This window comes from Chelon labrosus (assembly GCF_963514085.1).
Source record: "Chelon labrosus genome assembly, chromosome: 10".
NCBI classification, from domain to species: domain Eukaryota; kingdom Metazoa; phylum Chordata; class Actinopteri; order Mugiliformes; family Mugilidae; genus Chelon; species Chelon labrosus.
This window is the reverse complement of record NC_140360.1, coordinates 29121702-29253882: the sequence shown is the minus strand read 5'-3', so window position 1 is coordinate 29253882 and position 132181 is coordinate 29121702. Positions and strand designations below refer to the sequence as shown.

At 40.3% G+C, this 132181-nt stretch overlaps 5 protein-coding genes across 6 annotated transcripts; 3 read left to right on the top strand and 2 right to left on the bottom strand.

Annotated features, from left to right (window-relative positions):
- Positions 1 to 26229: 26229 nt before the first annotated feature.
- Positions 26230 to 67942, bottom strand: calcrl2 (calcitonin receptor-like 2; the record flags this gene model as incomplete). Its single annotated transcript, XM_084553961.1, has 13 exons — positions 26230 to 30729; positions 32131 to 32172; positions 32519 to 32737; positions 33169 to 33235; positions 33744 to 33804; positions 36405 to 36558; positions 36688 to 36814; positions 37037 to 37128; positions 40702 to 40814; positions 40953 to 41060; positions 45729 to 45903; positions 46119 to 46176; positions 67893 to 67942. 13 exons carry the CDS (start codon positions 67940 to 67942, stop codon positions 30427 to 30429), a joined length of 1569 nt encoding a protein of 522 aa, XP_084410087.1. The 3' UTR covers positions 26230 to 30426.
- Positions 67943 to 68478: 536 nt separating this feature from the next.
- itchb (itchy E3 ubiquitin protein ligase b) lies at positions 68479 to 92075 on the top strand. The gene is made up of 24 exons (XM_084552555.1): positions 68479 to 68961; positions 71973 to 72064; positions 72805 to 72946; positions 74974 to 75098; positions 76519 to 76653; positions 76887 to 76932; positions 77041 to 77219; positions 79839 to 80085; positions 80504 to 80599; positions 81052 to 81226; positions 81560 to 81629; positions 82252 to 82336; positions 82442 to 82570; positions 83844 to 83916; positions 84350 to 84421; positions 85420 to 85508; positions 85687 to 85846; positions 85968 to 86101; positions 86401 to 86541; positions 86697 to 86817; positions 86895 to 86999; positions 88112 to 88208; positions 88487 to 88559; positions 88936 to 92075. The coding sequence occupies exons 2-24, from the start codon at positions 71995 to 71997 to the stop codon at positions 89033 to 89035; spliced, it is 2664 nt and encodes an 887-aa protein (XP_084408681.1). The 5' UTR covers positions 68479 to 68961; positions 71973 to 71994; the 3' UTR covers positions 89036 to 92075.
- Positions 92076 to 92791: 716 nt separating this feature from the next.
- znf341 (zinc finger protein 341) lies at positions 92792 to 102909 on the bottom strand. Of its 2 annotated transcripts, XM_084553407.1 has the most exons (16): positions 102737 to 102909; positions 102092 to 102202; positions 100566 to 100756; positions 100165 to 100314; positions 99693 to 100043; positions 99422 to 99605; positions 98241 to 98334; positions 98075 to 98165; positions 97754 to 97931; positions 96524 to 96774; positions 96176 to 96384; positions 95363 to 95459; positions 95052 to 95184; positions 94388 to 94499; positions 94162 to 94232; positions 92792 to 94016 (listed from the first exon to the last, which is right to left on the bottom strand). In XM_084553407.1, the coding sequence occupies exons 1-16, from the start codon at positions 102765 to 102767 to the stop codon at positions 93439 to 93441; spliced, it is 2832 nt and encodes a 943-aa protein (XP_084409533.1). In that variant the 5' UTR covers positions 102768 to 102909; the 3' UTR covers positions 92792 to 93438. The 2 variants fall into 2 exon arrangements, with proteins under 2 accessions (XP_084409533.1, XP_084409532.1); XM_084553406.1 differs by having other exon boundaries at positions 99422 to 100043.
- A 497-nt stretch (positions 102910 to 103406) lies between these two features.
- Positions 103407 to 113764, top strand: e2f1 (E2F transcription factor 1). The gene is made up of 7 exons (XM_084553071.1): positions 103407 to 104684; positions 104950 to 105049; positions 105946 to 106165; positions 106579 to 106752; positions 107965 to 108079; positions 108179 to 108461; positions 109596 to 113764. Exons 1-7 carry the CDS (start codon positions 104433 to 104435, stop codon positions 109835 to 109837), a joined length of 1386 nt encoding a protein of 461 aa, XP_084409197.1. The 5' UTR covers positions 103407 to 104432; the 3' UTR covers positions 109838 to 113764.
- A 1931-nt stretch (positions 113765 to 115695) lies between these two features.
- LOC311494171 (protein-glutamine gamma-glutamyltransferase 2-like) lies at positions 115696 to 127807 on the top strand (the record flags this gene model as incomplete). The annotated part of the gene is made up of 15 exons (XM_084553081.1): positions 115696 to 115738; positions 116118 to 116390; positions 116989 to 117225; positions 117322 to 117440; positions 117532 to 117660; positions 117806 to 117983; positions 119096 to 119231; positions 119478 to 119581; positions 119858 to 120097; positions 120274 to 120315; positions 120789 to 120845; positions 121295 to 121507; positions 121659 to 121819; positions 123496 to 123635; positions 126451 to 127807. 15 exons carry the CDS (start codon positions 115696 to 115698, stop codon positions 126605 to 126607), a joined length of 2229 nt encoding a protein of 742 aa, XP_084409207.1. The 3' UTR covers positions 126608 to 127807.
- Between the last annotated feature and the right edge of the window lie 4374 nt (positions 127808 to 132181).

Sequence of the window (132181 nt, the reverse complement as noted above, 5' to 3'; positions counted from 1 at the left end):
CGTAAAATCGGTATTTTCTTGTAGTGTTTAGGGCGTTCCCTTGTATGTATGAATGTATGAAAACTGGTAAGATGGCTGTAAATATCACAAAATGTTTAATATTTTTCGATACATGTAAAGGTGAAAGTTATAGCATTGCTGCATTTTTAACTTAAATGTACAGTACTCCACGTTTCTCATGATGAATCTTTTATGATTCACCTATACATAATATATGAACGTTCCAGCATCCTTTTCGCTGTCTCTGATCTGTCTGTCCTGGAAACTGATGGTAACTGATAGTATACACATGCCAAGGGGATAAGAGTCTGGTCAAAACATCTCCACTGACCAACTGGTCTGCTTCCATAGTGTATACACAAGAGCTAATTTGTCTACTTGGTGGAAGAATTTCGAAGGAATGATTGTGCCTTGTGGGGTTATACTGTTTCACCCCTGGGAGTTTTTATTATAGCACGCCTATCACCACATTATCCACTCTGTAATTAGTCGTGATTCCTTATGTCCATCTCTTGTCATTTTGCTGGATCGCCCAGTGTGCAGCTCTAACCTGGAGTTTGTCTATGGTATATTAGACAAGACTAGACTATTCTATACTATACCATATATACTACACTATACACTACTAAATATACTATACTATACTACACTAGACTAAATAGATAGATAGATTGATAGATATATAGATATAACTTCTATAACTTTGTTGCCCTACCAAATGCATAATACAGTAGTTCAAAACCTGCTGTGTTAATGAACATCAGAAATAATAATTTCATAAGCGAGCATATCAGTTTACAAAAAATAACCTGTGTTAGTCCATACACAGTCTTGTGCGTGATATTTTTCCTTGCAGCCTGCCTGTATGTGCATGCGCTGGAATCTAGGCCATCCCTTGTGGCTTTGTGTCTGAGAGGCGGATCAGTCTATACGCGGGGCTGCCAGGCATATGGGCGTGTTTATGTCGAGGACATGCGCACGTGTAACTTCATCTTCCTCTGTGTGTGTGTGTGTGTGTGTGTGTGTGTGTGTGTGTGTGTGCGAGACAGAATGCTTGTTCTGTATGAGGTCTCTGTGTTGCGTAGGGGTGTTTCCACTGTGCAAACACACTACAGTGGACTGGGTACCGGAGAGATTCTGACTTATTTTGTACATATACACACACAGTTTCTCTATAGTACTTACTTCGTCACCATCTTCCTTCCTAGAATTCCGAATCCCTCCATCTCACTTTAGCCCCCACATCTAAACCAACACACACACTCACACCATTTTCTCTCCCACTCACAGGGTGAGTCTAGGAAACAGCTGGAAAAGCAAATAGTCACAGGCAGGCCGAGCCCTGGCCCACTGGCTCTCATACAAGACTGGACCTTTACTTGGATGAATGCAGGCCTCACACTGATTTTTCAGCTGCACTCAAAAAGCACAAGGAGCAGTGCAATTGCACAAATCTAAAGGAATGCTGCAGCACTCTGCAAACAGACTCTTTGATCGACTTCACCATGCATGGCCAGAAGATTGGTTGAAGTGTCACCCGTGTGTGCCACAAATTTCTCAGGGATAATTGAGCAGCTATGACTGCATGCAGGATCACACACCCCGGGGGGGGAGCTGTTTCTGTAACAACCAGGCCTTTCCCTTGTCCCCATTTTAAGTTTTGATTCTCCTCCGCTCTGCCTCATCCTTCAGCTCTTCAACAATTTCATCATCAGCTTCCAACATCAATAAAACTGACTCATATTCACAACAAATCGTCAGCATTCTTTCCGATCAGACATGAGGACATTTGATAGCTGAGCAGAAGTGGAACATGGGGTCAGTAAGTGAGTAAATATTGTTTACTGCACCCACCACAGACCCAGGCTTGTTAATAAAGTCCTCTTTGATTAAAATCCACAAGAACTAATACAGTGACACGAATTATTTGTATTTTTGTAATAAATTACATTCATATGAAGCTGGAGGGATATCTGGTCAAGATAACTGTGTGTGTGCAAGATTTCAGTCCATTCCACTAAAATGTCAAGACATTTTTCACAAAACCATAAATGTCAGTCTTCGGGTGGCACTATCAGACACATCGGGGATAACCAAAGCCAGCAGAATTCACTCATTCAGTCTTTCATTCTGGTAGATAAATATGAGCACTGTACTCATGTAGGAAGACAGAAAACACAAAAAGGCATCTGATATTGCATCCTGGCATGGATCACTGTATTTTAATACATTATAAACTTAAAAGTGTAGCTAATGCACAGCATGCATTACCTGTTCAGCAGCAAACACCCTTTTCCAATCTGTCCACACTCCTTTGAGAGAAAATAATCACATTAAAGAAGTTTGAAATCCTGAGACTAATAGTGCAATAAAAGGAAAAACCTTTGATCACCAAGATCCACTGACTTTGCAGTCGTCTTTATGGAGCATAAACACCAGCATTTTGATCCCCGGAAAAACTTGACCAGTTTATTTGTCTGTGTTTATTCAAGGATTTGTTTTGTGTATATTTCCATTTGAAATATTATTTTTTTGGTTCCAAATTGTTAATGATGAAAAAACGTTTTAAATCAAATATCAAAATAATTGTGGTTGGGTCATTCTTTTGTCTTCCATATTCTGGGAGACATGTTTCCTGAGGAAGTGATGCACTGAAAATATGTTGACAACACATAAAGCACAGATCTCATTCTATTTGTCATCTGTGCAATTAATCATATTTGCTTTTGCATTCATGTTAATTCCTTACAGCCCTAAGTAAACACCGATATTTGTCGTGCTAGATCCATTTGGCTGAGAGAGAAATATATTTGATGGATTTCTTCCACTCATTTCAGCTCCTCAGGAAGCATTTAATGTGAAGTGGCTGGGCTGGAGAGAGGATACACACCCAGCGCAGACACTTTCAGCTAGACAGAATCTGGCCCACTGCTACACAGCTACACACTCATAACTCAGTTCCATCATGACTCGCCACCTGTGTATAGCATGTGTCAGCAACAACAGTGCCCCCACCACTAGAAAGGAGACACAATTTAGTTTTTTAAAAGGCTGTTGATTCAAATAGTTTTTGAAGATGAGTAATGCAGGTAGTATTTATATTAAGTAAAATTAGTAATACAACAGTATAGATATAAAATAAATATTACAAAATTCATTCCAAAACTGGAGCTTTCCAGATTTCTTTTATAAGACTTAGACTGAAACTGATTCTGAAAGTATACCTTGTTGAAATTTTTTTTATCTATGGATAATAATAATAATAATAATAATCATCATCATCATCATCTTCATTTGTTTTATTTCAAATCAACATTACAAAGTGCTTCACAAAACATTAAAAAACAAATGTGCAATTTTAACCAGGTACAAAAAAAAGTTAAAATGAATAAAAACAGAACAGTTAAAAGAATAACTATAAAACACAAGACAATACAGTTCTGAACTTAATTAAATCCACTTAGAACTCAAGTAAAACCAGAAATGGCTCTCCGATAAAAGTATTTTTTAACTAGGGATTTAAAATAGTTCACCAAGTCAGCTGACCTGATTTCCTCAGGCAGATCATTCCACACCCGGGGAACCCTGACAGCGAACCCCCATCATCTTTTGTTTTCAGCCGGGCCCCTGGAACAGACAGAAGACCTCTGCCCAAGGATCTCAAGGTACGTGCTGGCCTGTATGCTGCTAAAAGGTCAGCGATGTAGTACGGGGCACAGCCATGAAGAGCGTTAAAAGTATTCACTAAGACCAAAAAACTGATTCTAAAACATACTGGGAGACAGTAGAGATCTGAGCAAAAAGGCTGTTGCAGTAATCCAGCCGTGATGAAATAAAAGCATGTAAAATAGTTTCTGTGTCTTTAAAAGATAAAATGGGCTGGATCTTTGAAATGTTCCTCAGATGGTAAAAACAAGTTTGAACTGCCTTGGTAATGGGACTCAAAACTTAGGTCAGAATTATTCCAGATACTGAGGTTTTCAACAACAGTGCTGATGATGTTGCAGAGGGAACCAGCCAAGGGTAGAACTTGTTTTGATTTACACTGTTGCATCATTGAATGAGCACTGGAGGTAGCTGGGATATGGGAGAAAAGGTTCTGAAAAACAAATGTTTATTTAAATGATACCATCTGAGGAATTTATTGAGGAAGTTGTTCCTAAATGATGACAACAAATGTGTCTGTGGAATATGGCAAGGAGTCTGTAGCAGACAATACTATATAATAAAGGCTTGAAGAGCTGAAAAGATTGGGAACACCTGGTTGTATACACAAAAACACATTGAAAGGCTGACTATCCTGAATGAAAACTCATTATTTAAAATTACGAAAATATAGAATATATAAATGCCTTAGGGGGCGGCACAGTGGAAAGGTGGTTAGCACTGATGCCTCACAGCGAGAAGGTCCCCGGTTCGAATCCATGTGGAGTTTACATGTTCTCCCTGTGTCTGCGTGGGTTCTCTCTGGGTACTCTGGCTTCCTCCCACCATCCAAAGACATGCTGGTTAGGTTCATTGGTGATTCTAAATTGCCCGTATGTGTGAGTGTGAGTGTGAATGGTTGTCTGTCTCTCTGTGTTAGCCCTGTGATAGACTGGCGACCTGTCCAGGGTGTACCCCCGCCTCTCGCCTGATGACAGCTGGGATAGGCTCCAGCAGACCCCCGCAACCCTTAACAGGAATAAGCGGGTACAGAAGATGAATGAATGAATGAATAAATGCCTTAGATTTAGACCATCATGAGTATCAATAAACATATTTTTTATCAATCAAGTTAAATATCAGGTTTTGTTACTTAAATCTAGAAAAGTGTAAACGTTTGTTATTCACAGTAGTGGACTTGCACAAGTAGACATATACATTTAAATGCACCTATTTGTTGGGTGTGTAAATGCTGTAAGTGTTCTCTCATTAGCGTTTACTATTCTCCAGCAGATTTTCAGAAGTTCACTATGAGCTGGTACACAGTTGTCTGTTCATTTTATGGACAGATTTGTTGTATTTATTTATTTATTTATTTTAATTTTCCTTAAAACCATTAATTTAGATCCTGTGTGTGTGTTTATGTGTTGCGGGGTGGGTGGGTGGGGGGTGGGGTTAAAGAGAAGGAGCAGACAGAAAAGGAAAATGAGGCTGATCACATCGCAGACAGATGAGACAATGGACCGCCGCGTCATCATTCAACAACCCTGATCAATGTCAAGCTGTTGCACAATAACACAGCCCTTCTCTCTTTTGTCTTGCTTGGTTTCTTGCAGCCCCGCAGGCTGTCTGTCTGCCTCGTCTCTGCTCAGTCCACACAGCAGTTATTACAGAAAGCCTTTCTTTTTGAGGCAAAAATAATACATAACAAAAACAATACGTGAAACTGCTACAATGTGAAAAAATTATGAAAAGTCTCTAAATTGATTGATTTTATCCATTTTCAACTACTATGGTATCTACAGAGTGTCTGATCCTGCAACATGATGTTTTACATTTTTTTACCAGTTAGGGTAACGACTTTTAGAAAATGACAATGTAGGATCTTCCTTTATTCTCGACGTGCTGCTTTCATTCCTGCCACCCCTTCTTCCTCTCATCTTTCATGACCTCTGCCCCAGTGGGAAGTGGCGAAGAGGAAACCCAAATCACAGCTTCAAATGTGACCGTCTGTGTTTGAAAACACTGAAGTTCCCCACCCAAGACAGAGTGACAGGAGTTATGTGACTTCTGAAAACGAGTTAAAATTCCAGTCTAATTGGTGGGCTCGTCCGTGCTCAGATGTCTCAGTATTCTTGTTTATTTGGCATGTGTCCTCTGAGAGGGTCCCATCGCTTAGCGCATGTTTCATATAACAGTGTAACGCAATGCTCCTTCGGCACTGCGTCAGAACCTAAAATGGATCATCACATGACAGGACAGGAGTGCCAGTGTTAGCTAGGAGTCCATACACAACACACTTCCTCATGAGGATCCCCAGTCAGAGCAAGCTCTACAACTGCTGCTATAATATAAACTTCATGTATAAAAGATGAGGATTGCCTTTTTATAACTCAGAGTGAGCAGAGCCGCCCAGCAGGGTAAGACATTCTTTTTTCGGCGTGCATTTCTTGCCCTCTGTTGTTGACTTCCTGGTCCCTTTTTGATTCGATTTCAGTGAACTATGAAATCATACACTTTCACTCCGCATACTGGCAATTTCCTGCCACTAAGATTCCTGTTTTAATGTCGTACACCACATGTCCCACACTTGTTCCCCACAGCTGGAAACTGGCAGCAGGTTTCAAATAAGAGGATGGTGCCATTTTTCCCTTCCACCAGTTCATCTCGAAACCAACCATTGGTGGTTGTGTTATTTTATGTTGACTCAGTAGCTTAGGTTGGTTGGCTGTTCCTCCATTGCAGGCCGTGTTGTGTCAACTCCTTGTTTAAACAAGTCTAAACTCTGCTCTTCTGTTTTCTTGAAGTGCTTTGAAAAGTATTTCTTTCACATCCCTCAAAGTTGTCACATTTTTGCTTTCATGCTTAACAATAAATACAGTTTAACGCAGCCATATATGGTGTTTCCCATATAGATATCCATTGAATTATGTAGTATACTTTGTGATATGGCACAAAACATACACTTTTTAGGACAGCTCCCTGTATGCTGCAATGTGTGCACTGAGACAGGCTGGGTGTCTCAGTGCACACATTCCCCCAGGTCATCCCATGCATACCATTTCCGTGCATAATGTTTTCTAACATGAACATTAGGCCATTCATGAGCAGCTCCATGTGACACAGATCACAACATCCTAAAGCACATGCTAAGCTCTCAGGGTTAAAGGGGGCACAGAGCATGGAACATGTGACTGCAGGAACACACATGAAGATAAGAAGGCAAAGGTGACTGCATGGATTGTTATTGAATGTGTATTTTTGACATACCACTGATATCTATTGCCAAATAACATCAGGTAATACTGAGAGTATATATGTATTGAAATGTGAATGTATGTTGCCTACATGAGATGTATTGTGTTAATGAATTAGATTAGAAGAAAAATAGAGAAAAAGAAAAAGGTTTTATTGTGATTGTCCAGTAGAAACAAAAAAATACAGTTTAGCAACTCTCTGGTTCAGCATCAATAAAAACAAAAGCTATGGAAATCAATAGCATATACAAGTAAAAGCAGACAGTAGCGCATACATGAATGTAAATAGTGAATTAAAGTGACATTGATATAGAAGAGTTATGTTATGAGGTATGTAATATCAGCATTGTTAAACAGTAATGTAAAATCAACTGTGTCACAGAACAAAAAAAAAAAAATAAGAATGAACAATGCAAAATTGTACATAATAGAGTAAAATTGTCTAAAAGAGTGAAGGTGGACTAGGGAATAGGTATAGTTGCTATTGTTATTTCTATGGGGGAGAAGGCTGGTGGTGTGAGGGATTTCACAGCTTAAGGGCAGAAGCTGTTTTTCAGTCTCTTGGTTCTGGTTTTGGTATCTCTGTTTCTCTTTCCAGAAGGCAGTAAATGGCTTGTTTTTACATGGCATTTTTCTACCTATTGGTACTCAAACCGGTTTACAGTCACAGTGACATGTACCCATTCGCTCAAACAAGAGCAGACGCACATTCACACACTGTCTTGCTCAAGGACACTTCAGCATATAGCATGTTCCAGGGACCAACCCTCTGATTCATGGGCATCCTGCTTTACCTACTGGACCACAATGAGGTGAACTGTCTATATCCAGGGTAGGTGTGGTCCCTGGAAATGTGACTGGCATTCTTCTAAAGTCAGCCAGTGTAAATGTCTCTGAGGAGGACTACTGGTCTGTCAGTTGTCCGCTCTGCCACCTTCACCAGCTATTGCAGAATACCATAGCTTTCTGAAGAAACACACTCTTTTTTGAGCCTCTCACCTGGTGAGAGATGTGTGCAGTCCAGGTGAGGTCAGCAGAGATGTGAACATCAAGGAACTTGAAGCTATCTACCCTCTGTACCTCCTCTCCCTGTATACAGGCTTAGATTTCCTAAAGTCCAGTATAAGTTCCTTGGTTTTTGAGGTTTAAGTCCAGGTTATTGTCAACACACCACTGCACAAGATGCTGAACCTCTTCTCTGTTGGCTGACCTTTTTAATATCAGTCCTACAACAATGGTGTCGTCAGCAAATTTGACAGTGGTGTTGGTGGAGTGAATGGGGGTACAGTCATGGGTGAATAGTGAGTAGAGAAGAGTGCTGAGGACACAGCCCTGCGGGATACCAGTGTTAAGGATGAGGGTGGATGGTGTGATGTCCACCATTCTGACATTCTGGAGTCTATTGCTCAGGACCGTAGCCTGGTCATTACCATCCTACGTTTCCGCCCGAAATTTGATTTCGGTCTGGCACGGAGTCTGGCTAAATTGCACTTCCACGGTTCGCATGTAACCGCGCGGTCCGCGCCAATCAGCGAACAGTTGAGTGATGACGCGGAACTCGCATGCCGAGTTGCTTGTAGTCCAGCGAAGCTTGTAGTTCAAAAGCATAGCAACAATGGCGACGGAGGAAGAGACGCTAGAAGCCATCCGCGAAGTTGTCTCAACTCTCGAGAGCATCACGGAATTAAAACCAGAACAAGAGGCTTGTCTTGTCAATTTTATAAATGGCAAGGACGTCGTAGCTCTCCTTCCAACTGGCTTTGGGAAAAGTTTGATTTATTTAACTGGAAGCGGAAGTGGTAAGCGTAAGAGCCTGAACTCCGGCGCACAATATACGTCATTACCAAACGTTGCTGATTGGTTAAGGGAACTCCAATGATTTTAAACCTCAAAATAAGCATCCGCCCATTACGGAGACAGATTCCTATTACATTGGGCCAGACTAACGTGCCAGACCGAAATCAAATTTCGGGCGGAAACGTAGGATGGTAACGACCAGGCTACAGGACCGCTCTCTATTTGAAAATAATAAACGTTTCTTTTGGGTTTGCTCCAATCTTGTTGCCTTACACTTGATACTAGTTCATCTTGGTAACCGCACAATTTGCACTAAGTTTTTTTTTTTTTTCCCCCCATCACTACAGCTCTCCTGGAACATTGCATAGTCTCTCATCACCACATTGCTGCTTTATCATCATTCTGTGTGCAAGTGTGATCTGATTTTACGATGCCTGAGCCTAGGAACATCAGAAGTGAAAGCAGTTGGTTACCCCTCACCTGTAGCTCTTCATCTAAGAGCTCAAATTGACTGCTCTTTCTTGTTCCAGTATAATACTCAAATTGCCATCACACATGTGCCAGAACACAATGCATTTGATGACTGCTGTCAGAATGTTCGTTTGGCTTTGGCAGAAATATCTGAACCAAACACCTATCATTTGAATAGAATTCTCCATTCAAATCTGTTTAAAGAGACTGCATTTCCAACATTTTCTTCTGTACAAGTTGTCACTGATATATTGTATTAATGATTGTGACTGTATTAATCAAAACATATACTGTAAACATTGTAGTGTTTTCCTCAGTGGGCTATAGGACCAGTCACCATTTATTTACATAAAATCCTTCAACACTGACACTTTATTGCGACACTATAATTAAAGCTGATGTGCAGGAAAGCTGCTGCCTACTATAAGAGTATGACTACACTTGGATGGTGCATTAGTGCATATGAGTGCATGTCAGTGCACGTGCGTGGAGAAGCACACAAGGACGTCTGCGGTGGTTGGCTGTATCCTAGTAACGTACAGGCTGTCATAGATACTTTATTCTCTTTCCAAGACGACAGGCGCAAATCTGGATAAGCTCAACTGCTTTTTGTATTATCCTTTATAATTTCCCCAGAGGGAAAAAGAGGGAGAGAGGAAGGGTTTGAAGAAGAAGGGAAGTATTTTTATAAGTGCTATTTTTCTATAGCTGTATAGCCAAATGTAAACTGCATGTATGCATTCACATAAATAGCTGCTGGGTTAGTTAGTTGGTATGCATGTGTATACTGTTTGCATGAGTCTTTATGTTTCTGCTTTGAATGTGATGTGTGTTTATCTCATTTCAAAAAGAGAAAAACAGGAGAAAATCATAAACTGGCTACCCTGACCGTAATTCTGAGAGCCAGGGTTATACATAGAAAATTACACACTGGTGCGCCAACGTTGCCTGACTTAAGCCGGCACATGCAAACACAGAAGTGCTCCACACAGATGCACACATTACATAAAATGAAGTCCAAAAAAATGATTGAAAAATATGATATATGCTCACACACACTAAAACATGGCACACATCGAAGCTGCACTTTGCCCTTTACACCCTGGCTTCATATTTATGCCATAAATGAAGTCCAGCTGCTACATAACCACATACCTGTTATGCGATTCAAGTCGACTCAGTTTTAATTTTTTAAACCAAGGCAACCGAGGTAAAGGTAGAAGATGCAAGTATTGTTGGAACTATCCAGGCAAGACAATAAGCTCCCTGACATTCTCAGGTTAAATCTTTCATGTGAAAGGGGGAAAAGGGAGTTGTTTGTGTGTGGGTGGGTGGGTGTGTGCGTGCGTGCGTGCGTGTATTTGAGTGTGTGCTCATGACTGACTGACAGACCAGAATAAAACAAGTCAATCGGTGACTAAATGTCTAAGGCAGACTTTAAATCTTAAAGTCCAGGTAAAAGCTATTTAGAGAAGAGATAAAACCACAGGACCGGCGGAGGTCCCTCAAACAGAGCTGTAAGCTCTCTGGCTTGCCTTGGGTAAATGTTTGACCAAGAGTGTCCCTGTTTGTCATATTTGTCACACACTAGTGTGCAGAGGAGACCTGAGAGAGGGAGGAGCACTATTTTGACCAAAGCTGGAGTAAGCAACAGAAATAACTTAAACTGAACTTGTCAGATGGTTGTATGTAGTGTAATCACTTATGTGTACCCATGTGGTTTCTCTCAGTTTGTGACCCTTATATGCACAATATTTACCCACTTCCTCACTACACACTTGCTCTTTTATGTATTTATTTACTCTTGCACTTAATGTATTACTCACTTACTGTATGTACTTAACCACAGGGACTGTATATTTAAGGTCCATATTCACTTATTTGCATTATGTTCCAACTCAGCATACTCAATTACTATATAAATGATGTGCCTTTGTAGTTTATTGGCAATGCTTTTACTTACTGAAATCATTTATCAATGACTAACATACAATCAAATCATTAGAAGTGATGATTATGACCTAGCTATTCATGGTTTACACAGGCCCACTCACCGTGGAATATAAACTGCTACTGTTATAGACATTGTCTTCTGCCTCAGTACTCTTGTGTATCTTTGTTTGGCTCAGTCCATCTGTTTTACCCACTGGCAGTCTTGCATATGTCCTGCATCACTTATAGATATCATGTCATCGTGTTTATTTCAAGTGTATATGCTGTATTTATACTTTATGCAGATACATGTATGAATTTATCTGCTCTCTTTTAATGCTCCAAGGCACAGCCATTTCATTAAATCAGTATGTCATTGGAAACAAACTAATTGTGCATACTCCAATACGAGTAGTGATAAGTAAAACATATTAAATATATAGAGACTTTTATTTTTGAATTATTTCTTTGTTTCTTTGTTTGTTTTGTTTTGTTACCTGTCCTTGTCAGATACTAGTTACATGTGATGAAATTGCTTTACTTGTGTATGACTTACTGTCTGACAAACTGTTGTAAATCAACTGAAAATAAAGAAAAATGTGATCACAAATAAAAAGAAATATAGACACCATCCAGCATCCCTCTCTCTCGGGTAACGCATTTCAGTTCTTCCTAGGGTATCCCAAGGCATTCCAAGGTCACGTGAGATATAATCCCTTCAGCAAATTCTGGATCTGCAGACTTTCCTCCCAGGTGGCTTACCTTCACAGGGAGACGCGCAGGAAGTATCCTCACCATACGCCTGAACCCACTTAACTGGCCACTTTCAACACGAAGGAGCAGTAGCTCTACTACAAGCTCCCTCAGGATGCCTGAGCTCCTCACCAGCCAACCAACTGGGGACCTTTGTTTTGGCTGTTTGTATGAGAAATACCATTCTTTTTGTCACTACCCAAAATTCGTGATCATAGGTGAGGTTTGGAACATGGGCTGATTGGTAAGAAAGCTTTTCCTTACAGCTCAGCTCCCTCTTCACCACCATACCACCTGTCCATTTCTTGCTCCATTTTACTATCATTTGTGAATGACACCCCGATATACTTACATTTCTTTGCTTGGAGCAGATACTCTTCCCCAACCCGTTGAGAACTATCCGCAAAGCACAATGACCTCAGCCTTGGAGGGGGTGACTCACATTCCAGCTGTAATGAAGGTCACGGTCTAATGAAGCCAACAGAACAAAATCATCTGCAAAAAGCGGCGATTTAATTCAGAGGTTTCCATACCAGATCTTCACCTGCTACACCTTTAGTCCGACCCATGAAGACAATAAATAGAACAGGGGACGAGGGGTAGCCATCCAACACCCACCAGAAAGATGCTTGACTTAGTGTGGAAAATATGTACAGTACTCTCGAACGGATGGCTAGTAGCAGTGATCCCTGTACCCCATTCTCCCGAAGAACCCCCACAGAATGCCCCAGGGAACAAAATCGTAAGCCTCCACAAAGCACACGTAGGCTAGATTGTCAGACTGCCAGGATCCCCTCATCAACTAGTTCTTTCCTTCTGATATTTGCAGGGAATCTCCCACCCTGTCTAAAGAGGCCTCAAAGAAGCCTCATTAGTCTGGGTTCCAGCGGGAAGCTAATGTCTCATAATAGTCTGCATGCAATCCAGAGGTTTTTCCACCTCAGCAGAAAACACTGACTTCTTGTAATTCAGGAGTATAAAAAAAAACAGAGAATCTTTAATCTTGGTAGAAATTCTGACGTTACTTATGGCTTTTAGTCACCACAGACTTACACATGAACCTCTTACAAATCAAGTCCAGTGTGTGGTCACACAAGTCTTTAAAGTTCTAAAACGAGATCAGTAACACTGTTCTCCTCTCAGCAAACCATTTAACCTGTGCTAACCTGGAATGGATTACAGCCCAAGACCGTCTAAGCCAATCAGACAGGAGGAATCCCAGGAGGAACTGTTACGCCATTATTACACCCAGACTACAAGCCTGGTGAAAGGGTTTTGAAATGCCATGACTTAAATTACAACTACTGGCACAAGCCAAACTGAAATCATTTTAATCCATGGGAAAGCGTGTGAGAAAATACTATTTTCTCAAGGCTGAGATTTTAGGCTATTTTACTTTAAAATCTACATTTTCCCATGGTCAGTGAATGTGCTTTGGTAAGGATGTTCCTTTCAGTGATGTAATCCAGTAATTCAAAATAACTGAGTAGGTTATGGAAACAGCATAATTTGCTTTTTTTGTTGGCCAAAAGTAATTATGTACTGGTAAACTCTCAGCAGTCAAGCATAAATAAAATTAAAGACACATAACTGAGTCACAGACTAAAGAAGAATTCGGGGATTTTGGGAAAGGTTTTCTAGATGTGAACATCAATAACACTTTAATGTCTCTGTGCTAAATGTTAAGTTTACAAAAAAGACCTCTAGACTCTGAACCTCCCTACTTACATGTTGTCTGTGTAACAAAAAAATGTGAAACAACTATTTATGGTTGAACAGGAACTTCACTGGCCTCATGCTAAGTTAATATAAATGTCTGCTCGTCCTATATTCAGCACGTAGATAATGAGATTGGTATCCATTTTCATCTAACTTTATGAGAAAGTTATTGAGCATATATCACACAAGACTATTATCTAATGATGATCTTTGTGGCCAAAAGTGTCAGGCTTTAATCACTGAAGTTTCAGAAGCTTTCACAGAAGACATATTAGTAGAAGAAGCATGTGTTAATGCCTTTGTTCAATGGACACCAGTAATCACAATAATAACCCAAAGGACACTACAATTTGGTCTTCCTTAGTTTTTGTTTGAGCTTGGTCTGTTTTGTTATGATGCCATGAGTTTCAGTTTGGGACGTGTATTTAGTTTGGCTTTCCATGTATGTTCTTCCTGTTTTAATCGTTCTTGTGTTTTTCCCACATTTGTATTTGACTGGCTCCTTCCTCATGATCCTCACCTGTGTCTTGTCAACTCTCCTTGCTTGTCTGTCTTCTGCTTGCTCCTCCAAATTGGTTTTACCTGTGCACACTGTGCAGAATCCTTTTGCTCATATCAAAAAAGTTTGGTTTGGTCTGAGAAGAAATATTGTCCATGTAAACATAACAACTTTCACCTGTGTGACATCAGTCAGTTGGACTTTAGCTCTGCCTACTGTTTCAGGCAGAAAGATGGCTTTGGGCATGCATCACTGTGTACAGCTTGAGTATTTTGCGCAGGAATGTCTCCACACTAACCCAGAATATTTCGACAGAAGAAGGACAGGAGTAAGTGATAGTATTAAAGATGACTGCATTCCACTTATGCCTTACATAGTCAAGGCTCCCAGTGTTGTGCATGCTGGCTTACTGGAATCATGGCTAACACTTAATGGAGCTGAGCAACTGTTAATAATCTTAAGTAGCTTTCTTTTCCTGTTATAAGTGAAAACTGACATCACCAAGCCTGCACATAATTTATTTCAAAATAACTTGAAAAATTCTCTCCAGATTCCCCCTATCACGTTGGGTGAGACGTTGCACTCAGTTTCGCAGATAACTCTTTCATCTACATGGTGAATGTTTTGCAAACTCCGCCTCATGCTCTGAAGATGCTTGAGCACTCGTTTTTCAGGGTATAAAGTCAATCTATCGAAGTCGGAGTTGATGCCGATCAATGCAGATCAAAGTAGATTTCTTTACCTCCTCAAATTCATGTCACAGAGGAGGTCCTCTACCCAGTATTAAAATTAGCACTGATATTGGTAGATGGAGACAACTGCCAACATCGGTCCCAGCTCGTATTTTGTTGTTAAAATGAACATCATACCCCATGTAAATTTAATTAGCTCGATGATTGCACTTGCACTTCCTGCAGGATATTTGTCAAAATTAAACTCCTTACTCCACAATGTGTATGGAATGGCAGGAGGCCCACTATAATCTGTTATTCAATCTGATAAAACGGGTGAGGGATTGGTATGTTCAAATCACTGGTTAGAGGATGACAGGGTGTCTTCTTGGAAAAATATAGAACAAGAACCAATAGCACCAGTAAGGCTGAAGGACTTTCTTTTAGTGGGTTTATCTATCAAAAAATTTGATTTATATTATGGTCCAGGTGTTTAGCGGTGGAAAAATTTCTCAAACTTAAACACGTATGGTTCAAAACATCTCCAGTTTGGAAAAACAATAATCTTTTAACAGGAGGGAAATCATTCACTAATAAGAACTGGGAGAGGAATGGTATCAATGCCCTCCAGGACATCAATAGGGAGAATTCTATCCTTGGTTTTCAAGATTTTGTCTCTCGATACGTTGATAAAAATTCTCTCTTTTTTTTTTTTTTACTTCAGATTAAGGTCAGCTTGTAAATGGGGGTCAGATTTGAATGACCATCCCATTTTTGACTGGATATGGATGTCACTTAAACGAATGGTGTCATCTACACCACAGAAATATGTACCCACATCCGGAAGATTTTACTGAATTGGAGCGGGATTTGGACTGGAAAACAATTTGGCATAATGAACCCAAACCATCAATATAAACATCTAAAATTCTGTCATAGAGCATATTTAACAACGAAAAGCTTTCTGGACATTTCGTATTTGGAACTGTCATCAGCAAGAGTAAGCAAAGCAATATCAAAAACAATCCTAATGTGGAAGAATTTGATATCTGATTTAACTGATCTTTTGCAGTGATAAGTGCATCCTTTTTGAATATAGAATACTACTATATTCAACTAGGGGGGTGGGATGGGTGGGGCTGGGTAGGGGGTTCATTTAAAATTGTAATTGGCTAAGTTGTAACTTTTTTGTGTTGATGTTTAATAAAAACTTTACTGTTCCAAATTAAGTCCAGGTGTGGCATCGTCTGTGACCCCTTCACAGCATAAATCACCATTGCACTTATGAACTGTTGGAAATGAAGTTGGGCTGGCTCCACAAAATTGGATTTTGTTCACAGCAGCCAGCAGCTAAGTCCCGTTTATTATTTTCACAGAAAGTCTCAGACCTTTTTCATAGTGTTTTGGCGTTTGGCTTGTCATGGAAGGAAAATCACAAGTACAACTGACAGCATTAAATAGGCTACGACTATTTCACTTGGGTTAACTAATCCCAAGATCCTGGCACGGTACATGTGGCTTACTGAGATACCAGTTGGAATATGAGCCATAGTTAACGGTTTCTCTGGGACTTTGCTGTCAAATTAAAATGTCTGCTACCACAACCTTCACAGCAGGTGTCATGCTGCTTTCAATTTACCTCCAAAATTTGGTAATGATGTCTCATCAGCCTTCTCCAGAACATCCCAAAGATTCTCAATGGGGTTAAGGTCTGGACTCTGTGGTGGCCAATCCATGTGTGAAAATGATGTCTCATGCTCCCTGAACCACTCTTTCACAGGGAAGAAAAAGTCCATTGATGGAATAGGTCATTCAGTATATTCAGGTAGTCAGCTGACCTCATTCTTTGGGTACATAATGTTGCTGAACCTAGACCTGACCAACTGCAGCAACCCCAGATCATAGCACTGCCCCCACAGGCTTGTACAGTAGCCACTAGGCATGATGGGTGCATCACTTCATCTGCCTCTCTTCTTATCCTGATGCCCCCATCACTCTGGAACAGGGTAAATCTGGACTCATCAGACCACATGACCTTCTTCCATTGCTCCAGAGTCCAATCTTTATGCTCCCTAGCAAATTGAAGCCTTTTTTCCAGTTAGCCTCACTGATCAGTGGTTTTCTTAAGGCTACACAGCTGTTCAGTCCCAATCCCTTGAGTTCTCTTCTCATTGTACGTGTGGAAATGCTCTTACTGTCACTATTAAACATAGCCCTGAGTTCTACTGTTGTTTTTCTTTGATATGATTTCACCAAAAATATTTAGGAACAAAATATGATGTACCAGTGGTACTCCGATGTCTTCAAGAACCCAAGCAAGTCCAGTATCTCTCATTTCAGCTTTGGTTTTGGCTATACCATGACTTAGATGACCTTCACAGACAACTTGATTTTTGTTTCATCGTTGAATCATTGGACCTTCAGTTTTACAAGTATTTTCTTGCCTCAGATGCTTTCCTTTATGTCTTAGTTTTATTTGTGTGACGGTCTCTGTACTTGACACACACAGACAGACAGACTGCTTACAGTGTACGCCTGTCTGTGGGAGTTCTCCTTGGTACAGTGTGCAGTCTGTGGGTTTTATCAGAGGCGTCCCACCTGGAGGGAGTCTGGGAGCAAAAACACAGCTTCAGACAGATTTAGAGCTCTTTCTGCTCCACAGGAATGAATGAGCAGTGTTTATGTTGCGTGGTGTTTGACTAGCGCTCTTTTTTTTGGAGTGAGCCTCCCATTGGTAAGTGGCTCATGCCATGTGAGGATGCATAATGATGCTGCTGGATAAAAGCAGAATAAAATAAAGAATATACCTTATTCCATAAACAACAGTGTTTGATGTTCTATGCAGAATACCAACCTTTCATGGAGTGAGGGAAATGACAATTGCACCATTAAAGCATATTTAGAAAAAAAGCATCTTACCCCTGTGGGTCATTACAATTCCCATGAGAACTCTTTTTCTTTTCATAAATTTGTTTCCTGTTTTTTTTTTTTTTTTTTGCGCCTCATTTAACGTGAGAAAATACGCTGCTTAAGAAATGATGGGCACATAAACGTGCCAGTTTAAGAATCAAAAAGAAAAAAATAAATTGGAGCTCTGGGATAAATACATATTCTCAGAATGGATGAATCAGCCTTGTGTTCACCAGCTGTCTATGCTGAGAACTGTGCCTCTTCTATAGTTATGCACCCGGAATAGGTCACACGTCTGTTTCTGGACCTGGTCTATGATTTATTTTAGCCAGGCTGAATACAATTACATACAATACAAATTCAAACCAGGTATAAGAACATCACCTAAAGGGGGACACTTTTCCTTTTTTTACGTATGTGTTGAATTTAATACATGTTACACAATCATTTGGTTATATTAAATGTGGCTACAATCCATGTAAACTTGATAAAACATGATATATGATTCAGATTGTGTGTTTGCCTAATTACAAGTTGCAAGAGTGTGGCTGGTGTGTGTGTCATCATAGCAAAATACAGTAAAACTGAAGTCCTGTACTTTTACAGTGCAGTACAAGTTTTTTATTATCCTCAACTGCTTATACCCCAAAAAGTATACATAAAAGATATGTTATTTAATGTCTTAGAAAATTATTACAAAATATGTTTGTAGATGCTATAAAATAACCTTGATGAAACTAAATTGATGAATTAATGTATTTCGTCATTACTGTATATACGAACACAGCACTACTGATGAGAGGCATTTCACTCTCACATGCTTTACAGGTAGATATTTATATGTTTCATATTGTGGTACACATTTTATGTCAGAGCTCCACCTTTATGTCAAACATTTGCCTAATAAACAATGTAAAATAGATGCTGTGATAAGAACTGAAATCATACTGTTTTCCTGCTTAACCTTGTAATCAAAGCATTGCAAGGACATTTGTTACATCATGTCCATTCTCTCTACCCCGCTTTCCTTTCTGGTACAATATGTTATAAAAATAAAATGCTTAATATCATCAATTATATTCATAACCCTCACCTTGGTTGCTTGAAACCCTCCAGCATACCGTTCCTATCCATATCCTATGTGATTAATATGCTCAGATCTACTGCTTCTTCACTCATGGTGATTAGTAGTAAAGGATAAATTGAGTGATTTATTGCAGTAAATCAGTAATAATAGCATTTTAAAGGGCTTTACTCAACCATGACTGGGTAGTGGATGTTTGCTAATGTTAGTTGCTGTGTAAATTTCCAGGTGAGTGAGTGTGATATGGCCTGACAATAATCAAAGTAATGGCTGTTACACAAATAAATACATTGAATTTGTGCCATTAGACCAAAAGTGCCAAGGACAAAATGTTCCTACTCATATTATATAAAAACAAATAGGTTAATTTCACTAGGTTTTTTACCTTATGTGCAAGAAAATGCTATAATATGAGGAAATGTTCAACAAATGTATTTCAACATAAATAATCTGAGGTAATACTATTAATAAAGTACTATAAATGTGCTGCTGTACAAAGCCAGATGAAACCCCATGAGCAATATTGTGTTGTTAGGCTGACAATTATAAATTTCAAACAAACAAGTGCCAGAACCTGATATGGCAACAATATTTAGAATTGATAATTGAATAGCTTCTTTTTGCGTTACCATCAAATATGCCCCCCTCAATATTCACTATACTTTCCCAGTTTTATATGAAAATAAGCCAAACCTACGTTTTTTTTTTTAGGCTTTATTTGAGTGTTTGTCAGACAAATAGGACCTTTGAATGCGTTTATTTGGATTTCAGCAAATAGCAGTTGCTGTTTTCTGAGGATTTCTGACATTTTACATACTGACAAAATATATTTAAGAAATGTATTTAACAATATGAATAGTGAAAATAGTGAAAATAAGCGGGGTCTTCTTCTATGATAGATTAATAATTAATACAGCAACCTTTTCATTTGCTGCATTGATTACAGCACACAGACTAAACAGATGAGACAGCTATAACAAAAAAGCAGAGGTCCAAGCATGACAGTAACCAGTCAGGCAGGAAATAAGGACAAATTAAAGACAGCGATGAAAGGACTTTTTATAGGGAAACCTTCTAAAGTGGTATGTTTCCAGTAATGTGTTTTTTTATTGGAATATTGGTCGAGACTTCAATGTGGTCCAATCGGCAGCATGTTGTGAACGGAGGGGAAATGAACAGTAATACAATAACACTCATAACACAGAGCCGAGAGGTAAAAAACAAAAACACACAAAGGTTCATTATGATTGAGGTTGTAACAAATTACAATTTCATGTTGCTTGTCATAGTTTTCTGCTCATTGTCCAGGAATTAAAAAAAAAAAAATCTTATTTTAATAGGGCAATCATTGTTTTCTAATGATTATCAAGATAACAAATGTGTATGATTTTGTCTTTTAGGCCAGAAAAAGTCATCACAAAATTGTTCTACCTTGTGCTAACAGGTCAATTATGGAGTGATCAGTGATGTGTTGTTGTACTGAAATCCAGCACAAGTATGCCACCAGAGCAGAGGACAAGAGCTGACCACATTTGTTTGTGTGTCTGTCTCCTCTGTGGGAGTCGGACAGGGTGACTCTCACAGGGTCCAGGCAGGCGTGAAGCAGGGACACTGAGTGACTAGATCACATGTGACAGAACTGCAGTGAAGGAGCTCTGCATGTCAAACAGTGGGGAGGGTGAGAGGAAGGCAGTGAAGTAAAAGGCCAGTGACAGCTCAGGGGACAATCGTGTGGGTGGGATTTATTCATAAACTGTATGTTAAGACACATAGAGAATTGTGTCACTAAGAAAACAAAATGGAAAACCGACACAAAAACGCTCAGTCTCGTGTCAGCATGAGATCACATCCTGCCCACGGAAACACAGAGAGAAGGAGTCAAAATGTGATCAAGAGAGATTATAAAGTGAAAAGGGGGAAGGGGTCCAAAGGTGCTAATCTGAGGTTGTGCACATTACATAAACTGTGTCCCTGCCTGCCTTGCTGCCAGGTTGCAGGGTCAGGTAAAAGCATGTGAGGCCACAATCACAGCCAGGCCACTGTGTACAGCCAAGACGACACACCAATAACAGGGGCTGTATGGTACACAGAGTGATTTCAACTACGTGGGTTCACCACAAGGCTAGCAAATGTTCTTTGGCTTGTTGCTTCACAGCAAAATGCTGGTGTAGTCTTGGTGTGGTTTCACTACAGTGTGGTCAAAAGTGATTCAGATCAAAAGGATTAGTTAGCCTTTTGAAAAGAAAACCAGATCAGCAGATGTATCTCAAAATAACCTGCCCAGAATTTGGTGATCTCTCTGTTGTAAACAATACAAACAGAGGCTGCTGATGATGGTGAATTGATTTGAGCAAAAATTTTACACAATCTTGTTGTAATATTGCTGACAATAACAAGGAAGAGAAGTGTCAACATCCACATTAGCGCAGTGTGTATGTGGTGCTTTGACCTATATGCAAACTGAGCAATAATGCTAACATTGTGATGTTTAGTATGTTAGCATGCTAACATTTCAAATCACATCAGAAGTATTTGTTCATATGTACACACACATAAGGAATTTGTTCTCTCCAAGTTAGTACACTTGGAGCAGGGGACAGCCATGCAAGGTGCCTGGGCAGCAGTTTGGGGGGGTTTAGGTGTTTGATCAGGGAACCTAAGAGGGGATCAGGCAAGTTATCTCATGGTCCCAGAGCTCCCTCTCTATCCACTAGTACAATGCAAAGATCAAGTAGCTGTTTGGCCCAAACCTGCAACCTTGGCGTTATTAGCACCACATTCTAACCAGCTGAGCTAACACTAACACTAGGACTCGTGAAATCTTTCACCTGATGACAATGCTAAATGTAAGTATAAGGGATTACCAAAGAAAAGAAGAACCCTTTCATACTCAGGAGACTATGCTACTCTGCACAGCGTTTCATGGCAATGTCATACCAGGACGAAAGTCCACATTTAACCAGAGCTCTACTCCTAGCATCCATAAAACCACACAACAAGTTCTACATTATCACTGGTAACAAGAACAACACTTAAGTTCAGGAAGAAGACCACACCCCATGTCATTCTATTTCCCACTTTTACCTGTAAAGATGTCCCCTCCCTCTCTGTTTGTCTCAGTTCTCAGCCACTACCCTCCCATCCCCCTCTTTTCTTCCACTTCCACACTTCCACAATCTTTTATAACAGAAACCAGGAGGAGAAGCTGTCCGAAGCTTCCTGAGACGTGTCCCCACCCTGAGTCTCACTCCCTGGGATCCTCTTCCATCACTCATCTAATCCTACACATTCCGCCCCTCTCATCGCTTCCCTTTGACCCCTCTCATCCCTTTGTCCATTTCCCTTACGCCCCGTCTACCAATAAACTCTGTTGTGTCAATTCAGGGGTGTCTTTGTTAGTGAGACCACAGCTGATTAGCTATCTGAAGTAAACTCTTTATACAGTGATGTTCTTGTATGGCTCATTGGACGCTGCCTGCATTTCCTCTTTCCTGTAGCACCTGTGGTACCAGCACTGCCCAAGCTGTACATTTTCAGAGCCTGGCCAACATGAGGGTGGCAGATTGAGTGTATGATGGTTTGGATGACTGATATTTGGACACACTTCACTTATAATGGGCAAAGAAATAGTTTAGGGTTTAGAAATAGGGTTTATGCCAGGAGATAGTCTGCATGGTTTTATGATAGCTGGATCAAAAAACTCAGTAGACACCATGAGGCACACCTGGGCGCAGGATGTGGGTTATTGGAGGTGCAGGCTATATCAGATCTATGCCCTTGCTTTCACAGATTCAAACTGAAGCAAATATGTAGAAGAGAAATGAATGGAGGTTTTTTTTTTTGTCCAGTTTTATCTCCAAAATAAATATTTCAAGCAATAACAAACGTTCTCACCAGTGAACTTAAAAACTATCTCTTGTAAATCTCTGCACATCACAGCAGGTCACTCTCAATATACTGTATATCTCAAAGTAATGAAAAATAACAGGAAGGTGGTCATTAGGGTCCATCCTATAAAGTCAAACTAAATACAATCCAGAAAAGGCACTGGAGAAGACTAAGGACTGTTACACAAAGCTTTGACATTACATTTAGTTTAACACCAGAATGAATCATCTACAATTTAGACAACTGATGAGCTGAAAAATCACAGAGCTCCTTCCATACAAATAAGAAGAAAATGTCCTGAAATGATTCATCTAATGCATTTACCAAGCCTTCATTTCTTTCTCCACTTCTTCCTTGACTGTGATTGTTGGATGTGACAGTGGTAAGGCTGGAGTCATTAAAAGGATTTAAATAATGACTGATGTGTCTTTTCTAAGTAGTAATTTTTCTCGTCTTTCTTGGCTGAATTTCTAGCTTTGGCTGTCTCTCATTTTCTTGTAATGATAACGCTTCAGGCTCTGGACGCTTGATTAAAAAGTTTAAAAAAACTGAAACTAGGCCAAAGGTAAATCCACTGCCTTCCAATGACCCACTAACCAGTGTTTTGTTAGGACTTCTCCCAGGTCAGGTTCTCTGTAGCGGTGACCCTGCACCAACACAGAAATGCCACCTGATCAACAAAAGATAAGATAAACTTTATTGATCCTGAGCAGGGAGTGTCCCAGCAGTGTTAGTCTGAACACAGTCGCATATTATAGCTTAGATAAATGACTTTAAACCACAGTATGGTTGCATGCCTCCAACAGTGATTTTTTTAAATGTCTGAAAGCAATAATAAACAGTTCATGATATTACATTCAGAAACACAAAAATTTGTCATTTGATAACTTTCTTTTGTGTCCTTGTGTAACATACACCGATCAGGCATAACATTATGACCACCTTCCTAATATAATGTAGATCTCCCTTGTGCCTCCAAAACAGTCGTGATTCATCACTGAGTCACTGCTATGGGGTCGGGGTGCCTGGTCTGGTTTATCTGGGTGCTACATGTCTAAGTAACAGCCACATGAATGCCGGGTCCAAAAGTTTCCCAGCAGAACATTATATTATCACAAGATGGTCAATGTTATTTACTTTATCTGTCAGTGGTTTTAATGTTGTGGCTGATGTGGTAGGTAATGCTACATGCCATACAGGCCATCATATTCTGCCTTGATCTGGCTGCTGGCCAGCTTCAAATAGGCAAGAATTTAGATTATATTTAAAATAGGAGTTAGCTACAATTAGACGGACTGGGATTACAAGGAGAAACAAAACGCACAGGCCCATCTACTACTGTGAGTGTAACCAGTATAATAGGTTTGATGTGTATATAGGGTACTATTTTGTCACTTCAAGTTTTTTCCACTTGGAATCTTAATTTCATTTCTGAACCACTAATCTAAAAATATAAATGATTGAATTGAATTATTTCCTTTTATCACACACTCATAGAGCATTGCTTTTTTTGGCTCTCTGTGTGAAATTATGATTACATAGTTGCTCTCTGGCAGGAAGATTGCAAACAAATAGTCATGCAATATTAATTTGTTCCTGTGTGGTTGACCTACTTTCAGCATATAGGGCTATAGGCTGGAGCAGCAGTGACAACCTAACATTCCACTAGACTGATTCCAATTACATTCCTGCATTCAAAGTCCAGCACATCATTGATTTAACACCAATCCTTCTTAGCTGGTCAAATGTGAGTGTGTCCATGTGTTCAAGCATCCAGTGTGTTTGTGTGTATGCTGGTCTGTAATGGGGCTAAAGGAGTGGCGGGTCATGTGGGAGGGGTCTGCTCACGTGTTAGGGATTGTGATGACAGGGCTGAGTGTGTGTGCATTAAGCAGTTAAAATAGAGTAAGCTTCGGGACATCAGGTTAACGTATCCTCACAGCACCTCTCTGTTAAGCTATGGCTGGATGGAGCTGGATGGGATTGACGAGGAGCTGGTCCACAGCACTCAGTAATTATCTGGCTCTACACGGCCGGGGCAATACCTTGACATAAATAAGAGAATAGCATGCTGGACACGGTGCAAGTAAAAATTGAGAAGAAGATACCTTGCTAATAAGTGAATACCCACAATCCCTTAGTGTACAACACCCCATAAATGGTATGGGTTACTGGTATGGGATCTGTGGGATGATCCACAGAGGCCCCTCCCCTCAACTCATAGGACCCAAAGGCCCCCACTAACAACATTCTGTTGTCAGACACCACAGGTCACCCTCAGAAGGCCCATGTCCATTCTCCGATGAGTCAGAGTTGTTTTGAAGGCACAAGGGAGACCTACACTATACTGGGCAGCCTGGTCGGTGTACACATAAAATAGCACACTTACACAAATGTACTCTGCTGCCCCCACGTGGTAATCTGTGATCATTTACTAATACTCAGCAATTGCCGAACGCCAACAAAACGTTGTAGTCTTCTTAATTTTTTTTTCTTTTATACGTTTAGGTTGTTACCGTTATTTTATATTTAGTGCTTTAAGTTGTTATCTCTCTGGTGGAGGCCTACAGCGTATTATGCCTTACGTTACTGTGAGACCTCTTCTTCCAGCCTCGGCTTTACTGCACATCTAAATGACACGTATTGTATTAAGTATGCTATTCATTTAAAGATCACCTCAAATTGTCAACAATTTGTTAACTTCACAACAATCCTGTCGCTGTAACTTTTCATAAGCCGACGGGCCAAGATGGCGGTACTATCCGGTCCCATGGTGTAATGGTTAGCACTCTGGACTTTGAATCCAGCGATCCGAGTTCAAATCTCGGTGGGACCTCGTCCTTTTCGTTAGCTTTATGATACGTGATAATGTTTTTTCGTTGGCAAAAGTCGTAAAAACAGCGAGCGGTGTGTATAAACCGTTATAATTTGCACTCAATAACCCGTACAGCTGCACTTTATTCCAAAAATTTATGGCAGAGCGCAGAGAAGAATGGCCAGTCTGTTTAACAGGCACACCCGAGTATTGTCCAACCCTTCATAACCACTACGTCACCATCTTCTGATGGCTACTTCCCGCAGCATAACGCTCCATGTCACAGAGCTAAAATCATCAAACTGATGTCTTTAACATTACTATGAATGCACTGTGTTCAGATGGCCTACTCCTTTTGTCTTGAAGACAAACGAAGATCTTATGTTATCTAGCTGAATTTAGACTTGATAAATTTAGTCCCAAAGTAAATCACACCCTCTCTTAAACCATTTACTTACACTATAGAGAACAGTATGGCAAGATAATATCTCTGCAAGTAACACATCATTAGGTAGTTTCAAGGCATCATATTCTTTAAGGTAGTTGGACATATGTTTGAAATGTAATATATGCAATGTAACTATCAGGAAGTAAAAGAATATGTTTAATCTAAAAAGTAGGAAGTGCGGAAGTATGGAAGTGGAATTTGAACTTCCATTTGAATTTAAACCATATATAGTATAGATAAAATGATTTCAAAAATAAGCAGGTACACAGAATTTTATTCAAACTGCTTTATTTCTACGCATAAACAGTAGTGTTTAAAATATAAATATGTGTTACATGCTTGACTTAATTTCTTTTGACTTTTTATTGGAATGTTTCTCAATTTTCTTTACAATTATGTTCACAAAAGCTGTTTCTCTACTGGGTAGCATTGGCCAAAGTGTGTAGGGTGGGATCCCTGGGCAGAATGAAATGAAAAAAACACTGCTTCTTCATGACGCAGTCTCACACTCAGCTGTTTTTATTCCCACAGTGGTGTTTTATTAGCCATGCATCAGTGTACCCCACTATATCCACACTGGAGCATTTGCATTCCAAGTATGCTGTGCGTGGATGCATCCTGGAATAGTATCAAAAAATACAAAAATTGCCACCAGCTCACTTTCAAAAAATAAGACTCGCCCAGTAAGTGGAAACTGAAAAGCTGCTGCTATGGTAGCCTTCCAGAGTACACACAGCACAGTACACGTGCAATGGAAAAAAAACGACTCAATTATATTTTTGTGAAATAGCAGTAAATTATATTTGTGCATTTGGAAAAGAAACATGTAGTTACAGTAATAAAATCCATTAGAAATAATAAAATACCCACAGCCACAATAACACAGAACAATGAAAAGCAATAGGAACACTGAAACAATAAAGACACACCCCCTTTTTTAAACTGCCTCCCTTCCATGGAAACAGAAGGGATCTTAATAAGAGAGTGAATAAAAACAAAAAAATAATTTCTAACAGTTTATACACTATATTGTCTTGGTTTGTCTGAAGATAAAATCTTCTGTTGTATTACAATACAATTAAATAAAAGGCATGAAACAAAATGAAGATGTAATCAGCTGAAGAGCCTAAATATCTGCACAATAAACCTCCTGTGGACGCACTCCTCACATTCACAGTTCCACAGAGTTTTTCTGAATCTGCATGCACGCCCTCAAAATGGACAAAACTCTGCTTCACATGAATGTTTAGCTGTCTGTAGCAAGGATGAGAAATTAGAAAAAAGTCACTGTTACATTTAGACATCTGCTATTTTATCGCCTACTAAACATGATCTGCATATGACATGATAAGCCTCTTATCTGCAGTATATTCACATCAAATGAGATCTGTTCATTTGCTGTAAAACCAATCAGTTTAGTCTTGAAAAAACTTGTATCTGTTCACATTACATTTACCAGTAAAGACATAGTTTCACTACATCAAATAAAAATACATCTTCATTTCAGCACTGGTTCTTTCCAAAGATAAAGAACACGTGTAAAAGCTTAAACTTTTTTTAACACCCAAATCTGATTTACAACCACATTAAACATTACATTTTCAGTTTAATTACTGGACTGCAGCAGGAGCGGCAGTGTCTACGCCCAAAAAGTGTTCCTTATTATATCATTTGTTTCTATTTTGAGTAACTTGTCTAAGAAATAAATAACTGTATTTTCATTATTTGAAGTCCTCATCCACTGTGAAGTCCACTGTGTTTGTTTTTATGGCAAAACTAATTTTTGACTAAGTTATTGCATCCTTTTGCCTACTCCACTTTTGGGGTGCAACTTTTAAAGATTAATGTCACCAATCCTATGTGCACTGATGTACAGACCACCTAAAACCAACAGTAATTTCATCCAAGAGTTTTCTGATCTTCTTTCTTTTATGGCCTGTCATTTTGATAGACTCCAGTCCGATGGTCAATGAATTCTTCTGCCCTGTGGACTCTTTTAATCTTATTCAATCAGTGTCGCGTCCAACACATCAGAAGGGTCACACATCAGATCCGGTGTTATCATCTGATTTCTGACATCTCCAACCTTGAAGTTGTTGATTGTGGTGTCTCTGTCCATTTACTGGTTGTATTTTGAAGACCTCAAATATTAGTCAGCACAATTAATTCAATTATTAATCCTACCACTGTTGTTACTCCCCCCCCCCCCCCCCGTTCCCACTACTGAGACCTGTGAGAAGTTCCGAATTTCTTCACTAACAAAACTGACAGTATTAAATCTAACATCTCACCCCCACATTCATCCTTCAGAGCTGCTTCTTCCAGCTAGCCGCCTCTGGCAGTTTCACCCTGTGTCACCTTCACAGCTGTTTGAGATTGACGCTCACATGAAGCCCATTTATTGTTCCTCAGATATCACCTCACCTCTTCAAGGAGGAGAGGTGGACCCAGCCTAGATCCCAATGACTACAATAACTACAGGCCCATTTCCAAGTTACCATTCAGTTCAAAGATTCTGTAAAAAGTTGTCTTCTCCCAAATCTCCACCTTCAACATTTTTGATACTCTCTAGACGGGAATCCGCTCTGATGAAAGAACACAATGACATCCTCCTATCTGTTGATTCTTGCGTCATTCTAGTACTACTCGACCTCAGTGCAGCCTTTGACACGGTTTACCAGGACATCCTTTTAAAACGCATAGAGGTCGATGTTGGTCTGCATGGATCAGTGCTAAAGTGGTTTACATCCTATCTAAGAGACAGAACCTTGTCTGTAAAAATAGGCAACAGCTCTTCACCTCTGCTCCCATCAAATGTGAGATCCCTCAAGGGTCAATTTTAGGGCCTCTTCTTTTTTCCTTATATATGCTTCCCCTCTATCTTTAACAAATACAACATCCAATTTCACTGCTATGCGGACGACACACAGTTTTAATTACTGTTTACACCCGACTGCACCACCTCACTTCAAAACCTCTTTGATTGTCTTAATGACATCAAATTTTATTTGGCCCTCCCAGCTCTGTCAGTAATTTAAACATCTCATTGGGGCCCCTGTCTGCAAACCTGCACACAGAAGTTAAACATGTTGGTGTTTTCTTGGATTCCTCTCTGAATTTTAGCACACAAGTCAAATTTGTTTTGAAAGCAAGTTGTCTTCAGCTCAGAATCATCACCAAATTAAAGCCGTTTTTATCGCTGAAGAATCTGGAAACAGTTATTCATGCTCTTATAACCTCCCGGCTTGACTACTGCAACTCCTTGTATACAGGACTGACCCATTCCACCCTTTCTCGACTGCAACTAGTGCAAAATGCAGCTGCAAGACTGTTAACAGGCACAAAGAAATATAACCATATCACTCCTGTTCTGGAGTGAATTTTAAAATCCTGCTATTTGTTTTTAAAGCCACTCAAATGGTTTAGCTCCACAATACATCTCCAACATGCTAATTCCATATTCTGCCCCCAGGTCACTAAGGTCATCCTCACAACAACCCTTCTCAGTCCCTAACTCTCATCTTAAACCTAAAAGTGACCAGGCTTTTTCTGGTCTTCCATCCTACATTAAATCCCACTCCACTATTGACTGTTGTAAATCTCATTTAAAGTGTGACCTCAAACTTTATTTTTTCTCTTGCTTTTAGTTTGGTCTGAGGTTTCCCTATGGCTAATTATGTCTGGTCCACTCTAAACTGAGTTTTGTTGTTCTCCTATGCATTTTACCCACTCGCTTATTGTGCTTTTATTTCATTATTTTGGCTTTGGTTTGGTGCTTCATTGTTATTGTATTATACTGTGCATTACTGTTCCTCTGTATTATTGGGCTTTCCTTGTATGGAGGCAGGTGTTTTTATTTGCTTTGACTGGAAAGCACTTTAGGTCAGCTTCTGTTGTTTTTAAATGTGCTATATAAATAAAGTGACTTTGGCCACTGTCTACTCACTCCTAGAGTAAATACATCTTGTTTCTGCAGATCAAGAAATCTCTCTGGGTGTGAATTGTTTTCTGTGAAAAACTTTCGGCTAACATTCCTCATTCACACCACCGATGATAAGCTTTTCTTTTTTAAATATGAGCATGTAAGAGACCCAGTGCAATCACATCAGTGGGCTATGACATTCATTGGTCACAGTGGTGCATGGGTGAAGCATTCAGAGACTCCATTAAGGCAACAGATTACACAAACACACGCTTCTGTATGCATGATATCAAAAAGTCAGGTTTGGGATTTGCACCTGATTTTCAATTTATATATAAAACACACAATATATGAAATACATAAATGGACTTAAATGATGCAACAGAACAGATTATTTCTCATCAGTTCTCCCAAGTACAAAAACTAGACTGTCTTGTCTGTGTATATATGTCTGTGTAAAACATGCTTTACGTGCTCTTCAGGTATTATGTACATAAAGAAAAGCCCAATCAGTTAATCTTTCACTTTTTTTCTCTACATGATTGTGTCTATATGTGTGTGCGCGTGTGTTTGGCAGAACAACCATCACCTCTGAGTGATATATGAGTTGTGCTTTCAGATGTTGGTGGTCTCCAGCATGTTGAGCATGTCCACCTCTCCGTTGGTGCTCACCTTCCTGCTCTTGTCCTGCCCGTTGGCTTTCTGTGGCACCATGGACAAGAAGTGGCTGCTTTCCTTTCGGTGGGAAGGGGGCCCAGATGCCGGGTCATCTAAGCTGATGGTGGCACGGCTGGTTTCGGTGATGGAGGAGTTGGTGTGGTAGTTAAAGTGGTTGTGGGTGCTTGGCGTTTCACCCCAGCCAGTCTTGCCCCAGGCTGACTTCCACTGAGCCCACTTCCTTCGCACTGCAGTTTGGGCCTAAACATCAACAGTAATTATCATTGAGAATTTAAATAGAGTTTTAAATATTTCATATATTTGCAGAATGTATGGAACTCAAATCTTTGTCAGACTTTACATTGAATTTACACCATTCAGGCATAACATTATGACCACCTCCTAATATTGTGTAGGTCTCCCTTGGGCCTCCAAAACAGTTGTGACTCATCAGAGAAAGACATGGGCCTTCTGAGGGTGTCCTGTGGTGTCTGGCAACAGAATGTTGTTAGTGGTTGCCTCTGGGTCATATGGGTTGAGGGGAGGGGCCTCTGTGGATCATCCCACAGATACTTGATCAGTTTGGGAACTAGTGAATTTGGAGGCCAGGTCAACACCTTGTGCTGTTTTCATGTTCTTTTTAGTTGTTCCTAAACCATTTTTTGTGTGTGAACCTCTGTCTGCGGATGGCTTGCCTTTTGCTGGGAAGGGGGCCCAGACACAGGGTTCTCTGAGCTGATGGTGGCACGGCTGCATAACATTAGATTGTAATTTACTTCTCCTGTCACTGGTTTTAATGTTGTGCTGATTGGTGTAAATAGCATTGGTTAGACTTTTGGCATAACCTTTAATCATAGAAATAGCACAGGCGATTGGAAGACACAGTACAAAGTCACCACCATTTTACCAATCTTATTTAAATTACCTCATTAAACTTATTACTCATTAAACTTATGAGGCTTTTGTCTTTTCTGCTGATCATCATTCTGCTGTGTGCTGAGTAGGCGGTCCGTCAGCGTGGCCACAAGTGGCTAAGGCCACCTCTAAACGTGATCAGATGCACCCTCAGTGAGTCTCAGGTGCACTCAGGACATGGGTCAGACCTGGTTAATACCAATTCTATGATTCTTGAGAAAAAATAAAATTAAAATTAAATCTGCTGATGTAGCTCTGTTAAATAATTATAGTTAGAGGTTGATCGGTAACAGTAAAAATGCTGCCTATGACCATAGGAGGGTGAGAGATTAACTGCTTGTGCTCTTAACATAGGCCTCAAAACAGGTCTATAGGTCTATAGGTCTCCACACACATACAGTACATCACATAACATTAAATAAAGCTTAGACTGTACAGTATGTTGAATTTACAACATATAGTAACATAATATCACTTATTTACATATTACAAGACGCTGATTCACTGGGTAACATACTTATAATATGAATGGAAGGTAATTCAAGCTAATTTACATGCCCTGGATCATTTTCCGTGGCTTTCATTCAGTGACCATTCTGAGACCTAGCCCCAAGTAAGATGGTGGTGATATGACAACATAACACAAGAGCATAGTTCCAATCTGGTGTTCCATGTCTATGGCTTATATGCATAATCTTATTATTATTAGCAGCAGTTTATAGTGTCTTCAAAATGTCTTCAACATACCTCAGCATTGCAGAAACAGAAAATTATTGCCACCAAGAGTCCCTGCAAAGTAAAGATCAAATATTAATACAGACACAGATGCCAGTGAGATAATCCTGTAAATAATAAATGTGAATTAATCAATAGAACCGCTCTGTTGTATTTGAAAAACATGGAGGAGATGAAACATGGTTTCTTTTTCTCTAGCTCCACTCTTCTTCTCTAGTGCTTGTTTACTCGGATTCAAGAGCAAAAAGTGTCTCTTTTAGGCTTTCGCAAGTGTTGCTGAATGAGTGTTGCTCTCTAGTTTGATGAAAAAACTGTTTGTTAAAAAACCTCAGTTTGTGTAGGAATTTTAATATATTTATGAATTGTGTAACCCAAACATGGCACCTGCTGTTGACTGTACCTGGAAGTGGGAGAATATGCTTATAAAGAATTCATAGATGGCCCGGCTGATGCGTTCCTCTGGCATATAGGGGAAAAGAACGAACTGGACTCCCAGCAGAGGGATGAGGATGAGGGTGGCTCTGACTGCTTTCATGTAGGCTGTGGACTCAGCGCAGTGTGTCTCCTTCAGCTTGGTGATCAGAACCCGGACGATATTCAGGAGGAAGAAAAAGTTCACCTGATTGGATGAATGGACAAAAAAGAATGGGTGGATAAAATGCAAGTGAAGGAAACATTTTTACAGAGACAGACATTTGAATGCTTGAAGGGAAGGTGCATCTTTGCATACTGTTGAGAGAATTATAATTAATGGCCTGTTGGTGGTACTGTGGCATTACTTTCAAATAAGCAGCTAGAGAAAGTCTTTCTACAATCTCTTTTCCTGTTACTCTGCATGACAATTACATAGAGAAATAGTTTGCACAACCATAACCACTTCAAGTCAAACATTGCATACTGGATTTCAGTGTCATTCAGTAAATGTGTGTCATAGTGCACAGCTGCACAATAAGTTATCACCTAATGTTTAAAAAATCTCGCTGTGAGGATCCGTTTTGATCAAATTTACATCTGATGAGTTTCTAAAACACACTTTTAACAACTACTCACCAGCAGTGCAGCTTGAATGGGACCATGAATGATGTAGAGTAGCTGAGTGTGTGAGCTGATCCAACACCTGAAACAAACAGAAACAGATAATCCTGGCACCATTCCTATGAGCTCTAAGGGGTGCAAAGCACCAAGCCACCGATCAGCTTGATGCCGATGTCAAGTTGTCTTTGAGGCCCGCATGTTGTTGTTAGTCTGATATCTGGCAACTTAAGAACAGAAACTAATGTGAAAGTAAGCAACCCTAGAATGAATAAATTGTAGACCAGCTGATCAGCAAGATTCAGTAGAGGTGGTTTGTAACTCTTCCTAACTACCTGGCTAATCTTAGCTCACGCGTACACTGACACAAAAGCCAAAGGGGTTAAAGAAAACCTGAATCACTCATCTTTAGCTCTACACCCATGAAAGATTTTCTCAACCTGAAGGTGATCCAACAGAGAAGAAAGGGGTCACAGGAAAGCAACCAAGTAAACTGTAGCTTTAAACTGTAAACTGTACTATAGCATTCCTCGTCGTGGTGTGGGCTTTCACACTTGGGAAAACTGAACAACACTACAAACGCGAGGTCTTACTTGTCATTAAAGTAGAGCCTGCGAGCCACAGCGTAAATGATGGCAGGAACAATAGGAAAACCTTTGGACAGAGAGAAAAACAGCATAAGTGTTTTATATAACACACATTAAACACTTAATATTTGAACCTGACTTTAGGTTATTAATCAGAGATTATTATTAATGTTAGCAAGTTGTAAAAAGAGTCAGACAAATGGTACCGTCAAAGCTGGCCGAGGAACACAAATATATCTCGTATAATATATGCATATAATTGTTTTTCCCAAAAGATGCGCAAAACCATCCTTTAGTGGTTTCATGAACTCTAGTGGAAATGGTGGGTATGGAGAGTTAGTTAATATATTGTAATTTATCAATATAATTTTTTTCCATTATGAGAAAACAACTCCCAATGGCTTCAACCTTTCATTATGCCTTTACATTTCCTACATTAAGTTACTCTGTAGTTAGCTTACAAAAGCCTCGGTGGCTTGTAGATGCCAACAGGTGCCTTGCAGCCATGATACTTACAGTTGATGTCAACACTTAGCCTGGATGCCAGACTAATGTCCCTGTCCACAATTTTGTTATTTGTGGGGGGAATGTGGCCTGGAGTTACTCCAATGGGAACTGATTATCCAGCAGATTAGCTGGGTCAATCTAACAGTGAAGTAGTCATACAAGTCAATTGAGCACCACGATAGAATTTGTTTACAACTAAATGGCTCTGAATGGTTATAGGACCATCCAGTGGCATGCAGAGTTTCCCTCTGTAACAGGACTCATAATTACATTTACCACTAGTTACTGCTAGATAGGGTTGCCAACTCCCTGAAAAATAAATAAGGGACACCTCACTGGCGGGGCCGGCCGACTCGATTGCCTTCACCCTTCCTGGCGTGGTGAATTTTTTTTAGTCCTTATTTGTGTGTGTGAAACGATTTTTTTTAACTATTTGACTCAAACCTGAATTGACTTAGATGCATATCTTTGAGCGATATGAACACATGGAAAACAAATTATTATTCAACATTTTTTTTTTTTTTTACAAAATAACAAGATTAACAGTATAAAATAAATATCTATCTTAAATAGATACCTGTCCTGCTTAACTTAAAACTGTATAAATTAATATAAAACAATAGAAAGCAGAAAAATCCTCTTGTAATAGTGCAATAAGGCAACCGACCCATTGCCTCTCCTCTAGTCACCTCCATGGGACTGAACCTACACAACCTGCGGCCTCTTGCTCTGGCTCCACTGACAGCTAATGCCCTGGCTCCAGCTCCTGCCAGGATGGCCCTGGTGAATTCTAGATCACTAGCCAACAAAACAGGATTTCTTCAAGTCTTGCGGGCTGGATTTCGTGTGCATAACAGAAACATGGATGACCATTGGTGAGTCCAGCGCCTTTTGTGAACATTTACCACCTGATTGCACATACTTCAATTCTCAGAGGACGTCGGGTCGCGAAGGAGGTAAAGTGTCGGTTTACAGGAAAAGCTATATCTGTGAACAGGTCACGCCGACAACATCTTATTCCAGTTTGAACGTAATTGAGCTTGGTTCTGACCTCCCGGTATTGTGTGCTGTTAGTATACAGACCACCCAAGAACAACAAAGACTTAATTGGTCTTTGCTGATTTCTTGGCAGGGATAATGCCCAAATAAGATTGGATTTTAATTATTGGGGATTTTAATACCCAACTGTGCTCCTCATGCGAAGCCGTTGGCCAAAGACTTTTTACATCTCATTGACTCTTTTAATCTTGTACAGCTTGTGTCTGGTCCTACACAAGAACGTGGGCATACTCTTGAGCTTGTTTTAACACATAGTTTTACTGTTGCAACACTGCAACTTTTCCCACTGATTATCTTATCTTACCTTTAACTTAGAACTCTATTTTGTTGTTGTTTGTTCATTTAATGGACCCGGTGGACTTTTCAGTCTTTGTGCTAAGCTAACATTTTTACTGGTTGTGGATTAATATTTAATGTGCTGATCTCCTGGAAAGAAATGAAAGAAACAAGTAGATATAATTTTGAGTAGAAAGAAGAAGTAACAGTTTTCAACTACTGCATGGGCACCAACATTAGAAAAGGTGACACATGTTCCATGCGCATTACAGGGAGGCTGCACTGTATAGCTATAAAAAGATGTGAGCCCTAGAGGGACATAGATTAATCCATTACTAATACATAAGAGCTTGTGAATGCAGCACTACAGAAAGCATGAAAAGCCCACTTATCTGAACACAGGTACATCCAGCCACAAAGTCAAAAAATTGTGCTTTGACGCTTTTATCCATCCAGATGTATATGTAAATGAATGCTCTGGCACTGTGGAGGACTTAAGCTTTGAAACCGAGTCTGTTAACTTTTCACGTGGAGCCCTACTTATGAGACAATATAAGACAATGCAGATGTCTTACTAGACTCCGGTGAGCAAATGGCACACATAATCAGAGCATCAATCACAAATTGCAGCTGTAACGCAATTACTTTACATTTGTATGGGGGTTATATTGCTGGAAAAGTTGATTATGGAATGCATTTGTGGCACATCCTCGAACACACAACAAGAGGAAGAATCTGATATGAAGACAGAAGCAGGTTGCGGTGAAACCACAACAAGAAATGAGCTTATAATGGCAATAACATTTTCGGATCCTCCAGACTCACCCCATCCCAGGATGTAGTACCAGAAGAGCTGTTGTTCCCCAACAAAGACGGCCACTATGATCAGAGTGTGGAGGTAGATACCTTCACACAGCATCCAGAAGTAGTTGGATGTGGACGTATACTGATTAAGCACAGCCAGGATTTTACAGCTCATCTGATAAAACAGGAAATCATAGACTTCACTTTTAACAAATAAAATAGAAATAAAAATTAAGTACTTGGACATTTTTCAACACGGACAAAATTAGGCAATATTGAGATGAAGTATAATGCAGTGGCTCACAGAGTTGTTGGCATTTATGGCCTGATTATTGACAGTGAGCGAGAGCCACATTATGGTAACAATGGAGTTCAAGATGAAGGAGAGAAACATGTTCTTGTGGAGAGAAATTCTCTGGCAGCTAAGACTCCTGAAAGATACAGTAAGAGATGGAGAGAACAAAGAAATCGTATCAAGAAATCGTTAAGATTACTTCAGGTCTTGATGGCTAATATTCTGTTATTTAATATTTCATATTTAGTCAGACTGAATATCTACAGGAAACAAACTAAAAAGGAAAGTTTAATTTGTATATAAAGAAAGCAGGAGCTCTAACTTAGCCCAGACAGAAGAAAATTCTCACTTGACTTACTTGAAATAGGAGAAGATGATCAGACAGATGATTAAGGAGACAATGGAGAGACCATGACCCACCATAGCCAAGTAATAGAGACTCATGGCCAACTATAATAAAAAAAAAACCATTTCATTATTATAAATAAGTTAAGGATCATTTTATTTTGAAATCAAGATTTAAACCAGCACAGGAAGACAGAGTCTATAAAGTATATGAAAAGCCTGGTTGGCTTTTTGCAGCACAGAGGAAAGCAAATGAGACTGTAAGGATAATATGCCTTCTCTGGACATGAAGTACTTCCTAAATGGTCATGAATTAGAATACACTCAAGAAAATAATGATTGTTGGCCAAAGGCCGTGGCAAAAAGTTTAGATTCATAAAACAATGTCCAACTGCTCAGTCTTTACAATACAATTTCGCACAGGAATATATATTTTCCAGGTTGAATGTTTTGCCACACACCACCAACAGGGACTATTCTTGAACAAATTGTATCTTTAGGTCAGCATAGAGTGTGCTTGTAGACATCCAGCTGGTTAAAACATTCCGACATCAAAAACTAGAGGTCAATATCAAAAAGGGCACATTCACATTTAAATCGCAGCTTTGCTTCTTAGATGTTGAGTACAAAGGACTTTTCCAGTGACGGCAACAGTTAACTTCAGCTTTTCTAAATAGGATTATCTACAACCCTTTTAGGCAAGAAACAAAAGCCAGATAAACAATTAGCATTGGCGATGTTTTCAGTTTGTTTTCATCAGCCTGCTGAATATGTGCATGGCCTGACAGAATGATTCAGTAGCTAGCTACATTTTCACAGATGATAGTGAGTTACACAACTTGATTTTTACAATGTCTGAAGAGACACTATTACTTTTCAGGCGCTTCATTGGTATAAATCCTGAGCGAGGCACCAAGGCTGGACATGGCAAAGTCTTGTCAAAAAACACTGGCAAAGCCACCAGCAAAAAGAGGACAACAGTCAACCCACATGTATCCACTCTGCTGAGAAGACTCATGGACCTTCAGTGGGACTTCATTTAAAATGGTGAGATTATTCAATCCCATTACACACGCACACAAAGACACCGGCTTGTCTTATTGCTTTAGTTTTTTCTCCCTCTCAATTTCACCCTCCTTTTCTCTCCTCTTTCTTGTATCTGGGAGTGCACATCGACAATAAACTGGACTGGTCAAAGAACACTGAGGCCCTCTACAAGAAGGGCCAGAGTCGACTCTACTTTTTGAGGAGACTGAGGTCCTTCAACATCTGTTGGACAATGTTGAGGATGTTCTATGAGTCTGTGGTGGCCAGTGCGCTCCTGTACGCCGTTGCATGCTGAGGCAGCAGGCTGAGAGTGGCAGACGCTAACAGACTCAACAAACTGATCCGTAAGGCCAGTGATGTTGTAGGGGTGGAGCTGGACTCTTTGAACACAGTGTCTGAGAGGAGGATGCTGGCAAGAGTGGAGACCATGCTGGACAACTCATCTCACCCACTCCACAACACACTGGCCAGTCTAAGCAGTACCTTCAGTAACAGACTCATTCTACCCAAATGCACCACAGAACGTCACAGGAGGTCATTCCTGCCTGTGGCCGTCAAACTTTATAACTCCTCCCACTGAGTGCTGGTCACTCTTAACACTGTCAACACTTCAGACCCTGTTAATTTATTTGCAACCTCTTTACCTCTGTACCTCTGTATATTGTGAATACTTGTGCAATACTGTTTATTTTACTTTAAAATGCATCTTACTTTATTTTTTATATATTTTTGTAATACTTTTATTCTATTGTATTTGCTTTCTCAACTTGCAACTGTCACTTTAGGGGAGCAGCAACAAAACAATTTTCTTGAAGGATTAATAAAGTATTCTGATTCTGATTCTGATTCTTACAGGGTAGAAGGTCTGAATCCCTGTTATTCTCGCCGACTTATTTGTGTCCTGTTTCTGAACATTCTAAATTCATGTTAAAATAAAAGTCAAAGTGCATTAAGAAGCTGTGTTTTATCTTTTTTTCACAGTGCAATTACATGCTGATCTGTTCTTTCACAAAGCACATAGTTTGTAGATTTTGTGAAGACTGATAATGTATTTTTAAACAAACCAGTTGACTGTAAAATATTGTGAAATTAATCTTAACAAACAGTAAATGCTGTGTTTTTCAATAACAGTACAAAACTGTAAATTCTAGTGACAGAGTAAAAATATGTTAATTTTACAGTAACATAATGGCAACACTGCTGCCAGTTCTTTACTGTTTTTACACAAAGTAACAAAAAAAACAGTCCCTTACTGTATTTTTCAATAACAGTACAAAACTGTAAATTTTAGTGACAGTAAAAACATGTTAATTTTACAGCAACATAATGTCAACCCTGCTGCCAGTTCTTTACTGTTATTTTACAGGAAAATACTTAACAGTGTAACATAGTGAGGATAGCATGTATTACACCTCATTCATAGGGATAAACTGAAAGGTGTGTGACTGTAAGCCACATGTTGACCTTTGACCCTACATCCAAAAAATGTTCAAAAAAGGCAAATGGACTTGTAGAGTTCAGTTCAGAAAACTACAAGTCCAATTGCCTTTTTCGAACCTTTTTTGGATATACCATGACCTGGATGACTGAGAACCTTCACAGACTGGCCTGGAACATGTATGTGCCCCATTTTTGGGGAGAATGCAAGACATTTGGCGACTTTTAGGTAAGATAGCAGTAAAAAGAGAGAATTCATTCTGTTGAAATCGGTTTATGAATGACATACAATACGTGCTCTCTGCTTGCCATTGATCCAGCTAGATTCATAGAAAAATCTAAATTTGACCTTTCTCCAGTTATATCTAGTCAGTCCAGAATCAAGCTCCTTTGTAGAGTAAGTTAAGCTTATAGGGTGAAGTAACATTAGTTTTACACATCTGCAAAACCTGAAGCTTGATTTATGTTTCCAGGTTGGATCTGCAACGTAAGTACAGCGCATCCCATGCCATGCCCTACACCACAGTCAAATGCGTACCTCCTCAGAAATTTAACTACATGTCCCAAATTAACTGTGATTGGTCTTGCATGCATTTTCTTCTCCACGTCTCTCAGATAGCAGACAAGGAAAGAAAATGATCTCCTCTTCTGCCACGAGTGTTTTAGCTGCGTTATTACAGAATAATGCAGTCTAACCAGCACTCAAGTATAAATGCTCGCAGCTGTGTAGGTCAATGGTTAATGTCATTAGAATCAGAATCAGAATCAGCTTTAATGGCCAAGTATGTACTCATACAAGGAATTTGACTCCGGCAACTTAGGTTAACTGATGATTCTAAATTGGCCGTAAGTGTGAGTGTGAATGGTTGTCTGTCTCTCTGTGTTAGCCCTGCGATAGACTGGCAACCTGTCCAGGGTGTACCCTGCCTCTCGCCCGATGACAGCTGGGATAGGCTCCAGCCCCCCTGCGACCCTTCAGAGGAACAAGCGGTTATAGAAGATGAATGAATGAATGAACTGTGTAGGCCACTCTTGCAGAACTATAAACCAAGGTTAAGGGGTGATAAGATCTCTCATTGTGCACTCTTGTCTTCCTTTTTAAATAATTCATCCTAACTGCTTCCTAAGAGCATGGTGCTTGTCTTGTCTACAATAAACAGAGTTTCTCTGTGGTTTTGCTGCATGATGTTTTACCTTGAGTTTATTTTGGGTGTGGTGCTGACACTGGGTGTAGTTAGACCAGACTCTGTTGCTCTCTGGGTGGTGGAACCACTGGCCGTCAGGATTACACACTTTGGTAACCTTCTCTGTTGAAGACATTGAACAGCTTATCGGGAATGTTATGAGAAGCATCGTACACATCAATATAAACAAGGGGAAAAATATAAGACACCCAAGATAAAGGCTTGTGTCTATAAATGTGTGTATGTCTATTCAGGCCTTACCAGCAGGGTCGAAGTCATGAAAGTATGCAGGACACATCTGCAGGGCAGTCCCCGGAGCTGCATCGCCCCAGCACATCCAACCATCCCATGTACGGTTACAATAAGCGCCTGCAGAGGGCAGTAGAAACATTAAACTTGCGGATACACCGATCAGGTGTAACATTATGACCACTGACAGGAGAAGTAAATAACATTGACCATCTTGTGACAATTCAATGTTCTGCTGGGAAACCTTTGGACCTGGCATTCGTGTGGATGTTACTTAGACATGTACCACCCATCTAGACCAGACCAGGCACCCCCACCCATAGCAATGACACTCCTTGATGGCAGCGGCCATCCCCAGTAAGATGCAGCCTGACACAGGCACACACACACAAAAACAGTTTAAGAACAACTCAAAAAACATGAAGAACAGCACAAGGTGTTGACCTGGCCTCCAAATTCACTTGATCCCAAACTGATCAAGTATCTGTGAGATGTACTAGAACGGTGATTCCCAATCTGATTACCCCCAGGGGTACGCAAAGTGACGTAGGGGGTACGCAAAAGAGTTGATTCTGAACTCAGCCTGATTACTTTTTGAAACTGAAAAAACGGATAACGGGTTGTTTTCTCATTTTCTGATTCTCCACCTAAATGAAAAATCAAAAGACTGTTTTTCATGTGAGTCAATTATGTTAATAGCTAGATTGTAGGACAACTGGCTTTGAAGCTATGTATCAGTTTGCTGCTAATGTAGCTAGCGCTAGGTCACCTAAATAAGAAAGACGCAGATTCCCTGAAATGTCTGTGACTGATGGGCAGGGGCAAATCTCTTGATGATATAGCTATACTCGCTACAGTTATTTTCCCCCCAGAAACAAGCAAATGTCGTTATTGATTGGGTCTTTAAATTATGTCGTCAACAATTCTGATAACTTTCTGTTATTTGAGCTGTCAAGTCATCAGTCTGAGATAAACTAGGTTGCCCGGCTAACCCCCAGATGTGGCTAACGAAGCTGCTAGCATAGCCACGGACAGCGATGAGGAGTCTGAAGTGCATGAGAGTAGGGGGTACATGGCTGGAGGTCAAATGTCTGAAGGGGTACGGGCTGTGAAAAGTTTGGGAACCACGTGTACTAGAACAAGCCTAATCCACAGAGGCCCCTCCCCTCAACCCATAAAGGCCCCCTCCAACAACATTCTGTTACCAGACATCACAGGACACCCTCAGAAGGCCCATGTCCATTCTCTGATGAGTCACAACTGTTTTGGAGGCACAAGGGAGACATTTGTGCCTGATTGGTGCATTAGACCAGAGACATTACTACAGACAAAAGAGATTTTAAGTATGAGTCCTAATACAAAAACACATACCACTGTATTTTACATGAAATAAAGCCTGCACCACGTTGAGCATTTATATAAATAGCCACCTTCAATTTCACACAGGTGGAGGGCTCCAACACCGTCAACCACTTTATATCTTCTTCTTGACATTTTAAAAAAGGCTCACACAAGATTCTTTGGTAGGATTTTGTAGGCTTTAGTACAATCTTTTTTTATTATTATTGATGCCAAAAGCAGCCCTTGATTTGCTCATGTTGAGAGAGTTTACTATCACCTCATGACACCTCAGTCATTGCTATTACCACACTGCAGAATTGAGTAAACAGTTATATTAATATATTTTATGTATGCATTAATCAGGCAAAGATTTTCAGCAAACAAACTTTACTAAAAGTCTACTCTAAGGTACTATCAGCAGACACATAAAATGATGCATAGTGACTCTGTCTCATGTATATAGAAAACATTTTACATTTTTAATCAACCCTCTGACAGGCCAAAGCATATAAATCATCTGTTCAATATAAACAGTGAGTTAAACTTAAATAAACCATGTGACTAACCACAGCTGGGCCACACAGCGCTTGTCAACAATGGACGGAAACCTGGCAGTACAAGGTTGCACAGTGGCATGTTGGGAAATGAAGCACAAAATAACATTTCAAAGGCAGTAACGTACAAAATAGTAGTAACAGGCGCTGGAAAAGAGACAAAGGGCGAGTTTCCTTTCTTTCAGACTCACTTCCTCTCTCCCCCTCTCTTTCTTTAAGTGTGCACCCACTGGAAACTGTTAATGGGTAGGACAACCAGTAATATGCATTGCTGTATGTTAATTGATTCTATCCACAATTGTATAATTTAATGAGGTGTATGTTATTTTTTCATCAAAAATTTCAGACATTTATGTGCAGTCCTGTACACAACAGAAAAATAGTCTCTTAACCATATTTTAGATCACTGAACAGCAGATGGCTCCTTATTGCCCCCTGAGGCTGAAAGGCACCCACTGGTGGAGAGACGCCAAGATCAAAAAGTGACTTATTGGAAACCGAGACATACTAACGACGTGCTGGGGCACACAGATGATGTGTGGATATATCGCGGCAGGTAATAAGCTATTTTTCAATCTTGGTGCCACTGCACTGGTGAAATTAGCGAGAACTGTGATTGTAGTGGGTATTTTCCCCACAACAGCCACATGGGGCAATAATGACCCCATTCTGCAGTCAAAAAGATCTCAGTGTGTTTTAAAAATGTTAATCTGGTTAACACGCCACAGCTCCATTAGGCAGCCACTTCACTGAGTTTTTTGATGGAATTGCCTGCCAAGAATAATTAGCCAGTGTTTTTAAGCTCCGTACAGTCTTTAATTTATTACTGAACTAAATTGATGCTACCTTCAAATGGAATTTGTGAGGTGGTGGTTACAATGTAATAAGTCATGGACACAAAATGTTATGTTCAAGTGGTGACGTAAGTCTGCTAGGCAACTGTTTAGCGTCTACAAGCCACCGAGGCAACCTAACAGTTTAGCAACCTAATGGCCAGCTAACTTAATGTAAGAAATGCCAAGGCATAATGAGAAGATGAGGGTGTTTGAAATATCAAAATGTTCCTTACATACTGCATATTATAAATAAGACAATTACAATAATATTTTGTGTGTGTCTCCATCCCGGAGCTGTGTGTTTCTGATGTGCGGACCTGCATACTACTCATATGTGGCTATGGCCTCCTCAACCTGTCTGTGTTCATGGTTTATTGTCATACATTACTGCCTGAATGCATAGTTCTCCAGCCTGCTTATGACACCTCTTTCATTTAATCATCATACCAGCTAACTCACCAGTAATAAAACTACTTCTTTCACTGACAGCTTTATTCAAATGTGTTCTTGTTTATCCCTGTAACACAACAGCAGAGGGGTCCCCTCATATGAACAGGGTTCTGCTCAAGGTTTCTTCCTGTTAAAAGTTTTTTTTCTTGCCACTGTTGCCTTTCGTGCTTGGTCTGGGGGTTTCAGGCTCTGGGTTCTGTAAAACGTCTTGAGACAATTTGGATTTCTATTGACGGTGTATAAATAAAATGAAATGAACTGAAGAAAGTTTCAACTAAATTACAATATATTAACTTACCATTCACCACAACCATTTCTGAAAAGCATCAGCAAACGCATCACAACTCGTGACCTCTGACCTTAAAGAAGATTTCCACTAATGAGGTCAAGAATGCCACAAGAGGGCGCCTTTCAAAGTAAATACGACCCCATTTGAAGACTGTATAGTACTGATGACTAAAATAATGATCAAACCAATGACTAGAAATGTTCCTTTTTTCTTTTTTGTTCACACAGTCATTGCCAAGTCCACTGGATTAATATTGAGGTTATCTACAGTAAGTGCAACGAAAATAGAATTTTGGAACTGTGTTTTTTTTTTTTTTTTATAGAGTGAATACATTTGCATAAGAAGTGATTATGCAAATGCAGCAGCTCTTACTCTACCTCTCTTTTTTACGAATTTAATTCACTTTTTGCTTCCCTTTTTGTGGACATTACTTTTGTATATACTTTTTTCAGACAGCATTGCACTTTTTTTAGTTTTGTTTTTTATTGGGAGTCTCGCCATAGCCAAATATTTTTAACAACATCCAGACCGTTACTATGCAGGAAGCCGGCGGCGTGACTATGCGAGAAGCGGCCAGCATGCGCATTGGTTACAGGAGGGAGCGGCTGATCGCCCTGCGTGGCGCTGTGGTTTTCCCTCCGGAGATGCTTCGTGGGACCCGCCGTTAATCCCGAGCAGGAAAACTACATCGAGAAGAGAAGAGACGCTTCACTTTTCAGCGCTGTTTTCTCCGTAACCATGGGCAACAGGGAGATCGCTGCCATATAAAACGTTCGAACTGGCCGCACTCTGCCGGCTCTGTGGTGGCGTCGGCCATCCTGTGTGGAGTGGTCCGGAGCAGTGGCATCACAGAGAGGGAAAGGAAGAAGCTGGATAAGATCATCAGGAAGTCCAGCTCTGTCCTGGGCTGCCCCTTGGACTCGGTGGGGGAGGTGGGTGATGGGGGAGTTCTGGCTGAACTGTCCTCCATGTTGGACGATGAGTCCAGCCCCACATTGTGACCTGATGGGACTGAGGAGTAGCTTCAGTGGCAGACTGCTTCACCCTCGATGTGTGAAAGAAAGATACAGAAGGTCTTTCCTTCCTGCTGCTGTTAGGCTCCATGGCGATCACTCCTAATATGTGCAATATGTCTATTATCTGTTCTATCTCTGTCATTTCTGTGTGCTGTTGCAAACTGCAATTTCCCCATTGTGGGACTATTAAAGGTTGTCTTATTCTTATTCTTATTCTTATTCTAAAACCCCTTCAGACTGTGTTAATACTATTAAGAAGATGTAACTGTGAAAAGAAATAACAATGAGTAGAATCTTATCACCTTCTTCTGCTCGTGGAGGATCATGGATCATCTTGAGATAGCACTCATACTGTGCGGCTAGTATCTGGCTTCTTGCGTCTCCGAGCACCACAGATATTTCACTGAAATTCTCCTGCTGATCCTGCACTGGCTTTTCATCTGCCACCATGGACCCTGCATCCTGAGACTGGGACACCTGCACAATGTAATACAAAAATACAGTATATCATTGACATTATCAAGTGAAAGGTTGGGTCTACGGTGTATTCCCTACATGATAATTTGGAATTACATATAAACCACACACAACATTAGCCACATTTTGCATCCCAAGCTTTAAAAACGGGAAAAGCACAAAATGACTTTGCATGCTACTCCTACGCTTTATGATGCTACTAGACTACTACTCACCTCTGTTCCCAGTGCCAGCGCAACTAGCAGCGAGAGTGTTAGGGTCCTCCACATGTCTCTAAGGGCGAAAGAAGAACGAGGTCAGTGGAATAGTTTTTATGTTAACTGTCTGTAGGGGATCTTGTCATCCCCGCTATCCCCCCCAAAAGTAAATTTAAGAGACTGCCCTGCGGAAGAACCCTTCTAATGGACAAACCTTTACACCTTAGCCATAAAAGTGCCATGTCCAGATGCTGGACAGACCCATGCTAAGGGGCCCTTAAGGGGCCTCTCTGAATGCTGAGGACGTCAACTGAGCCAAAAAGACAGATTTACACTTCTGTGGAATTTCACACTCCTGTTTCCGATCTAATTAGTCCTGAATCGAAAGAACATCAACACAATATCAGGAACTACAAAGAATGAGTTGCCTCTCATACTTCATATGAACAGAATCTAGAAGCCTCAATGTTATATTCATTATGTTAAGTCTGTGATTCATTAATTCTTCCTTTTCAGAGACACACACATGCAATCATGCCAAACACTTTCTTCCTCCCCCTCTCCCAGAGTGACCAGGGGAGTGAAAACAGATAACACGTCGTAAATAACTTTCTTCTCCCAGAGGAAGACTCTGATGTGCATTCCTCTGTAAAAAGAAGCTAAGTTTGATAATATGACTATCGAAATTGTAATAACCTGGTAAGTTATATATTGTTTTTCAGGAGGTGCTAAGGATCACAACGACACGATTTTGATCCTTGTACAATAAACCTAGCCCAAATTCACATAATTGGTCACAGTAAAGATGGATCAACAGTGCCCTCAAGTGGCATTTCTTAAAAACATTTTCTTTCTTTTTAAACCATTGTTAAAATTAAAGTGTGTATATGTTCTTATACAAGTAGTAGCTATAACTGTTGAAATTATTATTTTAGAACCCCCAACCTTTTTTTCATTAGCAAAATATCCTGAAGAACCTGATGTTGTTAATTCACTGATGCTTTTGAGCTATTTTGATTTTGTCATTCAGATACGTCATCTTGTCGTGTTGTAATGTTGAATGTTGCTGCACAGGAAAGAACATCGCTAACGAGTCATGATGAGTGATGGAATGATTAAATTAAGTAATAGAAAGTAGGTTAAGAAGATCAGGCAATAAGATATCTTGAGACAAAGACCTGTAGGCGTTCCCTTCTCTTTCCGCGCAAAGAATTTGGAAACCCGATCCAAAACACGCCCTGAAGAATTAACACGTAAAACCAGAGGGACACGCAATCTTCTCCGCACTTTTTACTTCTAACTTTTCTAGCTACTTTTACTTTTACTCCTCTCTTCTTTCCGTACTCTCTTCTTTCCGTATTAAGTCACATTTATACTAAGTGACTTTGTTTTAAGAACTTGGATATTGTTCCGCAGTAATTTCCAAGCTCTGTTTGTTTCTCGTCAGACCTTTTTCCCGACGTACAATTTTTGTAGTGACTTTTGTAGTGATTTTTCTAGCTTTATTAATTTTTCTACTCTACGAACCGAAGTACTAATTAAGAAAACCAATATCGTTTATAAGTTAGCCAGCGTAGTCAGCTGGGATATCAGAGCAAGATCCAATCTCTTCTACGGATCAAGATACCGAGAGGCTGTCGCCATAGCAACGAGCCGAGACGACGTGACCATCCGGCTTCCTTCTTCGAACAAATACATTGCAAAGTGTCATCTACTGCCTTCAACTGAACACCTACAAAGCTGGGTGTTGGAGTTGCAGACCAAGCAACCTGTCTACCGGTCCAAGAGAGGCCTACATCAGCTGCGCCGTTTCGTTTCCTCACTCCTTCAGATATTGCAATTATTTGAGACTGATAAATTGCCTTAAATCGTGTTCTTCCTACGATAAAAGGAGGTGGTGCCCTAACAAGACATTTAAAAAGTGTAGTAAACGCGACATTGTGTGTGATTACATGTGAAGAAGATGTAATTTGCAATAACAAGGTAACATTCATGTATATTTCACCCAAATTGCTGTTATCTGAACTCAAATGCTCCTGTGTGAATGTATGGTTGAGTAGCACGTTCATGTATGGTTATTTATAGTATGTGTACTTTCTCATCCATCAGAACAGGAAGTTGATGCTTCAGCGGTCATTCCTCTCCACTGTCCACTCAGGGTCAAAGAAACAGATGTGTGTTTATTATTGTTTTTGGGCAAAAGGGCAAGTTCTCTGTAGTGATTTATCGTTATATGAGCAGCCAATGACAAAAAGTAAATACAGGCAATAAAGAAGTGTCCAGTTCGGTGTTTACATGAAGATTTTAACTGCAATTACAATTTCACGCTGCAATTTCAGATGTTAACTTGCTTGATTACGCATAAAGACATGCGTAATGACTCCGTAGTCTGAAGATTTGCTATGGTTTGATATTCTCAAACTGCTGGAAAAAACATTTTATCAAGACAGAGTTACTAGAAAGTCATGTAAATGGAATATTAGAAACATGATAAAAGCAGTTAAACTTCAAGTCCATGCCCAGAAACTCTCCATCCAGGCCAAAGTAATGAAAACATTTTGACAGTTGCGAGTAAGAAATTTAAAGAAATAGAGGAGGAAGACATCTGGGTTGTTTTTGGAACCCATCCTACAGAAACAGAGGATTTTAATAAATTATGTATCAGAGAGCATTTCAAGCTTCATTTAAAGCAAAATGTTCAGTGGTTTTGTGTAGCAGCTTTTCACCAGAGGGAGTGGTGTGCAGAGGTTGCACACAACAAAACACAAAGGTAATTATTAAAACATCTGTGGTAAATGACTTCTGAGTGTTACAGAATTTAAAATGTATGTATAACTTGTAAGGGACTGTCTGCTCTGACTTGTTGTGATGCTGGAGCAGTGCTAGCTGGGGTTAAAGTTTCTAATTATTTTAATGGACTAAGTAAAATGGAAAAAAAACAAAAACAAAACAAAACAACAAAAAAAAAACAACTATCACCACAAATTCATTCAAATGACTTAGACTTTTAGGAAGTTTGCATTTTTTTCTGACAATAGGTTGTAGCTCTTTAGCTTAATATTAGCAAAGCAGCTGGAAGCAGCTATAAGGAAACTGCTAGTTTGGCTATGCCAGTGAAACATTTAACAACTATGGCTTATTTACATGGTGACACTGGATATTTAACTTGCCAGGAAAGCAGTTAGTATAGTAGCCTGCAAGTCAGCCCAAAGTTCCCCCACCCAAAAAGTTTCAGTTCCCCATTTGGAATTCATTTTGCTCATAGACTGTAAACAAAAAGAGCTCCTCAAAAGTGAAGCCAAAGCCTGCTGAGCTGCACCCATGTGTCTGGATGCAGTGTAGGTCATAAGCTCCACCCCTTCGATGTTAGTGGATGGGACTGAAATACACCTCTAATTATTATTATTATTATTTTTTCAAAGATGGTTTCTGTCATTTTAGGTCGGTAATATAAACAAAAACAACAACAACAACAACAAAAAACACGTACACATTGGAGCGTTAAACCACAACGTAATGTAATTTAAATTTGCATTTGCATTAGGAGGAGATGAAAGCAGCACAGAGGGAGGTGAAACGATGCCTGAGGGAACCAAAAGACTGCTACAGGAGGAAAGTGGAGCAGAAGCTGAGGGAGAACAACATGAGGGAAGGTGTCAGAACCGTCACAGGACACGAAGCAAGGACCAGTACAGAGGAGGGAAGTGTAGAGAGAGCCAACGACCTGAACATCCTTTTCAATAGGTTCAGTGAATACACTCCACTCCCCACCGTCACTGCAGCCATCCCCCCACCCCACCCGCCCACTCTCACCTCTCTCTCACAGCATCCCCCCCCACCCGCTTCACAGCTGACCAAGTGAGGGGTAAACTGAGGAAGCTCCGGCCCCGAAAGGCAGCAGGACCCGACATGTGTGGGGAGTGCCCACCCTCTGGAAGACATCATGCATCGTTCCTGTCCCCAAGAAGAACCGTCCCAGCGAGCTGAATGACTTCCAACCGGTGGCACTCACATCACATCTGATGAAGACACTGGAGTGGCTCTTCCTCAAGCTCCTCAGACCTCAGGTGCAGCACGCTGAGGGCCCTCTACAGTTTGCCTACCGGGCAGAGGCTGGTGTAGAGGATGCCATCCTCTACCTCTTGCACAGAGCCCACTCGCATCTGGACAAGGGAAAAGGCACTGTCAGGATTACCCTCCTGGACTTTTCGAGTGCCTTCAACACAATCCAGCCCCTTGTACTCCAGGAAAAACTCTCCAGAATGCGAGTGGACCCCTGCCTGGTTGCTTGGATTTCCAGCTGCCTCACCTCACTGTACTTTCCCCTATCCTCTTCACTCTGTACACCGCGTGTACGACTTCTGCTACAACTCTGAAACGTGTCACATTCAGAAGTTTGCAGATGACACGGCCATCATAGGGTGTATCAGAGACGACAAAGAGGAGGAGTACAGGAGCCTGGTGAGGGATGTTGTTGTCTGGTGCCACACAAACAACCTGCAGCTCAACACCTCAAAGACTAAGGAACTGGTCATTGACTTTGGGAGGGACAGACCCAACCCCAGACCAGTTCTGATAGGAGCGGAGAAGGTGGAGGTCGTGCAGACATATAAATATCTTGGGCTGTGGCTAGACAGCAAGCTGGACTGGACGAGCAACACAGGACAGCTGTACAAGAAGACCCAGCCAGTTTCCTGATTTCCTGATATCCTGATTCTCTGACCCTTCTAACTAATCTGCAATAACATGGGTGCAATAACAATATGCAGCTGGTATTTTTCTTCTTAACCATGTACAGTCACAATATTTATTATTATTATTATTATTATTATTATTATTATTATTCTTTTCTGGGTGTTGGGTATTTGGGGTTTATTCACTGCTTTCTATATAATTCGTGTACATGTATGTCTGACAGTGCTGTATGCGATGGAGATGTCAATTTCCCTGCGGGAACCTCCCAAAGGGATCAATAAAGTTGTCTATCTATCTCTCTATGTATCTATTAAATTTTGAATATTAAGAAAGCTAAAGAATAAGGTGGAAATGTGGAAATGTATTAATTTCACTGGCTTCTGTATGGACTGAATCCATGCATTTATTCAGTGAGCATAACAGATTTAACCATACACTTCTTACTATTACTCTTGTGAATTCACACATGTTAAGGGATGCTTTGTCATTTTGAGAAATATTCAGATTGGCTATCTTTTATAGTGCTGTCATGTTTGACTATTAAACATGAGCCCACAGCCAATTAGTTTTGCTCACCAAAAAGACAGGAAACGGCGCAGAAGCTAGACTGTAGCAACAGCAACATCAATGAGTTAAAAGTAAAGGCTGCTCATTATAGTGAAGCTAAATGGTAGTGTTTCTTTGAAACTTTTGAAACTACTTGCTGCTTCAGTTTCCAGCACAAACCCAGAAGGTTTTTGGCATTGTTGATGCTGCTGAGATCTAATACTCGTGTAAGTTTATCTCCAAACTCAATATAACCATTGAGTGATTTGTTTGGATTGTTTGAAAGCTTCCTTAAACTGCTCATCCTTTTCAACCAAACCTGCACACTAATTATAAATTATATAGATCATAAATTACCACTGTGGAAGGGGAATCTATCTATAAATCAAGAAGCGTCTGTGTGTCTGTCTGTGGCACGCATATCTCGCGAACCGTTGGCCCGATTGATTTGAAACTGGGCAGATGTCTCGCTACGGGCACGAAGATGTGCACTGCTAAGTTTGACGTTGTTTGGATAAGAAATGTAAAATATATCGGTAAAATAGGTTTTCACCGCTCTAATATTTCCACTACTCCGGTTGCCATGGCATCAAAAACAGCCACTTTCAGAAATTCACCAAAAACGGAGAGGAAGAGGCGGAGCATGCGCACAAATCTTGAGCACTGTTTACAAATCGGCTTTAGAAGAAACCAAACTCAAGGAGAAATGATATTTTGCTCTGGTAACCCTAATAGGCTCAATATCTTCTCCGGCAGGAAAACTAGCATGTAGTCCGCCATCTATCTATAAATCAAGAACCGTCTGTGTGTGTGTGTGTGTGTGTGTGTGTCTGTGGCACGCATATCTCGCGAACCGTTGGCCCGATTGATTTGAAACTGGGCAGGTGTCTCGCTACGGGCACGAAGATGTGCACTTCTAAGTTTGACGTTGTTTGGATAAGAAATGTACAATATATCGGTAAAATAGGTTTTCACCGCTCTAATATTTCCACTAATCCTCATACACAGCACCTGTAGGCTCCCACTATAGGAATACATACTTCCGACGGGCACTGCACTAGTTTGTTTAAATAACAGACAGAAATAAAAAAGTGACCCCTGTTGTTACTCTTAGTAGCCCCTGATCAAGCAAATATAATATTTCAAAACCATCAAGAAAAATATAAAAAGTGGACATTATAGAACTTGTCTTTGTATCTCTCCTATTTCACCTGGACTTTATGGAACAAGATGCCACACCACCACATCAACTATTTTCCTTCTCTACTCTGCCTTGTTCAACAAACCCACTAATTTTATCTTTAAATTTCTTCCATTCAACGAATGAGAACACAGCCAAAGGATTTTTTGTTAGTTGTGACATCTTTTCCCATGAACTGCATTTTGGGTTTCTGTCTGTGGCAACTATGGCGTGCACAATGACACCCACAAACATTTTGAAGTACAACTCCATTCATCAAGAACCAAACACCGAATGCCTTTCTATCTGTTATGTACACAGTTGCCTCCAGCGATGTATTGTTCACAATGACGACATTGTAAATTCAAGGAAACACAAGCTCGCATATTATAATGCCTTGGCAGTGCTCGCTGTGTACCATTGTCACCAATAAACACAATGTGCACAATCTATCTGTGAATTGTAGCCAAGAAGCTTGGTTTGGCTTCGTTTTATAGTAACAAACTGTCAGGCTGTTGTATTTGTCACTTCCTCTGCCACCCTTCCCCTTCTTCTTGTCCTTTATCTTCTCCAGGGTCATCACCTCTAATTTTTAATGGAGGTGATCCAGCCCGAAAAAGCTGACTATATTAAGTGAGGAAGATGCAGAAACACTAGTAATAAAAGAAACACAGCTTGTAAATAGTTCAAATGTCCCTAAACAAACATACTTTACACAGGCAACATTTTTTGGGCATATTTGTACATGCTGATATTTGTGTGTATATGAGGACGTGCTCTGTTTAGACAAGGGTCAAACAAAACACATTTAGACACACATATCTACACTACCCCACTTCTTCTTCTTCTTCCTCTCATAGTCACTGTTTGACAGTCTCTTCCTCCTAACTTGCCTCTGACTTCTTTTCCTACACTGTCATGTCAACATTTATCTCAGTCACTCTGTCTCTCATTGAGTCTGTGTGTGACATTGTCTTGTTGAACAACTCAGCTTCGAAAGACTAAAACCACATACATGATTGATTTGATTGATTGATTGATTGAAGCGTTTATTTCGAATATGCAAACCAAAATAAAAAAGGAAAGTAAGGCAAAACATTTAAACATAGAAATACATATTCGAAAAGGAGTGAGAAGACGAATAACTTATAAACTCCCAACCCTTCTCAAGAGGGGATTCAGAGGATAAAACATGGACTAATATAAGAGATGTTTTACAGGTACAGGTACATGTTTGAGAATATTATTTCTGTGTGAACCTTTGAATGCAGACTGTGTCTATTGAAGACTACTTGAACTGCATGAAAAACTCCTGTACAATAATAAATTAGTATCAAGACCAGACAAACGTTACTAATTTAATTAAATAAAGCAATTAGATGCAGCCTCATGCCCAAGGTTTGCTATAAAAACTGTTCCAAAACTGAGTCATTTCACATAGACCTCTTTGTTAAAATATCCAACCGAACAGAAATGTTCTATCTAAAATGTATAATTTACTACCCTCTTGAGTCATTAAGGACAAAAAACAAAAATGTCCACGTCCAAAAAACTATAAAACTTAATTGATTAATATATATTTTTTTGATTTTTTTCTGCCTTTTCTGCATAAATTTGCTTCTGCATATTTGGTGGACTTCTGCATAACTACTTCAGAACTTTACAAAACTACCAAAAAAAGATCAGGAGTGGAATAACAGGACGCAGCACAATATGACCACAAAGCCAATATCAGACTCTCCTTCTGAGGATGTTTCACTTTCCTGCTTCTCTCTGGGAGTTACAGTCCACATGTTTTCATTCTTACGCTCTTCCACTGAGAAGAAGATCTTCATCTTGCCCCTTGGTTGTCAAAGTAATGAAATGATCAGACAGCCAAGCGCCAAACACCAACCATTGTTTTTGTTTTCTTCACAATAAAGTGCAGTAAGAGAAGGGGCCCATGTTTTTATTTTCTTGAAAGAGTGCATATGTTGCTGTGTGTACACACACACAGGCGCACACACACCTTAAAATTCAATTCAATTCAATTTTATTTATATAGCGCCAATAACAATACAAATTGTCTCAAGACACTTTACAAAACCCGGCCTGAAGCCCCCAGAGCAAGCCTGAAGGCGACGGTGGCAAGGAAAAACTCCCTGTAAACAGATAGATAGATAGATAGATAGATAGATAGATAGATAGATAACTTTATTGATCCCTTTGGGAGGTTCCCGCAATTGACAAAAAAAGAAACCTTGAGCAGAACCCAGCTCATATGGAGGGACCTTTCTGTCTAAGGCCAGCCGGGTAGAGACAGATAGTCTGCTAAGCTCAATAACACAAGCACAAAGACTATAGAAATAACAAACATTTTGTCCACTACAGTCACAAGAGAGTAGTAAATTTTACATCTGATGCTACACAAAAACTAATAATGCATTCAAATCAATATTTAAGATATTCTTGTTCATATCCAAGACTGATTTGAAAAAAATAAAATAAATAAAGCCCCAGCCTCCCAACATTAGTGTTATGGAAAATAACTATTTTATTTATTTATTTATTTTTGTAATGCAGAAAAAAGCAGTTTTGGGGGTATTTCAAACTTTGTGTGGAGAGAGACTTTGATACAGAAAATTGTGCCACATGCACTAACACAGCCAAAATGACGGCCAGGTGGAGAGAAAAAATTTGCCCAAATGGATAAAAATGTCCCTAATGATGCATGAGGGTATTTGTACGTCATTAAGGCTGTGGCCGCTTAAACTCTAGGAGTCCCCTGCCAGCCTCAGCTCTTTATATACAATCTTTTAATACATTTTTTAGTCTGTGCTAGCATGGTAATAATAGCATTGGGGATAAAAGTGGTGCATCAATGATACATCTTGCACTGACCAGAACAGAGCTTCAGTATTGTTTGCATTTAATTTTATATCCAAAACAGTCATGTTTATTTAAAAACTGGAAATGTATCATATTTTAACATAGTGTATGCTTATTGCTTTTATAGCAGCAAAGCCAGTGATCTACAAAATAAAACATCTGCAATTATTGGCATCCCCGTTAGTTGATAGTTCTTCCAATAGCTCTGTATTCCTTTAAAGGAGCCCTGATCTCTTTCTCCAGTGTGATGTTTAGAGGGTCTGAGAGCAGTCATTGTCAAACTGGAATGCATGGTTTGTCTGTTGGTTAACAGCTGTAGAAACAATATGGACCCATGAGTGCTCCACATGTAGGAGACTCACAATAACACAACAACAAAAAGTTATCAGCTATTGGAAACTTTACTCATAAAAAATACTATTGAGTGTTAATCATCAGAAACTTATCATCAAAATAGGTAATGGCTGTATCCTGGCAACCGAAGAGCTCAAGGTTTCTGGTGTTTTTATCAAATGGGTCTTTTGTATACAGGAACAACAGACCATGAAACTGCTTCTTGTGAGTGGACTAAACCGGCACTCCACAATATATAAAGTATGTGTAAATAGTGACCAAATTAGTAAGAGTCTAAATTAGTGAATTAGAAATCTCTCTATTTAATGAAAAGTGCACTGGAGATTATTGTTTGCACATACACTTGTACATTGCTGTATTCTGACTGATTTGATTGGCTCAAGAACAAAGACAAAAAAAGAGAGAGTAGAAAGTGCTAGGAAGTGTTCCATCACACATGTCCAAAGCCAAAAATTCATACAGCATGTTATAGTCAGATTATAGGACAACTTATCATCAGCTGCATTTTGTAAGGGCTTAGTCACGCAACTCTTTTCTTCTTTTAAGATTTGCCAATGAGCCACAGGTTCAAAATGAAGAAAAGGTGGCTCTAATAATTGTGCCCTCTCAGTACAGTATGGTCTTGCTGGGAGGTAGAACACACATAAAACTAGCCAGTCCTGGCTAACGGACAACAATGTAGGAGAGAAATAGAGAATTTTGACATACCTTTATTGACTATGAGGTGTCTAGATAGAACAATAACTTTACAATTTTGCTTTGGCTAGAGTTCTGCACTATCATCCCTTTTCAAGAGTTTCAGTATTACTGCTCTGTAATGTTTTAATACTAGCACAGAAGAAGAGCAATGTCAGCAATGTCTGCATTTCTGTAGGAACATAAAGAGCATGGGGACTAGGTGCTGTAAGAAGGTCATTATTCAGATTTAGCAGGTAGTAAAAACACATCAACCAGCTACAGTTTGCTGACAAACTCTAAGCGGTTTTATGATGAGGATGACTTTGCTCTAAGGCAATTGTAGCTACATTTATGCTTCTCCTCTCATCTGATGAGGGAAACTGCTCTGGACTATGGAAATCAAGCGCTCTGAATTCATGACCACAGAGCTCTCCCAGATTAGTTTCCACAGGAGCGCTGCAGGCATCTCTCCCTGAACTTTTGACATTACACGTGGACGACTGCAGAAGCCAGGACCCAGATATCAGAAGCATAAAAATCTTGTCCTCATCCCAGGCTGCACATAGAAGTCTCTAAAACTGAAGATCACTTCAGATAAATAAAATATCTATCTATCTATCTATCTATCTATCTATCTATCTATCTAACCTCCTGAACTAGGTCTAACTGGGTGACCAGACTGTCACACTACCACTGCCACACAAATATTCAAATGTATATTTGCGTTGTTCGGTTGTGTGGATTGTCATGTATTTGAATTTTAATCAAATCATATACTGATGAAAGGACACTTTTCATCTAAATCAATTATGACCTACATTTAATAATAATAATAATAATAATAATAATAATAATAATAATAATACATTTAATTTATAAGCACCTTTCAAGACACACAAGGACACTGTACATAACACAAGGACACAAGACAAGACAGAATAGAAAAAATAAATAAATAAATAAATAAAAAATGGAACAGTGCAATCACAGGGAATAAGCTTTCTGGAACAGATGGGTTTTGAGTCTGGATTTGAAGAGAGGGAAAGAGTCGATGTTTCGGATGTCCGGTGGTAGTGAGTTTCAGAGTTGGGGAGCAGAGCAGCTGAAGGCTCTGCTCCCCATGGTACTGAGGCGGGCCGAGGGCACAGAGAGGTGGATAGAGGAGGAGGATCTGAGGGAGCGGGAGGGGGTGACAATGTGGAGGAGATCCGAGAGATAAGGAGGGGCGAGGTTATGTATGGCCTTGAAGGTGTGGAGAAGAATCTTGAAGTCAGTCCTGAATTTGACTGGGAGCCAGTGGAGATGCTGCAGTACGGGGGTAATGTGGTGAAACGAAGGGGTTTTGGTGATGATGCGAGCAGCTGAATTCTGGACCATTTGAAGCTTATGGAGGGATTTGTGGGGGAGGCCGAAGAGGAGAGAGTTGCAGTAGTCAAGGCGGGAGGTGACAAGGCTGTGAACAAGGATGGAAGTGGTGTGGGGGCAGAGAGAGGGGCGGAGACGATTTATATTGCGTAGGTGGAAGTATGCAGACCGGGTAACGTTATTGATGTGAGACTGAAATGATAGTGAGCTGTCGAGGATGACACCCAGACTCTTAACCTGGGGGGAGGGGGAGACTAAGGAACTGTTGATTGTGAGGGAAAAATTGTCAGCTTTGGAAAGTGTGGATTTGGTGCCCATGAGGAGGAGTTCTGTTTTATCACTGTTTAGTTTTAGGAAGTTTGAGGTAAACCAGGATTTTATTTCAGATAAACAGGTGATAAGGGAGGAGGGAGGGAGGGTGGAAGTTGGTTTGGTGGATAGGTAGAGCTGGGTGTCATCCGCGAAGCAGTGGAAGTGAATATTGAATTTGCAGAAGATATTACCAAGGGGCAGGAAGTAGGTGATGAAGAGGAGGGGCCCCAGGACAGAGCCCTGGGGCACACCTGAAGTAACGGGAGAGGGCTGGGATCTGAAGGACTTGAGTTGGATGAACTGGGTACGGCCTGAGAGATATGAGTGAAACCAGTCTAGGGGGGTGTGAGAGATGACAATGGAGGATAATCTGCTGAGGAGGATAGAGTGAGAGATGGTATCGAAGGCTGCAGTCAGATCAAGGAGGATGAGAATGGTGAGTAAACCGGAATCAGCTGCCATGAGGAGGTCATTTGTGACCTTTAGTAGAGCAGTTTCTGTGCTGTGGCGGGGCGGAAACCAGACTGGAATTGTTCATACAGGTGGTTGTGAGATAGGTGGGAGTGGAGTTGAGTAGCAACAGTTTTTTCAAGGATTTTGGAGATGAAAGGTAGGTTGGAGATGGGGCGGAGGTTATTGTAGTCATTAGGATCTGAACCAGGTTTTTTCAGTATAGGGGTGACAGCAGCAACTTTGAAGAGTGGAGGAACAATTCCAGTGGTAAGTGAGGAGTGGATGATGGCAGTAATGAGGGGGAGCAGAGAGGAGAGGCAGGATTTGACCAGAGTTGTGGGGAGGGGATCTAGTTGACACGTGGATGGCTTGGATTTCTGGATGAGGTCTGTGATTTCTGAAGCGGACGGGAGTTTGAAGCTGGAGAATAGCCGACAATGGGGGAAAAGTTCAGAGGAGGAGAGAAGCGAAGAGTTGGATTTTAAATGACGGTGGATTTTGTGAATTTTCTCGTTGAAAAACAGCAACAGGGAGTTACAGGTATCGGCTGAGTACATGTGGGTGGGAAGAGAGTCTGGGGGTTGGAGAATGGAGCAAGACAGTTGAGAATGTTGTTAAGGCTATTGTTGTAATGAGTAACCAGATCATCAGGGGTGGAGAGACAGACTGGATTTGAGATGTTGTCGATAGATGAGGAGAGGACTTCCACATCGATGTCCTTGATATTTCGAAATGATATGAGGCGTGGTGTCTTGGTGATGGAGAGACAGATTGTAGCACTGAAGGAAATGAGGAAATGATCGGTAATGTGGAGATCATCAGCTGTGCAGTTGCAGGGGGTGAGACCAGAACAGCAGATTAAGTCCAGAGTATGACCTTTGGTATGGGTGGGAAAGTCAGCGAATTGATGAAAACCAAAGCTCTCGAGGCACGAAGAGAAGTCTCCGGTGAGAGGCAGATTACTGTTGTCCATATGTATATTGAAGTCCCCCAACAGTATTACATTAGGAGAGAGAGAAGATAGATGGGTGAGAAGAGCAGCAAAATCATTTAAAAAGTCATTGTGTGGCTTAGGGGGACGGTAGACTGTGACGATGATGGTGGGAGTAGGTCCAGACAGTTTGCACGCTATGCTTTCAAATGAGCTGAAGGCAGGTATAGGCACAGGCTGGACTTTCCACGTCTCGCAGTGAATTATCACGATACCTCCTCCGCGCCCTGAGCCACGGGGTTGACAGATGTAAACAAACCCAGGTGGAGAAGAGTCGTTTAGATGAGAAAAGTCGTTGGGTTGTTGCCAGGTTTCGGTCAAACAGAGAAAGTCTAACTTACGGTCAGTGAGGAGTTCCTGGATAAGATGTCCCTTGCTCGTGAGTGAGTGGATGTTAAGCAGACCGAAGTTGACGGTGGTGTTGTCATGTTTGACGGGAGTGTTAGCCGACCTAGCCAGGCTGGCTAACACAGTGCGATCAACAACCCGGTCGGTGTTTCTCGGAGGGTGACGAGTGGTGGACCAGAAGGATTTTATTCCTTTGGAGTTGTCGAAGTGGAAATTCCGGCGAGACCCCCGATGGATGTATCTCCGGCGAGGCAGGAGAGCGATGTCCGGGTGGAGGTGAAGAGTTGCCGGCGGAGGCTCAAACAGGTGACAGCGGAGGCGAAGAAGCTCAGCGGCAGAGTATTGTAGCAAGCCGGAAACGGGTTGATGGAGAAAGGACAGGAGAGCCCAGGCTAACGCAGACCAGATGTAGCCACATTATGCTCCACAACGGCCAGAAGGAGTCGTGAAGCCGGGTGGTGTGTCGATCAGGTGGTGGTGTGTCAAACAGGTAGCTACAGGCTAATGTTTGCCCACTCACACACAAACACACAGGAGTAACAATCCGATCATAGTTAATCCAAAGGTAGTGGAAAGTTTAGCTTACACTTGAGTGAGATTGCACAGTCCATAGGGCCGTAAGGCCGTAGAAACACTTAAAAGTTACTGGTGAGTAGCGGCAGCAAGACGCGCCAGCGTCCACTCAGACCGGAAGTCATTTCAGATTGCCCAGAATGACCCTTGGACAGCTTCCAAGGAACTGTAATTTCCATTTAGAAGTGAGATGTACGCTACAATATGTGTCAGTAAGAGAAGCAGTGGTGACTTTATCAGCAGAACATTCAACAACACTTTCAAGTAGGGGGAAAAGCAAGAGACACAGCACAGCGTGTCTCGGAACCTCACTGCATTCCGGTCATTTGAGGTAACTGCTGGGGAAAAAAACTCATATCTACTGCAGTGGAACTCTGTTTTAGATCATTGTAGCAACTAAAAATATGCACTTGCACAATATGCACAATTATATTGGCGGACTAGAGCATATTTAGAATGATTTTTCTTTTAACCCTTGTCTTCTTGATCCCAGTTATTTTCGAGAATGGCTCACGCCATACTCTTGAAACTTACCATGAACAACAGCCATGCAAAAGTAAGCACATCCCATAGAAAATGTTGACTATTTCAACAAGCAAACAGATATTTCTGTCTGCAGATCAGAAGGTACCTGTCTTATTTAAACCTCTGACATCTAGGTCTGCTGTTCTGTGTGTGGTGTCACCATGCCAGAAATCTAAAGAGTTTTACAAGTACCTTAGGGGCAAATAAGGTTCTGGATGTCTCTAAATGTGGCACTGATTTAAAACATTCTCCAAATTATTTCAAACTAAATCACTCCACTGTGTGGAAAATCATCTGCAAGTACTCTACTATGTGGAACGGCTGCCAATTTGTACAGGATTGTGTACTTCAGCATTATCAGCACAAGAGTGTCAGAGTCCATGTGTCAGAGAGAGATCATACATATTTGACCTGCTCTGGAGGTGATTCAGGAAAAAGAAGAGAACATTAGAAAAACAAATAGCAGACCTTTTACACCAATCATGCATAATATTATGACCACCCTCCTAATACTATGCAGGTCTCCCTTGCACCTCCAAAGCAGTTGTGACTCATCAGAGAATAGACATGAGGGTGTCCTGTGGTGTCTGGCAACAGACCTTTGGGTCCTATGGGTTGAGGGGAGGGGCCTCTGTGGATCATCCCGCAGATACTTGATCAGTTTGGGATGTAGGGACTTTGGAAGCCAGGTCAACACCTTGTGCTGTTCTTCATGTTTTTTTGAGTTGGTCCTAAACCGTTTCTGTGTGTGTGTCTGTGTCAGGCTGCATCCTGCTGGGGATGGCTGCTGCCATCAAGGAATGTCATTGCTAGGGGGTGGGGTGCCTGGTCTGGTCTAGGTGGGTGGTACATGTCTATGTAAAATCCACACGAATGCCAGGTCCAAAAGTTTCCCAGCAGAACATTGCATTGTCACAAGATGGTCAATTTTATTTACTTCTCCTGTCAGTGGTTTTAATGCTGTGGCTCATCAGTGTATGTGTTGGGTATACTTGTGGAGCAACATTGGTGCTTCAGGGACTGGCCGGCTTGTGGTCATTGATTTAGCTTTGAAATATATCAAGGATTGCTTGACGATAATGTGAAGCAGTCTATTTGAAAGCTAAAGCTGAAACACAAGTGGAAATTTCAGTAGAATGATAATTCTGGGGAAACTAACAAGTCTGGAAGAATGTCTGGAAGAAAATAAAAGTTAGTGTCGGTGGTAGCCTAAAGACTAAAAAAGGTGTTTCTGCCAAGGGGCCATGCTGAAGCAAAGGGTGTCTACTTTTTCCACAGAAAAATGTTACAGCTATGGATAAAAAGCGGATCAGAAAATCTTAATTTTCGTCTGGACAAGAATACCGCCTTTACATGTAGACACTTTATCAAACAAGACCAAATGTTTGCTTGTTAAACTCTAAAAAAGCCAACAGCTTGTATGGAAGATATGTATTTTTGTAGCTACTTCTCTCGGAGGGTCATCAGTTAGAACGATAGGAAATCCAAACATTGTTGTTTTGGTAAACCAGAATTAGCTTTATTAGCCCTCACATCCAGTAAAACGGACTGCAGATGCTGATGTGACGTCAATCAGGGTTTTGCCCTGACCTGGAGGTCATTACTGCTTGAGTTATAAGTAACCAAAAAAGCCTTTACTGTTGCAGTTTAACTGGTATTGCACGTCTCGTCATTTTCAGATTTTCAGGCTTGAGGAAGAACTTTGATATTCGCTACAGGAAAATATATATATTTTGCCTTAATAAATTAAATAACTGGAAACAATTGCTTTGGTGAAGCATTGCACTTAACTTGAGAAGGTCCAGACACACTGATATAACAAAGGGATATAACAGAACATAAGCCAGCGCTAAAAGCCTGAATTTAAAAAACAACAACAACAAAAAAACAACCTTAAAAGCTAGTAGCTGGCTGAATTCTTCTGCAGCTGACGGCAACACAAGTGAAAATTAAATAATCCTTTTTTAAACTAAAACAAATACAACCCAAAGGAACAATTAGGGAATCTTGTGCAGCAGATGGGAGTGTTTGACAGAGATAAGACAATACCAGAAACAGCTGAGAGAACCAGAAGGAGAAAAACTTTCCTTTAAAGATGACCAAAAATGACAAGCCATAACACACACACCACACAATTGTTACCGGTTAATTCTGCTCATCTCTTTAAACTATATAAGAAACACTTGCTTAAATATACCAATACATCAATGCACACATCAAAGTTTTTAACCATCATCTGCAAAATGTAACTGCAAAAGTATCAAAATTATAAGCACTCATTCTACAGAAACAATATAACATATATAATAATTTAGTTTTACTTTCTCCAGTACTGAACAAAAGGTAGTTGAACCCCGTGCATAAAAGTTAGTTCAGTTCATGTCTATGTGACCATGTCAATTTCTGTTACATTTCAACAAGAACTTTTTCTTTTCTGCTCTGTGTGAATTCAACAAACAGCACTGGCACACTATTTTGTATAGCATACTAGTTATTGTTTTCAAATCATGTTATTTATTGGACCCCATGGGCGTATGATTGTGGACATTTGTGACTGTATAAACTCTTTTAACGTTTGTTTTAGATGTGCCATGTAGAATTTCGTTATACTGATGTACAATGACAATAATGCACTCAAATATCTCTCTTTTTTTTTTTTTTTAAGTTCCCTCCAGTAAGCTGATCTAGTTGACTGTCTTATAGGTCAATGTGTCAGAGTTCCAGCCACATGCAGCTCTCTCGAGACTGAAGTGTGTGTATGTGTGTCCCAGTGCATGCCTGCCTGTGTTCATCTGCTCACACATTATTCCTATTTGTATTCCAGCAGGAGGACCGCACAGAAGCAACACATCTGAGGGAAGGCTGAGGAAGGATGAAGGATGAGGAGGACGGCATTATCTAGCACTGTCATCCTGCAACCACTTCCTCCCTCCTCTACCCTCCTCTACCCACTCTACTTCTAAAGAGCCCAGCCGGTTAAAAATAAGCCATTGTTAAATGCACACAAAGGGACATGGAAGGGCCTTTTCATAGTGAAGACAAAGTCAGCAATCCTGTTAACATTTCTGTTGTGTTAAAAATGAGATGTGTGCAACATGTAATCACTAAAGCAGGGTTTTCTACATCTTCTTAGTGCATAATGACCTTAACTTCTTTTCAGCCTCTCTGTCCTCATTAATCAGAGAGGAAGTGGGCAGATGAAATTAAATCAAATCAATCTGAAGAGTTTACAATATAAATAATCAATTGTACAAGTTAAACTGTGACGAGCAGAAACAAGAAGGAAAGAATTTGAGGCATAAAAAAACATGCGATTTGGTGGCATTTGTCTCGTACTTGTACGGTGTGTGCTGTTTGATACATTTGATGGAATAACTGTTTATCTGTTCAATGTGACAAGAAAGTGACAGATGTCATAAAAGCTTCTGAGACACTTTCTGTGTGTATCGGACTTAAAGCTATATTGCTTGCACTTGTGGGTGGTGGGAGGGTGGCCGGACATGGGCCTCATGAGGTAGGGGTGTGAGACGAAGCTACTAAGCATACTATGCTTCCAAGCCACCACCACTACTGTGATCCTCACAAACTCAAGAGAATAAAAACAAACATTTGGGTCTTTAGCTTGCTGAGCTAGTTGATTACTTTGTCTGTATTTTGATGGTGTGCAGCTGCCTGGTCCTGCTGTTACCATAACCTAGAATAATGAAAGCAGGACTCATACGGTAAATATGCTGTAAAGCCAAAACAACGAGATAAGAGAAGCCAAAAGGAGTTTGTTGATAAAGCTCAGTAGGTTTGTTAATATATTTATGACAGGGGTGTCAAACTCATTTTAGTTTGGGGGCCACATACAGCCCAATTTGATGTCAAGTGAGCCGGACCAGTAAGATAATAGCGTAATAACCAATAAGTAACAACAACAGATTTGTTTTAGTGCAAAGAAGAACAAATAAATCAGGAGAATGTTTACATTTAATAAAATATCCTTAAAAAAAATATATAAAAATTTCTTAAGAAAAATAAGTGCAGTTGGGGCACATTGCTGTCTGCTGTTTAGTCCTGGGTCTCAGTGTTGTGTTCTGTCCACTTCTCTTACTAAAACAGTCGACAAAATAGAGATGGTAGTTACTTTCATTTAAAAATCAGTCTTCTGTGCAATTTTCACACTTTACAAATTCATATAATGATAGTTCATAATATCACTTGGGGTGTTGCTCATTGCGAACGATAGCAGGCTACAACTGCGTTGAAATGGGACCAGATTTAATCTGGGCGCTAACAAAGTTTGCTGGAAAGGGAGAACACTACTCAGCACAAAAGATTACATTATGCAGTGACCACAAGGAGGTTCAGTTACAGGTCAAACGGGGTACTTGACCTTACAGACAAAGATTGACTGAGAGGATGCACTGCACTTATACACTTTGCATGCAATGTCCCAGTTTAACTTCAAATACATGTCTGGAATGTGAATTGGTCTAGACAACATGTACTGTTTGTTTAGGATCATTCTGCACGTTGTTTTAAGGCTAGGCTCTGCGTATGTTTTGAACGATCACGGACGCATTGCCTTTCACCAGTATTCAGTGTTTCTGGCCGTACGTTTTGTGGAAAGAGGTCTCCTAACACTGTCTGATCCTGTAAATCACTTATGAGAGCCAGCTACCCTGGGATTTACAGCAACTGAGCTGTCATGTATGACTGATTATGGACTTGGTTATGTTCCCATTGCAGGACCCAAAAATAGCTCCTCCAACTTGGAGCTATGCCACTTGATGCCTTTTTTGTTTCGTATGTCTTCTTTTTTTTTTTTTTTTTTGTCCCAGGGGTTGTAAAATAAGCACGGGTGGTACAGAACACAGACCATCTCATTGCAATTTTTTTTTGTACAGTTGCACGCAAGCTCTCCCACCGAACAGCCAGCTGCCAGTGAACAAGGAAAAGTAACAATGCAGTTTGTCTTAACTATTAGCCAGTGTGGGAGACAGCACACCATCACACAATTCTCAAATGGTCAGTCTGACACCATGTTCACCACCAAAGCTTCCAGTCTTTTTTCATTTTAAATCTCATTCTTCTCCATGGTCCTTCCTTATTTTCCCCCTGAGAATAAACAAACTCTGATCTTCCCCTCTGTATCCCACACATTCAAACTTTTCGCCATTCTTGAAGCAGCTTTGGTTCCCGTAAAAGACTGACAAGTAAGATTTTTATAGCTTTAGAGCAAAAAGGAAATAACTTCCACAATCTCAACTGGAATTAATTAATTATTTGTCCAATTTCCTGTCATATAAGATAATAGCAAATCTTTGCACCTATTATTTACACACAGCCTGCAACCCTACATGTCAGTTATCTGCCACTAAGCCTAAAATAAACAATTTTTTTCATGCACTTGGAGAGAAAAAGGAGGAGGAAGGGGGTGCTTGTTGGCTTGTTTGTGTTATGAAACAAGAAAGCGAGTTGGGGGCTGGGACCAAAGTAGCAGCCAAATGGCCTATTAATATACCAATAGCTGGCCAGCAAGAGTAGGCTGTTCCAGTCACAGACACACTGGGACACTGGTACTGTGGTGTGAAAGTTTCCCACGGGCAGATGCACATTCAGACTCCAGGAAACGTTCTGAGGTATTGAAACGTCAAGCAAGGAGCAAGTCTAAGATTGCTGTCTAGGGTGTAAGGGTTGCAGCTTGGTGCCACTAAGCTGAGAGGGTATTGCAGTATTTGCTGAAGATACTGCTCTCAAATGACAATTAAAGATGGAAACGCACAAAACAGAACAGGATGCAGCCTTTCCTGGCGACATAAAAGCAGATTTGATTAATATCAGTGAGGTGAGTATGTATACAGTGGGGATCAGGCACAGAAGGCAACATGAAATTACTCCTTCAATGAAAGCATGTCCTCCAGTCTTAAGAGGGTTTTCTTATGACTGCTAATGTGCACGTAAAAGTGAATGGAAATCACCCAGGAGAAATGCAAATTCTGAGAGAAAATACTAAACACTTGTCAACGCATCCAGCCTGCTAGGAACATTTTCAAGCAGGCTTGTGTATGTATACCTCTGTTAAAGCAATCTGAAAGTCACTCTCAAGCGCAACCTTCCATTTACAGTTCGGATCTGTTTTTGATTGCTCATACTTTATTATCCCCCTTTAAGCAGACATCCCCTTTAACACCACTCCTTCTTTTACAAGCTGCTGTATCAGAAGATAATGCCAGGAAGCGCCATCAGCTTCCACTAAAGTCACAGCAATATTTTCCGTCTTTACAGTCAAGTGTCATTTACTTCTAACACCATGTTGACTGACTGCAGGTTCCCTGATGTTGACCAAGGACTCATCGGCCATCTGCCATGTTTCACATTAGAGGAGATAATCACAACGACACTATTCCATTCTACTCTGTTCTATTCATATGCTACTTAGAATTGCAACAGTAGAAGCAGGCGACAAGCCAGCGTGGGGTGTGACCTTCCTCCAACCTGCATTAATCCTCAATGATATGTATACAAAACCCCATTTAGAGAGAGACACAGCTTTAAATATCGCTAAAAGATATTTTATTGAGTCTGAGGCCATCAGTAGTTTCTCTACATATCCTTTATTGCTATAGACACTCTTCTATAATGTGTTCTATGGGAACTTACAATGTATTTTGTGATTACCATTAAGTTTATATACATCTTAAAGTTCTATATTCCCATAATCCTAAACTACTTTAACTTTTCTTGTGCATTGCATAGCGTTAGGTTTCTTTTCCCCAAGGGTAAAGCAACATCCTGAGCTGTATGGACAATTATTTACACTCTACTCAAGTAAAGCCTCATAAAACCACTGCAATAATAATTGTGGAAGACATGCCTGGATTGTAAGAGATATCTGGAGCACAGACTTGTAGCTTACCTTTTCTGTGAGTGAGCTGTCAAACTGTCTTTTCCTCCAAATATCCACATGCGTGCACGATCCGAGCAGAGTAGCGTCTCATACTGCCTCTGTCAACACTGACCGCAACTCAGACAGTCAAGCTGGAAAGCACAGCAAATACTCAATTTCCTGCTAGAACTTTCACAGTAAAGGTTTTCGGAACGGAACTGACGTTTTAAGTTATTTAAGTCATTTTTAAGCATTATTTTACGGTTAATTTCGACGACTGAGGTAACTATTTCACCTCGGCTTTTTAAAATTATAGTAGCTTGTAACGCATTGTTAAAAATAAAAAATAAAAATCAGTATATCTGTTACTATATTTATAAATTACAGCACTAAGTTGTATTTTTTATTAATATTGTAGATCATTTAGTAAGGATACGTAACGAATTCCCTATTGGTGATTAATTAAGCCATCAGAGTCTGCACCGGCTATTTGTGAAGTACAATGGTGCCATCTGCTGTTTGTAGTAATATTAAAACAACCGCAAGGATTTAATTTAATCATTTGGGGAGCATTTAAACATTATTGAGGTCGGTCTACATTTACAATAATATGTTAAACATTCCATTAGATACTTTTGTGTTGGTCTAATATGGTAGACTAACACTAACTTGGGTGAGCAAAAATGATTGTGCTGTGAGTATATACAGTCAGTGGCTGTGACATGTTCAACTCTGTGTACTTAAGACCTAGTAACAGTCGATACTGGATCCTGATCGCAGCAGAAATAAATATTGTCACTTAAAGATGATAGATGAGATTAAGATTTGCGACGAATTGTGAGGATCATAAACGCATCGGCGTGTTTACTGAACGTCCATTGGTCCATTTTGCTCCAACTCTGGTCCAATCACAGCGCAGAAAGGGAGTAGCATGTGCCCCACCTTGTTTCGGTCACATGACGCGAGCCTACGAAGATGGTGGAAGTTTCTTCTTCCTTGAAGTGAAACCACGACTGAAACACAAACATCCTGCGGAGTGAGGGCTGGGAGGACACTGTCGCGGACCAGTTTAGCCTTACCTGTTCCTCTTTGAATCCTGGTAAGTGATAGAAGCAGATTTATAGAGTTCCCGTTAGCGATATATTTTTTTCCTCCACCCGTTGGACTTTGGGATTTCCAGCCAGCCATGATGATGACACAAGCTAGCAGGCTAGCTGTTAGCCAGCGCTGGGATGGCAGCAGGCTGTCACACCCGGTGGCCAGCTGACATTCAACACGTACTCGGCAATTCCAGTAACCACCTAGCTGCGCAGTGTTTTAGCCTCATGGCAGTTTGTTAGCTAACCGAGACATTGTGTTCCTCTCTGTGCGGCTAACAGAGTTAGCGTTAGCTTGTTAGCCATACTCTGTTGGATTAAATTATGTAATCTTACCAACGTTTGTTAGTTTAGCATACAAGGGACGGCATGCAGAGGGACATCGAGTTGTTCCCCTTTAGTTACTTGTTGTTATATGGCGAGGAATTTGGTAAAATTACATACGTTGTAGAGCAAAACACACTTTAACCGAGTTTCATTCCTAAATACGTTTAATACAGGAAGCTTCCAAGTACGAATGGCTCGTTTTAAACCATTATTAATGATTATTAGCCTGAGTAAACCTCTTTTGAAGAAATTATTTGCTGATACAAACGCACTGTTTGGATATCCGGCAACCTGACAGCACCTGTCGAACGTCAATAGTGAGAGCATAAGTGCCATTTCCTGCTGTCCAGTGTCCCTTGACAGCTGCTATATGTGTTCCCCCAGATAATTGTAAGGGATTTTTGCTCATATTTGATTGTCATTGATAGCTTTGCAGTGTTTGTGCCCTCATCTGCCACTGCTGCTATCTATAGGCACTAGCAACTGTTCAATCGTGTGGGGACTGAATACTAAGTTTGCCGCGGCTGATTTTCTGTTAAGTCTTCCTAAGTGGCTCTTCTGTTATGTCAAGTATTACCACCATTTATAGACAAAGACTTTATAACCTGTATACATAAAAAAATAAACAAAAAACACAACACAAATTACCTGAATTATTTTACATTTCTCATTGTGGTTTAATGACTCCGTTGTTTGTCTCAGACAGTTTTTCCAGTCTTGTTTCTTTGAAGTATTATAATAGAGGAACCTGTTTGTCCCCGAGTTGGTCATCAGGAAGGTGTGTTTTGGCACAGTGTGGCATTGTTTTGCCCTGTTAGTCATGGTATCTACAGTGTATTCCTATGCTTAAACAAGCCCAAGTTGTTAACAGTCTTGAATATTAGTTCATTCATTCATCCATCCATCTTTTGTAAGCGCTTGACCTGTGAAGGGTCGTGGTGGGGCTGGAGCCTATCCCAGCCATCCTTGAATATACACGTTTAGCATAAAGCTGATGAGAAAATAGTTCTTAGATCTCTAGAAATTCGAGTGATGTCTTTAAAGCATGCGGCTCTATAGGAAGACAAGACGTTGAAGAGATCCAATTTAAGCCACACCAGGTACAGTTCGCCTCATGTTATTCCGCTAGTTTAAAAAGACTCTTCAGTTCAAGACAGTTCAAAGTGGAGTTTAATATTCAGCGAGTACCCTCTTCTACAAAACACAGTCGACCCACCTATGACGCTGCAAAGTCAGCAGTTGCAATGAATTATTGACCAAAGCAGTAGCCAAAGTGAAAGTTTACCCAGGAGCTCCTTGTTTCCTTCTGCTCTGCTGTGTGCAAAGGGGAAGAGATAAAGTGAGGAACGTTCATTATTCATTGACGCATGGAGGTAACAACAAACCAGATTCAAAGAAAGATCCCAGGATCTCATTCCTGTGCCAGGATTTCCCCTCTCCTTTCTCTGACACATTTGTTTGTTGGCAGTGAAGAGGTCATGTCCTTTTGCATACTTTCCGTCATTACATTATATAACTGGCGTTTAAAGGGAACATTATACCTATAACCAGTGCCTTTGAGATTCACATCAGACTTTACTCATATGGCAAATATGCAAGTTCTCCATACATTTTATACTCAGTATAAATTCATAAGTAAATAGAGCAGCCATGATTTTAGGCACACCTCAATATTTACAGAATATTTGGTTACTTTAGGTAGGTTAGGTACATTTTAAGCCTACATTAGGCTTAAAATGTAGGAAATCACCAACTGAATTAGATGAGGTATGTGTATGTAGGTTTCAGCCACCTTGCACATGATGGATAGATGGATGAGTGGTAATCTAAGCTACAATACAAAATAAATGTTTGTTCATCTAGGTGTTACTTTTATGCATTTATCCGTTGACAACTGTGCATACCTTTGTGGCTCTCAGACAGGGGTATTTGATTAGATGCAGAAGTTGTTATTTAGTCTAAAAGTTGAAGATGCTACAGTGACGGTGCAGGGCAGCCTACACAATCAGCATTTCACAGACTGCAGACCTGCCCTTTTATTACTTCCCATAGTAGTGCAACGTCTGCACAACTCGCATGACAACCTGACAGGTGACTCTCGCAGAGTTCAGTTCTAGTTGGACAGTGCTTCTTGTTAAATGTCTGGAATTTAAGACCCTATATCTTTATTGTGTTAAGGACATATTCCAGGAAGGAAAGACAGATTATAAATGTTGACTCTTCTGATGAATTACATTATTTCTTTGCGGATGTCTTTGTGCAAATCGATTTCCAGGAAGTGCATTTAGTCTGCAAAGGAAAAATACTGTCGGTGAACGCTTATATTGGTGATAATATTTCCAGTAACTGAGGTCTACTTGCCGTATTACTTTCTTCTACTGAGAGTATAGCCAGGGACTGCACAAAGACTTTACGGTTCCAGTATTTTAGAATAAATAAAAGTTAACACTTTATTACACTTGTTTGCCTATTTGCTGTCAGCAGTAGCAGGCTTTGGTGGGGTGGCTGGTAAAGCATATGGTCCTTGATTCTTGATGTTGCAATGCATTATGTGGTTTATGACTTGTTAATAGTTAGAACAGTAATTTTGCACTTGGTCTAAATGATCTCATCTCGCTGCTGCAAAATTGCAGCAGAGTGAAAGCCATTTTGTCACCAACTTAATGATGTGTTTTCTGTGCTGCAGGCCTTCATCCCAGCCCTATGTCATGGCCAGTGGAGTCACCAAGTCGGGCACTTCCAATGGTTACCTTATGAAAGCACAGCTGCAAATCACTGGTAAGTCGCCAGTCTTTATCAAAGTGGTTACGTCTAAGGTTAAGGTTTGGATGTGCCAAAAAGCCTTGTCGGCAAAATTTGAAATCTTCCCTGATTGCCCAAAATTTTTTTTTAACTTTACTTATGGTGTTTTTTTTGCCTTTTTTCAAAGAGTCAGTGCCCTTCATGTGAGAAGGAACCACCTTTTCCAAAAAAAGTTTGGATGTTTGTGTTACTTTTTAGGTTTCTTTAAGCTTCTAGTAAAGAAGAAGAGGCTCTCCCATGTGTATGACACCTATTGTTTGGTCATTGCTGCATTTAGAATTATAGTGTTTCTTTGTCTTTCCCTTGGGAAAGAATAAAACATGGCTGCTATTCATTGACAGTCTTGCTATAAAAAATAGAATAATTACAGCTTCACCAATAGAAAACTAAGTCTTGAAACCCTTATTTCTATTTTCTCTTGAAATAGCCATGGTCTCTGGTTTTGTTTCTTTATTTTTTAAGGATTGACTAATTAGACTGTTGTCTAAATGTTGGCCATTAAGGGCAATTCTTGTATCAACCTGTACTGCTTCACTAGCCAGATGACTTCGTTTTAAAATCCTGTTTTCAGTGCTCTCATGATTACTCACTCTTCTTGAGCTTTTCATTTAAAGATGCATGCTTATTCACAGTATTTCCTAGTATTCATAATGAGTGCTTTCATACTGTTTCTCGCTATCTTGATCTCACTATAATATCCCTTCCTCTTGTTTCAGTATTATCAGCAAAACTGAAAGAAAACAAGAAAAACTGGTTCGGCCCCAGTCCTTATGTCGAGGTAACAGTCGATGGCCAGTCCAAGAAAACGGAGAAATGCAACAACACACACAGCCCCAAATGGAAGCAGCCACTCACTGTGTAAGTCAAAGTGTAACAGACTCGTATGATATTTGAATACAGATAATAATCAGAACTTTACTGTTTCTGCTCATGAAAGAGATTTCACTCCAGTGAGACCTGTGTAAAATACTGTTGTATGAGTATTTGGATGACAACATAAAACACAGGACAGTTAATTATAATGTTTGATTGTTCACTGTAGGCATGTAATAGTCAGTTTACTCAGCTTTGATATTTGGCACTACCATAATTATTTCTTACCCTACTGTGTTAAATATAAAACTACTAGCTTGTACAGCTCTGTTACTTATAAGTATAACTCCAGCACTAATTGTATGCATTTACATCTGTGAGTTTCTATAGCATGTTTCTGCTGTGTGTTCGTAGCCTGGAAGCCAGACCAACTGGAGAAGTTGGTCTAGAGTTTTAAAAGACTCATAGTCTGATCAGAATTGAGTCTGACTATGTAGCTAGTGTGTTGGCACTGTTGGACTATTTTATGGCAGCATTCCTGCTGCTTCCTCAACATGTTCAACTTCTCTTTACATTATGAGGAAGTATTTTCAAAATTGCACAGTCATCTGTATTGACAAAATTGTAGACAGGCACTGTGGGATAAATTAAAGGATTGTCTTATTTTATCCCATGACCATGATTCCAGAGATTCCAGCCTGGTTGATGAATACAGACTACTGTCACCTGTTGTTTTGGAGAGTTATGTACTTAGTACTAGTGATTGCTAGCTGTAATCTTTGTGGTGTGTTCATTTGCATCTCATTTGCATCTCATTTGTTGCTTGTTAGACTTTTTAGGGACATCTTAGCCCTATATATAACACTGACTGAATTAAAGACTGTCTAAGCATCTGAAATTTTTGTAATTTTGTCCCAACCACTATTGATGCAACGCATGCTAAAGTTTGTTGAGCATAAGTAGTGACACTTTTGTTCAACGGGAACATGGTTGAACTTCACATTTGTAGCGCGTAAAGAAAGCAGGCAAAAGCCCAGAGTAACCCCTGTGCTGCATATCATGAAAAAGTACTGCTGACTGTGGTGTTTGGCATTGCACATCATAACTTCCATTGAAACACACACATTTCCTTTAAAATAAAAAAAAAAAACATGCTGGTGTAACAAATGATCTTTCTCAACATGTAGCAGCTGTCTTCCTGAATGAGTCACTCGGTCTTTCAAATGGGTGTTCTCTTCTGTGGTGTAGCTCTGAGTTCAGGATAATTGTGCATGCGTGGTGTTTAAAGAAGACAGAAAAATAATGGTGGAGTCCCACACAGTGGTGAGACAGTGTACCCGGTGCATTTACAGGAATCCTGTTGCTAAACATAGACTCTGCATGTAGAGCACTCACAGCACTGAACTTCCAGCAGTCCAACATATTCACACATCAGATATCCTCTTAATTTTAGCCTGTGCAGGATCATCTGCTGGGCACCGTGCCCTTCTTTATATAGAGTTCTCCTACAATTTCTTTTAGACCGATAGGGACAGAGTTGTTATGTAACAAGTGTTTACTATGGGATGTAATCGGACCTGAGCCCGTGCATCCACAGTGTCTTTTCCTGGGGGCACTGATGGTACTAGCTAAACAACTGTCATAGTGATGGTTATAGACACTGGCTGTCCCTGAATAGCTTATGAACTTTATTGTCTGTGGTTTGCTTTCACAGTTGCACAAAGACTTTTGCTGTTCATACACGCAGTTGATTTAACTTCTGTTGCCAGCTTTCAATACACTTGTCGAACAGCTTGTAATGCTGGGAATTAGGCACACTAATTAAATGTGATGGCAGTTTTCCTCAGCATGTCCTATATGGCTAATATAATACTAATTTTCATTAATAGCAATTTTTCATGTACAGCAGGATGGGTTATGGTTAGGAATAAGGAAAAGCACAGAAGAAACAGTGCTCAATACTGTTGAGCTTTATGGCTCATTGTCAGAATGTTGTCTTCATAGTGAGACACCGATAAGCTTTCTGAAAACAAATGCACAGCAGGTATCAGCTGGACTGATTGTTTCAACAGGATCGTGACTCCATTCAGCAAACTGGTGTTTCGCGTGTGGAGCCACCAGACCCTGAAGTCAGATGTGTTGCTCGGTATCACCACGCTGGACGTCAGCGACACGCTCAAGTCAAACGACATGAAAAGTGAGTGTATGAGACACACACGGCTGTTCTGCATGGTCTTTCTCTTCAAGATTACATTCAGTTAAAACCTATATAAATATTTGGTGCAGTAGATTATGTCCTTTGCTTTCCCCTACATACACTAACCAGTTCATTAGGTACTCTAGTGAAAACAAATTCATTCTAATATTACAGTACTGCACTAAATCTTAGCTTCATGAAGGTTATGATATTCAACATTAAGCAGTTACTTAAACTAGAAAAACTTCATTCGTCTACATTCTACCCAAACCAAGGGATTTGTGGAAAAAGGTGTCCAGTGAGACTATATATCAACATCTGTCGAAGCTCAGAGGCCTGTTGTGATTATGCAGACATGCTGATCGATCAGGCGGTAAAGAGCAGAATGGTATCTATGGCTGAGTCTTACACAACTCAAAGGAGGAGTGGTTCCAATCCAAACATCTGTTTCCTCCAATGTATTTGTTTACAATATATGAAGTGATATGTTAAATCTGCTATTGTAGCAACCAGAAATGTAAACTGCCTCACTTCTTGCCCACCAAAGGTTTTGGCAAAGATTTATGTCATATCTTATCTCTGCTCTACGGGTTTTTGTGGCTGTGTTACATCACACAGCACAATTATATTAATTAAACTGATAGAGGTTGTCAAGGCTGCTATAAAAAGCTGGCAACCTTTAAATACATAAAGTTTTTCAAAGCATTTGCAGATGTGCCTCATTGTACTTTTCCTCCACTTGGCATTTCCAGTGGAGGTTGCTGTGTGTGTGTGTTTTTTTCCTTTCACCCAGTTAGATATTTGGGCTGTTTATCTTTGCTTTGTTTCTCATAAAGACTCCATTCAGTCCCCAGTCTGATCATTTTTATGCATGGGCCCTGTCCAGCAGCGCTAATGATGGGGAACTTTGTACACAAATCACATATCCAGAGCTGATTCATGTTCAGGGCAAGAAAACAAACACGTATTTCAATAATTTTGTTATTCAAAAGACTTGTAAATTGGAACGCGTTTTGTATTTGTTATAAATGAGGCCTTGATTATCCCAGCAATAACAACATTCAACAAGAGGAAGATTTCGGCCATCTGTATTATCTTGTTTTTCTTCTTTATTTAAAGCATGTGTAATGTCTCTCTACACTGGCCCAAGTTAAATGCCATTTTATGTATATAAAGGCACTTTATACGTATATACATACTTATACTGTATATGTATATCAGTTGTATCCCCAAATGGCCAGGATGTGATGTTTATTGGCAAAAACTGTAACTACTATTTTTCAATATTAAATTATAATTAAGTTATACTGTTTAGTCTGGGTTGTCTCATGTGACTCAAAATATGCCCACATAATAGATAATAACAAGGAATGTGTTTCACATGCCATTGTCTTACTCTGACCACATTTTGTCTCTGCAGTCTCTGAGGTGGTGCAGACCTTACAACTGTGTGCAGACATAGACGAGTCAGATGTGGTGGGAGACCTTTCTGTCTGCCTCGACGGCATGACCGTTGACCCCGAGATGTTCGCGACGGCCGAAGCCGACCATCACAGTAAGTCACAGATCCACAAGAGTGTTCACATCAAAACAGGTCAATCCCATTTGAATATTGTCACTGTATTTGTCATTTCATTTGTAAATTTGTTAAAACTATGCTGGTGCTAGTTAAAATGGTGCCAAAGAAACTGAAATTTGCCATGTTTTTAGTTCTGTTCAGTGTCATGTCCTAGTTGCTGTTAACAGGCGACTCATATTTCTTACATATGTTGTGTGCTTTTACTTCAGGTACATCAAATGGAGAATCACAACCTAATGGAGACCATGTCAGAAGGTAAAATACCCATTTCAATTTTCATTCAAGTTCCTCATTTTTCTTTTGATTTACTTTTTAAAAATGTTTCCGGCTTTGCTTATCTACGTCCACCCTCTTTCCTCACAGGCGAAGTCGCGACAACTCTCCGGCTGTGGACAGTATAGAGCACAGGTCTCCCAGTGGCCGGAGAGTAGCAAACAGCACAGGGTCCCCCTCAGTGTCATCAGGGAGCACGAGGCCTCTTCGACCACCCAGGCCATCCAGACCTCCTCCCCCAACCCCCCGCAGACCCACCTCTTCACCAGGTGAGACATTTACTGAGGGAAATCTGTTCAGTTCTTTTCCAGATTCAAGTTCCTCTTGTGCCACCTGTCTTTTTACAAGAAAGAAAAACAAGAAGATGAGGGAAACAAAGTTATTTTATTCCTACACTGAATGTGTTCAAGAACATAAATATCAAACATTTGCCCTGAGGATAAAGTGTGGGTTGGGCCAACATCCACCTCATTCTGAATGACACTTTTTGCAAAACCGGTTTACTACAGTATGAGCTATAGATACACAGATCAACACAAAGGAATGCATCAATAGTTTTTTTTTTTATAAGTGAGCTGTTATGTCACTGCCAAATTAAAAAAAACAAAATAAGTCAATCCTTTTTCACACATGAAGAGAATGAAGTGCAATTAGCAACATGGTGAGGGTGCCTTCTGGGTAGAGCGTGTACAAGGAGGACTCATTGTTAATTACTAGGGGTGGGACTTGATTAAAAAAAATGTATCTAATTAATAGGAGGCCTTGTAATTAATTAATCTTGATCAGTGTTGGGCATGTTACTTTTAAAAAGTAATTAATTATAGTTATTAGTTACTTCTCCCAAAAAGTAACTGAGTTAGTAACTGAATTACCCCACTATAAAAGTAACTAGTTACCAGGGAGAGTAACTATTGCGTTACTTTTTAAAAATAAATATATGTTTAAATTAGATTTTTTTCTGAGCTAATGTACACTTCACGTGTACATCCTTGCCTTTTACCTCAATGAGGTTAAAGTAGTGCCTATACTTCCACCTTGAAAACAGCAACTTTACCTCTGAATGCTCCGAACTCCATTGCTGCAGTCTATCTCTGATCGCTTGTGTGATACTGCTATGTGCGCGTTTCTGTGTAAACAACACCTGCCCAACTGAACACTGCCCTGCCGCTGATTGGCTTACCATCTTACCCTACCTTAGCCAATCATCATCACTTATGTGGCTACCGCCCCCACCCCACCCCAACCAGAAGGGGAAAAAAACACCTGTGCAGCACTTGTGGCTGGCTGACCGCGCAAGTAACGCAGCACATTTAACTGTCGGTAACGGTAATGGCGTTGTAACGGAGGAAATAGTAATTAATTAGATTACTCGTTACTGAAAAGAATAACGCTGTTAGTAACGCCATTTATTTTAATGCCGTTATTCCCATCACTGATCTTGATTAATCACATTTTAAGCGCATAACAATATTTGCCCCAAAAAGCAACATTTTTAGTTTAAATGTATTTTAGTGCCATTTTAAGTACTTTTTCAGAACAGTACTGAATGGTTAAAAAAAAAGAAAAGGAAAAAAAATGTTTGGGCTGCCGTCACGTCTTGTCTGTATTGGGCCGGGACTGCTAGCACTAACAGCTCCGATGGTTTCTGTGCTCACTGCAACATGCTTTGCATTTAGATGGCACCGTAGGGTTAAAGTGCTTTGGTGGTATGCAAACTCTTTTTTTTTTTTTTAAATAAAATTTGCCTTCCATCATTCCTAGCAACGTGCTTTCATCCGATTCCTCAATTTTGGTAGCCGTTAGCCGTGCACATCAGTGTAGTTGGTGTACCAGGAAATTGTGCACTGACAAAAGTTCTGCGTTGTTTGGAATGCAAACTGCGATTAAATGCGTTCATTTTTTATAATGAGTAATTTTTTTTTGTGTTTAATGCGTTTAAGTCCCACCTCATTAATTACTTTTTTTGGTATATGTATTTGGATTTATGGGCAGCAAAGAGTGAAAAGCAGACAAGAGTATCTCCTGCATCATCAACATGTGCACTCACTCACTGTAAATTACTGGACTCTTAAAGTTAGGTCCAATTTTTATACACATCTCCTGTTGACAATTGACTCAAAAGCTGTTTCACAGACAGATATAAATTAAGGTCTGGAGTTGTTTCCAAGTATAACAACAGTGTTGTTGTCAACTCATAAAATGTGTTTAAATGGAGCTTTCAATGTAAAAATCAAATCAGAGAGACAGCATGAACATTAAGAGTGAACAAATCAACAGTTACAAGTACAATCTAAGAAAAAAATAACGCACCGGAGAGCTCAGTAACATGAAAAGGCCTGGATGTCCAGTGAAGTTAACAGTAATGCCATGAGCTCAGGACCCTTTTCACGGTAAAGGGAATGCTTTTCACGGTAAAGGGAATGCCTTTCACATCCATCCAGCCGCCTCCTTTGCACTCTACATGAGGTGGGAATATTATTATTGAAGTCTACCACCAAGAGAAGACTCACAAGAGAAAATGCAGAGTTCAGCACGAGTGGAAATGCATTCATAAAACTCAAGAATATAAAGATCGGATCGTGATCTCAAGCATACAGCATCATCCTGGCATAGCTTCAAATGGGTCACCACTGTTTATTGATAATGTGACAGAAGACAAAATTCTAAATTCAGAAGTGTATAGGGATATAGTTTCTGCTCACACACATCTGGTGGTACACTGACTTTGTATGAGGGAGCAGGCAGAGTGAAGTACACTGAATGTCTGGTAAGCTATCGGGAATGTCAGGAAAATGTCAGGGCATCAGTGCTTATGGGGCTTCGATGTTCTTTTTGTGGCTTACCCATGTTTCTTTTTCTGAACCCATGATGTGTGAATCTTTCCACAGCATCTTCCAGCAATGGGTCTGCTCCAGCAGATGGTAGTGACATTCAGTCAGGTTCTGATACACCGGTGCGAACACCAGCCGCAGCACCCCCATCAGCCCCAGACACAAGTCCATCATCAGGTTCAGACAGGAACTCCTCATCAACTTCCAGCTCCGGGGCTGCAGCAACCAGACAGCCAACCAGCAGCACCACTCCTGTTGTTACTCCCAGAGTCCCTGTAGTCAACACTGGACCCCTGCCCCCTGGGTTAGAGCCCATTCTTTAATCTTTCTATAATGATACATGAAAGTGTGTGCATACTCCTAGTACACAGATATAAAAAGACATGTTGTTGAAGTAGAAATCAGCTTGACATGAGTGATAAATGTGAGGGTAGAGAAATGTTTTAAGACATTGAGCACATCATTGTCAGCGATGACATTACTTGTTTATCAAAGGTGTTTGTTTTTGACGTTCTGAACATCAATGTGTTTGTCTTGTTCCCTCTATTTTTGGTTTTATTCAAGCTGTAACTGCTTTTGGCTATTTTAGTGTTGTCACTTTGACAACAACCTTCACTGGGAATTTGCTGCTATTTGTAGTAGGATGACTCATGTTTTAACCTAAATGACTGGAGTCTTGTGCCAGTACCAAATGTCCTAAAGATTCTTGTTGTTTTACCTAGATGGGAGCAACGAGTGGATCCGAACGGCAGAGTGTATTTTGTTGATCATGTGGAGAAGAGAACATCGTGGGAGCGTCCTGAACCTCTGCCCCCTGGGTAAAAAGTCCTTTCTTTGTTCTCTCTTTGATATGGTATTATCATTATACAACTCACGTAGCTATCGAAGTGTGTTGGCTACACCTGCACGTGATCACCATCAGAATGAACAGGTTGAGGCATAGGAGAAAAACAGCATTTGAGGTGTAAATACTCTAAAAATTGACTGCTGATTTATTTTCTTAATTTTCAAACTGTATTGTAATGTGGTCACATGGATTACAATGCTATAATTTGGAATTAAGAATTAAGACCTTTATTTGTCCCGCAATGGGGAAATTGCAGAGCCTCAGCCTTTCTGTTTTACTTTAATGTGAACATTTTTTCCTGCACTTGCTTCTTTATTTCATTCACATGGCGGGCAATTAAATACATAAATAGTTGATGATTTTGAGATGCCTTACTATTGAGCCAGTCTACCAACAATTAATCTTTCTCCTCTGTGTTGTCAGCTGGGAGCGTCGCGTCGACCAGATGGGGCGAGTGTACTTTGTTGATCACATCACACGAACCACCACATGGCAGCGCCCCACCATGGAGACAGTACGGAACTATGAACAATGGCAGCACCAACGCAGCCAACTGCAGGGTGCCATGCAGCAGTTCAACCAGAGGTTCATATTTGGGGTAAGGCTTCTCGTTTATCATGTGATAGCTTGTGGTGATGTGGTGATCGCTAAGCTGGAATATGGTGACTAATACAGGTTTCCTGTTTGTGTTATGCAACAGAAATGTATCAAGGTCCTGAATTTGCACAAGAGTGTCTGTTTTGAAACCAAGTGTTGAGGAGTTTTATTGTAAAGGAAAAACAAGAAACTGATAGAAATACCATTGTTATTTAGGAACACTGTAACCAAGCTATTGTTGATAGCTTTTGTTGATTACTTTTGTTCATTCTGATCTTTGTCCTCAATCTCAATGCTTTTTCATTCATATTAATCATGATTACTTGCTGTTTAGGTGCAAGACCAGGTCTCAGCCACTCAGAATAAGGAATTTGATCCTCTTGGGCCTCTGCCACATGGATGGGGTAAGACGAATGCATGATTTAATGTATTGATTAATTTAAATACACAGCTTTCTGAGACAGAAGTCTGTGAAGGTTCTCAGTCATCCAGGTTTTTTAATATTCTGAGACAGAATAAGTTTGTTGTTGATTAACTTTAAGCAGTCGGTTCCAGCACATCATTTGTAGTGGTAAATCAAAAAGATTAGGTAGCTCTCTTGGCCTTGATGGAAAACAATCAGAACACCAGTTTTGTAATTTATTATCACTGTTACATGATTTTATTATCCTCTTTTGAGACTTACTGGTAGATCCTGGACATCAGTCTACCAGAGTTTCCTTTTTTGAGCAGCAGCTTGATAGCTGCTGAGCTTTTTGCAGTCCTGCTTATATGAAATGGTACATACTGATATCAGCAGTGGGACTCATTTACATTGTTGAATATAATCCTCTTAGACTGAATGTATCAGTGAGTGTTCTTATCTTTGATTCTCGACACAACACATGTATGTACTACTTGAAATTTCTATGAACTACAGCTAAATAGTATACTTTCTCCTAACCTCCAATGTCTCAATAACTATTGAATTTAAGGTCTGAAAATGTGACTAGTGGATAACTGTCAGGCTTTACCTTGTCTTTACAGAGAAGAGAACTGACTCTAATGGCAGAGTTTATTTTGTACATCACCCGACACGGACAACACAGTGGGAGGACCCACGAACACAAGGGTTAGTTTGTTTCCACTGCTATCATTATCTAATGAACATATACACTATATGATAATTTGCTTTATGTTTTTCACTTCTAAATGTTGGTCTTATCTCATTTTTCAGATTGCTCAATGAGAAGCCCCTTCCAGAAGGCTGGGAGATGAGGTTCACTGTAGATGGTATTCCTTACTTTGTGGACCACAACAGGAGAACCACCACTTACATCGACCCTCGCACTGGCAAATCATCACTGTAAGTCTTCCTCCGCATTGTTTTCTACTTCCTCAAGTAGAGTGAGTCACAAAAAACACAAGCTCACCAACTGAAGCAGATGCTTAACAATTGGCAAAATTTTCCTTTTCTAGTTGGACTTAATTAAAAATATTTGTATTTAGAGATGGAACACATTTCACTGCCAGTCTCTCGTTTGTGACTATAAATCTATCATACCATATGGCTTAGATGTTGCCTGGATTCACTGTAAAGCCCCCTCAACATACCAAGTTATTCACTCGTCGCCCATTACTTTGTAGCTTACAACTGGTTGCTAGTGGATGTTCCAGGCTTTAGGTAACCCTCCGGTACATCTCCCACCCCAAATATTTCTGTGCATACAAGCAGAACATCAGAATACCGTTAGTGTATGCAGTCTTCTTGCTGTCACCGCTCTCTGCTAATATGGTCAACTACAATGCCGTTCTATCTTGGTTCATCCAATGCTCCAAGTCCACTATCAGTATTGTGAATTTGATAGTAGGAACCAAAGCTATAGACAGTGTTTTCTTGCAGTAAATGTTTGGGAAGCTCTCCGTTTCTGTCATGTCAATTAACTGTACCAGTTGTTCCCATTCATTTTTCTATTGTCGCCACATCATTGCTAGTCTCTCCTGTGTATATGCCCCTGAACTTTCTGGCTGTACATAGTCTTTTTTTATACCAGAAATGAATGAGAGATGTGTGTTTCCAACCAGAGAATACCATTGTTGCTGTGTGTTTCACGTTGCGAAGAACACATCCAAATGAACTTAGCTTCAGCCAAGACAAATATTTATTTAAAGCTGATGGGTGATTTCTTTTCTTAATTTTGTCATCTTAACGTATGTTTACATTTTGCTTGGATTTGAAAGTATAATACCATTTTGTTTGGATTTGAAAGTATAATACCTCAGCAGGTAGCTTTTACAGTGTAGTTCAACAGGTTTGTTGCCCTATGACTCATTGAATGTAAAACCCTTCTCTATTTTTAGAACTTGCGATGCATTATCCTGATATGACTCATGGGTTTCCCAGTCTTTTATGTTTTCTATTCTGGTTGATGATAGGCACTTTATGCATTACTTGACTTAAGAGTAATAATGTTGGCTTGTTAGCATTGGTGAAAAAACGGTTTGATGAATAGGGATGAGAATGACTGTATGGACTGACAGGGGTGGTAACATGTTACAATGTAACTTGGAAAGACTATTGAAATATTAACCGCTAAAACATCTTAAAGTAACATTTAACTATGCTTTTTTTGTCACAGTGAGAACGGACCCCAAATCACCTATGTCCGAGACTTCAAAGCCAAAGTACAGTACTTCAGATTCTGGTGCCAGGTAAGAGTTGGAACAGGATACAGTTCGATAGGATCAGTATCGGTCAACTGTGCCAGTTCATTCTATATTTAGAAATGGCTATTTGTTATATGTCAGCAGACTAGACCTGTTAATTTTTCAGATTTTCACCCCTTTGACCACAGAACACACTATTCACAGACATCGCACATTTACAGTGGAAATGATTCATAAGAATGACACTTCATCACCATACATGTACTATAGAGGTCATAAAACTTCACATAAGCATATTTACTCCATGTCTTTATACTCTTACAGATAGTGATAATGTCAGTAACATTGTGGTCATTCCTTTGGGGTGTGGCACCTGGGACTTTTCACTGCAGAAATGATCATTATCTGGAAGCTGGTGCCATGTCACAACTGAAAGCACGTTTGGCTGCTAACTACTTATTTATTTCCTTATATCCAGCAACTGTCATTGCCTCAACACATCAAGATCACAGTTTCCAGAAAAACCTTGTTTGAGGACTCCTTCCAACAGGTACAGTGACCCACCCCATCTAAACAGTTATACAATTCACTTAACTCAAGATGTGCTTTTTTCCATACCATTAGGAAATGGTGCTTTACCATTTTTACCTGTTGCCAAAATTGTATGTTCTTGGTAACTGAAAATATTTTCTTTCAGAAGTGACATATAAAATGTCCTTTATACGATAAAATTGTATTACGTCCTGTTGCAAGGATACAAATTTAATTTTACGTGTTTTAACTTCAGAAAGCTCAAGTTAAGATCCATTATTATTTTGTATTACCTTTCTTATTTTAAGGGCTATGGCTTCTTCTTACATTTTTTAATGCACAATGACACAGAAAAAGTACAACTAAGAAATGCACATGGACACCGGCACAAACACTTAAAGGAATCATGGTCAGATTCATGTATTTCTTTTAATGACAGCAGTATAACAACTGAACAGGTATTTGAACTTTTAAAGATGTTTTTCAGGTGGTTGAGGTGACCTATTTTCCATCTCGTGGTTGCGTGCGTGCGTGTGTGTGTACACAAACTGTAAACTCGCAGCCATTTAGTTTGTTTAATAAAAGAACAAGCTATATACCTGTTCTATAATATATATAAGTGTACACTGGTAAGCGGTGAGATTGTCAGTGAGGAAATATTCTCTGCATCTCACTACATGTTACTAGTGTGTGTTGTTCCAATGGGTTGGCACAACTTGCTGGATTTTACTACTTCAGAGTTCCACTAAATCAGACAAAAGACCCTTGTTAATATCCAACTAAATTGCACCTGCTGACACATACATTTTTCTTTGTTTGCTTTTGAGTTTGTTGGCAGTTGGTAAACAAGCTTGGACAGGCTTTTTTTTATGAGCACATTATAAGACCTGTATTAGTATTGGTACACCCTATGTCAATGTTTTGAGAACCGCAACATAACTCAAATTGTTCCCGGTATTCTTTTGTGTAATACAGTGATTTCACCACCAGTCTGTCATTATATTGTCTCTATCTTAGATAATGAGCTTCAATGCTCAAGACCTACGAAGAAGGCTTTGGATCATCTTCCCTGGAGAAGAAGGACTTGACTATGGAGGTGTCGCCCGGTGAGTTTAAAAATATCTAAATATAACAAACAATTAAATCGTTATTGATGCTTATTTCTTTGATCATAAGTCTCTCTTCTGAGGAACTACTTGGATATTTTGCAACTTAAGACATTTAAGACTGTTTTGCAGTGTGTTGCAGTATTTCTCACTCTCCATGTTGTGTCCTTGCTTACAGTGAGTGGTTCTTCCTGTTGTCCCATGAGGTTTTAAACCCAATGTATTGCCTGTTTGAATACGCCGGTAAAGATAACTACTGTCTTCAAATCAACCCTGCTTCCTACATCAATCCCGACCATCTGAAGTATTTCAAGTTCATAGGACGCTTCATTGCTATGGTTAGTCATTCTATCATTAGTTAGTCTTATATTATTAGGAAAGACCACTGATTCATTATGTACAAAGCAACTTGTGCAATAAATGGTGTCAAACAATAAAACGGTGTGTTTTTTCCCTCAGGCTCTTTTCCATGGCAAGTTCATCGACACTGGTTTCTCACTGCCATTTTACAAGCGCATCCTCAATAAGCCACTGGCCCTCAAAGACCTGGAGTCAATCGATCCAGAGTTCTACAACTCCCTCATGTGGATCAAGTGAGTATGCCTGCTTCAGAGGTGTCATTTCTGGTAAAGAAACCTTTTCTAATTGTCATAATCATTCTTAAGTCACTGAGTGGAAGTTGCCCTGACTTCAAATGAGTCCTCACCTTAGCTTCAGTTTTTGAGTACTCACATGTACACAAACCTCGGTATGCCTATGTTAGTCAAAGATACGCTCTACAAGTCTGGGATGTAACATGTAACAAAAGGGTAAAAAGTGAGGCAGATTATAAGTAGACTGACACACTGGCTGTTGTAACATTTTCTCTGTGATGGTCTTTGCTGCTCTCTAGGGATAACGACATTGAGGAGTGCAGTCTGGAGATGTTCTTCTCTGTTGACAAGGAGATCCTGGGTGAAATCACCACCCATGAGCTGAAAGCAGGAGGAGGAGACATCCAAGTCACGGAGGAGAACAAGGAGGAGTACATCAGGTGGGTTTTATGATTTTTCATTACCCTATTTTTAATTCAGTGCATCATAATTCATGTTGTGTATAACAGTTAAGTCACCGTGTTCCAAAGTTAGAATGTACTTTTCATGTCATTTTTTGATGTGGACATGTGTTCGCCTTTGTCTCCGCCGGCAGGCTAGTCGCGGAATGGCGGCTGTCCAGAGGAGTGGAAGAGCAGACACAGGCTTTCTTTGAAGGCTTCAATGAGGTCCTCCCTCAGCAGTACCTGCAGTACTTTGATGCTAAAGAGCTGGAGGTATGCTTGGAAGGGGAAGCTTTTTGTACATGACACATGACATGCTTTAGTCTGAATTTACTTGTGTTCTGGTGCAGGTGATGCTGTGTGGTATGCAGGAGATTGACCTTACAGACTGGCAAAGAAACACCATATACAGACACTATGCACGCAGCAGCAAACAGATCCTCTGGTTCTGGCAGGTCAGTGTGAAGATGCAGCTACCTGTAATGTTTATTAAATATTCTGAATACTCATTTTGTGTATTTCTATAAGATTCTTTCTTTTTTTTTTGAGTGGCATTGTGTTATGATATTTAACTGATAGGACTAAGTTGAGACTTTGTACAAAGATCCAAGAACTGACATAAAATAAGCCAGTGTCAGTCAAAAGTATATGTCTCTCATTCTCATTCAATAATTTTTTTTTTATTTCTTTTATTTTTTTACATTGATTAACGCAGAAGAAATTATTAAAATTATGAAAGAACATTAAGTAGAATAGAATAGAATAGAACCTTATTGTCTACCGGGGTGGAAATTTGTCTTTGGCTCACCAACACAGAAGACAGACAGTACTAAAATACAAAGGTTGACATAAATACAGGCACACAGCATTAGGTAGCCACCCTTTGCTTTAATGACAGCGTTGCACGGATTCTATTATCTGCTTCATGAGATTTCCACCTGAAATGTTTTCCAACAGTCTTGAAGGAGTTCTCAGAAGTGTTGAGCATTTGTTGACTGCTTTGCCTTCACACTGCGGCCCAGCTCATCCCAAACCATCTCAATTGGAGTGTGATGAATCAGTCCATCACTCTTCTTCTTTGTCAAATAGCTTTTACATAGCCCTTGAGATACGTTTGGGATCATCGTCCTGTTGACAATCAGAAGATAAGCCCGCTAAGTACAAAAACAGATGGGACTGTAATCCACTGCAGAATGTAGAAACCATGCACTCACTTTTGCTGCATCTTACAAAGACATGGCATGTGGAGCTAAAAATCTCATTAGACCATTATGCTTTTTATGACTGCACTTAAAGATACATTGAAAGTAACTGAAATTTTCCAGATTAACTGACCTTCAAAGTTGGACTGTCATTCTCGTTACTTCGTTGCATAGTTCTTGCCATAACAAGAACTATGCAACAGAACTAGGACAACTGGCTAAAAGGGCTACTAATTGTGAGAACAGTGTACCCTACCTCTGCACAACACAGCGCCAATGCACAATGTACATATTTTGCCTAATAATAATTTATTTGGGATGCTGTTTATTTTACTCATAATGTTTTTTGCTGCCTTTCCCTGCAGTTCATAAAGGAGATGGACAATGAGAAGAGGATGAGGCTGCTGCAGTTTGTGACTGGCACCTGCCGTTTGCCTGTAGGAGGCTTTGCTGACCTCATGGGTAATAATTACAACAATAACCATACAAGCTAGCATTTAATTCCAAATGCAGGTGATATGTGGCTCTAGACAAGTATCTGGATAATGTTTCAGGACTCTTTCGAAACATAGGGAATAGTTCTGTTTTGATTTAGTGCAAACCTAACCTTCATTTTGTGTTTTTTTAGCACACTTGTTCCTATGTGTTTGACATATGTGTTAATGTCAGTTCATTGTAACTGGTCAGTTCAATAAACCATGTTAACTCTACCTCCTTCTGACTTATGCTTCCCTTTATAGGAAGCAACGGTCCCCAAAAGTTCTGTATTGAGAAGGTGGGAAAAGAAAACTGGCTTCCCAGAAGTCACACATGGTGAGTTCATGTACATGGACACTGGGTAGACTCGGCTTGGACCAAACTTCTGAAGTCATCTGTTTGTAGCAATTTGTAGTGTTTCCTGCTTTAGTTGACTTTACAGCTGCTCTGTGTAGCTGATCAATCCATTGGTTAACTTAACACTCAATAATAACCATAATGTCTACCATTAAACCTTCTCATAATGACATATTGTAACATTAATTTTCATTTTGTAACATCTAAGAAATCATTTCAAACTTTACCCATTGATTCATTCATTCAGGTAACATGAAGGTTTATTCAGTTTAGACCTAATAAAATGGTGAATAAACATGTCACGTAAAGAAGTCCAACATGAAGCTAAAACATGTCTGTAATGTTATTTTCCTAGCTTCAACAGACTGGACTTGCCACCTTACAAGAGCTACGAGCAGCTGAAAGAGAAGCTGATGTTTGCCATTGAGGAAACTGAAGGCTTTGGACAGGAGTGAAACCTGAAACCAGAAATTTTAAATACTGGGTGCACAAGTCTAAAGGAATAAAAAAAGAAAAAAAAAGAAGAAGAAGAAGAAGAAGAAAACACCAGTGTTCAAATCAGGGAGCCTTTTCAGAATAGGCAGGTGTTCTGAGAGTTTGGACCCACACATGCATGCACCTGTGTGGTACTTCTATGGGCGTTTGTGCAAGACTGTTGCCTGCATGTTGTTGGGATTTGGGCATCTGCACCGCACAGGGAGCTCACTGCAGGCCTCTCAACGCCTGAATGATATGAGGAAAATTTAGCATTGTTTTAAACCAAAACGCATAAAGCTGCTCCTGTCTCTCAAAATGTGGGCCAAATTATGCATGGGCTCCTGAACGCTCACCCTCCATGACATCTGTAACTTTTCATACCCACACATGTGATCATGTCATAACAGATAAAAGGGTGGTCTTCAGTTTCAGGTGTTAAATTTTAACACAATATTGAGAGGGTGTGGTTTTTTGTTAATTTTTTCCAAAACAGGGTTAAGTTTCACCAAAAAGCTAATTTTGTTGTTCTAAGATTATTTGTTGCATTAGAATGAGACTCAAACTTTGACTAAAGTGAATCTTTTTTTGTTTTTAAAGAACCTTAACACAACAGTATAAGATAATAGATTTGACTTGGTGAGTGAATTTATAGGAAATAGTGCTTCAAATTAACATTTAAATAACAGACAATCTTGGTGCTTCAAATAGGTTTGGGAGATATGCCCGTTTTTGTTCCTGTTTGAGTAGCATTTGATCTGTGAATCGATTAATGATTGTGAAAAGTGTTACCTCCATTGGTTTTTAGTGGTGGGAGAAATGTGGAGCAGAACTTAAACCGGCCCTAGTTTTATAGGGCCGCAGTTTGCACGCTGTGATGTGGATTGGGATGTCATGGATTAGGGTTTTGTTGCAGAATCTTATTCCTCTTAATATCAGCTTTGAAGACATTATACACCTTCAAACTTTAATTTGTGGCCCGGTCCTGATAAAAACAGGATCCTTTAGGAATAAATGTGAGAATTACAAAACAAGTGGAAAAACACCAAAATCAAGTCTTCACAGAAATTTTGAATGCATACTTGTAAGACTAAAATATGTTTCATATAGCTCTTTACAGACACTCTATATACACCGTCCAAGCATAACATTATGACCACCTGCTAAAATTGTGTAGGTCTACCCTTGTGACTCATCAGAGCATGGACATGGGCCTTCTGAGGGTGTCCTGTGGTGTCTGGTAACAGAATGTTGTTAGTGGGGGCCTTTGGGTCCTATGGGTTGAGGGGAGGGGCCTGTGTGGATCATCCCACAGATACTTGATCAGTTTGGGATCGAGTGAATTTGGAGGCCAGGTCAACACCTTGTGCTGTTCTTCATGTTTTTTAGTTGTTCCTAAAGCGTGAGTGTCATTGCTATGGGGTGGGGGTACCTGTCTAAGTAACATCCACATGAATGCCAGGTCCAGGAGTTTCCCAGCAGAACATTGTACTGTCACAAGATGGTCAATGTTATTTACTTCTCCTGTCAGTGGTCATAATGTTATGCCAGATTGGTGTAAAGTTGAGTGATAGAAATCTTGTTTTATTTTTCATGCATCACTGTAAACCAAAAACTCGTATCATTTTTAACAATTGAACAGTGTTGGTCCAAATGAAAGTGTTTTAAAGCTTTGTCTTCCCTTTTACACTTAAAGTGAACATTTTACCTCTAAATATTTTCACTTTGTGACAGGTCAGAATTCCTTTAATGTCAGATGCAGTTTTATGGACACACTGAAATTTAAATTCTAAGAGATGTGATTATTTTTTAAGCTGTGTTTGAGTTCAGATTCACTCCTTCCTTGTTGACTAGAGGAACCGCTCATTTAGGGAAGATTATTGTGTTGATTGCAGATGTGTGTGTGTTCATATGAAGAAGCCTCCTGATGCCATACTAGTGTGGTATCTGGAAACGGTTTTTAGAACTGCAAATGAAAAACACAGGTAGTGCGGTTTGTCATTTTGCAGTGTCCCTTTTGAGTATTAAATGACACACTAAAGAGATGGATGTGGTTGCAGAGGAACATTGGTTTCAACTGGCGTTAGGTCTGACAAAGCACAGCACTTTCTTTTCTTGCAACATGTGGAGACGGCCAGTCCTGGTTGTTGGTACTTCTGGGCTCTTTGTTTCCACATGTGCCTCAGGCATCAGGTCTTTGAAGCAACTTTAGGCCAGCAGTGTGATAATACCAAAACTCTTTACCCTGCTGCGGAGAATCAACCAGAGCAAGAGGATGCAACTTTTGAAGAAACTGCACCAGCGTGGAAAAGCTGAAGGACGGTGAACACGTGGCCTGAGTCGATGTCTAATTGTAACTTCAGTTGAAATAATAACTACTGAGACTACAATATTAAGAGATGATAATAATGAGATAACGAATGTATCATGATCAAAAGTTGTTTGGTGAAGTTGCCTATCTAGTTTTGCCTCATATTGTTTCTCCCCATTGCAGGATGTTGTTGTAATCTTGTTCTGGGTCATTCACATATTAAGATCCCGGGAACGTAGGAGTTAAGCAAATATGTAAATATCATAATTCATTTTTTTTCTTATTTTACAGATCCCTCCATGTCCAAACTAAACCACTGTCACTTTCCTGTATATGAGAAGAAGTTGTAAATGGTGTCAATAACAAATTTTCTTTTGTAAAAGAAATGTTTTAATAAGAGGTTTATGGTTAACACTCTATTTTCTTTCTCCTGTTCCATTTCTGATGTACATGAGAGAAGTGTAATATAGAATTGTCACCTTAATAAATTAAATCAAAAATGTGTATGTGTTTGTGCCTTGTCTCAAAGAATCAGCATCAAAGACAGCCTCATGCACCAGTCTTGTACAGGTGCACGGATATGATCTTACATTGTTGACATGCATACATACGTATGTGGTGTCCATATAAACCTATTTACTCGTATGCTCCTGGGTAAGATCAAACTATTAAGAGTTCATTCGACCTCATATAAGCAAAATCAGCTAATAGTGCTTTGGAATATTAATAATGGAAAGCAATTTACTTTAAAACACATGAGAAAATGCTCTGCAACCATGTATCCATTTAATAATAAATTGTATTTGTCAGCATTTACATTTTTTTTAAAGATGAGGTAAATCAAGTATCTGTGGGATGATCCACAGAGGCCCCTCCCCTCAACCCATAGGACCCAAAGGCCCCCACTAACAACATTCTGCTGCCTGACACCACAGGACACCCTCAGAAGGACCATGTCCATTCTCTGATGAATCACAATTGTTTTGGAGACCTGTTTTGGAGACCTACACAATATTAGGAAGGTGGTCATAATGTTACGCCTGATCGGTGTACATTGAATATGACAAGTGCAGACTCTCAGCTTTAATCCGAGGGTGTTCACATCCAAAACTGGAGGTAGGGTGTAGGACTTACAGCATGTTTTCCCTTTTTTTTCAAGGGCTCAAAAGTGATTAGACAAATCAGCTTGATCATAAATACTGTATTCATTTTAATATTTTATCCAGAGTGCTTTAAAACCCATGGATATAAATAAAAAAAAAAGGAAAAAGGAAAGTTTCGTCCTTTGTGATTTTTTTTTATTTTTTTTGGCCAGGCAGTCTTTACTGCAGCTGTCCTCATTGTTTCTTCGTGGATCTTTGTCTTTGGTTTTGTCTTCAGCAAGTGAAATCGCTTGACCATGTTTAGATCAGCTGACTGACTCTGTCCCAGCAAAATGTTCTACTTTTTTACTTTAAAAACTTCTGGCTTTTTGGGTCATTCTGGGTTTTTCTTTACAATGAAACGAAAAAGATCCTGAGATCACAGTAGCTGTTTCTCTTTACATTAGTACTTACTATTATTTATGATCTTCGTTGTTCAGATCTGAAACCTCAGACACATATCTGAAATAGGTGTGTGATCAGATACTGTACTTTGTCCTGACAAATTACCATCATGTTTTGGTTGATGTACTGTTGTTACTTCACCACAGCATTTCAAAATTTTGTCTGAAGCAATCACATCGTACTCGGGAGTTACAGAACACTGGAGGGTTTAATGTATGTAAAATGTAAGCACATTAAAATTGACACAAATACGACTAATAAGTTAGTTTTTGCTGAGGTAAAGAAAACGAGTTCCTTTGACATTTTACAAGAACCACCGCAGATGAATTTGTACTCAAGAACATGTCCACTGTTTATCCTGGTGATATACATCGAAAAGTGAACATAGCCCCCAAATCATTTTATTTACAGAAGGAATAATTTAAATAATGTTTTAATTTAAAACAAACGATGTAATCATTTCCCAGACTGATTGTAATTCGTTAATTGGTCCATATCCAGAAAACTATAAAGATAACACTGAAGACTACAAACATGGCTGCTGCAGACAGTTTTGGTCACTGCTCTTAAGATGCTGCAGTGCCTCACCGCCATGATCCTCCTCCTCTTCTGTTTCAGGCTGCCCTTCACTATTGGTGATAGACATTGCAGCCTGACAACCCTCATCAGTTCTTCTCTCCTCTCCCTCCTCGTCCTCCTCCTCGTCCTCGTCCTCCTCGTCCTCGTCCTCCTCATGTGGCTCCACTTGCTGCTGGCTGCCCTTTGAGCAGTCATCCTCCTCTTCATCATCTCCCGCAGTTCGTGACGTTGTTGCTTTTCTCGTGAACCTGCCTCTTCTCCCGCCTTCTTCTCTGTCATTCTCCTCTACCATCGGCACTCCCGCGTCCTCGTCTCCCTCCACCTCTCCTGCCCCTCCTTCATTTCCCGCGCCGTTTCCTGCTGCGGGACATTTGTGTTCTCTGTAATAGCTCTGTCGGGTGAATCCCTTGTTGCAGTTGGAGCATCTGAAGCGGTAGTTATCTGTGTGGGACTGCTGATGCTCCAGCATGTGAGCCCGGCGACTGAAGGCCTTCTGACAAAACAAACACTTGTAGGGTTTGATACCTGGGGAAGAGAGATGATTAAATCGGTTTGTTTTTTAGATAATCTGCTTACTGACTAGGCTCCGTTTCATTAATGCTTATCCCCTGTCAGAACATCAACAAATAGTATTTTGTCATCTTAAAAAATATTCTTGGTGTTCACGCACCAGAATGTGACAGGATGTGGGCCTTGAGTTTGTCTGCCCTGTTGAACTCTTTGGTGCATCCCACATGTGTCCTGATGGAAAACAAAACGAGCCAACTATTTAATACCATAGAAGGAAATAATTAAATAAAAAATTAAGAGCTCAAAAATAAAAGCAGGGGGATAGAATGAATGAAATAAGGAAAACTATTTTAATGACTTCAGCTAATCTCATTGGAGAAGCTCACCTGAAGGGACACTTGTATTTTTTAAAGGGTTCATGAATGAGCATGTGTCGCTTCACTTTGTCCTTCCTGTTGAACGTCGCCTCACAGAGGGAACATTTGTATGGCTTTTCACCTGGAAAACAGAACAGACACTCACACGTTTACTTTCTGCACACACAGTCATCCACTATTCTGGTTCCCAAACCTCCGGGGTGCGCCAAAGTTTTGTCTATTCTGAGACTGTGACACTGTCACAATTGTAATTTGAACATGTTAAATCAAACCATAACAACACATGTACTGACATGGAAGAAATTAAATCCCATTTGCGGTACTGATGTGTACATAACATAGGAATCATAGTAGACAGACACCTATACTTCTAGCCTTGAGGGCATGGAATACCTTGGCTCTAACGGTGAGCTTGCTAATGTTCAAGTCTATTCGGTATTGATAAAATGCTTCCAGGATGCAATTATTAATAGCACATATTTTCTGTGATACAAGTAGGAGGGATCTCCAAGGAAAACAGGTTAGGAAGCACTGATTTATTAGATTACATGATGAACATATTGTGAATATAATCCAAGATTTTGCTCTGTCAGAAGTGTTAATAAGCTACAGGAAGAGCAACGCATCTAACCCTCGCTTAGCTACAGAACTTCCCTGTGAAAGTCTTTCAGACCTGAGTGAATACGTGCGTGCAGTTTGCGGTAGTGCTCTGTCTTGAAGGCCTTCTTGCAGATCTGACACTTAAACCTCCCTCCAACTCCGTGAGTGGGGAGGTGGCGTCTGAAGTATCTTTCACATGGGAACACCTGGCGGCCAGAAAGACAGCACATCAGACAATGCGCTTACAAAAAAACCGAAAGCTCCAAACATCTTGAATATGAGTGGGAAATTCAAGACTATAGTTACTGTAACATACTGACACTTAACATGAGAACACACAGCTTTGTACGTTGCAAAAGGTGTAACATCAGGTGTGTAGTGTACCTTTTGACAGTGTGGGCAGGGGAAGCTGTGCGAGGCAGTCAGTAGATGCTGCTCCAGTGCCTCCTGAGTAGAATATCTGCTTTGACATTTCACACACCTGAAGGGAAACACAAAAAACAAAGCAAAAAAAATTAAAATAATGAATTACCAACCAACTACAGTACCCCGTGCCATCAAACTGTTTAACTACCACTCACTTGGGGGGAGGAGGACAAAAAGGAAAGGGACTGAAAGACACGGGGGGCAGCCAGTTTCCTGATTTCCTGATTCTCTGACTCTCTGACCTTTCTAAATAATCTGCAATAATGGGATGCAATAATAATGTGCAGTTGGGTATTGTTCTCTCTAAGAATGTGCAATAAACAAACCATGTGCAACCACAATATTTATGCAATAACAAACCACGTATGTACAGTCACAATATTTATTATCATTATTTTTTTCTGTGTGTTGGGGTTTATTTGCTGTTTTTATAGCCTAATTTTCATATCTTTTTTTATATTCTTGTATATTATTGCATACATACATATATTTTTGTATATTTTATATATACTATTTATACATTTCTACCTCATTATACTTTTCATGTTAATTTTAACTTTTTATACTTTGTGTTCAAGGTGTGCTGACTTGTGTTAGTGGGACAGAATCAAACCGGAATCACTTGTGTCTAAACAACTCATACTTATGTTACATACGTAACGACAGACTGCCTCCATCCATCCACCCAAACGCCTCGTTTCTATATTATGGTTTAAAAACATTGAGCTTATTTCAGCTGACTTGCTATGAGTGGTGAGTGGTTGAACTGACCTGTAGACGGCGGGTTCCTTGCGTGTGCTCTGCTGTGGGCAGAAGCAGTGGGAGTACTGGTGGACTCCCAGCTCGAACAGCGAGGGGAAGACCTTGCTGCAGAGGTGGCAGCGGTACGTCAGCTGCTCCTGGTGAGTCCGGATGTGTTCCAAAAACTGATCCAACTTCTGGAAGGTCTGGGAGCAGGACTTCAACACACATTTATAAACCTACGGAGAAGCAGATATAAAATCCTGCTGACTGATGTTTTTCACCATTTAAACCACAGTTTGTAATGCATCCCTTTCTGAATTTGCCTCTTATCTTACAAGAAAGGTTACCCTGTCTGCCACCTTATGCTGCACTCACCTGCTCTCCTTTGTGTTGGGTCAGGTGTGACTTGAGCTGGAAGTAGGTCTTGAACTTGCTGGAACAGAACTGGCACTGGTAGGAGCTGTCAATCAGAACGATCTGCTTGGTCTGAGCTTGACACTGTTGGTTCTCATTGGACTGCACCTGCATCTGGACCTGAGAAAGCCCGTTCCGCACATCTTCCCCCCGGGTTCCCTCCGGATCAGCCTGAACCTCAGCCACACTCTCCTCCAGCTCGCCTGGTGCTTCTGTGGTCAAAGCATAGAGTTGCCTGTGAGGAAAGGGGCTGGAGCTCTGATGCTGGATCAGCCGCTCTTACAACTGGGATAAGACTTTCTTTGTGTTGTATTAGCAACAAACTATGACTCTGATAGCAGACTGTTTGACATATGACAGAAAACTATAAGCCACTAATATAATGGCAGATTAATTTGGCAACTACAAAATAAACCTGGACTTTAATCCAAGTTACTGGCTACGTTTACATTTACAATTTTTCTTCAATCTGAATGAAATCCTTCCATCAGAGATTCTGAATTATCTGTTTACGTAAGCAAAATTATCTGATCACAAAATGTATGTTTACATATAATCAATCAGAATATGTTTTTTGACAGAAACAGCTGCGCCACCCACATCAATTCCAGCCTTGTTCATCTTTTTTCCAGCATGTGTTGGAAAAACCCTGCCATGTTTCTGCCCCATCACAAACTCCTTACATGACCCGAGGATACCTCACGTGGGGCAAGTGAGTAAAATTATTTATTTGAGAGACAAAAATGGTCGACTAAAGGCGCTATTATTTTTGTATGGAACAGATTATCAAGAGGTTGACACCAGCTCTCTTAACCCAGTTGGAAACTTCTTTCAGTCGTGCTGGTCTGTTTTGGCTGAGGTAGTTACATGAAGTATTTTTCTTCAGATTAGTAGAGGAATACTTGTGTCCATGCAAATGCAACGGTTTTTCAAGGAAAGGTACGTTTTTCATTACCCAGGACAAAAATTCAGTCCAGAGTTTCAGATCCTGAAACCTTCAGGCCAAGCACTAACCTTTAAATCTGCTCCAAACTGTTAAGTTCAATCAGCTGCCTATAGAGAGGAACTGGCATTATCAGCTCACCTTTATGGTCCTTTTTTTACCATTTCAGCTGACAGCTTTTTTTTACTGATAAAAGGAAAACTGATCATTGATAGCACCTTCATGTTGTATTATTTAACAGACATTACCTGTGTGCGCTGACTCAGCTTCTCTCTGTTGACTGCTCTCCTGCTGGGGACCTTCCTCATCCCCTTCATCTTGCCGCTGCCGCTCCCCGTCCCGTTCTTCTTCGTTACATGACACCGGCACCACCTTCACTGTGATCGGCAGTCTCGACACTGTGCTGGCCACGCTCATAGGCCACACCTTTAAGGTAAAGACAGCTGTTGTTACTGTGTTGTTGACACACTTAAGATGATTAGTTTAGCTGAATAAACTATGCTCAGTTATGAGTTTTGTGATCATTCAGTGGTGTTTGTTAAAAATTATGACCGTAAACTAATCCAAACCTTGTGTGTCTGCATGTGTTTCTTCACATTGGACTTCTGGGCAAAGGCTCGGCCACAGACGATGCACTGGAATGGTTTTTCTCCTGTGTGGCTGCAAGAGGAAACTGGTCGTGAGTAATAAAAAGATTTTAAGTTGGTGCAATCTACATGCAGGGAAGTAACTCACCTTCTGATGTGTTGCTGAAGATCAAAGTTTTTTGAGAAGATTTTGTCACAGAAGCTACACTTTAGCTTCGGACCTTTCCCCTTCAGCTGCTCTACTGCAGAGTGAAATCAGTGAGTTAAAAAAATCCTGTCGCCTACATTATTATTTTTTAATTACTGTAGCCTACAAGTTGTTTGAGTGGATTTAAAGAAGTATGCATGGACACATCCTTATGTTGTTTCAGAGAATGATCTTTTGTTTGGTATGACGCTGGTCAAACATCCACAGGTGATATGTTAAATAAAACAAACATGTGCCATTTAAAAAAATATATATTTTCACTTACTTGGGACAATTTTTAGCACCATATCAAGTCATGTGCTCCTGTAATTTTTACATCAAGCCTCTATTTGATAACTTAACTGGCCATATTTTAATACAAAACCTCATTCTCACCCACTCCTATTTGCACTGCTAAAGTTACTGCATTACAATGTAAGTACAAACTTAATGCTTCCTGTAAGCATTTCAAACTAAAACTTCAGAACAGAACAGAACAGAACAGAAACCTTTCATTTCCTAAGGAGGCTTTTATACAATACAAAAATGCAATGACAGCAGGACAAGGATCAGAGGACAGCAGAGCTAAACGGATCAGAATGAACCAAACGTCACCACTGTGTCTGATTAAAATGAATAAAGCATACTCTGTATATTCATTAGGATTCTTTTAAAACAAACTGCATAAACAGTAGATTACTGTCTGCCTTTATTTGTCTGTGTGTGGAGCAATGAACTTGCCATAATCAGAGACTTTACTTTTAACTGATGGCTAGTTCTTCCAGTGCTCATTTTGTGGCCACCCAGTGCCAGTGTTGGGAGAGGATTAAGACAAATCCCATCTATGACATGCAAACATTGCTTTCAATTATTTTTCATTCTTCTTGTGGGATTTTTTGGCATTTGTAGAATATTACTGGATGCATTCTGAGCTTATCTATTAACTTTTCTTGTGAGCTACGCTGGAAAATAGATCATGATTGAATGAGTGAAACGTAAAGGGCTAAGTAGGAGAGCAGGGAATTTCTGTTCAAAATATTCCCTGTATTGAAAGAAAATCACATGTATGCTAGGGTTATCTTCCATTCTGTTCTCTCTTTCTGGTGACTATATTCATATCTGGAAGTTTTTTTCTCACTTACCTGTGGCTCCATCTGAGCTTTTTTTACTACTCCTTGGTCGTTTGGGGATGATGACCTTTTCAAAGTCACCCAGCTCTGTCATGTTAGTGGTGATGCTGCAGGTCTTTGTTTTGGTGCCTTGCTTCCCGGGGCTATAGACAGGAGGGGTGGTGAATGACTGGCTCTCCACACACTGGCTGGGCACCTGGGGGAAACACACAGAATTTGGAAATAAAGGGTGCAAAACATATATCAATATCAAATTGGAAACGAAACAGAAAGCTTTACTCACTTGCACAGGGTGGAAAGGCTGTAGACCCAGGGTGTGGATCTCGGCACCACCACCCACGGCCATATGGGGCAGCGTGCTGTACACCTGCACCACTGAGTTGCTGAGGCTCGCCGGCACCTGCGAAGAGAGCGGCTGCTGGGCAGGCTGTCCGGCTGGCAGAGGGTGGGCTGGTGCCTGACTGGAGGGCAGGGGGTGTGAGGGCTGCTGTTGCTGTGGTTGCTGCTGTTGCTGCTGCTGCTGCTGCTGCTGCTGGTGCTGCTGATGATGATGGTGGTGGTGGTGGTGGGAGTGGGGGTGGGGGTGATGATGCTGAAGATAGGACACACCAGCTGTGTGCATGCTCAGGTTACTCTACAAAAAAAAAATAAACATATTTCATAATATTGCAGCAACAATGTGGCACTTAAAATGACATACAAATGTACAAGAAACCCAACATGTCTATAATAAACACCCTATGTTGTATTATTACCTGTATAGGTGTCTGCATGGTGGCCATGGGCTGGTCAATGGAGGTGAAGGCTGAGATAGCTGACATGAGAACATCATCACTGACCAGCACGTTGCCTTGGACCAGAGTGTGTGTCAAAGGAGAGGGAGGGACTGTGATGTAGGTGGATACCTGGAGTATAGGGAGTGACCCACATAAAAATGAGCTTCATTTACAAATCTTTCCAAGTCCACAGACACTCATCCATGGAACAGTTTTTTCATCCTCAGTCACGTCTTCTGTCTGCAGGTTTCTTGCTACATTTGTCTCTTACAAGGAGTAACCAGGAGTAACATAATAAGAACCAACCCCTCCAACTGATTCCCATCAAACAATTCATAACTCATCCGCATTTAAAAGAAAAACAAACTTTCGGTCTTCACCTGTCTGTTGGCAGGAGTCTGTGGTACGGAGCTGATTGACGGGACGGGTGTGTAGGCATTGCTGGAGGCCAAGGATACTGTGGACAGAGAGGGGACAGTGGACTGGCACTGCTCTCTCTTGTGTGTCATGAAGGCTGGTAGAGAATTAAACTGTTTCTTACACTTCCCGCACAGGAACACGTCTTCGTCGTCTGCAGGAAGGACACACGTAGAGACTTAAGCAATCACAGCGGGATGCCACTGCTGTCTTGCCTCCAGCCTTTTCAGATAAATGGCACAGTTTGCAATGTACTGCCAGTTAATAAATAATAGTATTTGTTAATCTGTATTCCACTGCTTTTTTTTTTTTTTTTTACTAAACTGAACACACGGTTTCCGTTTTTTTTTTTAGTTTTTTTAAAGAAAAGCATTTTACATTTCCACCCAAAGAGAATAAAGTCAGGCTCCGGAGGACAAGGGTAGGTAGTGCAGAGTTAACTAATTAAGAAAATAGCTTTTAAAGAAATTGGAACAAGTAAAACAGAAATCTGCAAATGCATATATGCAATATCTGTGGCATTTGAATACAAAATAATAACAGTATATGCAGCATATGAGTACTACTGGAACCAAATGGAAGTTATATACAAATGCTATCACCCCAATAAGGTGACAAATAAACCACAGCTGCAGTGCATCAGACGAGAAGTTGGAGCAGACAGCGGTGAGGACAGCAGAGAAAATTATCAGCACCTCACTTCCTCCCAGAATATTTATTACCAAGTACAATATACATCAGTCAGGCATACCATTATGAACCTGCCTAATGCTGTGTCGGTCTTCTTCTTCTTCTTGATCAGTTTGGGATCTAGTGAATTTAGAGGCCAGGTCAACACCTTGTGGTGTCCTTCATGTTTTTTTAGTTGTTCCTAAATCGTTTTTGTGTGTGTGCCTGTGTCAGGCTGCATCCTGCTGGGGATGGCCGCTGTCGTCAAGGAGTGTCATTGCTATGGGGTGGGGGTGTCTGGTCTGGTCTAGGTGGGTGCTACATGTCTAAGTAACATCCACATGAATGCCAGGTCCAAGAGTTTCCCAGCAGAACACTGAATTGTCACAAGATGGTCAATGTTATTTACTTCTCCTGTCAGTGGTCATAATGTTACAGCGGATCGGTGTTCATATTCTTTATAAACATATATCTGTAAACAATTATTAGGTAATTGTTTTGTTACAGATTTTTTTTTTTTCTCTACTGTGTTTTTTGCAATTCTCAATTGGCCGTAGGTGTGCATGTGAGTGTGAATGGTTGTCTGTCTCTCAGTGTTAGCCCTGCGATGGACTGGAGACCTGTCCAGGGTGTACCCCGCCTCTCTCCAATGACAGACTAAATGACATATACTTGAAGTTAACAGTTACTGATTAAATTGATCTTGAGAAGAAATTTGTCAGGATCTATCTGACATACCAGCTTGTTTAAAAAAAAAAAAATGTGATAAAAGGGAATAACAAGAGAAGCAGCTATTAAGTGCTATATGTATATTACATACCCATAGACTGGATAGTGGAAGTTCCAGCAACATTTTGGTTGTTTGGGTCAGGAACTCCCCCTTGACCGTCCAGCAAAGACTGGACTGCCAGCACTGTCTGGTTGTCCATGCCTGAAGAGGGGAAAGAAGAACATGGGTGGAGAAACTGTGTATAAGTATAATGTGAAAGATGCACTTTATTCTCGTTGTATTGCAGAAATATGATATAATCAGTAAAAGACACTTCAAAATAACATATGCAGGGCCTCTGCAGCTCTGCTTCCATAATACTCCCATATTGCATTTTATGGATGTACACAAACCTAGTTATTACAATGACTACCACCTCCATAAATTAAAATACAACATCTACTCACAACAAACACACTGCGTGTCCTTATAGGTACATTACAGCATCATAACAGTGCCTCTAGCAAAACCTAAAATATAATTTAAAGGGTTCTGAACCTTCATCAATCAGTTTGTTTGTTTACATTCATCCACACTCTTCCTTCTACAGGATATTTAACGAAAACAGACACATTTACATGGCTTTGTGGTGGCCATTTCTTCCATATCAGAACGGACTTGTAAAAATAGTCTTTAAAGTATGCACTAAGGTTTTATTACGCTTGTAATTACACGGTTATTAAATAATACCCTTACCTTCAAGCACTTCAAATATTGCCTGCGCCATCTTGTAGCTCTCCTCTGGCGCGATAGGCTCTCGATTGGCCGAGGCTGCCGGTTGAGATACGTGCTTGTGAACTCGGGAAAATACGCACAGAACATTTTAAAGGATTAGTTTTCATAGATATGTCCCCTTATTAATTTGAGTAATAATGTTCCTGGGGGAAATAAGTAATACCTGGAAATACAACTTGTTTATTTGTGTGAAGCCTCAAAGTATGGCGACTGTGTTTTTATTCATCCAAATAATATTACCACACACTATAACTTGTGTTTTGAGTATAGCACCGTTCAAGTAATAATTTAAATATGGAACAACTTGCGCGATATCAAATCGATAGCTCACTGGTTTAAAAGTAAAAATATCAAAACGAAACCGGTAATATACGGGTAACCGTATTTTTTCCGTTTACAGTGAATGCACCTTGACATCGATGAATCTGCACTCAGCAGTGTGACAGGCAGCCCCTTCGGCCAATCAGAGAGCGTCAATACCGATCATCGGAAATCGCAGCTTTTAGACCAATGGTAGCGGCTAGAATGCCTCACGTGCCGATTTCGCGGCAAAAAAGATTTCGCGCGAAAACCGTCCAGGGCTTGTTAGGCTGTGGATCAGCTGGGACAATAACAACAATAACGACCGATAACGGGGTCGGGTCGTCGCTTTTGTAAATAGACCTCGCCCGGGGTGAGCGACCGAAGAGCGGACGGCTTCTGTTCTAACGTATGCGTGTGAACTTGGCCGCTTTATTTTCTTATTTTTTCCAGTTTTGCCGGACTGCTTCCTGCGTGCCCCAACAAAACGAGGGGATAGAAGAACTGTAGCTAATAACTTAGCTAGCATGCTAATGCCTTATATTTTCATATTCAGCAACATCTCTGTTTTCTCCACTGGACTAACGGGCGCTTTTGTGAATATACTCTTCAAATATAGCATTGAGTCGCACCGATGCCTTCTACGTTGTGGTTAATTTGCTTTGATGGCTTACTTCTGTAAGCAGCTATAAAGTTTTGATAGCCTCTTAACTAATCCACGTTTTCGGCGTAGGTATAAATAGTATCATTCTACAGTCGTGAATTGTTAGTCTGACAGCTGTTCGTGTTTGTTTGGTAACTTGTTCGAGTCTTTGTTGTTGGGTCCTAAGCTAGCTCGTTAGCAGTAGGTGGTAGCTGTGTTGGGAGCAGTGTGGCCAGGCCTCAGCTGTACAGTACTGACAAGACAGATGAAAACAAAAGATTAGCTTGCTAGCTCGCTAACCTCCAGCGTTAATTACCCTCGCGTTCAATTTGCGACTTGTTTATTGACAACATATCAGCGGCATCAAAAGCCTAAAGGCGCTGTATAAGTATGCATTTAGAAATTTTATTTCATTTGCAAAATTTCCTGTTTTGCAGAACATCCTGTCTGGCTCGTTCAATTTGAAACCGCTTCAACACGTCGTTTCCCATTACTTAGGAACAGGTTGTTTATGAACAGCAAGAGAGGTTTTTAAAAAAAAAAAAAATGTCCCAACTGCTTGTGACCTGCTGCAGTCAGATATTCAGGTCTTACTTTTGTCCCCAAGATTAATGCGAGCAGCTGCTGATCCTCTGTCAAATCCCAGCATCTTAGTTTGTGACCCCATCAACAGCCCCAAAGTCCACTGAAAGGGGGACTCAGAGACCCACTGCAATGTCAGAGACTCTGATAACAGGGCAGACATCTGAGGATCTGTTGGCAGACTTTGAGACTTTGCTGAACTCTGGGAGTATTGACTTGGGCCAGGACCACCAGATCGTGATCATCACCAGCCCCAGCCATGAGGGACTCCACCCAGCAGCCGCCCCGACCAGCACTGGGGAAATCCTGCTGTTTGCCACACCGCAGGGCCCCGCTGATGTGGGCATCCAGGACAAGAGGCGGCCGGCTCTTGGAAGACCTCCGGTGAGGAGAGTGGGGAGGTGTGGGAGGAAGGGGTGGAGGTGGAGGTAATGGAAAGTGAAAGAGCAAAGACAGGAAGTGGTTTACTCAGACGTTTTTCTTTGACATTGTAAATCAGAGCTTGTTTAAGTCGATACACCTGTTGCTTTAAGGTGTTTTTTTTTTTCAATTCTACAGTTTCTTGTCTTAATACAAAGTTAAGACACAATTATAATGATGTGATGCATATCATTTTTTTTATTTATTTATACGTCCGTTTACATTTCAGGTAAAGAGGAAGTTGGACCTGGATAGCGACCATCAGTACCTAAGTACCTCTCGACCGTCCACAGGCCAAGCACCACCTTCCACACCTGCCCCTCCCAGAGGTACACACAATTGCAGCTGTGTATGAGCGCTGCATCCATTCATCCACCCGCTCCAAGCGTACTTTGACCTTTGCTCCGGCTGTCATTGTCCTAAAAACAGCTGTCCCTTTATCAGTGCAGACAACAGCCTGCCATCCTGTCTTTGTCTCCACCAGAAATAGTTCTAACTCAAATGACAAAAGATGCTTGTTAAGCGTGGGGGAAAACAGTGGACATACTCTTTATTAATATATTATATTTTAATTTTTTCTCCCTGTTTTTAATTTTGAACAGTAGTTGGGGTTCACAAATTCAATATATCAGAAGATTTGAGTTGTTGTGGATAAGAGTTATGGTTCACCAAATGAAAAAAAAAAAGTTTGAAAGGGAAATGGGATCAGTGATTATTATTATTATTATTATTTCTTGACATTAACAGACATCAAAGATCACTTAAATGTTGAGAGAAATGAATTATTTTTGTAGAGTTGTTGATATATTTGATATATGAAGTTATACTGTCTGTAAATTTTTATAGAATATAATCCAAATATTGAAATGGGCAGATGACTGTAATCTGCCAGAAGTAAAGTTTCATTCACATGGGAGTCTGTCCAGCAGACTTACCCCTCTTGCCTTTGATTCGTGTCCATCACAAATACATCCAAGCAACTACCAGTTGTTTCCATGTTTTGCCAAGTGCCTTATTTAATTATAAAAACAGTAATTGATTGTTTCTTGTACAGATTCAATTTCACTCTTGAGTTTAAACAATCCACTTCCTCAAGGCCAAAGAGGATGAACCATGAATGCTTCAGTCAGGATGATTGATATCTTGCTGTTGGCCTGCACAAGTGTTTTATGTGAGGATGGAAGGTTTTTGTATACTTATTCATTCCTTTTCCTTTTGTGTCCAGTTCCTCGAACTGCAACAGAGAAGTCACGGTATGACACTTCCTTGAACCTGACCACCAAGCGCTTTCTGGACCTGCTGTCCCAGTCTGCTGATGGCGTGGTGGATCTGAACTGGGCCTCACAGGTCCTGGATGTCCAGAAGCGACGCATCTACGACATAACCAACGTCCTGGAGGGAATCCAGCTCATCTCTAAGAAGTCCAAGAATAACATCCAGTGGCTGTGAGTATAAAAAAGCCTTGAGTGGGTGGATAGTACTGGTGTTGCACTATATGGGTGCCATGGATTTTTGCAGTTTTGCAATAACATAATTACTCTTGAAAAACACACATAAGGTGGAGATCTACCTGATAAATGCACTGTTACGGGTTACATGACATAGGCTCTCATCCTGGTCCTTAAGTTTTACTTAATTAAAAGTAGCACTTTACTAACTTTACTGTTACTCTTTCAGTTATGTATTTTTTACAGTTCCAGTTGTGAAAATCAGTAGAAACGTAGTTTGAATATATATATACATATTGACATGCATGTAGGCCATATCATCCACCCCATCAGTGTCTGATTGTACTAAGCACTATTGCATTTAATTGAAGAGAGCACTGACCCTTTCCATTTTTGTATGTGGTGTGCAGTGGTAATCGAATTGATGCAGCACAAGTTTCCCGCCATAAGGAGCTGCAGAGGGAGCTGTGTGATCTCACAGCAGCTGAGGAGCAGCTGGACGAGCTCATTGCCAAATGCAACCTACAGCTCCGACTGCTCACAGAGGAACCACAGAACAAGAAATATCCTTTTGACAGAGTCAGGTGTCCAAAACATTTCACAAACCAGCAGCAGCGCTGATCGACCTCTGCCGACTCACCAGATGTTGTGTTGATGGTGAGTCTAGCAGCACCACTGGAGCCCAACGACACATGTCGCAGTCTTGTACGGCAGACTTATTCTCCTAACATAATATTCTGGGCTCCAGTCCACTCATGACATATGTTTGGTGGACAGATTGGTTACCGATGTGCTCAAAAGTCATGCACAGCAAATGTAATCTAATTAACTAAATGAAAGATTTAAAAACAGAAGGCTTCTCAGATAAATGGGCAAGGTATTGCTGTCAGCTACGTAATGCCAATATTACAGCTTGTCATTAGGTGCTTTTTGACCATACTGTTCCAGAGACTCTCTGAGGAAAACTTCATACGTTGAAGGCCTTTCTTCTGTTTGAATTTTCTCTACTGATAGGACCCTTGAGCTGACGTAACAACTGACTAATGGCAGTGGTGATCCTAGGTTCTGGCAAACTGGCAAAAACAGTCATAGGGTAGATAGGAGGCCCCTACAGGGATGTGGAGTATTGTCAATGCACTGTAGGGCCTTGATATGTTTAAGGGGGTTTATGGTTGTGACTGCAACACAAAGGTAGCCATTTGGGGGCATTTCTTTTTTCATTGGGCCCCAAAGAACTGTTTCGTTTGCCGGTCCAGACGGTGCACCCCTGGGTATGGCTGCTTAACTTAGTTCTTTACAATGAACAACAATGGGTTGATTTTCATTGTCACCTGTTTTCGCTGTGTTTTGTTCCATTTTTTTTAATTTTTTTTTTAAAAGAACATTAAGAGCTTTCGTTTGCCTGGCTAATGTTGTACCAGCATTCATGTGTCCACCCTAAGGTGGCATCCTATCACACTACTACACTTGAAGTCTCTGAACCACCCTTTTTTTATTATTATTATTATTATCACAAATGCTTTCTAAGGGAGTTTGCATGGCTAGGCGCTTGATTTTATACATCTGTGGCAACAGGTCTGATTGAAACACCTGAATTCAGGTGTGGCCAAATACTTTTGTCTATGCAGTGCAGATGAGATGGGACCGATTCTAAACATTAACAGTTAGACATGTACCAGCCTTAGTAGACTGCTGCCTGATCATATATTTTTATTCATAGTATTACTTTCAAAACGGAAGTCATCTTGCCAGCTTGCATAGCAAAACTTGTATGTACCTTAATCGTTGTTCATCACGTTGGGTTATGTGCGCTGCCAGGACTTGAGGCAGTCGTTTGATTCACCAGACCAGCTTGTCATGGTGATCAGAGCTCCACCAGAAACCCAGATGCAAGTTTCAGAACCCACTGAGGTACAGGATTTGAAAATATGTTTCTGACATCTTGAAATGTATTTATTTTGAAGCTGTGGCCTTTTTACATACCACTGAGTATTTGTCTGCGTCTCCCAGGGTTACCAGGTGTCACTGAAGAGCACACGAGGTCCCATCGATGTCTTCCTATGTCCAGAAGACAGCTCTGGTGTCTGCAGCCCAGTGACAGGAAGCAGTCCCTCAAAACCCAGCACTGACTCCTCCCCAGTCTTGCCTCCCACACAACCCACGGACCAATCACATCCCAGGACGTGCACAACAGCCCCGGAAGTGACTTTATCGTCTCCAGTGTCCACGACTTCCACAGCATCAGCAGTTTCCCAGCAGGACCCCTCATCACTGGGTTTAGGTGGTGACACAGGTGAGTTGATACTGTTTCTGAAACACTGAAAGACAGATAGAAACTATAGAAAGGCTGTACACCCTCCACAAGCCTTACGTTTTTATTAATCCAATGTTTGGACCTGCAATTCATGTTTATTACTGATCCAAGGATGTTTTTTTTTTTTAATTCAATAAAAGTGCTGCTGTAAGACATGCTGTCAGCTTAACTTGTCATAGTGTATAGCATACAACACTGGCACAAGACAGGACTGTTGTTTGACTACAGGTAGTAATTTAGGACTTATGTACATTCATAAAATTCAACATTTGGATGTATTGTTTGAATATCACTCAGGGTAAAGAAGCTATTTAGCCTAACCTGCAACTGGAAGCTGACTGGTTAGAATCACAAGACTGATTGGATGAATTATGCAAGGGTTATTAGGCAAGGGAATTATGCATCTGTGGGTGATGCATGCAGTTGCCCTCATGCAGTGTAGGACAGTAAAGTGTCTTCTTATTATTATTCTTCACACGCTTTTCCTTGCCGAGTTTTCTGCAGCTGCTTCACGCTATTTGAATTAATTGTTATCCAGGGATATGTTGTGTCTCCATTTACAAAAACGGTTATTTTACTTCAGAGAACACACGAGGGGCAGGTCTTGTCACTGATAAATAGTATTGCTGGAGGATTTCTGACTTATATTGACCAAATGTTATCTATAAAAGCACAGAATGGATTTGATATTTTGTAAAAAGAGCAACATTTCTTTGACAAAAATGGTTGAATCTTTACTCTGGCCTTTTTTTTTCTACGTCTGTAGTCTGCCTTCCCAGACTTCCTGAAATTAGATTAGTTCTTGGTTGTTTTTGCTGTCTTGCGCATCTTACTTTCATCTTTATGCCATCCAAGTTTTCCTGTATTGCAGTGTGTGTTTATTAAAATGTACATGCCAGATCCATTTAGCATATAGAACCAGAGCTGTTGTCACCTCTCATACCCGGGTTACTGATCCTGCTGTGCTGAAGTGTTGCTCTGATAAAAATCTTTCCTCTCATGGTATGGGGAAGTGGAGGCAACTTTTTACTTGAATGTTTTCTCCCCTAAAACTTCAAAAAACATAGTGTCTCAAACGACATCTCCTAATTGTTGTTTTATTTTCTATGACAGAATCGCTTCTGGGAGGTGACCCATTCTCCAGCCTCGGTGACCTACCCGACTTTGACCTCTCGCCCCTCTCCTCCTCTGACTTCCTGAACGTAGAGGGCCTCCCTCTCCCTTTGGATGGTTTCATCAACCTGTCCCCCCCTCACAGTCACGACTACCACTTTGGACTGGAGGAGCATGAAGGCATCAGTGAACTGTTTGATTGCGACTTTGGTGACCTGTCTCAAGTTTTGGGGGACGATTAGAGGAGGGAGGAGAGCAGCGGATCGTGGGTAAATCATTCTGGATGTAGGATTTACCTCTGTCCCCTGGTGTTCTAAAGGAAAAACAAAACATTTTACCAGAAACGCATAAGCTTAATGTTTCAGTTGAGGGGTTTGGGAGAGGTCTTGTGTTGTGATTGCCCGTGATCCCCAAGATGCCACCCTGACTACCAAATCTCCAAATTTCCCCAAATTTGTACAGCACATAATTAGCACTTCTCTTTGGCCATTTTAAAGTTTTAGACCAAGAATTTAGCTATAGTATAGCTATTTAAATTATTTATGTGAATGTTATTTTGGTATTTTCTACCAAGTGAGGTTGTTGTTGTTATTGATAATGTTTTATCCAGGTGGATTGTGCAGGTGTTTGTGTGTGTGTGTGTGTGTGTGTGTATGGGGAGTGGGGGTGGGGCTTCTGGTTTCCCTAACACCGATTAGCTTACATGCTATTACTCATAAGAGTTTTTTCTTTTTCACGTCCAAGCCCCCTCAGGGCCGTAAACCTATGGGAAACGCTGCTTTCCCATTATAAATAATTTGTGTTTAAAACACTGGAATCCTGAAAAACTGGATCCTCCTACGTCCTGCAACTGATAAAAATCCTAAACCCTGATTAGATTTGCACACACTCCCGTACTGGATTAACAGGAGTTTCCGATCGCGAAGTGAACAACATACTGCAGTCAATGCGTGTGAAGTCCTTTGTGTGTTTAGCACAAACTAAGGCCCTTATGGAAAACTGGACCTTTGTCTTTCTTTGAATTAATGGTAGCATAAAGACTTATCATGACACTTCGATTATTTTGACCATGCCAAAACAGTAATGCAAAAGCTTCTTTGGAAAAATAAGCAAAGTTTAAAAGGTCAAGACACTTGTTGTGTCGGTGTTAGGGAAACCAGGCGTTAATAGACTGCTGCACTTATGCTAGCAGGTAAAAACTGAATCTGTTCTTTATTAGTCCGCTAGGCGTTTAGCCATAGTCTCAGGTGTTTTGAGCAGAGCAAAGTCTTAAATCAATGTTTTTGATGCAAACTTGTATGTGAGTGTTTTAGATGGGTTTTGTGTATGTTCCTAATAGATTTTACAGGTGTGTGTTTTAAATTTTTTATTTTTTATTTTTAAGCTGAGGCTTGGAAGGAAGCTCCAGAAGCCTTCCAGCTGTTAATGTCATGTGGGGACCAACAGGTTCTAAGCCTTCATCATCACAAATCAGTCACTGTTCATTCACCAACAGACCTTTTTCAAGGAAGACATTGGCCACATTTACATGGACACTAGTTTTCCACTGGTAATCAAAAAAATTGCCCATTCACAATAAAAAAAAAATAAAAATAGCACATTTAAGACTTCAGTCAGAGCAGACTAGTCCGATCCGAAGGAATATTTTATCGAATTTTTTTTTGGGGGGGGGTGAATGGCTGGTGTAAACCTGCTTAATGATTTGGGGCACATAAATATATGTCTTACCAGATAAATTTATTTTGTATGAATGAAATAGTTAAGTTGATCAGAATGATTTCAGTCTGGCTGATGAAGTACTGTCCATGTAAATGTAGCAGTTGTTACAGTAAAAGCAGAGGTGTATTAATGATGGCTGCATTCCAATCGGGGGAGGTTCTGCTTTTGTTCATGCTGATTCACTGTCATCTCTTACTAGGACACATAGTGGGACTGAGCCATCAATAATAAATGTGCGCTTTCATCCTGTGACAAGTCAAAATGTCTCTCATGAAAAAGTTGTAATCTGTAAGGAGCAGTGTTGACTTCAGGAATGATTAAGCGGAAGTTATTGGATTCAGAACAGAGACATCCTGTGACTGTTCAGCGTATGCACTTCAAATCAGTTTGGAAAGTTAATACTCACGCCTTAAATCAATGACTTATCAGGTAAAGGGTGGAACATCTTTAGCCCAGAGTGATCGAGTCATTCTTGTTTGTTTTTTTTTCAGTGGGCAGGCTTCACTTTCACATTCTGCTACATGGCTCGATTGTGTTTTTGCAGAAACCATGTTGATTTTCATTTAAAAGAAGCAGCAATAACCGACCTTTTGCCATTGCGTACCTAGTTATATTATGAGATGAAAAACTGTCCCTCCCCATGTTGTGTATTGTTGTGGTTAGAAATGTCTCCTTTTTATGTTCTAAGTTATGTAAGCTAACATGTTGTTTGGATCAGATTTTATTGTGTGAGGGTGCATGCGTGTGCAAGTTCTTTTGTTGAGTTTTGTATTTATTTTTTAAAAAAGGGGGGTGTAAAAGGAAGAAAAAAAATGGTACAAAAAGTTTGATTCATTTTCGGTCAGGAAGGGACTTTGATTTTGTGCATCCATGCAAATCAGGCATTGATACGTGTGCCCTAGAGTGGTGAAAAGAAGGATTTGGTTTGTAAGTGAGCATCTTGTATGGCATGTTTATATGATTTATCTCACATACACAATTTATTTTGTTCATATCCTCTTTGATTTCAATTTATTTATGTAGCGTCAGTAACACAATTGTTTCCTTGTGCAACCTGTGCATTGGATAATGAGAAATGGATACAAATACAGTATATTTGCCTCTTTGAATTAACAGATGGCATGCAACCTGACATCTAATCTAAGGTTGTACATGTTTTATTGTGTCACCTTTGGTGCCTCACACTCATCTGAATGTGTAAAAATGTTTTGAACTACTGTCAACTTTTGTTTCCTTTTCTCATGAGCTCAGTGCAGACCTTTCTCCAAATCCAGCATATCACTTCAACAGCATCTGAAAAGTATTTAACTTATAGTATTGTTTCAAGCCTCCAGAACGTTGGGCCTTTTTTATTTTACCTTAAAATGTATCATACTTTTTCTCTGTTTTCTCCCATCAGCAGCTGAACTGACCAACACTGTTGTTGCCCCTAAGTGAAATTTGGGTCATGTTTGATTCCCTGCAGGACAAATGCAGTGCCTTGTGGAGATAAAAATCTAAGTTTTCCAATCAGGGTTCATTTTTGTGTACTCTCATAGAGAAAGAATGCATGTTTTGGTTTGTTTACGATTTGTGGGGTTTTGTTTGAAAATGTTTGCACCTTTCAACTAAAAACAATTAAAAAGAATTGAAGAATTCGAGCATGTGTAAGGAGATGAGTGGGATTTTCTCAAATAATGAAATTGTGATAAAACATACATCAGGCATAAAATTATGACCACCCTCCCAATATTTGTGTCTTGTGCCTCCAAAACAGTTGTGACTCATCAGAGAATGGACATGGGCCTTCTGAGGGTGTCCTGTGGTGTCTGGCAACAGAATGTTAGTGGCGGCCTTTGAGGGGAGGGGCCTCTGTGGATCATCCCACAGATACTTGATCAGTTTGGGATCTAGTGAATTTGGAGGCCAGGTCAACACCTTGTGCTGTTCTTCATGTTTTTTGAGTTGTTCCTAAACCATTTTTGTGTGTGTCTGTGTCAGGCTGCATCCTGCTGGGAGTGTCATTGCTATGGGGTGGGGGTGTCTGGTCTGGTTTATCTGGGTGTTACATGTCTAAGTAACATCCACCTGAATGAATGCCAGGTCCAAACGTTTCCCTTCAGAACATTGTATTGTCACAAGATGGTCGGATGTTTTTTACTTCTCCTGTCAGTGGTCATAATGTTATGCCTGATTGTGTATATTGATTGATGATCCAAGCTTCACAACACTATGAAAATAATTTCAAGAGATATTTTCATCGTTCTGCTAAAAGGCAGTTTTGGGCACACAACAAAATCTGTTGACTAACGCTAAAAAATTTCTGCTTTAACAGCGAAAATAATGGACGACTCCTCGTCTGAATCAGTGCTTATGTGACTTATCAAGCAACTTAATATCACATTTTTTCCCAAATTTTATTTTTATGGCTTCAGTTTTGTTAAAAAATAAATAAATACAGTTTTTACGTGTGAATTACTAATGGGACCCAATATGCTCTTTTGTATCAACTTTTGTTTGACAAAAATAAAACTTCTTTTGACTCATTTGCACCACATCTTTTTTTTTTTTCAACATAAAACTGAACCTAACAGGAACGTGTATCCCACTAAACTAACTGTAACATTGATTTTGGATATGTTCTTTGGATCCTCATGGTGAAGGGTGAAAGCTGTCCTTGTTTCCAGTTGTCTAGCAGACACTAAGGTTTTCTGTGCCAGAATTCAGCTCTTCATGATTCCCTCAACTTTCATTTAAGCACCTGTGCAAAGTGAAGAACAGCAGTGGCAAAAACATGATGCTGCTTCACCGTGGTTATGGTGTTCTTTTGCTCATGCTGTTTTGTTGCTGGACTCAAACATACCTTTTACAGTTCGGGGCACAAAGTTAAATCATTGTCTCATCAGACAATAACACATTTTTCCTCATTGTTCTGGGGGACTGGATATGTGTTTTTGCAAAATTTGGTCAGTGTCGGATACTTTTGAATCATAAATTGAAACAGTAGCTAGTTGCAAACAACTCCCAGTATGGTGATGGAGTGGATTCAGTGCACTGTGTAATTGTTATATTTTTGACTGTCCCTCATAATTACAGAGCCTGCTGCCAGAGGGAGCAGTTCCCTCTCAAAGTGTTACTGTGACAGTGGATAATCACAGGGCAAGAACAAAAGTGAGCTGTTTCTTAATCCGTATGGGTCATTCCCACAGTCATTTGGAGCACCTTTCTAGAGAAATGCGTGAATAAGGTATTTCTGTCACATGCAAATAAAGGTGTGTGCACACTCATCACTCGGAACTATTGCGCAAAAGTAACTTCCTGATGAAATTAGCAGTAACTGATGTAACCATGGATGTTGTCTTGTCAGGGATTTATCATCTGCACTGATGCATTATGCCAGGTCCCCATAAAGATTAAGCACCGTTCCAGAAAAAGGTTTGTGGTCAAGCGATTACTAAAAATGCCGCTTCTCTTGTGGATGTGAAATTCATGGGTCAGAGGAATCATGTCGCGTTAGCAGCCAGTTTTGGGATGGACATTTCATTCAGGCTGTGTGGTTTTGTCCAGCACTTAGACTGAAATGTCAGTACTGTGTCAGTTTGTAAACAACGTCACAGGCATATTTCTAGCTGTTCTGAAGGCTCTACAATGCCTCCTTGTGAGGAAAGAAGTGGACTGTGGACTATATATAGGCTTAAAAAAATCTGGCCTATAATTTTTTAAGAGATTTGTATATCATCTTGCAGGCAGACAAACCTAGAAGCTTATTATATAGATCTACCATATATTTAATATGAATTACTTACAGAAAAAATGTCAGGAGCCTCGGGTTTATTGTACCACTTGACATGCTTCCGTGATTGAAGCTTTAATTAGTACTCTTTTATTCAAAGACTTGTTTTATTGAAACATGCCCCCTTTGTAAAACAGTCCTGTTAAAATCGCGATAGACTAAAATCAGCAGCTCTCTGAGAGTCGTGCCAGTTTGATTTCTACTGTGCCTAGTTTCTGTTCTTTATTTAGTGAAATCATCAGGAACGTTTGTGTTGGCTCATATTCCAAATCAGTTCCTATTTTTTAAATGTGGTGCAAACTCTGATGCAAACTCGTCCTATAGTGCTAGACTTTGTTAGACCACCACTATGGATTTAACTTAACTTGGATTTAACCTTTGACCTGCTGCTGCTGCACCCCAAGCTGGACACCACTGGCTTAATGATTGTTGAAAAGTTACAGGTCCTAGGTCTGCTTCTACATACCACTGTGGGCTGAAGATTAGCGTGCACAATGGGGGATGGATGATCACAAGGGGAAAAAAAGGGAGAGGGTGAGATATTTATGAGTGTGAAGGTGGAGCATGTTTGTCATTCTTTCAGTCACTTGCTACTCCGGCTGTCAGACCATGGACTACATGCAACAGGTAACATCCAACTACGACATCAGTGGTGAGTACACTTAGCAAGTCAGACTTACCTTTAGGCTTTTTCATCTCCACACATGTGTGCTTTTGAGTGACAATTTTAAAATGAAAATAAGTTTTACTCAGCTGATAAGATTTAATGTACGAATATATCTAAACAAAACCACCACCTTGAATTTGCATGGCTGTACAGTATTTAAAGAATGTAAACAACATGGTTGTAAAACAGAGAATGTGACAGAATGTGAGGATGATCTGGTTTCTAAACATGTACTGTGAAAAGAAAAACTCATTTAGTTGAGTATTTCTTGATTAAATTTGGTATTGCTTTGTATTTTCCTATTATCCTATGATTGCTTTAAGATTGTGCAGTCAAAATTCACCCTCTTCTCCCTACTTGTGAGTAAATTTCTGTCACACAGTCTGTTTTCTACAGTCTCTGGATGAATGTGGTTTTCATAGTACACTGAATGTTTTTCTAGGCAGTGACAATGGCCACCGCCGACTGAGGTTAGTCAACTTTGAGGCCCAAGAAAACCACACTTCCCATGAGACACAGGGTCTGAGCAAAAATCACCTGGTGGTGCGGCGAGGGAAGCCGTTCAAGCTCACTCTGCTGTTCCACAGCCAGGCATGGAATCCTCACATAGACGACCTGGTGCTGGAGGTTTGTCTAGGTACTGAAGACAGGATTAAAGATGCTCACGGCTTGATTTATGAACGAAAAAATAACACAGTGAAAAGACTCAGTAAGCAATAAAAAAAAAACACCACTGCTCAGTCAAGTACAGTCATGGTCTGTTGCAACAGCCTTTTTTGGCAAGCTATGACCAACACCTCAAAGTTACAAGTGATAAAGACATTGATATTACTAACTGTACTCTGCTGACCTTTTGGCCCTTCCTTTCAGAGATGTAACTATGTACTTTTTCATATGCACAGTATTTTAATAGAGAGAGTGAAAAGCAAAACTTATTGAAGTAATAAGAGCTGGTGAGAATAAATATTATGGTGGTTGGACTCAGAGTTCCGCATTTGGGTCACTAGCCTTCAATTTTACACTCAACATTACGAGTGGTCGCATTTCGTTTAAAATTTGCATCATGACAAAAAAAAAACAATCAAATCATAATTATTCAGCTAAACACATCCAAAGTTTGCTGATAGTTAACACAATAGATAAAGCAAGGTTGCAAGACATCTCCTGGGTGTCATATAATTTATTACTGAATACTGAATTCAAATCTCACTCAAAGTAAACTTGTTTCTGTTTAGGTGTTTTGTCAGAGAGGATCCTGGTCCAGTTCTCAAATGAGTGGTCCAACCCCCAGCGCTGGTCAGCCACAGTCTACCCAGAGGACCTGCATTCTCAGTCAGTCACCATCCACATCTGCTCCCCTGTTCTCTCCTCTGTGGGTCTCTATGACCTCTTGATCCACATAATCACCATTAAGCACAGACAGTGTTACACACTTGGAAAATTTGTCCTGCTCTGCAACCCCTGGCTAAAAGGTGGGTCCATGAAGGAGCGCTAGTTGCTGTTATTGTCCACAGTCTTTTTAATATCCTCCTGCAGAATAATTCCACGCTGCCGTCATTACTTTTCAGATGATCCAGTGTACATGCCGCTCGATGACCATTTACAAGAGTACGTCAAGAGTGATTATGGGTTGGTTTACAAAGGCACCCATTTAAATATAAGTAAACAGCCCTGGGTGTTTGGTCAGGTATGTGCTAAAATTTGGCTGTTGTAAACAGATCATGTATATTTGAAGATAAGAATATGGTAAATCAGCCTTTGTGTTTCCATCCGTGTAGTATGAGCCCGGAGTCCTAGAAGCATGTCTGATGCTCCTGCAGGTCAGCCCACAGCACCTCAGAAACTCACTCAAAGACTACAGTTTACGAGCAGACCCTGTCTACCTCAGCAGAGTGGTCTGTGCTATGGTGAGAGACAACACCAAAGCTGCACATGCATTCATTCCCTCTCACGCCACAATTGTCGCTAATATTCAGTAAATAAATATCAATAACATGACTGGGTTTAATTGCCAGAAAGAAAGACCAGTAACATTGCCTCCTTCTCTCTAAGGTGAACTGTAATGATGACATGGGTATTCTGGAGGGGAAGTGGCAAGGCAGCTACAAAGGTGGCGTCAGGCCTACTGATTGGAACGGCAGCGCTGACATCCTTCGCCGCTGGGTCTCGTCCAACTGCAGACCCGTGCGCTATGGACAGTGCTGGGTGTATGCATCCGTCCTCTGCACAGGTGCTTTGAATAACAGGGGGGAAAAATTAGTTAATTACAATATCATTTGTGACACAGATTGCCGAACAGTGGGACCAAGTTTTTCTTATCCCATCAAGAACATCATCTTTTAAGGGGCACTCTGCAATTTGTGGTAGCTAGCAACATAGCATCATCAGTTGTATATGTTTACAGAGCTGCTTGTGTGAAGATTAAAATACATTAGATTGCCAGTATAACAACATATCCATTACATTACATTGGAAGTGAACTAACAATATGTTCAAGTCAGAAACACCTTGAATCAGCAGAATCAGCCTGTCAAGAGTACTGTGTAATATCTTCTATTAGACTGGAGGGGCCTCTTGAAGCCTGAAACACAAAGATAATAACTGTGATATTACAGTCATCTTAGGTGCAGAGTTTGAAAGAGAAGGATGATGAATTAAATAGCTAATGACATGATAATACCAGTTTGCATCACAGTAAGTGTAGGATGAACTGGCATCAGTTTGGACTATTCTTTTTTTTATTATTATTATTTTTCTGTGAGATTAGTTTTTGTTATGTAGTATTTGCATTAAATAACTAGTGTGAAGGGCGGCACAGTGACGTGGTGGTTACCTCTGATGCCTCACAGCAAGAAGGTTCCTCCCACCGTCCAAAGACATGCTTGTTAGGTTCATTGGTGATTCTAAATTGGCCGTAGGTGTGCATGTGAGTGTGAATGCCTGTCTGTCTCTGTGTTAGCCCTGTGATAGACTGGAGACCTGTCCAGGATGTACCCCACCTCTCGCCCGATGACAGCTGGGATAGGCTCCAGCACCCCCGCCCCAACCCTTCACAGGACAAGCGGTTACAGAAGATGAATGAATGAATGAACGAACATAAGGATGTGTCCTAATTAACTATTGTTTTTTATTAGAGGAAATACAAAATTCCATCTCTACTGTTAGATCCTCACACTGGACCTTTAACTATTTTTGTCAGACACATACATTAGTCACTGCTATGGAAATGATGGTGATGATGGTGCCGCTATTTCCTCAAAGGTACTGCTAAAACTAGAAGTACAAGAGAAAAATACATTTTGCAAGTTGTAATAAAGTTGGATTTTTTATTTCTCGCCCCAGTGATGAGAGTTCTGGGGATTCCTTCCAGGGTGGTGACGGCTTTTAACGCAGCCCATGACGGTGATGGCAGCCTGAAAATTGAAGAGTATTACACGACCAGAGGGGAGAAGCTGGGCCTGTCAAAAGACAGCATTTGGTTGGTGTCACTTTCTGTCACACCACGAACACATTTTAATATTATTGCTCAGATATCCAGATGATGTGACAATTTATTTTTTCATTGTTTTTTTCATACAATACTAAAATAAACGTCTTTTGTCTGTGTTGTCAACCCTTTTACATGCATAGTGGCCTTTTTGTAGGTCAATATGTTTAACATGTATTATTTTAACATGCAGTTTTTTCTGTATCCATTCACATCCATCAATAAAACCTCTTAAAGGAACTTCCATGTGTGGGTGGAGTGCTGGATGAGGAGACCTGACCTCGGTGCCACGTTTGATGGTTGGCAGGTAGTGGACCCAACACCTCAGGAGAAGAGTGCAGGTAGGTCGCTCAGAGTGATGCTGTTCATTAATCGGATTAAACTACTTTTCAGATGTAACAGATATGTTAGATGTGCTTCAATCTCAGGACAGAAAAAAAAAAAACAGGACAGAGGTTGCTAGTGGGGTAGCTTTGGGGTTTGATCTGGCTCAATCCCCACTATGCCCCACGTCCCCAACTGTACGCACAGTTACGTGAACGAATGGAGGGGTTAAATGCAGAGAAAGAAAGCAAATACAAAAAGATATTTATCAATAAATGCATTACTTTTTTTAGGGACATTCTGCTGTGGCCCCTGCCCAGTAACTGCTGTAAAGCAAAAATGCCTTGGCGCCCTTTATGACACCTCGTTCATCTATGCCTCTGTGAATGCTGACATCATACGGCTGATTGTGCGCGATGGACTGGTGGTGGGAAGGACTGTGGACACTGACTGGGTGGGACAGCTGATCTTCACCAAAAAAGTCGGCTCAGACGGACCAGACAATTTGACACACACTTATAAGGGCATGAAAGGTAAGAAATGGTGGTCTATGAAGTGAAGCAGACAGTGCATCATGAGATTACATTACATTTATATTTATAAAGGGTTTAAATATGGATCGTGGACGTGTTATCTTTTTTCGTGTGTGTGTTTGCGCAACAGATCACCTTCATGTCACGTTTTTCTCTTCTGTTCCTTTTTCTTTCAGAGCGGACAAAAGCAGCCAAAACAAGAATGAACACAATTCAAGGTCAGTGGCTGCTTGACTAAACATGGGTTATTTTCAACACACCCTTTTCTCCATCTGAACCTAAATATTTGAACATAATGCCAACTGCTTATTACTCTTCACCTGCATCTTAACATGTGAATGTGGTGATGCAATTTCCATCCTGTAAGTTTCATGTTGCTTTTTGTGGACTGGTAAGAGCAAAAATAAATTGAGCCAAATGTCATTTCATGTAAGAAAGGTGCCCAGTTCCGTCATAAGCCATTTAATTGGACAAAATGGATCGCTTACTGGTCATTTTTTGCATGAAAAAAATAAATAGTCCCTCATAAATTACAAACCAGTTATAGTACACTAAAACTTCCGTGGCAAGAATAAAACCGTGTAAAGCACATGGTAATGATTTGGCAAAACTCGTATATAAGTTTTCTCTTTCAAAAACAAAAAAAGTATTCATGCTGACCATGTTTTTCTTATCGCAAAATCTTTTACAGCGCAGTGTTTTACCTCACAATTCTCTTCACACTCTGGTGCAATGGAAAATGGAGCTGGTAAGCCTTCATGCTACTCATACTGTCAATCCTTTATGACGTCCTTCTTTTGGCTTCAAAATACTAACTCGGTCACACAAAGTCAATATGATACCCTCTCTTTTTAAAAGATGTGTTTGCTAATTAGTAACGGTATGCTTGAAAGTAAGAATATCAATATTATAGTTATAATATAAGAAACATTGGATGAAGACCATTTATCCATGCTGTTTCTAAAATTAATAATCTTCTATTTCCTATAACAAATCTAAATACAGAATTCTTTACTGTGCATGTGAACTGAAAGAGCTGCGTTCTATTCACATTGGAGGTTACACTTTTTTTTAAGTAAAAGTTCAAATGTTTGTCGTTTATGGCAGCACATGCATAAAGCATTGTCAGAGGGCTTAAAGCTTAAGCAATAGCAGTGGTATGTCTTTCACCTGAAACAATGTGCATGTCATCTCCAGGACGAATGTCACCCAGTTTGGAGGTGACCCTGAAAATGGATAGGGTGCCATCACTGGGTGACAGCATCCACATGTGCGTGACAGTCACAAACCATTCAAACAACCCCAGGGTCCTGATGGAACAAGTTAATGCTCAGCTGAAAGAGTACAACAGCAGCCCACAGGAAAGCTTCTGGAAAACACACAAAAAGGTTCACATACAACCGCATAAAGGTGAGTCAATACAAAGACATCGATACAAGGACAAAGATGTCAGTTATACTTCTATGCTCTTAGCTTGGTTACATTTATGTTAATGTAACCTTTTATCTGATTTCTTTCATTTTTAGTTCTCTACACTTTTAACACTTTACTTTCTCTGCAGTGTTAACGCGCCACCACATTATCCCTCACTCTGAGTATGAGTCGGTCCTGGCTGGTGATGACATTGTGAACTTGGCGGTGGTGATAAAGGATGTGAGGACCAAAGAAAGAGTCCTGGCTACACAAGAGTTCAGCATAAACCCACCGCAGATAACCATAGAGGTACAGCAGCACCCAGTCTCTTTACTCTTCAGAGAGGCAAAGTTCTATAAATAATTTATTATATGTAGCATTGTCTTTTCCTCGACTTCTGCACTTTGATCAGTTTCATGGCTGTCAGTTGAATGTGACAAGACAAGTTATTGTATTAATCATGAGCAAAGTCAGAAATCACATCAGAGGAGCCTCTGTGCATCAGCTCAACACGGTTCGGTGACCTAGATTGAATTACTCATCACAATAACTTCACAGATCACTTGAAGATTTCATACCCGGAACATTCAGCTTCTCAAAAATAAATTCTCTGCAACATATAAAGATATGATGTAGAATGAAAATACAATAACGATCTTTAATTCTTTTGGTAATTCTAATGTGCTGTCAATAGAGAATCACCTTCTATCTATCTATCTTGGTTTTGGTCCATATTTTAAAGAATCGTTATTGGCAAATGTCAAATATCAGGATTAAAATTTATGTCCACTGTGTTGCCTTGTAAACAATCTGTTGTTTTAAATATATGTCATACAAATGTGTAGGACATGTGCCACAACACCTTTACACAAATGTGTAGCTGCTGCTTTTCCTTAGTTATCAGTTCTTTTCACCCTTATCAGTGTGCAGTACTGGCTTTAGGACAACAATCATGGACTCAACAAAAACCATCTTCTTAATCCATTCGCTTCCACAAAGTGAAGTCCTCCCAGAATGACTAGTTCTGGGAGGATTCACACAAAGGAACAATAAAACAAACAATATTTACAAGTGCATGAGCAGTCAAAACAAGACTAACCAGAAACAGTTGACATAACTATGCATCAAAATATGGAATTGTATTACCTCCACCCCACCCTAGTTCAATAAATTGTCTGTAGATAGAAGGTGGCTAATGCACTGTAGGCATCATAGATCTAATAGGGGGATTTCTTACACAGGGCCCGGCCCCAAACAAGTGCTTGGTTTGTCGGTCCTGACGGTGCGTTCCTGCATGGCACAACCAGTTTCAACCCAAGTGACATTTTGCAGGAATGACAATGTATTACAATTAAATTTATCCTCCACATTTAGCTTTTGATATTTATGCATCTCATTGCCTACATCCAAAACAATGCATTCATTTTTGGCAGTGATCAGTTTAGATTATTTGATTCTCACCCCTTTAGTAATGGCATGCAACTCAACATGTAGAGTCTCTGTCAGTTTTACCAATCTTGGTGACAAAAGTGCTGAGTTAGTCACATAGAGCCACATCTGTATTTATAGCAAAATCGAGTGAATCTGAATATAAACAGTAAAAACTGAAAACATAACAGGTGCCAAATGACTCCATTGTTGAACACCGTAAGATCATGTTTGAAAAATACCCCCAGTGTTTTTCCTAAAAAGTAAAAAGGTGAAAAATCATATTGTTTAAGACGATAGGAATGCCACTGTCAATGTCTTTAAGTCCTTCTGGAAAATATAAGCGTTTCTATCTGCTGGGTAAATAAATGTGACTTAGCATGAGCTTCAAACATCCTGTGCTGCTTTAAAATAATTTATTTTTCTAATTTGATTAATTGTGTAAAATCACCAGTATGTACCTTAACAACACGTGTTTTATTATTTTGCATAGAGCTGCAGTGAACAGAAGATTTTGTCCTCTTGTTTCTGATTGTATATTTGTGGCTGCTCTACAGATTGAAGGAGGGGACAGCGTCCAGATGAAGAAGGAGCATAAAGCCCTGGTGTCTTTTACTAACCACTTTATCAATCCTCTGACTGGAGCAGTGCTGACTGTGGAGGGATTTGGCCTGTTACAGAGCAAAGAGGAGGCCAGGTAAGTCTGTTTAGACGTGTACTTCAAGATACACAATAAATCATCGTTCTCAGGTGACATTTCTGGTTGAGCCCTGCAAGGCTCAATAATCAAAGGAAGGCACTATCTGTTCTGTGGACACATTCCAGTGGTGTCACACATATCTCGCCTTTATGTTAGTGTTGGGAAGAAAACATGGTTTGTGGTTTGTGGAGCTGAACAATGCAATCTGGGAATGTGGTCAGGTATGTTTTTGCAACAGCAAGAACAAGAAGTTGTCACATCTGAATGCAGCTGTCTAACCTTGTGACTAGAGCGTAGCACCATCGCCCTCACAAGATGATTTTACATTTATTGTTATGTCATCATCTTCACTTACTTTCCTGTCATTATTTTTAAATTCAAACTTAAATTTAGTTTATTTGCCAATCCGGCTGTTCAAAAAAACAAGGGTTAAATGTGCTATATGTTTTCAGCCTTGTTTTTAGAAACACAGCATATGCAGATCTCCTCCATTTCCCTAAAATTAATGTAGACTTTATGTAAATCCAGAATACAAACCTTTCACAATACAAAACTTCATTTTCAAAGTTAAACACCATGGCCTGGCTCAAGTTGCCACAACAAAAGGAGGACACACCAGTACTTCAATTAAACAATACTTTATTTATTCACCAAATTCCGGGTTCGAATCCATGTCGTGCCCAGTCGGCCCTTCTGTGTGGAGTTTGCATGTTCTCCCTGTGTCTGCGTGGGTTCTCTCCGGGTACTCCGGCTTCCTCCCACCATCCAAAGACATGTTGGTTAGGTTAATTGGTGATTCTAAATTTGCCGTAGGTGTGAATGTGAGTGTGAATGGTTGTCTGTCTCTCTGTGTTAGCCTTGTGATAGACTGGCGACCTGTCCAGGGTGTACCCCACCTCTCGCCGGATGACAGCTGGGATAGGCTCCAGCAGACCCCCGCGACCCTTAACAGGAATAAGCGGTTACAGAAGATGAATGAATGAAAGTCAGTAAACTCAGCGGCGTATGATGTGGGTGGGTGTGCTATGTTGAAAGTGTAGGAGACATATGGATAACCTATGGAGAACCTATCAGGAATATGAAGTACATGGGAACAAGAGCAGAGAGAGACTGATTAGACAGATAGGACCTATGTAACCTTGGGACACTGGGTGCCGCAGGTACTCCAGATCAGATCAGTCGGCAAGACATAACATACCCTAAGATGACACGAGGTGTCATCAGTGAAGTTACAACCTTGATCTACTACTTGTGGAATGCCAAAAATGGAGATGAATTGAGTTAATGCTTTAACTACAGACTTCACTTAAATAGAATGTGAGGGAAATTCTGCAGGGTATCTTGTAGTTTGGCACATCACCGTTAAATATGCACAACCAGACTTGGACTGAGGCATAGGCCCCCACACTGGGACAAAGAGGTGCCGGCCTAATAACTTGATTCGGTGTACCAGTGAGTTGGCTTGTGTGACACGACTTTACATAACTCGACATATCATGCTTTAACCTTGGCCAAAAGAAATAACACAGGACACAGTCATACGTTATCTTTATCCCCAAATGCCCACAACTATTACACGCTGTCTGCAACACCGCAACACAAAATGTACTTGGCACCACCACCTGAAAAAGTGTTTCCCCTATGAAGTTGCCATTGCAGGGCATCCACTTACGTTCAAGTAGGTCCTCCTGAACAAAGTAGCCATGAACAGCATCCCTGATATTGTCCAAAGGCAAAACTTCATTCCACAAACCAGACAGGGATCAATCTGTCTTTTGGCTTTCCACCCAGTCCCAGTCTTCCCTGTAATGGGTCATCACACATTGTTAAGACAGAATTTTGTTTGGAAAGTGGGTCACTTTTTTGGTATTGGAAATTCTAATAAGGGTGCAGTGCACCAGACATACACCAATCAGCCACAACATTATAATCAGAGAAGAAAATAACATTGACGATCTTGTGACAAAACAATGTTCTGCTGGGAAAAGTTTGTCACCACAGGACACCCTCAGAAGGCCCATGTCCATTCTCTGATGAGTCACAACTGACCTGATCGGTGTATATTTAGAAGCTATGATTTCTCTGTATTGACAGGGGTATCAGTGCTGACCAGTATGACCAAACTACTGTATATTGTATATCCTCATTTATTTAAAAAAAAAAAAATTCTGTGTCACACAAAACATAGCTCAGAGTCACACATTCTATGTATAACCACATTTTTGAGTATGAGCAAACTGTGACTAAACACTCCTCTCCCATTTATCTTTGTTTACTCATTTTCTGTCTTTTGTGGATGTAACTTTGCAAAGAAAAGTATGAAAACCATTACACCCAACTTTTGCTTGTGTAATTCCCTGCAATTATGGTGGATTTTCATTTCTGCAGACAAGGAAGCACAAGTTTCACCCCAGAGAGAAATAAGCCAGCTAATAAGAGAAGAGGTTCAGTAGAAATAGCTAGTTTAGTGGGGATTCATCACCACAACTGCTTTGGCATTTGCCTTTTTGGGCTTGAGAAAGAGCGGAGAGTGAGCCAAATTCTCTGTAATTGGCAATGAATACCTTGGATAATTGGTGGAATTAATCAACACTGATCACCCCCACAAGCAGATACAGCATATTATTATCATTTTGTGCTGTGGGACAGCAACTTCCTCAACAATTTCCCCTTTATTCAGCGTCTACTGTTATCACCTGCGTTTGTGCTAAACATTGTCCTCAACTGTACTTCCAGCGTTCTGGAGACAAACTGTGTGTCTTTGTGAAAGCTAGAATGTAAAAAGATTAAGTTTCTCTTCTCTGTCTCACAGGCTGGTTCTCCTGCAGCCGGGAGAGAAGATAGAGAAGAAGGTGTCCATCATGGCCACTTCACCTGGCACCAAACTGCTGCTGGCCACTTTCTCACACAGCAAATGCCCCAACGTTGTTTCCAGGAGCTTCCATAAAGTTTCTGTCACGACAGTATGACATTGAAGTGTCTAACATCCCAAAAGCTTCAACGTGAAATGCTTTCTTCAAACTTCTGAGTACAGTCAGACTAGTCAGTCTTTTTCAGTGATTTAATAAAGTATACCTCAAGGCTTTTGCACACATGTAGGGAACTAATATACAATGACTCAATGATAACGGCATCCATCAGGTAGTAATGAGCTCAGAAATTTTGTATTTCATGAAGAAAAAGCGTCTTGAAAACAAAATAGAGTGGCTGTTCACAGTGTCACCAAACATACCCAGTTCAAAAACTGTTCCCAAAGTCACATTTACATTGACATCCTACATTTTAAAACATTTGTCAACAAAGGCATATTTCTTCAGCCAAGGCTAGAAAGATGTAAATAAATGCAGCAAGGACACGACTTTGCAGTACAGTTCTTTTCACACAATTGTTTCCATAGTTAACCACACCATTGCAAGTATCTTAATCTTATCAGGTCGGTTGCAGCTACGCTTTGGGTGGTACAGTTTTGATTTATCTGATGAAGAGCTCGCTTGGCTGGCCTCTAACGTCTAATGTAAAGGGTTTTTAAAGCGGGCAGATGACGGTGTATTCGCCCTTGTGCATTTCACATATTATTTCACATGGAACCTGCGTGTAACCAGAGTTTTTATTTTTGTGCAGAATATATAGTCTTTAAAGTCAAAACTTGGACTCAGCAACTCAAATCACGTTTGTTGTTTCGTGGTTCTTCTTCTTTTTCTGCTTGTTGTGAGCTTTGGAAAACATAAATAGTATTCTGTGACGTATCAGTTTATTGACTTTAAATCTTAGTCTGGGTTTAGATGCATTAATACACAATACCACCAGATGGCAGCATCGGTGTATCTGGTTTTACTTTCTGCCACACATTACATGTAACTATTAATTTGATACCAAAGAAATGTGTGTTATTTCTGTTTTTATTCATTTTTAAGTTGCTTTTGTCGTTCTGTTTTCAGTTAGTCCTGCATAAAGAAAGCTTAACCTGTCTTTTCATGCAAGAGTGAACTTGTGTGTATTCCTTATGCTGGAAAACGACACTAGATAGGACATAGCGCAGTCCCCAAACCTTCGTCTGGCTATGTTCTCTACCTTACAGATCAAATACTTTATCATTAGACTAATGATGTTAGGATACTGATCTTATAGTGTTTCTCTTAATTATGACACTATTTTGTCAGTCATTAAAAAAGTTTCCCAGTAAGAATAAAGCTAAGAGTAAGGTTTAGGTTTGATCCTCCTGCAGGGAAAGAGGCACCTGGCTGGCTTTAAGAGATCAAGTCCTTCTTGTCCTGTTCAGAAACAGGCCCATCAGACTTTCTTGAGAGAGTTCAGCTAAGGGCACTTTCTAGCATGCCCTGCACTTTTCCTGTCTGTGTAATGGCCTTCTAAGTGAAAACACTGTTGAAGATCTTGGTCTGTTTAATTTCAGGCAGTTGGGAGCGGTTCAAAGATACTTCACGCACAGATACTGTGAGTGTGTATGGATGCAGCTTGCAGATGAGAATTGTTTTAACCTATAGGTTTTCTAGGCTGACATGTGTGTACCGAACAGCTTGCGATCTCACCTCGGTGTCAGAGAGATTGAGGCTGAGGCGTTGGCAGACGGAGATGATAATCAGACTCCACGCTCACTGATTTTCAGACAAATTAAACGTCAGGGGAAAGCAGGGAGCGGGACCGCTGGGCTGCTTTGAAAAGCTGAGGCTATCATAAATTATTAATGGCTCCCCGTCACGGCCTCCCTACCCTCATCCCTGGCTCAGCCATCCCTTTTCTTCATCCATCCCTCCCTCCTGGCTCCTCTGGTGCTGCTCGCATCTTTTCCACTCCCTTATTCCTTCCTCCTCTTTATCAGTCACCTCCTCTTTTCATCTCTCCTTCCTTCTGCCTTTGTCTTTAGTCCATATCTGTCTTCCCTCCCTCTGTTTGTTCCCTCCTCCCTGCCTCTTTTTTTACTTCACTGATTTCCAACCCTCCCATCCATCTGCTCTTCATTACCTGTTCCCTTGTTAATCTTGATCACTTTTTCCTCCTCTGACTATCTCCGTCTAATCTTTCCTTCCCTTTTTACCTTCCCTTCTTCCTCTTTTTCTTGCTCGACTTTCTTCAGTTTTCCACCTTCCTGCCTCACCCGATGTCTCCACCCTCTCTACCTGTGTTCTGTCCTTTGAATTTCATATAACGGGTTTAAATGGGCCCATTTCATTGTGCAACACTGAATTTGTGATTTGTGATTTCGTAATGGAGACAAGCAGCAGCAGCCTGCAGACTCAAAGGGCATTTACTTAACAGCTGAATCAGAAGAGAGACACACTCCACCCATCAGCTCAGCTGGTCTGCAATTAATCTTTCTGTTTTTACACAGAAATATAGAGATCCTCAAGAAACGTAACTCACATTAATTCATGTTTTTAATAAGTGTTGTTTTGATTTGGATGTCCTACTTCTTCCAGGCTTAATGGGTTTGTGACGGTAATATAAAAATGGTCTAAATAAAGGTTGTAGAATACTGCCTCTTATTCACATTGATTTAGAATATACTGGGCAGTATATTTATGATAAATAGAGGTGGAATTACATGTAATTTTGCATAGAATACAAATGCTTAAATCTTCTCATTTTCAGTATTTAATAATATTTTTTGGAGATTTCTGTTTCTGAATAAATGTTTATGGCTGGTGCATTGATCACATATGACACATCTGATTGATTGACTGCCAACAATACTCTGGCTATACTATGGACAAAAGTAGACATAGTGTATTTTCTTCCCTCCTGCTCTTGTCTGGTGAAGAAATTCAGCCAATTACATTTGGAGGTAAGTATATATGAAGCTGCACCTGTGGACCTCGTGGCCAGTTTCATACTTGTAACTGCCTAAGCAGAAAAGTAGTTAATGCCGGAATAGTTTCGACAAATGCTGCATGTTTGTAGTCACGGAATAATCATGGGATTATTTTTCTAAAAGAGGATAAACTAGAGTAAACTAGAACAGAAACATGTTTCCATCAACCTGCTCCAAAGATTCATTTTGTAGTATAGGATAGCAGGGTGATTTATCCAAGAATGGTGTGATTTTACTGTTTTGTTTTTTAGATACTCTGACACATATGGCATTTTGATCTTTTGATTTCTGCTCCAATCCCTTTTTATCAAATACCTTTCCTTTCTCTCACTCTTCTTCCCTTGTTCCTCCATCACCTTCATTCATTTTTCTTAACATTTTAAATGCCAACAAAGTGACTAGTAATTGTTTTTTCCTTTCTCTAAATGCTTCCTTACTTGCAGCCTGAGAAACAGAGGTTTGAAAATGCCCTGCTGCAGTTTGACAAGAGGGGGCACAGCGAAGGAGCAGATTGATAGATGGGCATTTGATGCATTCGGCTGAACAGATGGAACAGCTGCAAAGCCCTGAAGTGGCCGTCCATCCTCAAACTCATGTGAGCAAACTGAGACAGGCTTTGTAATAAGCCTTTTTGCAAGACATAGAGCTATGTGAACCTGTGATGAAAAAAAAAAAAAAAAAAAAGAAGACTCATTTAGGATTCTATGGGTCTAAGTGGATTTGTTCAAATGTTATTTGAACGTGTGGGGCTCCTCATTACAGCCCATAAAATATGAGAGGATTCTAGTCCAAATGCTCCCAGCTATCACATAGGCACGAAGATAACATATCACAGTGTTGTAATGTTCTCTTACTACTTGTACTGCTCTCTGTCTTGTGCTTTCATTCACACACATGCATAGTCACACACAAGCATCAAGACCAGCAACCCCAGCGAACTGCAATAAAGGCAGTGCTGATAATTATGATAATGAATCTAGCTTCTGTCTGCCGTCTATTGTCACCTGGTAATGAGTTTGTCCCGAAGGTCACTGCTGTAATAGCTCATTAGCAACGCTGGCTAATGCTGCTCTGTGATGTAGACCACAATTGCCGGAGGTGCATTGGTCAGTCGGGCTATTTGTTTGGTGTAGCGGGTGAATTGCTGCTTGACTGGGCTGTCTTTCAGTATTGATCAGTGAGGGTTTCATTACCGCGGAGGGAGGATGTGACTGCTTGTTTGTGAGTGTCTGTGCATATAGATGTCCATTCGATGACTATTTACATGAGATGGACCCGATCAGTGCTGCACTGGTCAAAATTAAAAAAAACAAACAAACACACAAACAGCTCAGCAGGCACCGTTTTACAAAACAAATCCCACAACAATGAGAACAATTCTAATAATAAGTAGGAACATGTTTTACACAAAATACACCGTAAGTACAAATATGGGTAGAAGATCCCATAGGGGCCTTGGTTTTCTGTGTTCAATCATCATCTAAAGCCTTGAGGAGATTAGTGGAAAAAATGTTTGTCTTTTATGCCTTTATTTTTGATAGGTGGTAGGGAAGATAAACAAGAAGTAATGGGTAGGGAACAACAAAGAGCGGAACAGAAAACACGTTTTAGAACATAGCTTCAGCAAGTATTAAAGCATTTTTGTGGAAACATCTCAAATGGTGTGACTGTTATAGTTTTACACCTCGGGGGCCACCTCAACTTCTGACTGGTTTCTGTAAATGCGTATGTTCATTTGCGCATGAGTAAGATTGAATGTGAGTGTCTTTCAGTAGTACTCACTAATCCACTGCTGCCTCATTAGCTCGGTGCAGATGGATGTCCCTGATCACTGTGTTTCCCACGTTTTTCCGTAGAAAAACTATTTGCCATAGCTGCCAATGGGGCACCCTAATATAAATGAATGAGCCCCAGCAGGTTCGTGCACAAGCACTTGGCAGCCCACAGATAACACATTTTCCCTCTAATGCAGGCCGTTATTTTTCAGCCTGGGACCCATATGACAAATCCATCCTCATTTTGGGACCACGGCTCTTGAAAACATATCACTGAATTTGCCACAAAAGCATAGGTCTTTTTGAACGTGTCCATATTTTACAGATGGTGAACAGAAGGCGAGGAGTTAAACAAAATCTTTTTAAATGTGATAAAATGTTCAGGATAGAACCAGCTACATAATCCTGTCAGTTATAATGGTTGTGGTTCTGGCCCTGAAATGAATCAAAGACTTGGGTTACTGTTGCTGAATTACTGCAAGGAAAATATTGTTTTAACATAGGGACATAGGTGACAGTATGTGTTAATAATGGTTTTTATTCCTTTTAAAGTTCACGTTTCTTTTGGTGAAAAGCTTTCATGTATTCACAAACAAATCCAAGAGTTTAAAGCCATTCTAGCTGCATTGTGGGGCTAAGCAAAATGCTTACTTCAGTAACCTAACATACATTAATATGTCAGTCACAGCCTGGCACAGCCAAACTCACTTCTTATCAGAATCAGTGTGATTTCATTATGGGGTGTGTTTCAATCGATGCAGAGAAAAGCAAAACCTCTGCACACAGTTGGATAATCCCACAACCAATCACAGCATTTGTTGTAAACGAAGGGTGTTTATCAATATGCATTCTTTTCTTTACTTGCATTCTTGTGTTCTTGTGAAGCGTCATCATTTTCCGCTCAAGAAGTGTTGTAATTGAAATTACACCATTGCTCCAGG

Coding starts and splice junctions, on each gene's coding strand:
- itchb (XM_084552555.1), top strand. CDS start 71,995: ATGGCCAGTGGAGTCACCAAGTCGGGCACTTCCAATGGTTACCTTATG. Junction 77,220..79,838: donor CAGACCCACCTCTTCACCAG/GTGAGACATTTA, acceptor ATCTTTCCACAG/CATCTTCCAGCAATGGGTCT. Junction 81,630..82,251: donor GCCTCTGCCACATGGATGGG/GTAAGACGAATG, acceptor TTGTCTTTACAG/AGAAGAGAACTGACTCTAAT.
- znf341 (XM_084553406.1), bottom strand. CDS start 102,767: ATGGCGCAGGCAATATTTGAAGTGCTTGAAG. Junction 100,315..100,565: donor AGACTCCTGCCAACAGACAG/GTGAAGACCGAA, acceptor CCTATACTCCAG/GTATCCACCTACATCACAGT. Junction 98,335..99,421: donor AAGCTCAGATGGAGCCACAG/GTAAGTGAGAAA, acceptor TTCACTCTGCAG/TAGAGCAGCTGAAGGGGAAA.
- e2f1 (XM_084553071.1), top strand. CDS start 104,433: ATGTCAGAGACTCTGATAACAGGGCAGACATCTGAGGATCTGTTGGCA. Junction 106,166..106,578: donor AAGAATAACATCCAGTGGCT/GTGAGTATAAAA, acceptor TGTGGTGTGCAG/TGGTAATCGAATTGATGCAG. Junction 108,462..109,595: donor GGGTTTAGGTGGTGACACAG/GTGAGTTGATAC, acceptor TTTCTATGACAG/AATCGCTTCTGGGAGGTGAC.